Genomic DNA, 144,179 nt, shown 5'->3' with positions numbered 1-144,179 from the left:
AACTGGTATCCTTAACTAGTACCTGTGCCTTAACTAGTACTCTTAACTAGTACAGCGGCCATAACGAGTAGCCTGAACTAGTAGCCTTGTCTGAATTAGTCCCCTGAACTAGTAGCCTTGCTTTAAGTAACGTCTGCCCTTGCCTTACTAGTACCCTAAACTAGTAGCCAAGCCTTAACTACTGCCCCTAACTAGTAGCCTTGCCGTAACTAGTACCCTTGCCTTAACCAGTTGCCTTAAGTAGTACCCCGGCCTTAACTTGAAGTATCAACTTGTAAACTTGCATCAACTAGTAGCCTTAACTAGTACTTTTGCCTTAAGTAGTGGCCTGAACTAGTACTCGTGCCTTAGCTAGTACCCTTAACTAGTAGCCTTGCCTTCACTACTCCCCTGGCCTTCTCCAGTAGCCTTAACTAAGACCCTGGCCTTCACTGGTAGCCTTAAATAGTACCCTTAACTAGTACCCTCGCATTCACTAGTAGTCTGAACTAATACCCTGGCCATATCAGTACCCAGAACTACTACCCTTGCCGTAACCAGTTTCCTTAAGTAGTACCCTGGCCTTAACTAGTAGTATTCACTTGTATTTTTGCATCAACGAGTAGCCTTAACTAGTACTCTTGCCTTAAGTAGTGGCCTGAAGTAGTACTCGTGCCTTAGCTAGTACTCTTAACTAGTAGAGTGCCCCTAACTAGTATCCTGAACTAGTAGCCTTCTCTAAACTACTACCCTTAACTAGTTGCCTTGCCTTCACTAGTACCCTGGCCTTCTCCAGTAGCCTTAACTAAGACCCTGGCCTTCATTGGTAGCCTTAAATAGTACCCTTAACTAGTACCCTCGCATTCACTAGTAGTCTGAACTAGTACCCTGGCCGTATCAGTACCCAGAACTACTACCCTTGCCGTAACCAGTTGCCTTAACTAGTACCCTGGCCCTAACTAGTAGTATTCACTTGTAATCTTGCATCAACCAGTAGCCTTAACTAGTACTCTTGCCTTAAGCAGTGGCCTTTATTTGTACCTTGCCTTAACTAGCAGCCTTAACTAGCACCCGTGCCTTTACTAGTACTCTTACCTAGTACAGTGCCCCTAACTAGTATCCTGAACTGGTAGCCTTGTCCTAACTAGTACCCTTAACTAGGAGCCTTGCCTTAAGGAAGAGTCTTAATGGCTACCCTTGCCTCAACAAGTACCCTTAACTAGTACCCTTGCATTAACTAGTAGTCTTAACTAGTACCCTGGCCTTATCAGTACCCATAACTACTACCCTTGCCTTAACCAGTTGCCTTACCTAGCAACCTGGACTTAGCCAGTACTATTAACATGTACCCTTGCATCGACTAGTAGACAACACTAGTACTCTTGCCTGAAGTAGTGGCCTTAACTCGTTCCTTGCCTTCCTAGTAGCCTTAACTAGTACTCTGAACTAGTACAGTGGCCCTAACTAGTATTCTGAACTAGAAGCCTTGTGGTAACTAGTACCCTTAACGAGTCGCCTTGCCTTAAGGAACAGTCTTAAGGTCTACCCTTGCCTTACTAGTCCTCTTAACTAGTAGCCAAACCTTAGCTAGTACCCTGAAGGAGTAGCCTTGCACGGACTAGTAGCCCAGCCTTAACTAGTACCCTGGCCGTCACTAGTACCCTTGCCTCAACTAGTACCCTGGCATTAACTAGTAGTCTTAACTAGTACCCTGGCCTTCTCGCTACCCATAACTACTACCCTTGCCTTGACCAGTTGCCTTAACTAGTACCCTGGCCTTAATTAGTAGTATGAACTTGTACCCTTGCATCAACTAGTAGCCTAAACTAATACGCTTGCCTGAAGTCGTAGCCTTCACTTGTACCTTGCCTTCCTAGTAGCCTTAACTAGTACCCGTCCATGAACTAGTACTCTTAGCTAGTACAGTGGCCCTAACTAGTAGCCTGAACTAGTCCCCTTGCCTTAGGTAGTCCCTTTTCCAAACTAGTACCCTTCTTGAGTACCCCTATGGAGTAGGGTATGGTACAGTAGGGTGTCATAAGGTAGGGTAGCAGACGGTAGAACAGAGAAAACAGAATCCAATAGAATAGAAGAGGATAAGTCAGGATAGCTTAGTTTCGTGTAGGGTATGGTAGAGTAGCATCGGATGGAATAGAGAAAAGAGAAAACGAGAATCCAATACAACAGAATCGAAAAGAAGAGACTAGATGAGGAAAGACTAGGGCGGGATAGGGTTCTGTAGAATAGAAGAGCGTAGAATGGTGTGGAATGGAGTCAAACGCAGTCAAACCGAGATGAATAGACTAGAAAAGAGTTGAATAGAGCGGAATAGCACCGAATAGGGACATATAGGGCTGAGTCGAGCCCAATCAAGTCCAATCGACCAGATTCGAGCTGAATGGAGCCGAACGGAGCTGGAATGAGCCAAATAGAGACCAAGAAAATGAGCCAAGCTAGATCGAGCCAAATCGCACCTAATCGCATCCTATTGCATCGAATCTCGTCGAAGTCCATCCAGTCCCACCAAAACCCATCGAATCTCATGAAATCTCACCGAATCCCGTCCAATTGTGTCAAATCGGGTCGAATCGAATGCAATCGAATTCAGTAGAACAGCTTAGAGTAGTGCAGGTTAGGCTGGGATTCAATAGGGTAGGGCACAGAGGAATAGACTAGAGAAGCATAGAGTAGAAGAGAATACAAAGAGTAGAATGGAGTAGAGTGGAGTAGAGTAGACTAGTCAGAGTCGAGTAGTGCAGAATAGAGATGAATAGATCCAATTCGAGCTGAATCGAGTCGAATGGAGAGGAAATGAGACAAATCTCCATGAATCGAATAGATTAGAGTAGGGTGGGGGAGAAGAGAATAGAATAGTGTAGAATGGAGTCGAACAGAGTAGAATGGTGTGGAATGGAGTCGAATGGAGCCAAATAGAGACGAATAAAGTAGAAAAGAGTTGAATAGAGCTGAACAGGGCCGGATAAGTTTGGATCGAGCCTAATGATGCTGAATCGAGGAGAATCGAGCCAAATTGACCCGATTCAAGCCAAATCGAGCTAAATCAAGCCAATTCAAGCCTAATCCCATGGAATCGCCTTGAAAGGCATTGAATCGAATGGAATAGATTAGAGTAGAGGAGGGTAGAGTAGGAGGGGTTAGACTAGAACAGAACAGAACACAAGAGAAAGAATCGAATAGAATGAAGTAGAGACGAGTACAGTAGAATAGAGTCCAATAGAGTTGAATAGAGCCAAAGAGAGCTGAATGCAGCCGAATCCACCAAATTCGAGGTGAATCGAGAAGAATCATGTCGAATCGCGTTGAAAAGTGTCGAATCCAATCAACTAGTTTAGTGTAGGGCAGGTAAGATGAGGGGAGGGTAGAAAAGAATAGATTAGAATAGACCAGAGAGAATAGAGAAGAGTAGACTAGAGTCAAATCCTGCCGAAAAGAGCCGAATAGAGAGGAAAAGGGCCAAGTCCAACCGAATCGAGTTGAATTCGCACAAAAAGGAGCTGATTCGAGCCGATATGACCTGAATCAGGTCGAATCCCGTTCAAGTCTGTTGAATAGAATAGAACAGATTACCGCAGGCTAAGTTAGAGTAGGGTAGGATAGACCAAAATGCAGTAGAACAGAACAGGATAGAAGAGAACTGAAAGAATAGAATAGGGTCGAGTAGTGCAGAGTCTAGAAGAATAGAGTTGAATATTGCCGACTAGAGTGAAATAGAGCCCCAAAGACCCAACGTGATAGAAATCAAGATGAATGGCGCCGAATCCCGCAGAATCATGCTGGATCGCGTCGAATCCCGTTGAGTTGCATTGAATCCCATCCATTCAAGTCCAATCCAATCGAATCGATTAGAATAGACTAGAGAAGGGTAGAGTACAAGACAATTGAATAGAGAAGAATACAGTCGGATGGAGTAGAATGGTGTAGAATGGAGTTGAAAAGAGATAATAGAGTTGAGTAGACTCATAGAGCCATATAGAGATGAATAGAGCCTATTCAAGCTGAATAGAGCTGACCAGGGCGAAATGGAGCCGATTAGAACTGAATCGAACCGATTGGAGCCCAAGAGGGATGAATGGAGTGCAACGGAGCCGGTTGGAGCCGAATCGCATCGAAATGCGTGGAATCGAATCCAGTGGAATAGATTAGAGTAGGGTTGGTTAAAATAGAGTAGAAGAGAATTGAACACAGTAAAAGAGAATAAAAAGAATACAAGAGAATCGAGTCCAAAAGGTTAGAGCAGAGCAGAATAGTGTAGAGTAGAACAGAGTCGAATAGAGTCGAATCGAGCCAAATGGAGAAGAAACAAGGCAAATCGCGTTGAATCCCCTCGAACCAATTCCAGTCAATTAGGGTAGGGTAGAGTAAAATAGTGTTGAGTGGAGTAGAATGCTGTGCAACGCAATCGAATGGAGTCGAAAAGAGTAGAAAAGAGCCGAATAGAGCCGAATGGTGCTGAAGAGGGCCGAAGAGGGCCGAATCGAGCTGAATTGAGCCAAATCCAGCAAATCGAGCCTAATGGAGCCCAATTGAGCCTAATCCAGCTGAATCGACACTCTTCGAGCCAAATGGAGCCGAATGGACATGAATCGAACCAATTCGACCTGAATCGTGTCCAAATTCATGGAATCGAATTGAACAGATTAGAGTAGGGGAGGTTCGGGTATGGCAGGGTGGAATAGAGTAGAGTAGCATAGAATAAAACAGAAGAGACTAGAAGAGAACAGAACAATACAGAACGAATACAGAAAACAGTAGGCTAGAGTAGCGTAGAGGGAAACAGAGTAGAGTAGAATAGATTCGAACAGAGCTAAATAGAGCCAAACTGAGCCGAATCGTGTCCAAATGGGTTGAATCCAATCCAATCAAATGGATTAGAATAGAGTAGAGTTGGGTAGCATAGGGTAGGGTAGAATAGAGTAGAATAGAACAGAACAGAATAGGAAGAATAAAGAAAATAGAGAAGGGTAGACGAGAGTACCATAGAGTAGGCTAGTGTATAACAGGGTAGACTCGAATACAGCTGGATAGAGCCGAATGGAGTCAAAATGAGAGGAATCACGTCTAATCGATTCGAGTAAATTAGGGTGGTGTAGGATAGAGTAGAGCAGAATAGTGTAGAATGGTGTGGAATAAATAGAATGGAGTAGAATGGAGTCAAATAGAGACAAAAAGAGTAGAGAGGAGTCGAATAGAGCAGAATAGGGCCGAAAGAGGCCGAATTGAGCAGAATCGAAGCAACTCAAGCCAAAACGAGCCAAATGGAGCCGAATAGAGCCAAATGGAATCAAATCGAGCTGATTCTCAAGCTTAATCACGTTGAATCCCGTTCAATGCATCCAATCCAATCCAAACGTCTAGATTAGAGAAGGGGAGAGGAGGGTGGAATAGAATAGAAGAGATTAGAACAGAATAGAAGGAATAGAATAGAGTAGAAAAGAGTAGGGTCGAATAGACTCGAATAGAGTCGATTAGAGACGAATAGAGAAAACAGAGCTGAATGGAGCCGAATAGAGACGTAAAGGAGCCATATAGAGCCGATTCGCACCTAATCGAGCTGAATCAAGCAGAATCACGCCGACTGTCACTGAATAGCGTCGAATCACATCGAATCACGTCGAATCGCATCAAATCACATCGTTTTGTGTCGGACCGGGTCGAATCGCTTCGTATCGCATCGGATTGCATCGAATGTCGTCGAATCACGACGAATCACGTCCCATCACGTCCAATAACTTCGAATTGCGTCCAATCTCCTAGAATTCTGCTGAATCACGTCGAATCGTATGGAATCTCGTCTAATCTCTTTGAATCCCGTCAAATGCCTTCGGACCTTGTCGAATCCCGTCGAATCCTGTCCAATCGCGTCGAAGTGAATCGAATTGAATCAAATAGATTCAAGTAGGGTGGGTTTGGGTGGGGTGCCGTAGGGTTGGGTAGGGTAGGATAGAACAGAGTCCAACAGAATAGGAGAGAACAGAACAGAAGAGAAAGAATCCAGCAGAATAGAATAGAGTAGAAAAGAGTCAGATAGTGCAGAACATAGGGGAATTGAGGCGAATGGAGACAAAACAAGATGAATCGCGTTGAATCGCTTCGAATCGGGTCAAATCGAATCCATTAGAATAGATTAGGGTAGGGAAGGGTAGGCGAGAATAGAGGAGAATAGTGCAGAATGGTGTGGAATGGATTAGAACGGAGCCGACTAGAGACGAATAGAGTAGAAAAGAGTCGAATAGAGCATAGTTGGGCCGAATAGGGCCAAAGAAGGCCTAATCAAGCAGAATCCAGCAGAATCGATGCCATTGGAGCTGAATGGAGCAAAATGGAACCCAATCGAACCGACTCGAAGCGAATTGATCTGATTCAAGCCTAATCGGGTCGAATGGCGTAAAAAGGCGATGACTCGAACTGAATCAAAGATTAGAGAAGGGGAGGGGAGCGGCTGGGAGGGTAGAACAGAATAGAATAGAACAGTACATAATAGAAGGAACAGAAGATAGCACAGTACGGTAGAGCAGAGAAGAATAAAGTAGAGAAGAGTAGAGTCGAATAGAGTGGAGTAGTGCAGAATAGAGCTGAATAGAGCCAATTCTAGCCGAATCGAGCCCAATGGAAACAAAACGTGATGAATCGCGTCGAATAGCGTCCAATCGAATCCATTAGAATAGATTAGAGTAGGGTAGGGTAGAACAGAATAGAGTAGAATCGAGTCGAATGGAGTTGCATAGAGAAAACTAGAGTAGAAAAGAGTCGAATCGAGCCGAATAAGGCTGAACCAAGTCGAATTGAGTTGAAACAAGCTGAATCGAAGCGATTCAAGCCAAATCGAGCTGAATCGAGCTGATGGTGCCGAATGAGCCGATTCAAGCATCATCGCGTCCAATCCCATTGAAATGCTTTGAATCGAATCCAATTGAATAGATTCGAAAAGGTTAGGGTAGGGTGGTTTTTGATAGGGTAGACTAGGGTAGACGAAAGCAGACTAGAGTAGAGTAGACAAGAGAAGTCTAGAGTAGTAGCCTAGACACGACAGCTGGACTAGTCAGACTAGTGGTATAGATCAGTAGGCTAGACAACTAGCCTTGAAGAGTACCCTTGCCCTGACAAGTCCCCTAAATTCTGAATCTGAACTACTCCCCTTGCCTTAAGTAGTATCCTGAACTAGTAGCCTTGTCTGAACTACTCCCCTTAACTAGTAGCCTTGCCTTAAGTAATAGTCTTAATGTCTACCCTTGCCTTACTAGTACCCTGAACTAGTAGCCCTGCCTTAACTAGTACCCTGGCCTTCACCAGTAGCCTTAACTAGTACCCTGGCCTTCACTCGTACCCTTGCCTCAACTAGTACCCTTCACTAGTACCCTCGCCTTAACTAGTAGTCTTAACTAGTACCTGGCCTTCTCAGTCCCCATAAGTCCTACCCTGGCCTTAACCAGCTGCCTTAACTGGTACCCTGGTCTTAACTAGTAGTATTCACTTGTACCCTTGAATCCACTGGTAGCCTAAACTAGTCGTCTTGCCTTAAGTAGTAGCCTTCACTTGTACCTTGCCTTAACTGGTATCCTTAACTAGTACCTGTGCCTTAACTAGTACTCTTAACTAGTACAGCGGCCATAACGAGTAGCCTGAACTAGTAGCCTTGTCTGAATTAGTCCCCTGAACTAGTAGCCTTGCTTTAAGTAACGTCTGCCCTTGCCTTACTAGTACCCTAAACTAGTAGCCAAGCCTTAACTACTGCCCCTAACTAGTAGCCTTGCCGTAACTAGTACCCTTGCCTTAACCAGTTGCCTTAAGTAGTACCCCGGCCTTAACTTGAAGTATCAACTTGTAAACTTGCATCAACTAGTAGCCTTAACTAGTACTTTTGCCTTAAGTAGTGGCCTGAACTAGTACTCGTGCCTTAGCTAGTACCCTTAACTAGTAGCCTTGCCTTCACTACTCCCCTGGCCTTCTCCAGTAGCCTTAACTAAGACCCTGGCCTTCACTGGTAGCCTTAAATAGTACCCTTAACTAGTACCCTCGCATTCACTAGTAGTCTGAACTAATACCCTGGCCATATCAGTACCCAGAACTACTACCCTTGCCGTAACCAGTTTCCTTAAGTAGTACCCTGGCCTTAACTAGTAGTATTCACTTGTATTTTTGCATCAACGAGTAGCCTTAACTAGTACTCTTGCCTTAAGTAGTGGCCTGAAGTAGTACTCGTGCCTTAGCTAGTACTCTTAACTAGTAGAGTGCCCCTAACTAGTATCCTGAACTAGTAGCCTTCTCTAAACTACTACCCTTAACTAGTTGCCTTGCCTTCACTAGTACCCTGGCCTTCTCCAGTAGCCTTAACTAAGACCCTGGCCTTCATTGGTAGCCTTAAATAGTACCCTTAACTAGTACCCTCGCATTCACTAGTAGTCTGAACTAGTACCCTGGCCGTATCAGTACCCAGAACTACTACCCTTGCCGTAACCAGTTGCCTTAACTAGTACCCTGGCCCTAACTAGTAGTATTCACTTGTAATCTTGCATCAACCAGTAGCCTTAACTAGTACTCTTGCCTTAAGCAGTGGCCTTTATTTGTACCTTGCCTTAACTAGCAGCCTTAACTAGCACCCGTGCCTTTACTAGTACTCTTACCTAGTACAGTGCCCCTAACTAGTATCCTGAACTGGTAGCCTTGTCCTAACTAGTACCCTTAACTAGGAGCCTTGCCTTAAGGAAGAGTCTTAATGGCTACCCTTGCCTCAACAAGTACCCTTAACTAGTACCCTTGCATTAACTAGTAGTCTTAACTAGTACCCTGGCCTTATCAGTACCCATAACTACTACCCTTGCCTTAACCAGTTGCCTTACCTAGCAACCTGGACTTAGCCAGTACTATTAACATGTACCCTTGCATCGACTAGTAGACAACACTAGTACTCTTGCCTGAAGTAGTGGCCTTAACTCGTTCCTTGCCTTCCTAGTAGCCTTAACTAGTACTCTGAACTAGTACAGTGGCCCTAACTAGTATTCTGAACTAGAAGCCTTGTGGTAACTAGTACCCTTAACGAGTCGCCTTGCCTTAAGGAACAGTCTTAAGGTCTACCCTTGCCTTACTAGTCCTCTTAACTAGTAGCCAAACCTTAGCTAGTACCCTGAAGGAGTAGCCTTGCACGGACTAGTAGCCCAGCCTTAACTAGTACCCTGGCCGTCACTAGTACCCTTGCCTCAACTAGTACCCTGGCATTAACTAGTAGTCTTAACTAGTACCCTGGCCTTCTCGCTACCCATAACTACTACCCTTGCCTTGACCAGTTGCCTTAACTAGTACCCTGGCCTTAATTAGTAGTATGAACTTGTACCCTTGCATCAACTAGTAGCCTAAACTAATACGCTTGCCTGAAGTCGTAGCCTTCACTTGTACCTTGCCTTCCTAGTAGCCTTAACTAGTACCCGTCCATGAACTAGTACTCTTAGCTAGTACAGTGGCCCTAACTAGTAGCCTGAACTAGTCCCCTTGCCTTAGGTAGTCCCTTTTCCAAACTAGTACCCTTCTTGAGTACCCCTATGGAGTAGGGTATGGTACAGTAGGGTGTCATAAGGTAGGGTAGCAGACGGTAGAACAGAGAAAACAGAATCCAATAGAATAGAAGAGGATAAGTCAGGATAGCTTAGTTTCGTGTAGGGTATGGTAGAGTAGCATAGGATGGAATAGAGAAAAGAGAAAACGAGAATCCAATACAACAGAATCGAAAAGAAGAGACTAGATGAGGAAAGACTAGGGCGGGATAGGGTTCTGTAGAATAGAAGAGCGTAGAATGGTGTGGAATGGAGTCAAACGCAGTCAAACCGAGATGAATAGACTAGAAAAGAGTTGAATAGAGCGGAATAGCACCGAATAGGGACATATAGGGCTGAGTCGAGCCCAATCAAGTCCAATCGACCAGATTCGAGCTGAATGGAGCCGAACGGAGCTGGAATGAGCCAAATAGAGACCAAGAAAATGAGCCAAGCTAGATCGAGCCAAATCGCACCTAATCGCATCCTATTGCATCGAATCTCGTCGAAGTCCATCCAGTCCCACCAAAACCCATCGAATCTCATGAAATCTCACCGAATCCCGTCCAATTGTGTCAAATCGGGTCGAATCGAATGCAATCGAATTCAGTAGAACAGCTTAGAGTAGTGCAGGTTAGGCTGGGATTCAATAGGGTAGGGCACAGAGGAATAGACTAGAGAAGCATAGAGTAGAAGAGAATACAAAGAGTAGAATGGAGTAGAGTGGAGTAGAGTAGACTAGTCAGAGTCGAGTAGTGCAGAATAGAGATGAATAGATCCAATTCGAGCTGAATCGAGTCGAATGGAGAGGAAATGAGACAAATCTCCATGAATCGAATAGATTAGAGTAGGGTGGGGGAGAAGAGAATAGAATAGTGTAGAATGGAGTCGAACAGAGTAGAATGGTGTGGAATGGAGTCGAATGGAGCCAAATAGAGACGAATAAAGTAGAAAAGAGTTGAATAGAGCTGAACAGGGCCGGATAAGTTTGGATCGAGCCTAATGATGCTGAATCGAGGAGAATCGAGCCAAATTGACCCGATTCAAGCCAAATCGAGCTAAATCAAGCCAATTCAAGCCTAATCCCATGGAATCGCCTTGAAAGGCATTGAATCGAATGGAATAGATTAGAGTAGAGGAGGGTAGAGTAGGAGGGGTTAGACTAGAACAGAACAGAACACAAGAGAAAGAATCGAATAGAATGAAGTAGAGACGAGTACAGTAGAATAGAGTCCAATAGAGTTGAATAGAGCCAAAGAGAGCTGAATGCAGCCGAATCCACCAAATTCGAGGTGAATCGAGAAGAATCATGTCGAATCGCGTTGAAAAGTGTCGAATCCAATCAACTAGTTTAGTGTAGGGCAGGTAAGATGAGGGGAGGGTAGAAAAGAATAGATTAGAATAGACCAGAGAGAATAGAGAAGAGTAGACTAGAGTCAAATCCTGCCGAAAAGAGCCGAATAGAGAGGAAAAGGGCCAAGTCCAACCGAATCGAGTTGAATTCGCACAAAAAGGAGCTGATTCGAGCCGATATGACCTGAATCAGGTCGAATCCCGTTCAAGTCTGTTGAATAGAATAGAACAGATTACCGCAGGCTAAGTTAGAGTAGGGTAGGATAGACCAAAATGCAGTAGAACAGAACAGGATAGAAGAGAACTGAAAGAATAGAATAGGGTCGAGTAGTGCAGAGTCTAGAAGAATAGAGTTGAATATTGCCGACTAGAGTGAAATAGAGCCCCAAAGACCCAACGTGATAGAAATCAAGATGAATGGCGCCGAATCCCGCAGAATCATGCTGGATCGCGTCGAATCCCGTTGAGTTGCATTGAATCCCATCCATTCAAGTCCAATCCAATCGAATCGATTAGAATAGACTAGAGAAGGGTAGAGTACAAGACAATTGAATAGAGAAGAATACAGTCGGATGGAGTAGAATGGTGTAGAATGGAGTTGAAAAGAGATAATAGAGTTGAGTAGACTCATAGAGCCATATAGAGTTGAATAGAGCCTATTCAAGCTGAATAGAGCTGACCAGGGCGAAATGGAGCCGATTAGAACTGAATCGAACCGATTGGAGCCCAAGAGGGATGAATGGAGTGCAACGGAGCCGGTTGGAGCCGAATCGCATCGAAATGCGTGGAATCGAATCCAGTGGAATAGATTAGAGTAGGGTTGGTTAAAATAGAGTAGAAGAGAATTGAACACAGTAAAAGAGAATAAAAAGAATACAAGAGAATCGAGTCCAAAAGGTTAGAGCAGAGCAGAATAGTGTAGAGTAGAACAGAGTCGAATAGAGTCGAATCGAGCCAAATGGAGAAGAAACAAGGCAAATCGCGTTGAATCCCCTCGAACCAATTCCAGTCAATTAGGGTAGGGTAGAGTAAAATAGTGTTGAGTGGAGTAGAATGCTGTGCAACGCAATCGAATGGAGTCGAAAAGAGTAGAAAAGAGCCGAATAGAGCCGAATGGTGCTGAAGAGGGCCGAAGAGGGCCGAATCGAGCTGAATTGAGCCAAATCCAGCAAATCGAGCCTAATGGAGCCCAATTGAGCCTAATCCAGCTGAATCGACACTCTTCGAGCCAAATGGAGCCGAATGGACATGAATCGAACCAATTCGACCTGAATCGTGTCCAAATTCATGGAATCGAATTGAACAGATTAGAGTAGGGGAGGTTCGGGTATGGCAGGGTGGAATAGAGTAGAGTAGCATAGAATAAAACAGAAGAGACTAGAAGAGAACAGAACAATACAGAACGAATACAGAAAACAGTAGGCTAGAGTAGCGTAGAGGGAAACAGAGTAGAGTAGAATAGATTCGAACAGAGCTAAATAGAGCCAAACTGAGCCGAATCGTGTCCAAATGGGTTGAATCCAATCCAATCAAATGGATTAGAATAGAGTAGAGTTGGGTAGCATAGGGTAGGGTAGAATAGAGTAGAATAGAACAGAACAGAATAGGAAGAATAAAGAAAATAGAGAAGGGTAGACGAGAGTACCATAGAGTAGGCTAGTGTATAACAGGGTAGACTCGAATACAGCTGGATAGAGCCGAATGGAGTCAAAATGAGAGGAATCACGTCTAATCGATTCGAGTAAATTAGGGTGGTGTAGGATAGAGTAGAGCAGAATAGTGTAGAATGGTGTGGAATAAATAGAATGGAGTAGAATGGAGTCAAATAGAGACAAAAAGAGTAGAGAGGAGTCGAATAGAGCAGAATAGGGCCGAAAGAGGCCGAATTGAGCAGAATCGAAGCAACTCAAGCCAAAACGAGCCAAATGGAGCCGAATAGAGCCAAATGGAATCAAATCGAGCTGATTCTCAAGCTTAATCACGTTGAATCCCGTTCAATGCATCCAATCCAATCCAAACGTCTAGATTAGAGAAGGGGAGAGGAGGGTGGAATAGAATAGAAGAGATTAGAACAGAATAGAAGGAATAGAATAGAGTAGAAAAGAGTAGGGTCGAATAGACTCGAATAGAGTCGATTAGAGACGAATAGAGAAAACAGAGCTGAATGGAGCCGAATAGAGACGTAAAGGAGCCATATAGAGCCGATTCGCACCTAATCGAGCTGAATCAAGCAGAATCACGCCGACTGTCACTGAATAGCGTCGAATCACATCGAATCACGTCGAATCGCATCAAATCACATCGTTTTGTGTCGGACCGGGTCGAATCGCTTCGTATCGCATCGGATTGCATCGAATGTCGTCGAATCACGACGAATCACGTCCCATCACGTCCAATAACTTCGAATTGCGTCCAATCTCCTAGAATTCTGCTGAATCACGTCGAATCGTATGGAATCTCGTCTAATCTCTTTGAATCCCGTCAAATGCCTTCGGACCTTGTCGAATCCCGTCGAATCCTGTCCAATCGCGTCGAAGTGAATCGAATTGAATCAAATAGATTCAAGTAGGGTGGGTTTGGGTGGGGTGCCGTAGGGTTGGGTAGGGTAGGATAGAACAGAGTCCAACAGAATAGGAGAGAACAGAACAGAAGAGAAAGAATCCAGCAGAATAGAATAGAGTAGAAAAGAGTCAGATAGTGCAGAACATAGGGGAATTGAGGCGAATGGAGACAAAACAAGATGAATCGCGTTGAATCGCTTCGAATCGGGTCAAATCGAATCCATTAGAATAGATTAGGGTAGGGAAGGGTAGGCGAGAATAGAGGAGAATAGTGCAGAATGGTGTGGAATGGATTAGAACGGAGCCGACTAGAGACGAATAGAGTAGAAAAGAGTCGAATAGAGCATAGTTGGGCCGAATAGGGCCAAAGAAGGCCTAATCAAGCAGAATCCAGCAGAATCGATGCCATTGGAGCTGAATGGAGCAAAATGGAACCCAATCGAACCGACTCGAAGCGAATTGATCTGATTCAAGCCTAATCGGGTCGAATGGCGTAAAAAGGCGATGACTCGAACTGAATCAAAGATTAGAGAAGGGGAGGGGAGCGGCTGGGAGGGTAGAACAGAATAGAATAGAACAGTACATAATAGAAGGAACAGAAGATAGCACAGTACGGTAGAGCAGAGAAGAATAAAGTAGAGAAGAGTAGAGTCGAATAGAGTGGAGTAGTGCAGAATAGAGCTGAATAGAGCCAATTCTAGCCGAATCGAGCCCAATGGAAACAAAACGTGATGAATCGCGTCGAATAGCGTCCAATCGAATCCATTAGAATAGATTAGAGTAGGGTAGGGTAGAACAGAATAGAGTAGAATCGAGTCGAATGGAGTTGCATAGAGAAAACTAGAGTAGAAAAGAGTCGAATCGAGCCGAATAAGGCTGAACCAAGTCGAATTGAGTTGAAACAAGCTGAATCGAAGCGATTCAAGCCAAATCGAGCTGAATCGAGCTGATGGTGCCGAATGAGCCGATTCAAGCATCATCGCGTCCAATCCCATTGAAATGCTTTGAATCGAATCCAATTGAATAGATTCGAAAAGGTTAGGGTAGGGTGGTTTTTGATAGGGTAGACTAGGGTAGACGAAAGCAGACTAGAGTAGAGTAGACAAGAGAAGTCTAGAGTAGTAGCCTAGACACGACAGCTGGACTAGTCAGACTAGTGGTATAGATCAGTAGGCTAGACAACTAGCCTTGAAGAGTACCCTTGCCCTGACAAGTCCCCTAAATTCTGAATCTGAACTACTCCCCTTGCCTTAAGTAGTATCCTGAACTAGTAGCCTTGTCTGAACTACTCCCCTTAACTAGTAGCCTTGCCTTAAGTAATAGTCTTAATGTCTACCCTTGCCTTACTAGTACCCTGAACTAGTAGCCCTGCCTTAACTAGTACCCTGGCCTTCACCAGTAGCCTTAACTAGTACCCTGGCCTTCACTCGTACCCTTGCCTCAACTAGTACCCTTCACTAGTACCCTCGCCTTAACTAGTAGTCTTAACTAGTACCTGGCCTTCTCAGTCCCCATAAGTCCTACCCTGGCCTTAACCAGCTGCCTTAACTGGTACCCTGGTCTTAACTAGTAGTATTCACTTGTACCCTTGAATCCACTGGTAGCCTAAACTAGTCGTCTTGCCTTAAGTAGTAGCCTTCACTTGTACCTTGCCTTAACTGGTATCCTTAACTAGTACCTGTGCCTTAACTAGTACTCTTAACTAGTACAGCGGCCATAACGAGTAGCCTGAACTAGTAGCCTTGTCTGAATTAGTCCCCTGAACTAGTAGCCTTGCTTTAAGTAACGTCTGCCCTTGCCTTACTAGTACCCTAAACTAGTAGCCAAGCCTTAACTACTGCCCCTAACTAGTAGCCTTGCCGTAACTAGTACCCTTGCCTTAACCAGTTGCCTTAAGTAGTACCCCGGCCTTAACTTGAAGTATCAACTTGTAAACTTGCATCAACTAGTAGCCTTAACTAGTACTTTTGCCTTAAGTAGTGGCCTGAACTAGTACTCGTGCCTTAGCTAGTACCCTTAACTAGTAGCCTTGCCTTCACTACTCCCCTGGCCTTCTCCAGTAGCCTTAACTAAGACCCTGGCCTTCACTGGTAGCCTTAAATAGTACCCTTAACTAGTACCCTCGCATTCACTAGTAGTCTGAACTAATACCCTGGCCATATCAGTACCCAGAACTACTACCCTTGCCGTAACCAGTTTCCTTAAGTAGTACCCTGGCCTTAACTAGTAGTATTCACTTGTATTTTTGCATCAATGAGTAGCCTTAACTAGTACTCTTGCCTTAAGTAGTGGCCTGAAGTAGTACTCGTGCCTTAGCTAGTACTCTTAACTAGTAGAGTGCCCCTAACTAGTATCCTGAACTAGTAGCCTTCTCTAAACTACTACCCTTAACTAGTTGCCTTGCCTTCACTAGTACCCTGGCCTCCAGTAGCCTTAACTAAGACCCTGGCCTTCATTGGTAGCCTTAAATAGTACCCTTAACTAGTACCCTCGCATTCACTAGTAGTCTGAACTAGTACCCTGGCCGTATCAGTACCCAGAACTACTACCCTTGCCGTAACCAGTTGCCTTAACTAGTACCCTGGCCCTAACTAGTAGTATTCACTTGTAATCTTGCATCAACCAGTAGCCTTAACTAGTACTCTTGCCTTAAGCAGTGGCCTTTATTTGTACCTTGCCTTAACTAGCAGCCTTAACTAGCACCCGTGCCTTTACTAGTACTCTTACCTAGTACAGTACCCCTAACTAGTATCCTGAACTGGTAGCCTTGTCCTAACTAGTACCCTTAACTAGGAGCCTTGCCTTAAGGAAGAGTCTTAATGGCTACCCTTGCCTCAACAAGTACCCTTAACTAGTACCCTTGCATTAACTAGTAGTCTTAACTAGTACCCTGGCCTTATCAGTACCCATAACTACTACCCTTGCCTTAACCAGTTGCCTTACCTAGCAACCTGGACTTAGCCAGTACTATTAACATGTACCCTTGCATCGACTAGTAGACAACACTAGTACTCTTGCCTGAAGTAGTGGCCTTAACTCGTTCCTTGCCTTCCTAGTAGCCTTAACTAGTACTCTGAACTAGTACAGTGGCCCTAACTAGTATTCTGAACTAGAAGCCTTGTGGTAACTAGTACCCTTAACGAGTCGCCTTGCCTTAAGGAACAGTCTTAAGGTCTACCCTTGCCTTACTAGTCCTCTTAACTAGTAGCCAAACCTTAGCTAGTACCCTGAAGGAGTAGCCTTGCACGGACTAGTAGCCCAGCCTTAACTAGTACCCTGGCCGTCACTAGTACCCTTGCCTCAACTAGTACCCTGGCATTAACTAGTAGTCTTAACTAGTACCCTGGCCTTCTCGCTACCCATAACTACTACCCTTGCCTTGACCAGTTGCCTTAACTAGTACCCTGGCCTTAATTAGTAGTATGAACTTGTACCCTTGCATCAACTAGTAGCCTAAACTAATACGCTTGCCTGAAGTCGTAGCCTTCACTTGTACCTTGCCTTCCTAGTAGCCTTAACTAGTACCCGTCCATGAACTAGTACTCTTAGCTAGTACAGTGGCCCTAACTAGTAGCCTGAACTAGTCCCCTTGCCTTAGGTAGTCCCTTTTCCAAACTAGTACCCTTCTTGAGTACCCCTATGGAGTAGGGTATGGTACAGTAGGGTGTCATAAGGTAGGGTAGCAGACGGTAGAACAGAGAAAACAGAATCCAATAGAATAGAAGAGGATAAGTCAGGATAGCTTAGTTTCGTGTAGGGTATGGTAGAGTAGCATCGGATGGAATAGAGAAAAGAGAAAACGAGAATCCAATACAACAGAATCGAAAAGAAGAGACTAGATGAGGAAAGACTAGGGCGGGATAGGGTTCTGTAGAATAGAAGAGCGTAGAATGGTGTGGAATGGAGTCAAACGCAGTCAAACCGAGATGAATAGACTAGAAAAGAGTTGAATAGAGCGGAATAGCACCGAATAGGGACATATAGGGCTGAGTCGAGCCCAATCAAGTCCAATCGACCAGATTCGAGCTGAATGGAGCCGAACGGAGCTGGAATGAGCCAAATAGAGACCAAGAAAATGAGCCAAGCTAGATCGAGCCAAATCGCACCTAATCGCATCCTATTGCATCGAATCTCGTCGAAGTCCATCCAGTCCCACCAAAACCCATCGAATCTCATGAAATCTCACCGAATCCCGTCCAATTGTGTCAAATCGGGTCGAATCGAATGCAATCGAATTCAGTAGAACAGCTTAGAGTAGTGCAGGTTAGGCTGGGATTCAATAGGGTAGGGCACAGAGGAATAGACTAGAGAAGCATAGAGTAGAAGAGAATACAAAGAGTAGAATGGAGTAGAGTGGAGTAGAGTAGACTAGTCAGAGTCGAGTAGTGCAGAATAGAGATGAATAGATCCAATTCGAGCTGAATCGAGTCGAATGGAGAGGAAATGAGACAAATCTCCATGAATCGAATAGATTAGAGTAGGGTGGGGGAGAAGAGAATAGAATAGTGTAGAATGGAGTCGAACAGAGTAGAATGGTGTGGAATGGAGTCGAATGGAGCCAAATAGAGACGAATAAAGTAGAAAAGAGTTGAATAGAGCTGAACAGGGCCGGATAAGTTTGGATCGAGCCTAATGATGCTGAATCGAGGAGAATCGAGCCAAATTGACCCGATTCAAGCCAAATCGAGCTAAATCAAGCCAATTCAAGCCTAATCCCATGGAATCGCCTTGAAAGGCATTGAATCGAATGGAATAGATTAGAGTAGAGGAGGGTAGAGTAGGAGGGGTTAGACTAGAACAGAACAGAACACAAGAGAAAGAATCGAATAGAATGAAGTAGAGACGAGTACAGTAGAATAGAGTCCAATAGAGTTGAATAGAGCCAAAGAGAGCTGAATGCAGCCGAATCCACCAAATTCGAGGTGAATCGAGAAGAATCATGTCGAATCGCGTTGAAAAGTGTCGAATCCAATCAACTAGTTTAGTGTAGGGCAGGTAAGATGAGGGGAGGGTAGAAAAGAATAGATTAGAATAGACCAGAGAGAATAGAGAAGAGTAGACTAGAGTCAAATCCTGCCGAAAAGAGCCGAATAGAGAGGAAAAGGGCCAAGTCCAACCGAATCGAGTTGAATTCGCACAAAAAGGAGCTGATTCGAGCCGATATGACCTGAATCAGGTCGAATCCCGTTCAAGTCTGTTGAATAGAATAGAACAGATTACCGCAGGCTAAGTTAGAGTAGGGTAGGATAGACCAAAATGCAGTAGAACAGAACAGGATAGAAGAGAACTGAAAGAATAGAATAGGGTCGAGTAGTGCAGAGTCTAGAAGAATAGAGTTGAATATTGCCGACTAGAGTGAAATAGAGCCCCAAAGACCCAACGTGATAGAAATCAAGATGAATGGCGCCGAATCCCGCAGAATCATGCTGGATCGCGTCGAATCCCGTTGAGTTGCATTGAATCCCATCCATTCAAGTCCAATCCAATCGAATCGATTAGAATAGACTAGAGAAGGGTAGAGTACAAGACAATTGAATAGAGAAGAATACAGTCGGATGGAGTAGAATGGTGTAGAATGGAGTTGAAAAGAGATAATAGAGTTGAGTAGACTCATAGAGCCATATAGAGTTGAATAGAGCCTATTCAAGCTGAATAGAGCTGACCAGGGCGAAATGGAGCCGATTAGAACTGAATCGAACCGATTGGAGCCCAAGAGGGATGAATGGAGTGCAACGGAGCCGGTTGGAGCCGAATCGCATCGAAATGCGTGGAATCGAATCCAGTGGAATAGATTAGAGTAGGGTTGGTTAAAATAGAGTAGAAGAGAATTGAACACAGTAAAAGAGAATAAAAAGAATACAAGAGAATCGAGTCCAAAAGGTTAGAGCAGAGCAGAATAGTGTAGAGTAGAACAGAGTCGAATAGAGTCGAATCGAGCCAAATGGAGAAGAAACAAGGCAAATCGCGTTGAATCCCCTCGAACCAATTCCAGTCAATTAGGGTAGGGTAGAGTAAAATAGTGTTGAGTGGAGTAGAATGCTGTGCAACGCAATCGAATGGAGTCGAAAAGAGTAGAAAAGAGCCGAATAGAGCCGAATGGTGCTGAAGAGGGCCGAAGAGGGCCGAATCGAGCTGAATTGAGCCAAATCCAGCAAATCGAGCCTAATGGAGCCCAATTGAGCCTAATCCAGCTGAATCGACACTCTTCGAGCCAAATGGAGCCGAATGGACATGAATCGAACCAATTCGACCTGAATCGTGTCCAAATTCATGGAATCGAATTGAACAGATTAGAGTAGGGGAGGTTCGGGTATGGCAGGGTGGAATAGAGTAGAGTAGCATAGAATAAAACAGAAGAGACTAGAAGAGAACAGAACAATACAGAACGAATACAGAAAACAGTAGGCTAGAGTAGCGTAGAGGGAAACAGAGTAGAGTAGAATAGATTCGAACAGAGCTAAATAGAGCCAAACTGAGCCGAATCGTGTCCAAATGGGTTGAATCCAATCCAATCAAATGGATTAGAATAGAGTAGAGTTGGGTAGCATAGGGTAGGGTAGAATAGAGTAGAATAGAACAGAACAGAATAGGAAGAATAAAGAAAATAGAGAAGGGTAGACGAGAGTACCATAGAGTAGGCTAGTGTATAACAGGGTAGACTCGAATACAGCTGGATAGAGCCGAATGGAGTCAAAATGAGAGGAATCACGTCTAATCGATTCGAGTAAATTAGGGTGGTGTAGGATAGAGTAGAGCAGAATAGTGTAGAATGGTGTGGAATAAATAGAATGGAGTAGAATGGAGTCAAATAGAGACAAAAAGAGTAGAGAGGAGTCGAATAGAGCAGAATAGGGCCGAAAGAGGCCGAATTGAGCAGAATCGAAGCAACTCAAGCCAAAACGAGCCAAATGGAGCCGAATAGAGCCAAATGGAATCAAATCGAGCTGATTCTCAAGCTTAATCACGTCGAATCCCGTTCAATGCATCCAATCCAATCCAAACGTCTAGATTAGAGAAGGGGAGAGGAGGGTGGAATAGAATAGAGTAGACTAGAATAGAAGAGATTAGAACAGAATAGAAGGAATAGAATAGAGTAGAAAAGAGTAGGGTCGAATAGACTCGAATAGAGTCGATTAGAGACGAATAGAGAAAACAGAGCTGAATGGAGCCGAATAGAGACGTAAAGGAGCCATATAGAGCCGATTCGCACCTAATCGAGCTGAATCAAGCAGAATCACGCCGACTGTCACTGAATAGCGTCGAATCACATCGAATCACGTCGAATCGCATCAAATCACATCGTTTTGTGTCGGACCGGGTCGAATCGCTTCGTATCGCATCGGATTGCATCGAATGTCGTCGAATCACGACGAATCACGTCCCATCACGTCCAATAACTTCGAATTGCGTCCAATCTCCTAGAATTCTGCTGAATCACGTCGAATCGTATGGAATCTCGTCTAATCTCTTTGAATCCCGTCAAATGCCTTCGGACCTTGTCGAATCCCGTCGAATCCTGTCCAATCGCGTCGAAGTGAATCGAATTGAATCAAATAGATTCAAGTAGGGTGGGTTTGGGTGGGGTGCCGTAGGGTTGGGTAGGGTAGGATAGAACAGAGTCCAACAGAATAGGAGAGAACAGAACAGAAGAGAAAGAATCCAGCAGAATAGAATAGAGTAGAAAAGAGTCAGATAGTGCAGAACATAGGGGAATTGAGGCGAATGGAGACAAAACAAGATGAATCGCGTTGAATCGCTTCGAATCGGGTCAAATCGAATCCATTAGAATAGATTAGGGTAGGGAAGGGTAGGCGAGAATAGAGGAGAATAGTGCAGAATGGTGTGGAATGGATTAGAACGGAGCCGACTAGAGACGAATAGAGTAGAAAAGAGTCGAATAGAGCATAGTTGGGCCGAATAGGGCCAAAGAAGGCCTAATCAAGCAGAATCCAGCAGAATCGATGCCATTGGAGCTGAATGGAGCAAAATGGAACCCAATCGAACCGACTCGAAGCGAATTGATCTGATTCAAGCCTAATCGGGTCGAATGGCGTAAAAAGGCGATGACTCGAACTGAATCAAAGATTAGAGAAGGGGAGGGGAGCGGCTGGGAGGGTAGAACAGAATAGAATAGAACAGTACATAATAGAAGGAACAGAAGATAGCACAGTACGGTAGAGCAGAGAAGAATAAAGTAGAGAAGAGTAGAGTCAAATAGAGTGGAGTAGTGCAGAATAGAGCTGAATAGAGCCAATTCTAGCCGAATCGAGCCCAATGGAAACAAAACGTGATGAATCGCGTCGAATAGCGTCCAATCGAATCCATTAGAATAGATTAGAGTAGGGTAGGGTAGAACAGAATAGAGTAGAATCGAGTCGAATGGAGTTGCATAGAGAAAACTAGAGTAGAAAAGAGTCGAATCGAGCCGAATAAGGCTGAACCAAGTCGAATTGAGTTGAAACAAGCTGAATCGAAGCGATTCAAGCCAAATCGAGCTGAATCGAGCTGATGGTGCCGAATGAGCCGATTCAAGCATCATCGCGTCCAATCCCATTGAAATGCTTTGAATCGAATCCAATTGAATAGATTCGAAAAGGTTAGGGTAGGGTGGTTTTTGATAGGGTAGACTAGGGTAGACGAAAGCAGACTAGAGTAGAGTAGACAAGAGAAGTCTAGAGTAGTAGCCTAGACACGACAGCTGGACTAGTCAGACTAGTGGTATAGATCAGTAGGCTAGACAACTAGCCTTGAAGAGTACCCTTGCCCTGACAAGTCCCCTAAATTCTGAATCTGAACTACTCCCCTTGCCTTAAGTAGTATCCTGAACTAGTAGCCTTGTCTGAACTACTCCCCTTAACTAGTAGCCTTGCCTTAAGTAATAGTCTTAATGTCTACCCTTGCCTTACTAGTACCCTGAACTAGTAGCCCTGCCTTAACTAGTACCCTGGCCTTCACCAGTAGCCTTAACTAGTACCCTGGCCTTCACTCGTACCCTTGCCTCAACTAGTACCCTTCACTAGTACCCTCGCCTTAACTAGTAGTCTTAACTAGTACCTGGCCTTCTCAGTCCCCATAAGTCCTACCCTGGCCTTAACCAGCTGCCTTAACTGGTACCCTGGTCTTAACTAGTAGTATTCACTTGTACCCTTGAATCCACTGGTAGCCTAAACTAGTCGTCTTGCCTTAAGTAGTAGCCTTCACTTGTACCTTGCCTTAACTGGTATCCTTAACTAGTACCTGTGCCTTAACTAGTACTCTTAACTAGTACAGCGGCCATAACGAGTAGCCTGAACTAGTAGCCTTGTCTGAATTAGTCCCCTGACCTAGTAGACTTGCTTTAAGTAACGTCTGCCCTTGCCTTACTAGTACCCTAAACTAGTAGCCAAGCCTTAACTACTGCCCCTAACTAGTAGCCTTGCCGTAACTAGTACCCTTGCCTTAACCAGTTGCCTTAAGTAGTACCCCGGCCTTAACTTGAAGTATCAACTTGTAAACTTGCATCAACTAGTAGCCTTAACTAGTACTTTTGCCTTAAGTAGTGGCCTGAACTAGTACTCGTGCCTTAGCTAGTACCCTTAACTAGTAGCCTTGCCTTCACTACTCCCCTGGCCTTCTCCAGTAGCCTTAACTAAGACCCTGGCCTTCACTGGTAGCCTTAAATAGTACCCTTAACTAGTACCCTCGCATTCACTAGTAGTCTGAACTAATACCCTGGCCATATCAGTACCCAGAACTACTACCCTTGCCGTAACCAGTTTCCTTAAGTAGTACCCTGGCCTTAACTAGTAGTATTCACTTGTATTTTTGCATCAACGAGTAGCCTTAACTAGTACTCTTGCCTTAAGTAGTGGCCTGAAGTAGTACTCGTGCCTTAGCTAGTACTCTTAACTAGTAGAGTGCCCCTAACTAGTATCCTGAACTAGTAGCCTTCTCTAAACTACTACCCTTAACTAGTTGCCTTGCCTTCACTAGTACCCTGGCCTTCTCCAGTAGCCTTAACTAAGACCCTGGCCTTCACTGGTAGCCTTAAATAGTACCCTTAACTAGTACCCTCGCATTCACTAGTAGTCTGAACTAGTACCCTGGCCGTATCAGTACCCAGAACTACTACCCTTGCCGTAACCAGTTGCCTTAACTAGTACCCTGGCCCTAACTAGTAGTATTCACTTGTAATCTTGCATCAACCAGTAGCCTTAACTAGTACTCTTGCCTTAAGCAGTGGCCTTTATTTGTACCTTGCCTTAACTAGCAGCCTTAACTAGCACCCGTGCCTTTACTAGTACTCTTACCTAGTACAGTGCCCCTAACTAGTATCCTGAACTGGTAGCCTTGTCCTAACTAGTACCCTTAACTAGGAGCCTTGCCTTAAGGAAGAGTCTTAATGGCTACCCTTGCCTCAACAAGTACCCTTAACTAGTACCCTTGCATTAACTAGTAGTCTTAACTAGTACCCTGGCCTTATCAGTACCCATAACTACTACCCTTGCCTTAACCAGTTGCCTTACCTAGCAACCTGGACTTAGCCAGTACTATTAACATGTACCCTTGCATCGACTAGTAGACAACACTAGTACTCTTGCCTGAAGTAGTGGCCTTAACTCGTTCCTTGCCTTCCTAGTAGCCTTAACTAGTACTCTGAACTAGTACAGTGGCCCTAACTAGTATTCTGAACTAGAAGCCTTGTGGTAACTAGTACCCTTAACGAGTCGCCTTGCCTTAAGGAACAGTCTTAAGGTCTACCCTTGCCTTACTAGTCCTCTTAACTAGTAGCCAAACCTTAGCTAGTACCCTGAAGGAGTAGCCTTGCACGGACTAGTAGCCCAGCCTTAACTAGTACCCTGGCCGTCACTAGTACCCTTGCCTCAACTAGTACCCTGGCATTAACTAGTAGTCTTAACTAGTACCCTGGCCTTCTCGCTACCCATAACTACTACCCTTGCCTTGACCAGTTGCCTTAACTAGTACCCTGGCCTTAATTAGTAGTATGAACTTGTACCCTTGCATCAACTAGTAGCCTAAACTAATACGCTTGCCTGAAGTCGTAGCCTTCACTTGTACCTTGCCTTCCTAGTAGCCTTAACTAGTACCCGTCCATGAACTAGTACTCTTAGCTAGTACAGTGGCCCTAACTAGTAGCCTGAACTAGTCCCCTTGCCTTAGGTAGTCCCTTTTCCAAACTAGTACCCTTCTTGAGTACCCCTATGGAGTAGGGTATGGTACAGTAGGGTGTCATAAGGTAGGGTAGCAGACGGTAGAACAGAGAAAACAGAATCCAATAGAATAGAAGAGGATAAGTCAGGATAGCTTAGTTTCGTGTAGGGTATGGTAGAGTAGCATCGGATGGAATAGAGAAAAGAGAAAACGAGAATCCAATACAACAGAATCGAAAAGAAGAGACTAGATGAGGAAAGACTAGGGCGGGATAGGGTTCTGTAGAATAGAAGAGCGTAGAATGGTGTGGAATGGAGTCAAACGCAGTCAAACCGAGATGAATAGACTAGAAAAGAGTTGAATAGAGCGGAATAGCACCGAATAGGGACATATAGGGCTGAGTCGAGCCCAATCAAGTCCAATCGACCAGATTCGAGCTGAATGGAGCCGAACGGAGCTGGAATGAGCCAAATAGAGACCAAGAAAATGAGCCAAGCTAGATCGAGCCAAATCGCACCTAATCGCATCCTATTGCATCGAATCTCGTCGAAGTCCATCCAGTCCCACCAAAACCCATCGAATCTCATGAAATCTCACCGAATCCCGTCCAATTGTGTCAAATCGGGTCGAATCGAATGCAATCGAATTCAGTAGAACAGCTTAGAGTAGTGCAGGTTAGGCTGGGATTCAATAGGGTAGGGCACAGAGGAATAGACTAGAGAAGCATAGAGTAGAAGAGAATACAAAGAGTAGAATGGAGTAGAGTGGAGTAGAGTAGACTAGTCAGAGTCGAGTAGTGCAGAATAGAGATGAATAGATCCAATTCGAGCTGAATCGAGTCGAATGGAGAGGAAATGAGACAAATCTCCATGAATCGAATAGATTAGAGTAGGGTGGGGGAGAAGAGAATAGAATAGTGTAGAATGGAGTCGAACAGAGTAGAATGGTGTGGAATGGAGTCGAATGGAGCCAAATAGAGACGAATAAAGTAGAAAAGAGTTGAATAGAGCTGAACAGGGCCGGATAAGTTTGGATCGAGCCTAATGATGCTGAATCGAGGAGAATCGAGCCAAATTGACCCGATTCAAGCCAAATCGAGCTAAATCAAGCCAATTCAAGCCTAATCCCATGGAATCGCCTTGAAAGGCATTGAATCGAATGGAATAGATTAGAGTAGAGGAGGGTAGAGTAGGAGGGGTTAGACTAGAACAGAACAGAACACAAGAGAAAGAATCGAATAGAATGAAGTAGAGACGAGTACAGTAGAATAGAGTCCAATAGAGTTGAATAGAGCCAAAGAGAGCTGAATGCAGCCGAATCCACCAAATTCGAGGTGAATCGAGAAGAATCATGTCGAATCGCGTTGAAAAGTGTCGAATCCAATCAACTAGTTTAGTGTAGGGCAGGTAAGATGAGGGGAGGGTAGAAAAGAATAGATTAGAATAGACCAGAGAGAATAGAGAAGAGTAGACTAGAGTCAAATCCTGCCGAAAAGAGCCGAATAGAGAGGAAAAGGGCCAAGTCCAACCGAATCGAGTTGAATTCGCACAAAAAGGAGCTGATTCGAGCCGATATGACCTGAATCAGGTCGAATCCCGTTCAAGTCTGTTGAATAGAATAGAACAGATTACCGCAGGCTAAGTTAGAGTAGGGTAGGATAGACCAAAATGCAGTAGAACAGAACAGGATAGAAGAGAACTGAAAGAATAGAATAGGGTCGAGTAGTGCAGAGTCTAGAAGAATAGAGTTGAATATTGCCGACTAGAGTGAAATAGAGCCCCAAAGACCCAACGTGATAGAAATCAAGATGAATGGCGCCGAATCCCGCAGAATCATGCTGGATCGCGTCGAATCCCGTTGAGTTGCATTGAATCCCATCCATTCAAGTCCAATCCAATCGAATCGATTAGAATAGACTAGAGAAGGGTAGAGTACAAGACAATTGAATAGAGAAGAATACAGTCGGATGGAGTAGAATGGTGTAGAATGGAGTTGAAAAGAGATAATAGAGTTGAGTAGACTCATAGAGCCATATAGAGTTGAATAGAGCCTATTCAAGCTGAATAGAGCTGACCAGGGCGAAATGGAGCCGATTAGAACTGAATCGAACCGATTGGAGCCCAAGAGGGATGAATGGAGTGCAACGGAGCCGGTTGGAGCCGAATCGCATCGAAATGCGTGGAATCGAATCCAGTGGAATAGATTAGAGTAGGGTTGGTTAAAATAGAGTAGAAGAGAATTGAACACAGTAAAAGAGAATAAAAAGAATACAAGAGAATCGAGTCCAAAAGGTTAGAGCAGAGCAGAATAGTGTAGAGTAGAACAGAGTCGAATAGAGTCGAATCGAGCCAAATGGAGAAGAAACAAGGCAAATCGCGTTGAATCCCCTCGAACCAATTCCAGTCAATTAGGGTAGGGTAGAGTAAAATAGTGTTGAGTGGAGTAGAATGCTGTGCAACGCAATCGAATGGAGTCGAAAAGAGTAGAAAAGAGCCGAATAGAGCCGAATGGTGCTGAAGAGGGCCGAAGAGGGCCGAATCGAGCTGAATTGAGCCAAATCCAGCAAATCGAGCCTAATGGAGCCCAATTGAGCCTAATCCAGCTGAATCGACACTCTTCGAGCCAAATGGAGCCGAATGGACATGAATCGAACCAATTCGACCTGAATCGTGTCCAAATTCATGGAATCGAATTGAACAGATTAGAGTAGGGGAGGTTCGGGTATGGCAGGGTGGAATAGAGTAGAGTAGCATAGAATAAAACAGAAGAGACTAGAAGAGAACAGAACAATACAGAACGAATACAGAAAACAGTAGGCTAGAGTAGCGTAGAGGGAAACAGAGTAGAGTAGAATAGATTCGAACAGAGCTAAATAGAGCCAAACTGAGCCGAATCGTGTCCAAATGGGTTGAATCCAATCCAATCAAATGGATTAGAATAGAGTAGAGTTGGGTAGCATAGGGTAGGGTAGAATAGAGTAGAATAGAACAGAACAGAATAGGAAGAATAAAGAAAATAGAGAAGGGTAGACGAGAGTACCATAGAGTAGGCTAGTGTATAACAGGGTAGACTCGAATACAGCTGGATAGAGCCGAATGGAGTCAAAATGAGAGGAATCACGTCTAATCGATTCGAGTAAATTAGGGTGGTGTAGGATAGAGTAGAGCAGAATAGTGTAGAATGGTGTGGAATAAATAGAATGGAGTAGAATGGAGTCAAATAGAGACAAAAAGAGTAGAGAGGAGTCGAATAGAGCAGAATAGGGCCGAAAGAGGCCGAATTGAGCAGAATCGAAGCAACTCAAGCCAAAACGAGCCAAATGGAGCCGAATAGAGCCAAATGGAATCAAATCGAGCTGATTCTCAAGCTTAATCACGTCGAATCCCGTTCAATGCATCCAATCCAATCCAAACGTCTAGATTAGAGAAGGGGAGAGGAGGGTGGAATAGAATAGAGTAGACTAGAATAGAAGAGATTAGAACAGAATAGAAGGAATAGAATAGAGTAGAAAAGAGTAGGGTCGAATAGACTCGAATAGAGTCGATTAGAGACGAATAGAGAAAACAGAGCTGAATGGAGCCGAATAGAGACGTAAAGGAGCCATATAGAGCCGATTCGCACCTAATCGAGCTGAATCAAGCAGAATCACGCCGACTGTCACTGAATAGCGTCGAATCACATCGAATCACGTCGAATCGCATCAAATCACATCGTTTTGTGTCGGACCGGGTCGAATCGCTTCGTATCGCATCGGATTGCATCGAATGTCGTCGAATCACGACGAATCACGTCCCATCACGTCCAATAACTTCGAATTGCGTCCAATCTCCTAGAATTCTGCTGAATCACGTCGAATCGTATGGAATCTCGTCTAATCTCTTTGAATCCCGTCAAATGCCTTCGGACCTTGTCGAATCCCGTCGAATCCTGTCCAATCGCGTCGAAGTGAATCGAATTGAATCAAATAGATTCAAGTAGGGTGGGTTTGGGTGGGGTGCCGTAGGGTTGGGTAGGGTAGGATAGAACAGAGTCCAACAGAATAGGAGAGAACAGAACAGAAGAGAAAGAATCCAGCAGAATAGAATAGAGTAGAAAAGAGTCAGATAGTGCAGAACATAGGGGAATTGAGGCGAATGGAGACAAAACAAGATGAATCGCGTTGAATCGCTTCGAATCGGGTCAAATCGAATCCATTAGAATAGATTAGGGTAGGGAAGGGTAGGCGAGAATAGAGGAGAATAGTGCAGAATGGTGTGGAATGGATTAGAACGGAGCCGACTAGAGACGAATAGAGTAGAAAAGAGTCGAATAGAGCATAGTTGGGCCGAATAGGGCCAAAGAAGGCCTAATCAAGCAGAATCCAGCAGAATCGATGCCATTGGAGCTGAATGGAGCAAAATGGAACCCAATCGAACCGACTCGAAGCGAATTGATCTGATTCAAGCCTAATCGGGTCGAATGGCGTAAAAAGGCGATGACTCGAACTGAATCAAAGATTAGAGAAGGGGAGGGGAGCGGCTGGGAGGGTAGAACAGAATAGAATAGAACAGTACATAATAGAAGGAACAGAAGATAGCACAGTACGGTAGAGCAGAGAAGAATAAAGTAGAGAAGAGTAGAGTCAAATAGAGTGGAGTAGTGCAGAATAGAGCTGAATAGAGCCAATTCTAGCCGAATCGAGCCCAATGGAAACAAAACGTGATGAATCGCGTCGAATAGCGTCCAATCGAATCCATTAGAATAGATTAGAGTAGGGTAGGGTAGAACAGAATAGAGTAGAATCGAGTCGAATGGAGTTGCATAGAGAAAACTAGAGTAGAAAAGAGTCGAATCGAGCCGAATAAGGCTGAACCAAGTCGAATTGAGTTGAAACAAGCTGAATCGAAGCGATTCAAGCCAAATCGAGCTGAATCGAGCTGATGGTGCCGAATGAGCCGATTCAAGCATCATCGCGTCCAATCCCATTGAAATGCTTTGAATCGAATCCAATTGAATAGATTCGAAAAGGTTAGGGTAGGGTGGTTTTTGATAGGGTAGACTAGGGTAGACGAAAGCAGACTAGAGTAGAGTAGACAAGAGAAGTCTAGAGTAGTAGCCTAGACACGACAGCTGGACTAGTCAGACTAGTGGTATAGATCAGTAGGCTAGACAACTAGCCTTGAAGAGTACCCTTGCCCTGACAAGTCCCCTAAATTCTGAATCTGAACTACTCCCCTTGCCTTAAGTAGTATCCTGAACTAGTAGCCTTGTCTGAACTACTCCCCTTAACTAGTAGCCTTGCCTTAAGTAATAGTCTTAATGTCTACCCTTGCCTTACTAGTACCCTGAACTAGTAGCCCTGCCTTAACTAGTACCCTGGCCTTCACCAGTAGCCTTAACTAGTACCCTGGCCTTCACTCGTACCCTTGCCTCAACTAGTACCCTTCACTAGTACCCTCGCCTTAACTAGTAGTCTTAACTAGTACCTGGCCTTCTCAGTCCCCATAAGTCCTACCCTGGCCTTAACCAGCTGCCTTAACTGGTACCCTGGTCTTAACTAGTAGTATTCACTTGTACCCTTGAATCCACTGGTAGCCTAAACTAGTCGTCTTGCCTTAAGTAGTAGCCTTCACTTGTACCTTGCCTTAACTGGTATCCTTAACTAGTACCTGTGCCTTAACTAGTACTCTTAACTAGTACAGCGGCCATAACGAGTAGCCTGAACTAGTAGCCTTGTCTGAATTAGTCCCCTGAACTAGTAGCCTTGCTTTAAGTAACGTCTGCCCTTGCCTTACTAGTACCCTAAACTAGTAGCCAAGCCTTAACTACTGCCCCTAACTAGTAGCCTTGCCGTAACTAGTACCCTTGCCTTAACCAGTTGCCTTAAGTAGTACCCCGGCCTTAACTTGAAGTATCAACTTGTAAACTTGCATCAACTAGTAGCCTTAACTAGTACTTTTGCCTTAAGTAGTGGCCTGAACTAGTACTCGTGCCTTAGCTAGTACCCTTAACTAGTAGCCTTGCCTTCACTACTCCCCTGGCCTTCTCCAGTAGCCTTAACTAAGACCCTGGCCTTCACTGGTAGCCTTAAATAGTACCCTTAACTAGTACCCTCGCATTCACTAGTAGTCTGAACTAATACCCTGGCCATATCAGTACCCAGAACTACTACCCTTGCCGTAACCAGTTTCCTTAAGTAGTACCCTGGCCTTAACTAGTAGTATTCACTTGTATTTTTGCATCAACGAGTAGCCTTAACTAGTACTCTTGCCTTAAGTAGTGGCCTGAAGTAGTACTCGTGCCTTAGCTAGTACTCTTAACTAGTAGAGTGCCCCTAACTAGTATCCTGAACTAGTAGCCTTCTCTAAACTACTACCCTTAACTAGTTGCCTTGCCTTCACTAGTACCCTGGCCTTCTCCAGTAGCCTTAACTAAGACCCTGGCCTTCACTGGTAGCCTTAAATAGTACCCTTAACTAGTACCCTCGCATTCACTAGTAGTCTGAACTAGTACCCTGGCCGTATCAGTACCCAGAACTACTACCCTTGCCGTAACCAGTTGCCTTAACTAGTACCCTGGCCCTAACTAGTAGTATTCACTTGTAATCTTGCATCAACCAGTAGCCTTAACTAGTACTCTTGCCTTAAGCAGTGGCCTTTATTTGTACCTTGCCTTAACTAGCAGCCTTAACTAGCACCCGTGCCTTTACTAGTACTCTTACCTAGTACAGTGCCCCTAACTAGTATCCTGAACTGGTAGCCTTGTCCTAACTAGTACCCTTAACTAGGAGCCTTGCCTTAAGGAAGAGTCTTAATGGCTACCCTTGCCTCAACAAGTACCCTTAACTAGTACCCTTGCATTAACTAGTAGTCTTAACTAGTACCCTGGCCTTATCAGTACCCATAACTACTACCCTTGCCTTAACCAGTTGCCTTACCTAGCAACCTGGACTTAGCCAGTACTATTAACATGTACCCTTGCATCGACTAGTAGACAACACTAGTACTCTTGCCTGAAGTAGTGGCCTTAACTCGTTCCTTGCCTTCCTAGTAGCCTTAACTAGTACTCTGAACTAGTACAGTGGCCCTAACTAGTATTCTGAACTAGAAGCCTTGTGGTAACTAGTACCCTTAACGAGTCGCCTTGCCTTAAGGAACAGTCTTAAGGTCTACCCTTGCCTTACTAGTCCTCTTAACTAGTAGCCAAACCTTAGCTAGTACCCTGAAGGAGTAGCCTTGCACGGACTAGTAGCCCAGCCTTAACTAGTACCCTGGCCGTCACTAGTACCCTTGCCTCAACTAGTACCCTGGCATTAACTAGTAGTCTTAACTAGTACCCTGGCCTTCTCGCTACCCATAACTACTACCCTTGCCTTGACCAGTTGCCTTAACTAGTACCCTGGCCTTAATTAGTAGTATGAACTTGTACCCTTGCATCAACTAGTAGCCTAAACTAATACGCTTGCCTGAAGTCGTAGCCTTCACTTGTACCTTGCCTTCCTAGTAGCCTTAACTAGTACCCGTCCATGAACTAGTACTCTTAGCTAGTACAGTGGCCCTAACTAGTAGCCTGAACTAGTCCCCTTGCCTTAGGTAGTCCCTTTTCCAAACTAGTACCCTTCTTGAGTACCCCTATGGAGTAGGGTATGGTACAGTAGGGTGTCATAAGGTAGGGTAGCAGACGGTAGAACAGAGAAAACAGAATCCAATAGAATAGAAGAGGATAAGTCAGGATAGCTTAGTTTCGTGTAGGGTATGGTAGAGTAGCATCGGATGGAATAGAGAAAAGAGAAAACGAGAATCCAATACAACAGAATCGAAAAGAAGAGACTAGATGAGGAAAGACTAGGGCGGGATAGGGTTCTGTAGAATAGAAGAGCGTAGAATGGTGTGGAATGGAGTCAAACGCAGTCAAACCGAGATGAATAGACTAGAAAAGAGTTGAATAGAGCGGAATAGCACCGAATAGGGACATATAGGGCTGAGTCGAGCCCAATCAAGTCCAATCGACCAGATTCGAGCTGAATGGAGCCGAACGGAGCTGGAATGAGCCAAATAGAGACCAAGAAAATGAGCCAAGCTAGATCGAGCCAAATCGCACCTAATCGCATCCTATTGCATCGAATCTCGTCGAAGTCCATCCAGTCCCACCAAAACCCATCGAATCTCATGAAATCTCACCGAATCCCGTCCAATTGTGTCAAATCGGGTCGAATCGAATGCAATCGAATTCAGTAGAACAGCTTAGAGTAGTGCAGGTTAGGCTGGGATTCAATAGGGTAGGGCACAGAGGAATAGACTAGAGAAGCATAGAGTAGAAGAGAATACAAAGAGTAGAATGGAGTAGAGTGGAGTAGAGTAGACTAGTCAGAGTCGAGTAGTGCAGAATAGAGATGAATAGATCCAATTCGAGCTGAATCGAGTCGAATGGAGAGGAAATGAGACAAATCTCCATGAATCGAATAGATTAGAGTAGGGTGGGGGAGAAGAGAATAGAATAGTGTAGAATGGAGTCGAACAGAGTAGAATGGTGTGGAATGGAGTCGAATGGAGCCAAATAGAGACGAATAAAGTAGAAAAGAGTTGAATAGAGCTGAACAGGGCCGGATAAGTTTGGATCGAGCCTAATGATGCTGAATCGAGGAGAATCGAGCCAAATTGACCCGATTCAAGCCAAATCGAGCTAAATCAAGCCAATTCAAGCCTAATCCCATGGAATCGCCTTGAAAGGCATTGAATCGAATGGAATAGATTAGAGTAGAGGAGGGTAGAGTAGGAGGGGTTAGACTAGAACAGAACAGAACACAAGAGAAAGAATCGAATAGAATGAAGTAGAGACGAGTACAGTAGAATAGAGTCCAATAGAGTTGAATAGAGCCAAAGAGAGCTGAATGCAGCCGAATCCACCAAATTCGAGGTGAATCGAGAAGAATCATGTCGAATCGCGTTGAAAAGTGTCGAATCCAATCAACTAGTTTAGTGTAGGGCAGGTAAGATGAGGGGAGGGTAGAAAAGAATAGATTAGAATAGACCAGAGAGAATAGAGAAGAGTAGACTAGAGTCAAATCCTGCCGAAAAGAGCCGAATAGAGAGGAAAAGGGCCAAGTCCAACCGAATCGAGTTGAATTCGCACAAAAAGGAGCTGATTCGAGCCGATATGACCTGAATCAGGTCGAATCCCGTTCAAGTCTGTTGAATAGAATAGAACAGATTACCGCAGGCTAAGTTAGAGTAGGGTAGGATAGACCAAAATGCAGTAGAACAGAACAGGATAGAAGAGAACTGAAAGAATAGAATAGGGTCGAGTAGTGCAGAGTCTAGAAGAATAGAGTTGAATATTGCCGACTAGAGTGAAATAGAGCCCCAAAGACCCAACGTGATAGAAATCAAGATGAATGGCGCCGAATCCCGCAGAATCATGCTGGATCGCGTCGAATCCCGTTGAGTTGCATTGAATCCCATCCATTCAAGTCCAATCCAATCGAATCGATTAGAATAGACTAGAGAAGGGTAGAGTACAAGACAATTGAATAGAGAAGAATACAGTCGGATGGAGTAGAATGGTGTAGAATGGAGTTGAAAAGAGATAATAGAGTTGAGTAGACTCATAGAGCCATATAGAGTTGAATAGAGCCTATTCAAGCTGAATAGAGCTGACCAGGGCGAAATGGAGCCGATTAGAACTGAATCGAACCGATTGGAGCCCAAGAGGGATGAATGGAGTGCAACGGAGCCGGTTGGAGCCGAATCGCATCGAAATGCGTGGAATCGAATCCAGTGGAATAGATTAGAGTAGGGTTGGTTAAAATAGAGTAGAAGAGAATTGAACACAGTAAAAGAGAATAAAAAGAATACAAGAGAATCGAGTCCAAAAGGTTAGAGCAGAGCAGAATAGTGTAGAGTAGAACAGAGTCGAATAGAGTCGAATCGAGCCAAATGGAGAAGAAACAAGGCAAATCGCGTTGAATCCCCTCGAACCAATTCCAGTCAATTAGGGTAGGGTAGAGTAAAATAGTGTTGAGTGGAGTAGAATGCTGTGCAACGCAATCGAATGGAGTCGAAAAGAGTAGAAAAGAGCCGAATAGAGCCGAATGGTGCTGAAGAGGGCCGAAGAGGGCCGAATCGAGCTGAATTGAGCCAAATCCAGCAAATCGAGCCTAATGGAGCCCAATTGAGCCTAATCCAGCTGAATCGACACTCTTCGAGCCAAATGGAGCCGAATGGACATGAATCGAACCAATTCGACCTGAATCGTGTCCAAATTCATGGAATCGAATTGAACAGATTAGAGTAGGGGAGGTTCGGGTATGGCAGGGTGGAATAGAGTAGAGTAGCATAGAATAAAACAGAAGAGACTAGAAGAGAACAGAACAATACAGAACGAATACAGAAAACAGTAGGCTAGAGTAGCGTAGAGGGAAACAGAGTAGAGTAGAATAGATTCGAACAGAGCTAAATAGAGCCAAACTGAGCCGAATCGTGTCCAAATGGGTTGAATCCAATCCAATCAAATGGATTAGAATAGAGTAGAGTTGGGTAGCATAGGGTAGGGTAGAATAGAGTAGAATAGAACAGAACAGAATAGGAAGAATAAAGAAAATAGAGAAGGGTAGACGAGAGTACCATAGAGTAGGCTAGTGTATAACAGGGTAGACTCGAATACAGCTGGATAGAGCCGAATGGAGTCAAAATGAGAGGAATCACGTCTAATCGATTCGAGTAAATTAGGGTGGTGTAGGATAGAGTAGAGCAGAATAGTGTAGAATGGTGTGGAATAAATAGAATGGAGTAGAATGGAGTCAAATAGAGACAAAAAGAGTAGAGAGGAGTCGAATAGAGCAGAATAGGGCCGAAAGAGGCCGAATTGAGCAGAATCGAAGCAACTCAAGCCAAAACGAGCCAAATGGAGCCGAATAGAGCCAAATGGAATCAAATCGAGCTGATTCTCAAGCTTAATCACGTCGAATCCCGTTCAATGCATCCAATCCAATCCAAACGTCTAGATTAGAGAAGGGGAGAGGAGGGTGGAATAGAATAGAGTAGACTAGAATAGAAGAGATTAGAACAGAATAGAAGGAATAGAATAGAGTAGAAAAGAGTAGGGTCGAATAGACTCGAATAGAGTCGATTAGAGACGAATAGAGAAAACAGAGCTGAATGGAGCCGAATAGAGACGTAAAGGAGCCATATAGAGCCGATTCGCACCTAATCGAGCTGAATCAAGCAGAATCACGCCGACTGTCACTGAATAGCGTCGAATCACATCGAATCACGTCGAATCGCATCAAATCACATCGTTTTGTGTCGGACCGGGTCGAATCGCTTCGTATCGCATCGGATTGCATCGAATGTCGTCGAATCACGACGAATCACGTCCCATCACGTCCAATAACTTCGAATTGCGTCCAATCTCCTAGAATTCTGCTGAATCACGTCGAATCGTATGGAATCTCGTCTAATCTCTTTGAATCCCGTCAAATGCCTTCGGACCTTGTCGAATCCCGTCGAATCCTGTCCAATCGCGTCGAAGTGAATCGAATTGAATCAAATAGATTCAAGTAGGGTGGGTTTGGGTGGGGTGCCGTAGGGTTGGGTAGGGTAGGATAGAACAGAGTCCAACAGAATAGGAGAGAACAGAACAGAAGAGAAAGAATCCAGCAGAATAGAATAGAGTAGAAAAGAGTCAGATAGTGCAGAACATAGGGGAATTGAGGCGAATGGAGACAAAACAAGATGAATCGCGTTGAATCGCTTCGAATCGGGTCAAATCGAATCCATTAGAATAGATTAGGGTAGGGAAGGGTAGGCGAGAATAGAGGAGAATAGTGCAGAATGGTGTGGAATGGATTAGAACGGAGCCGACTAGAGACGAATAGAGTAGAAAAGAGTCGAATAGAGCATAGTTGGGCCGAATAGGGCCAAAGAAGGCCTAATCAAGCAGAATCCAGCAGAATCGATGCCATTGGAGCTGAATGGAGCAAAATGGAACCCAATCGAACCGACTCGAAGCGAATTGATCTGATTCAAGCCTAATCGGGTCGAATGGCGTAAAAAGGCGATGACTCGAACTGAATCAAAGATTAGAGAAGGGGAGGGGAGCGGCTGGGAGGGTAGAACAGAATAGAATAGAACAGTACATAATAGAAGGAACAGAAGATAGCACAGTACGGTAGAGCAGAGAAGAATAAAGTAGAGAAGAGTAGAGTCAAATAGAGTGGAGTAGTGCAGAATAGAGCTGAATAGAGCCAATTCTAGCCGAATCGAGCCCAATGGAAACAAAACGTGATGAATCGCGTCGAATAGCGTCCAATCGAATCCATTAGAATAGATTAGAGTAGGGTAGGGTAGAACAGAATAGAGTAGAATCGAGTCGAATGGAGTTGCATAGAGAAAACTAGAGTAGAAAAGAGTCGAATCGAGCCGAATAAGGCTGAACCAAGTCGAATTGAGTTGAAACAAGCTGAATCGAAGCGATTCAAGCCAAATCGAGCTGAATCGAGCTGATGGTGCCGAATGAGCCGATTCAAGCATCATCGCGTCCAATCCCATTGAAATGCTTTGAATCGAATCCAATTGAATAGATTCGAAAAGGTTAGGGTAGGGTGGTTTTTGATAGGGTAGACTAGGGTAGACGAAAGCAGACTAGAGTAGAGTAGACAAGAGAAGTCTAGAGTAGTAGCCTAGACACGACAGCTGGACTAGTCAGACTAGTGGTATAGATCAGTAGGCTAGACAACTAGCCTTGAAGAGTACCCTTGCCCTGACAAGTCCCCTAAATTCTGAATCTGAACTACTCCCCTTGCCTTAAGTAGTATCCTGAACTAGTAGCCTTGTCTGAACTACTCCCCTTAACTAGTAGCCTTGCCTTAAGTAATAGTCTTAATGTCTACCCTTGCCTTACTAGTACCCTGAACTAGTAGCCCTGCCTTAACTAGTACCCTGGCCTTCACCAGTAGCCTTAACTAGTACCCTGGCCTTCACTCGTACCCTTGCCTCAACTAGTACCCTTCACTAGTACCCTCGCCTTAACTAGTAGTCTTAACTAGTACCTGGCCTTCTCAGTCCCCATAAGTCCTACCCTGGCCTTAACCAGCTGCCTTAACTGGTACCCTGGTCTTAACTAGTAGTATTCACTTGTACCCTTGAATCCACTGGTAGCCTAAACTAGTCGTCTTGCCTTAAGTAGTAGCCTTCACTTGTACCTTGCCTTAACTGGTATCCTTAACTAGTACCTGTGCCTTAACTAGTACTCTTAACTAGTACAGCGGCCATAACGAGTAGCCTGAACTAGTAGCCTTGTCTGAATTAGTCCCCTGACCTAGTAGACTTGCTTTAAGTAACGTCTGCCCTTGCCTTACTAGTACCCTAAACTAGTAGCCAAGCCTTAACTACTGCCCCTAACTAGTAGCCTTGCCGTAACTAGTACCCTTGCCTTAACCAGTTGCCTTAAGTAGTACCCCGGCCTTAACTTGAAGTATCAACTTGTAAACTTGCATCAACTAGTAGCCTTAACTAGTACTTTTGCCTTAAGTAGTGGCCTGAACTAGTACTCGTGCCTTAGCTAGTACCCTTAACTAGTAGCCTTGCCTTCACTACTCCCCTGGCCTTCTCCAGTAGCCTTAACTAAGACCCTGGCCTTCACTGGTAGCCTTAAATAGTACCCTTAACTAGTACCCTCGCATTCACTAGTAGTCTGAACTAATACCCTGGCCATATCAGTACCCAGAACTACTACCCTTGCCGTAACCAGTTTCCTTAAGTAGTACCCTGGCCTTAACTAGTAGTATTCACTTGTATTTTTGCATCAACGAGTAGCCTTAACTAGTACTCTTGCCTTAAGTAGTGGCCTGAAGTAGTACTCGTGCCTTAGCTAGTACTCTTAACTAGTAGAGTGCCCCTAACTAGTATCCTGAACTAGTAGCCTTCTCTAAACTACTACCCTTAACTAGTTGCCTTGCCTTCACTAGTACCCTGGCCTTCTCCAGTAGCCTTAACTAAGACCCTGGCCTTCACTGGTAGCCTTAAATAGTACCCTTAACTAGTACCCTCGCATTCACTAGTAGTCTGAACTAGTACCCTGGCCGTATCAGTACCCAGAACTACTACCCTTGCCGTAACCAGTTGCCTTAACTAGTACCCTGGCCCTAACTAGTAGTATTCACTTGTAATCTTGCATCAACCAGTAGCCTTAACTAGTACTCTTGCCTTAAGCAGTGGCCTTTATTTGTACCTTGCCTTAACTAGCAGCCTTAACTAGCACCCGTGCCTTTACTAGTACTCTTACCTAGTACAGTGCCCCTAACTAGTATCCTGAACTGGTAGCCTTGTCCTAACTAGTACCCTTAACTAGGAGCCTTGCCTTAAGGAAGAGTCTTAATGGCTACCCTTGCCTCAACAAGTACCCTTAACTAGTACCCTTGCATTAACTAGTAGTCTTAACTAGTACCCTGGCCTTATCAGTACCCATAACTACTACCCTTGCCTTAACCAGTTGCCTTACCTAGCAACCTGGACTTAGCCAGTACTATTAACATGTACCCTTGCATCGACTAGTAGACAACACTAGTACTCTTGCCTGAAGTAGTGGCCTTAACTCGTTCCTTGCCTTCCTAGTAGCCTTAACTAGTACTCTGAACTAGTACAGTGGCCCTAACTAGTATTCTGAACTAGAAGCCTTGTGGTAACTAGTACCCTTAACGAGTCGCCTTGCCTTAAGGAACAGTCTTAAGGTCTACCCTTGCCTTACTAGTCCTCTTAACTAGTAGCCAAACCTTAGCTAGTACCCTGAAGGAGTAGCCTTGCACGGACTAGTAGCCCAGCCTTAACTAGTACCCTGGCCGTCACTAGTACCCTTGCCTCAACTAGTACCCTGGCATTAACTAGTAGTCTTAACTAGTACCCTGGCCTTCTCGCTACCCATAACTACTACCCTTGCCTTGACCAGTTGCCTTAACTAGTACCCTGGCCTTAATTAGTAGTATGAACTTGTACCCTTGCATCAACTAGTAGCCTAAACTAATACGCTTGCCTGAAGTCGTAGCCTTCACTTGTACCTTGCCTTCCTAGTAGCCTTAACTAGTACCCGTCCATGAACTAGTACTCTTAGCTAGTACAGTGGCCCTAACTAGTAGCCTGAACTAGTCCCCTTGCCTTAGGTAGTCCCTTTTCCAAACTAGTACCCTTCTTGAGTACCCCTATGGAGTAGGGTATGGTACAGTAGGGTGTCATAAGGTAGGGTAGCAGACGGTAGAACAGAGAAAACAGAATCCAATAGAATAGAAGAGGATAAGTCAGGATAGCTTAGTTTCGTGTAGGGTATGGTAGAGTAGCATCGGATGGAATAGAGAAAAGAGAAAACGAGAATCCAATACAACAGAATCGAAAAGAAGAGACTAGATGAGGAAAGACTAGGGCGGGATAGGGTTCTGTAGAATAGAAGAGCGTAGAATGGTGTGGAATGGAGTCAAACGCAGTCAAACCGAGATGAATAGACTAGAAAAGAGTTGAATAGAGCGGAATAGCACCGAATAGGGACATATAGGGCTGAGTCGAGCCCAATCAAGTCCAATCGACCAGATTCGAGCTGAATGGAGCCGAACGGAGCTGGAATGAGCCAAATAGAGACCAAGAAAATGAGCCAAGCTAGATCGAGCCAAATCGCACCTAATCGCATCCTATTGCATCGAATCTCGTCGAAGTCCATCCAGTCCCACCAAAACCCATCGAATCTCATGAAATCTCACCGAATCCCGTCCAATTGTGTCAAATCGGGTCGAATCGAATGCAATCGAATTCAGTAGAACAGCTTAGAGTAGTGCAGGTTAGGCTGGGATTCAATAGGGTAGGGCACAGAGGAATAGACTAGAGAAGCATAGAGTAGAAGAGAATACAAAGAGTAGAATGGAGTAGAGTGGAGTAGAGTAGACTAGTCAGAGTCGAGTAGTGCAGAATAGAGATGAATAGATCCAATTCGAGCTGAATCGAGTCGAATGGAGAGGAAATGAGACAAATCTCCATGAATCGAATAGATTAGAGTAGGGTGGGGGAGAAGAGAATAGAATAGTGTAGAATGGAGTCGAACAGAGTAGAATGGTGTGGAATGGAGTCGAATGGAGCCAAATAGAGACGAATAAAGTAGAAAAGAGTTGAATAGAGCTGAACAGGGCCGGATAAGTTTGGATCGAGCCTAATGATGCTGAATCGAGGAGAATCGAGCCAAATTGACCCGATTCAAGCCAAATCGAGCTAAATCAAGCCAATTCAAGCCTAATCCCATGGAATCGCCTTGAAAGGCATTGAATCGAATGGAATAGATTAGAGTAGAGGAGGGTAGAGTAGGAGGGGTTAGACTAGAACAGAACAGAACACAAGAGAAAGAATCGAATAGAATGAAGTAGAGACGAGTACAGTAGAATAGAGTCCAATAGAGTTGAATAGAGCCAAAGAGAGCTGAATGCAGCCGAATCCACCAAATTCGAGGTGAATCGAGAAGAATCATGTCGAATCGCGTTGAAAAGTGTCGAATCCAATCAACTAGTTTAGTGTAGGGCAGGTAAGATGAGGGGAGGGTAGAAAAGAATAGATTAGAATAGACCAGAGAGAATAGAGAAGAGTAGACTAGAGTCAAATCCTGCCGAAAAGAGCCGAATAGAGAGGAAAAGGGCCAAGTCCAACCGAATCGAGTTGAATTCGCACAAAAAGGAGCTGATTCGAGCCGATATGACCTGAATCAGGTCGAATCCCGTTCAAGTCTGTTGAATAGAATAGAACAGATTACCGCAGGCTAAGTTAGAGTAGGGTAGGATAGACCAAAATGCAGTAGAACAGAACAGGATAGAAGAGAACTGAAAGAATAGAATAGGGTCGAGTAGTGCAGAGTCTAGAAGAATAGAGTTGAATATTGCCGACTAGAGTGAAATAGAGCCCCAAAGACCCAACGTGATAGAAATCAAGATGAATGGCGCCGAATCCCGCAGAATCATGCTGGATCGCGTCGAATCCCGTTGAGTTGCATTGAATCCCATCCATTCAAGTCCAATCCAATCGAATCGATTAGAATAGACTAGAGAAGGGTAGAGTACAAGACAATTGAATAGAGAAGAATACAGTCGGATGGAGTAGAATGGTGTAGAATGGAGTTGAAAAGAGATAATAGAGTTGAGTAGACTCATAGAGCCATATAGAGTTGAATAGAGCCTATTCAAGCTGAATAGAGCTGACCAGGGCGAAATGGAGCCGATTAGAACTGAATCGAACCGATTGGAGCCCAAGAGGGATGAATGGAGTGCAACGGAGCCGGTTGGAGCCGAATCGCATCGAAATGCGTGGAATCGAATCCAGTGGAATAGATTAGAGTAGGGTTGGTTAAAATAGAGTAGAAGAGAATTGAACACAGTAAAAGAGAATAAAAAGAATACAAGAGAATCGAGTCCAAAAGGTTAGAGCAGAGCAGAATAGTGTAGAGTAGAACAGAGTCGAATAGAGTCGAATCGAGCCAAATGGAGAAGAAACAAGGCAAATCGCGTTGAATCCCCTCGAACCAATTCCAGTCAATTAGGGTAGGGTAGAGTAAAATAGTGTTGAGTGGAGTAGAATGCTGTGCAACGCAATCGAATGGAGTCGAAAAGAGTAGAAAAGAGCCGAATAGAGCCGAATGGTGCTGAAGAGGGCCGAAGAGGGCCGAATCGAGCTGAATTGAGCCAAATCCAGCAAATCGAGCCTAATGGAGCCCAATTGAGCCTAATCCAGCTGAATCGACACTCTTCGAGCCAAATGGAGCCGAATGGACATGAATCGAACCAATTCGACCTGAATCGTGTCCAAATTCATGGAATCGAATTGAACAGATTAGAGTAGGGGAGGTTCGGGTATGGCAGGGTGGAATAGAGTAGAGTAGCATAGAATAAAACAGAAGAGACTAGAAGAGAACAGAACAATACAGAACGAATACAGAAAACAGTAGGCTAGAGTAGCGTAGAGGGAAACAGAGTAGAGTAGAATAGATTCGAACAGAGCTAAATAGAGCCAAACTGAGCCGAATCGTGTCCAAATGGGTTGAATCCAATCCAATCAAATGGATTAGAATAGAGTAGAGTTGGGTAGCATAGGGTAGGGTAGAATAGAGTAGAATAGAACAGAACAGAATAGGAAGAATAAAGAAAATAGAGAAGGGTAGACGAGAGTACCATAGAGTAGGCTAGTGTATAACAGGGTAGACTCGAATACAGCTGGATAGAGCCGAATGGAGTCAAAATGAGAGGAATCACGTCTAATCGATTCGAGTAAATTAGGGTGGTGTAGGATAGAGTAGAGCAGAATAGTGTAGAATGGTGTGGAATAAATAGAATGGAGTAGAATGGAGTCAAATAGAGACAAAAAGAGTAGAGAGGAGTCGAATAGAGCAGAATAGGGCCGAAAGAGGCCGAATTGAGCAGAATCGAAGCAACTCAAGCCAAAACGAGCCAAATGGAGCCGAATAGAGCCAAATGGAATCAAATCGAGCTGATTCTCAAGCTTAATCACGTTGAATCCCGTTCAATGCATCCAATCCAATCCAAACGTCTAGATTAGAGAAGGGGAGAGGAGGGTGGAATAGAATAGAAGAGATTAGAACAGAATAGAAGGAATAGAATAGAGTAGAAAAGAGTAGGGTCGAATAGACTCGAATAGAGTCGATTAGAGACGAATAGAGAAAACAGAGCTGAATGGAGCCGAATAGAGACGTAAAGGAGCCATATAGAGCCGATTCGCACCTAATCGAGCTGAATCAAGCAGAATCACGCCGACTGTCACTGAATAGCGTCGAATCACATCGAATCACGTCGAATCGCATCAAATCACATCGTTTTGTGTCGGACCGGGTCGAATCGCTTCGTATCGCATCGGATTGCATCGAATGTCGTCGAATCACGACGAATCACGTCCCATCACGTCCAATAACTTCGAATTGCGTCCAATCTCCTAGAATTCTGCTGAATCACGTCGAATCGTATGGAATCTCGTCTAATCTCTTTGAATCCCGTCAAATGCCTTCGGACCTTGTCGAATCCCGTCGAATCCTGTCCAATCGCGTCGAAGTGAATCGAATTGAATCAAATAGATTCAAGTAGGGTGGGTTTGGGTGGGGTGCCGTAGGGTTGGGTAGGGTAGGATAGAACAGAGTCCAACAGAATAGGAGAGAACAGAACAGAAGAGAAAGAATCCAGCAGAATAGAATAGAGTAGAAAAGAGTCAGATAGTGCAGAACATAGGGGAATTGAGGCGAATGGAGACAAAACAAGATGAATCGCGTTGAATCGCTTCGAATCGGGTCAAATCGAATCCATTAGAATAGATTAGGGTAGGGAAGGGTAGGCGAGAATAGAGGAGAATAGTGCAGAATGGTGTGGAATGGATTAGAACGGAGCCGACTAGAGACGAATAGAGTAGAAAAGAGTCGAATAGAGCATAGTTGGGCCGAATAGGGCCAAAGAAGGCCTAATCAAGCAGAATCCAGCAGAATCGATGCCATTGGAGCTGAATGGAGCAAAATGGAACCCAATCGAACCGACTCGAAGCGAATTGATCTGATTCAAGCCTAATCGGGTCGAATGGCGTAAAAAGGCGATGACTCGAACTGAATCAAAGATTAGAGAAGGGGAGGGGAGCGGCTGGGAGGGTAGAACAGAATAGAATAGAACAGTACATAATAGAAGGAACAGAAGATAGCACAGTACGGTAGAGCAGAGAAGAATAAAGTAGAGAAGAGTAGAGTCGAATAGAGTGGAGTAGTGCAGAATAGAGCTGAATAGAGCCAATTCTAGCCGAATCGAGCCCAATGGAAACAAAACGTGATGAATCGCGTCGAATAGCGTCCAATCGAATCCATTAGAATAGATTAGAGTAGGGTAGGGTAGAACAGAATAGAGTAGAATCGAGTCGAATGGAGTTGCATAGAGAAAACTAGAGTAGAAAAGAGTCGAATCGAGCCGAATAAGGCTGAACCAAGTCGAATTGAGTTGAAACAAGCTGAATCGAAGCGATTCAAGCCAAATCGAGCTGAATCGAGCTGATGGTGCCGAATGAGCCGATTCAAGCATCATCGCGTCCAATCCCATTGAAATGCTTTGAATCGAATCCAATTGAATAGATTCGAAAAGGTTAGGGTAGGGTGGTTTTTGATAGGGTAGACTAGGGTAGACGAAAGCAGACTAGAGTAGAGTAGACAAGAGAAGTCTAGAGTAGTAGCCTAGACACGACAGCTGGACTAGTCAGACTAGTGGTATAGATCAGTAGGCTAGACAACTAGCCTTGAAGAGTACCCTTGCCCTGACAAGTCCCCTAAATTCTGAATCTGAACTACTCCCCTTGCCTTAAGTAGTATCCTGAACTAGTAGCCTTGTCTGAACTACTCCCCTTAACTAGTAGCCTTGCCTTAAGTAATAGTCTTAATGTCTACCCTTGCCTTACTAGTACCCTGAACTAGTAGCCCTGCCTTAACTAGTACCCTGGCCTTCACCAGTAGCCTTAACTAGTACCCTGGCCTTCACTCGTACCCTTGCCTCAACTAGTACCCTTCACTAGTACCCTCGCCTTAACTAGTAGTCTTAACTAGTACCTGGCCTTCTCAGTCCCCATAAGTCCTACCCTGGCCTTAACCAGCTGCCTTAACTGGTACCCTGGTCTTAACTAGTAGTATTCACTTGTACCCTTGAATCCACTGGTAGCCTAAACTAGTCGTCTTGCCTTAAGTAGTAGCCTTCACTTGTACCTTGCCTTAACTGGTATCCTTAACTAGTACCTGTGCCTTAACTAGTACTCTTAACTAGTACAGCGGCCATAACGAGTAGCCTGAACTAGTAGCCTTGTCTGAATTAGTCCCCTGACCTAGTAGACTTGCTTTAAGTAACGTCTGCCCTTGCCTTACTAGTACCCTAAACTAGTAGCCAAGCCTTAACTACTGCCCCTAACTAGTAGCCTTGCCGTAACTAGTACCCTTGCCTTAACCAGTTGCCTTAAGTAGTACCCCGGCCTTAACTTGAAGTATCAACTTGTAAACTTGCATCAACTAGTAGCCTTAACTAGTACTTTTGCCTTAAGTAGTGGCCTGAACTAGTACTCGTGCCTTAGCTAGTACCCTTAACTAGTAGCCTTGCCTTCACTACTCCCCTGGCCTTCTCCAGTAGCCTTAACTAAGACCCTGGCCTTCACTGGTAGCCTTAAATAGTACCCTTAACTAGTACCCTCGCATTCACTAGTAGTCTGAACTAATACCCTGGCCATATCAGTACCCAGAACTACTACCCTTGCCGTAACCAGTTTCCTTAAGTAGTACCCTGGCCTTAACTAGTAGTATTCACTTGTATTTTTGCATCAACGAGTAGCCTTAACTAGTACTCTTGCCTTAAGTAGTGGCCTGAAGTAGTACTCGTGCCTTAGCTAGTACTCTTAACTAGTAGAGTGCCCCTAACTAGTATCCTGAACTAGTAGCCTTCTCTAAACTACTACCCTTAACTAGTTGCCTTGCCTTCACTAGTACCCTGGCCTCCAGTAGCCTTAACTAAGACCCTGGCCTTCATTGGTAGCCTTAAATAGTACCCTTAACTAGTACCCTCGCATTCACTAGTAGTCTGAACTAGTACCCTGGCCGTATCAGTACCCAGAACTACTACCCTTGCCGTAACCAGTTGCCTTAACTAGTACCCTGGCCCTAACTAGTAGTATTCACTTGTAATCTTGCATCAACCAGTAGCCTTAACTAGTACTCTTGCCTTAAGCAGTGGCCTTTATTTGTACCTTGCCTTAACTAGCAGCCTTAACTAGCACCCGTGCCTTTACTAGTACTCTTAACTAGTACAGTGCCCCTAACTAGTATCCTGAACTGGTAGCCTTGTCCTAACTAGTACCCTTAACTAGGAGCCTTGCCTTAAGGAAGAGTCTTAATGGCTACCCTTGCCTCAACAAGTACCCTTAACTAGTACCCTTGCATTAACTAGTAGTCTTAACTAGTACCCTGGCCTTATCAGTACCCATAACTACTACCCTTGCCTTAACCAGTTGCCTTACCTAGCAACCTGGACTTAGCCAGTACTATTAACATGTACCCTTGCATCGACTAGTAGACAACACTAGTACTCTTGCCTGAAGTAGTGGCCTTAACTCGTTCCTTGCCTTCCTAGTAGCCTTAACTAGTACTCTGAACTAGTACAGTGGCCCTAACTAGTATTCTGAACTAGAAGCCTTGTGGTAACTAGTACCCTTAACGAGTCGCCTTGCCTTAAGGAACAGTCTTAAGGTCTACCCTTGCCTTACTAGTCCTCTTAACTAGTAGCCAAACCTTAGCTAGTACCCTGAAGGAGTAGCCTTGCACGGACTAGTAGCCCAGCCTTAACTAGTACCCTGGCCGTCACTAGTACCCTTGCCTCAACTAGTACCCTGGCATTAACTAGTAGTCTTAACTAGTACCCTGGCCTTCTCGCTACCCATAACTACTACCCTTGCCTTGACCAGTTGCCTTAACTAGTACCCTGGCCTTAATTAGTAGTATGAACTTGTACCCTTGCATCAACTAGTAGCCTAAACTAATACGCTTGCCTGAAGTCGTAGCCTTCACTTGTACCTTGCCTTCCTAGTAGCCTTAACTAGTACCCGTCCATGAACTAGTACTCTTAGCTAGTACAGTGGCCCTAACTAGTAGCCTGAACTAGTCCCCTTGCCTTAGGTAGTCCCTTTTCCAAACTAGTACCCTTCTTGAGTACCCCTATGGAGTAGGGTATGGTACAGTAGGGTGTCATAAGGTAGGGTAGCAGACGGTAGAACAGAGAAAACAGAATCCAATAGAATAGAAGAGGATAAGTCAGGATAGCTTAGTTTCGTGTAGGGTATGGTAGAGTAGCATCGGATGGAATAGAGAAAAGAGAAAACGAGAATCCAATACAACAGAATCGAAAAGAAGAGACTAGATGAGGAAAGACTAGGGCGGGATAGGGTTCTGTAGAATAGAAGAGCGTAGAATGGTGTGGAATGGAGTCAAACGCAGTCAAACCGAGATGAATAGACTAGAAAAGAGTTGAATAGAGCGGAATAGCACCGAATAGGGACATATAGGGCTGAGTCGAGCCCAATCAAGTCCAATCGACCAGATTCGAGCTGAATGGAGCCGAACGGAGCTGGAATGAGCCAAATAGAGACCAAGAAAATGAGCCAAGCTAGATCGAGCCAAATCGCACCTAATCGCATCCTATTGCATCGAATCTCGTCGAAGTCCATCCAGTCCCACCAAAACCCATCGAATCTCATGAAATCTCACCGAATCCCGTCCAATTGTGTCAAATCGGGTCGAATCGAATGCAATCGAATTCAGTAGAACAGCTTAGAGTAGTGCAGGTTAGGCTGGGATTCAATAGGGTAGGGCACAGAGGAATAGACTAGAGAAGCATAGAGTAGAAGAGAATACAAAGAGTAGAATGGAGTAGAGTGGAGTAGAGTAGACTAGTCAGAGTCGAGTAGTGCAGAATAGAGATGAATAGATCCAATTCGAGCTGAATCGAGTCGAATGGAGAGGAAATGAGACAAATCTCCATGAATCGAATAGATTAGAGTAGGGTGGGGGAGAAGAGAATAGAATAGTGTAGAATGGAGTCGAACAGAGTAGAATGGTGTGGAATGGAGTCGAATGGAGCCAAATAGAGACGAATAAAGTAGAAAAGAGTTGAATAGAGCTGAACAGGGCCGGATAAGTTTGGATCGAGCCTAATGATGCTGAATCGAGGAGAATCGAGCCAAATTGACCCGATTCAAGCCAAATCGAGCTAAATCAAGCCAATTCAAGCCTAATCCCATGGAATCGCCTTGAAAGGCATTGAATCGAATGGAATAGATTAGAGTAGAGGAGGGTAGAGTAGGAGGGGTTAGACTAGAACAGAACAGAACACAAGAGAAAGAATCGAATAGAATGAAGTAGAGACGAGTACAGTAGAATAGAGTCCAATAGAGTTGAATAGAGCCAAAGAGAGCTGAATGCAGCCGAATCCACCAAATTCGAGGTGAATCGAGAAGAATCATGTCGAATCGCGTTGAAAAGTGTCGAATCCAATCAACTAGTTTAGTGTAGGGCAGGTAAGATGAGGGGAGGGTAGAAAAGAATAGATTAGAATAGACCAGAGAGAATAGAGAAGAGTAGACTAGAGTCAAATCCTGCCGAAAAGAGCCGAATAGAGAGGAAAAGGGCCAAGTCCAACCGAATCGAGTTGAATTCGCACAAAAAGGAGCTGATTCGAGCCGATATGACCTGAATCAGGTCGAATCCCGTTCAAGTCTGTTGAATAGAATAGAACAGATTACCGCAGGCTAAGTTAGAGTAGGGTAGGATAGACCAAAATGCAGTAGAACAGAACAGGATAGAAGAGAACTGAAAGAATAGAATAGGGTCGAGTAGTGCAGAGTCTAGAAGAATAGAGTTGAATATTGCCGACTAGAGTGAAATAGAGCCCCAAAGACCCAACGTGATAGAAATCAAGATGAATGGCGCCGAATCCCGCAGAATCATGCTGGATCGCGTCGAATCCCGTTGAGTTGCATTGAATCCCATCCATTCAAGTCCAATCCAATCGAATCGATTAGAATAGACTAGAGAAGGGTAGAGTACAAGACAATTGAATAGAGAAGAATACAGTCGGATGGAGTAGAATGGTGTAGAATGGAGTTGAAAAGAGATAATAGAGTTGAGTAGACTCATAGAGCCATATAGAGTTGAATAGAGCCTATTCAAGCTGAATAGAGCTGACCAGGGCGAAATGGAGCCGATTAGAACTGAATCGAACCGATTGGAGCCCAAGAGGGATGAATGGAGTGCAACGGAGCCGGTTGGAGCCGAATCGCATCGAAATGCGTGGAATCGAATCCAGTGGAATAGATTAGAGTAGGGTTGGTTAAAATAGAGTAGAAGAGAATTGAACACAGTAAAAGAGAATAAAAAGAATACAAGAGAATCGAGTCCAAAAGGTTAGAGCAGAGCAGAATAGTGTAGAGTAGAACAGAGTCGAATAGAGTCGAATCGAGCCAAATGGAGAAGAAACAAGGCAAATCGCGTTGAATCCCCTCGAACCAATTCCAGTCAATTAGGGTAGGGTAGAGTAAAATAGTGTTGAGTGGAGTAGAATGCTGTGCAACGCAATCGAATGGAGTCGAAAAGAGTAGAAAAGAGCCGAATAGAGCCGAATGGTGCTGAAGAGGGCCGAAGAGGGCCGAATCGAGCTGAATTGAGCCAAATCCAGCAAATCGAGCCTAATGGAGCCCAATTGAGCCTAATCCAGCTGAATCGACACTCTTCGAGCCAAATGGAGCCGAATGGACATGAATCGAACCAATTCGACCTGAATCGTGTCCAAATTCATGGAATCGAATTGAACAGATTAGAGTAGGGGAGGTTCGGGTATGGCAGGGTGGAATAGAGTAGAGTAGCATAGAATAAAACAGAAGAGACTAGAAGAGAACAGAACAATACAGAACGAATACAGAAAACAGTAGGCTAGAGTAGCGTAGAGGGAAACAGAGTAGAGTAGAATAGATTCGAACAGAGCTAAATAGAGCCAAACTGAGCCGAATCGTGTCCAAATGGGTTGAATCCAATCCAATCAAATGGATTAGAATAGAGTAGAGTTGGGTAGCATAGGGTAGGGTAGAATAGAGTAGAATAGAACAGAACAGAATAGGAAGAATAAAGAAAATAGAGAAGGGTAGACGAGAGTACCATAGAGTAGGCTAGTGTATAACAGGGTAGACTCGAATACAGCTGGATAGAGCCGAATGGAGTCAAAATGAGAGGAATCACGTCTAATCGATTCGAGTAAATTAGGGTGGTGTAGGATAGAGTAGAGCAGAATAGTGTAGAATGGTGTGGAATAAATAGAATGGAGTAGAATGGAGTCAAATAGAGACAAAAAGAGTAGAGAGGAGTCGAATAGAGCAGAATAGGGCCGAAAGAGGCCGAATTGAGCAGAATCGAAGCAACTCAAGCCAAAACGAGCCAAATGGAGCCGAATAGAGCCAAATGGAATCAAATCGAGCTGATTCTCAAGCTTAATCACGTTGAATCCCGTTCAATGCATCCAATCCAATCCAAACGTCTAGATTAGAGAAGGGGAGAGGAGGGTGGAATAGAATAGAAGAGATTAGAACAGAATAGAAGGAATAGAATAGAGTAGAAAAGAGTAGGGTCGAATAGACTCGAATAGAGTCGATTAGAGACGAATAGAGAAAACAGAGCTGAATGGAGCCGAATAGAGACGTAAAGGAGCCATATAGAGCCGATTCGCACCTAATCGAGCTGAATCAAGCAGAATCACGCCGACTGTCACTGAATAGCGTCGAATCACATCGAATCACGTCGAATCGCATCAAATCACATCGTTTTGTGTCGGACCGGGTCGAATCGCTTCGTATCGCATCGGATTGCATCGAATGTCGTCGAATCACGACGAATCACGTCCCATCACGTCCAATAACTTCGAATTGCGTCCAATCTCCTAGAATTCTGCTGAATCACGTCGAATCGTATGGAATCTCGTCTAATCTCTTTGAATCCCGTCAAATGCCTTCGGACCTTGTCGAATCCCGTCGAATCCTGTCCAATCGCGTCGAAGTGAATCGAATTGAATCAAATAGATTCAAGTAGGGTGGGTTTGGGTGGGGTGCCGTAGGGTTGGGTAGGGTAGGATAGAACAGAGTCCAACAGAATAGGAGAGAACAGAACAGAAGAGAAAGAATCCAGCAGAATAGAATAGAGTAGAAAAGAGTCAGATAGTGCAGAACATAGGGGAATTGAGGCGAATGGAGACAAAACAAGATGAATCGCGTTGAATCGCTTCGAATCGGGTCAAATCGAATCCATTAGAATAGATTAGGGTAGGGAAGGGTAGGCGAGAATAGAGGAGAATAGTGCAGAATGGTGTGGAATGGATTAGAACGGAGCCGACTAGAGACGAATAGAGTAGAAAAGAGTCGAATAGAGCATAGTTGGGCCGAATAGGGCCAAAGAAGGCCTAATCAAGCAGAATCCAGCAGAATCGATGCCATTGGAGCTGAATGGAGCAAAATGGAACCCAATCGAACCGACTCGAAGCGAATTGATCTGATTCAAGCCTAATCGGGTCGAATGGCGTAAAAAGGCGATGACTCGAACTGAATCAAAGATTAGAGAAGGGGAGGGGAGCGGCTGGGAGGGTAGAACAGAATAGAATAGAACAGTACATAATAGAAGGAACAGAAGATAGCACAGTACGGTAGAGCAGAGAAGAATAAAGTAGAGAAGAGTAGAGTCGAATAGAGTGGAGTAGTGCAGAATAGAGCTGAATAGAGCCAATTCTAGCCGAATCGAGCCCAATGGAAACAAAACGTGATGAATCGCGTCGAATAGCGTCCAATCGAATCCATTAGAATAGATTAGAGTAGGGTAGGGTAGAACAGAATAGAGTAGAATCGAGTCGAATGGAGTTGCATAGAGAAAACTAGAGTAGAAAAGAGTCGAATCGAGCCGAATAAGGCTGAACCAAGTCGAATTGAGTTGAAACAAGCTGAATCGAAGCGATTCAAGCCAAATCGAGCTGAATCGAGCTGATGGTGCCGAATGAGCCGATTCAAGCATCATCGCGTCCAATCCCATTGAAATGCTTTGAATCGAATCCAATTGAATAGATTCGAAAAGGTTAGGGTAGGGTGGTTTTTGATAGGGTAGACTAGGGTAGACGAAAGCAGACTAGAGTAGAGTAGACAAGAGAAGTCTAGAGTAGTAGCCTAGACACGACAGCTGGACTAGTCAGACTAGTGGTATAGATCAGTAGGCTAGACAACTAGCCTTGAAGAGTACCCTTGCCCTGACAAGTCCCCTAAATTCTGAATCTGAACTACTCCCCTTGCCTTAAGTAGTATCCTGAACTAGTAGCCTTGTCTGAACTACTCCCCTTAACTAGTAGCCTTGCCTTAAGTAATAGTCTTAATGTCTACCCTTGCCTTACTAGTACCCTGAACTAGTAGCCCTGCCTTAACTAGTACCCTGGCCTTCACCAGTAGCCTTAACTAGTACCCTGGCCTTCACTCGTACCCTTGCCTCAACTAGTACCCTTCACTAGTACCCTCGCCTTAACTAGTAGTCTTAACTAGTACCTGGCCTTCTCAGTCCCCATAAGTCCTACCCTGGCCTTAACCAGCTGCCTTAACTGGTACCCTGGTCTTAACTAGTAGTATTCACTTGTACCCTTGAATCCACTGGTAGCCTAAACTAGTCGTCTTGCCTTAAGTAGTAGCCTTCACTTGTACCTTGCCTTAACTGGTATCCTTAACTAGTACCTGTGCCTTAACTAGTACTCTTAACTAGTACAGCGGCCATAACGAGTAGCCTGAACTAGTAGCCTTGTCTGAATTAGTCCCCTGAACTAGTAGCCTTGCTTTAAGTAACGTCTGCCCTTGCCTTACTAGTACCCTAAACTAGTAGCCAAGCCTTAACTACTGCCCCTAACTAGTAGCCTTGCCGTAACTAGTACCCTTGCCTTAACCAGTTGCCTTAAGTAGTACCCCGGCCTTAACTTGAAGTATCAACTTGTAAACTTGCATCAACTAGTAGCCTTAACTAGTACTTTTGCCTTAAGTAGTGGCCTGAACTAGTACTCGTGCCTTAGCTAGTACCCTTAACTAGTAGCCTTGCCTTCACTACTCCCCTGGCCTTCTCCAGTAGCCTTAACTAAGACCCTGGCCTTCACTGGTAGCCTTAAATAGTACCCTTAACTAGTACCCTCGCATTCACTAGTAGTCTGAACTAATACCCTGGCCATATCAGTACCCAGAACTACTACCCTTGCCGTAACCAGTTTCCTTAAGTAGTACCCTGGCCTTAACTAGTAGTATTCACTTGTATTTTTGCATCAACGAGTAGCCTTAACTAGTACTCTTGCCTTAAGTAGTGGCCTGAAGTAGTACTCGTGCCTTAGCTAGTACTCTTAACTAGTAGAGTGCCCCTAACTAGTATCCTGAACTAGTAGCCTTCTCTAAACTACTACCCTTAACTAGTTGCCTTGCCTTCACTAGTACCCTGGCCTTCTCCAGTAGCCTTAACTAAGACCCTGGCCTTCATTGGTAGCCTTAAATAGTACCCTTAACTAGTACCCTCGCATTCACTAGTAGTCTGAACTAGTACCCTGGCCGTATCAGTACCCAGAACTACTACCCTTGCCGTAACCAGTTGCCTTAACTAGTACCCTGGCCCTAACTAGTAGTATTCACTTGTAATCTTGCATCAACCAGTAGCCTTAACTAGTACTCTTGCCTTAAGCAGTGGCCTTTATTTGTACCTTGCCTTAACTAGCAGCCTTAACTAGCACCCGTGCCTTTACTAGTACTCTTACCTAGTACAGTGCCCCTAACTAGTATCCTGAACTGGTAGCCTTGTCCTAACTAGTACCCTTAACTAGGAGCCTTGCCTTAAGGAAGAGTCTTAATGGCTACCCTTGCCTCAACAAGTACCCTTAACTAGTACCCTTGCATTAACTAGTAGTCTTAACTAGTACCCTGGCCTTATCAGTACCCATAACTACTACCCTTGCCTTAACCAGTTGCCTTACCTAGCAACCTGGACTTAGCCAGTACTATTAACATGTACCCTTGCATCGACTAGTAGACAACACTAGTACTCTTGCCTGAAGTAGTGGCCTTAACTCGTTCCTTGCCTTCCTAGTAGCCTTAACTAGTACTCTGAACTAGTACAGTGGCCCTAACTAGTATTCTGAACTAGAAGCCTTGTGGTAACTAGTACCCTTAACGAGTCGCCTTGCCTTAAGGAACAGTCTTAAGGTCTACCCTTGCCTTACTAGTCCTCTTAACTAGTAGCCAAACCTTAGCTAGTACCCTGAAGGAGTAGCCTTGCACGGACTAGTAGCCCAGCCTTAACTAGTACCCTGGCCGTCACTAGTACCCTTGCCTCAACTAGTACCCTGGCATTAACTAGTAGTCTTAACTAGTACCCTGGCCTTCTCGCTACCCATAACTACTACCCTTGCCTTGACCAGTTGCCTTAACTAGTACCCTGGCCTTAATTAGTAGTATGAACTTGTACCCTTGCATCAACTAGTAGCCTAAACTAATACGCTTGCCTGAAGTCGTAGCCTTCACTTGTACCTTGCCTTCCTAGTAGCCTTAACTAGTACCCGTCCATGAACTAGTACTCTTAGCTAGTACAGTGGCCCTAACTAGTAGCCTGAACTAGTCCCCTTGCCTTAGGTAGTCCCTTTTCCAAACTAGTACCCTTCTTGAGTACCCCTATGGAGTAGGGTATGGTACAGTAGGGTGTCATAAGGTAGGGTAGCAGACGGTAGAACAGAGAAAACAGAATCCAATAGAATAGAAGAGGATAAGTCAGGATAGCTTAGTTTCGTGTAGGGTATGGTAGAGTAGCATCGGATGGAATAGAGAAAAGAGAAAACGAGAATCCAATACAACAGAATCGAAAAGAAGAGACTAGATGAGGAAAGACTAGGGCGGGATAGGGTTCTGTAGAATAGAAGAGCGTAGAATGGTGTGGAATGGAGTCAAACGCAGTCAAACCGAGATGAATAGACTAGAAAAGAGTTGAATAGAGCGGAATAGCACCGAATAGGGACATATAGGGCTGAGTCGAGCCCAATCAAGTCCAATCGACCAGATTCGAGCTGAATGGAGCCGAACGGAGCTGGAATGAGCCAAATAGAGACCAAGAAAATGAGCCAAGCTAGATCGAGCCAAATCGCACCTAATCGCATCCTATTGCATCGAATCTCGTCGAAGTCCATCCAGTCCCACCAAAACCCATCGAATCTCATGAAATCTCACCGAATCCCGTCCAATTGTGTCAAATCGGGTCGAATCGAATGCAATCGAATTCAGTAGAACAGCTTAGAGTAGTGCAGGTTAGGCTGGGATTCAATAGGGTAGGGCACAGAGGAATAGACTAGAGAAGCATAGAGTAGAAGAGAATACAAAGAGTAGAATGGAGTAGAGTGGAGTAGAGTAGACTAGTCAGAGTCGAGTAGTGCAGAATAGAGATGAATAGATCCAATTCGAGCTGAATCGAGTCGAATGGAGAGGAAATGAGACAAATCTCCATGAATCGAATAGATTAGAGTAGGGTGGGGGAGAAGAGAATAGAATAGTGTAGAATGGAGTCGAACAGAGTAGAATGGTGTGGAATGGAGTCGAATGGAGCCAAATAGAGACGAATAAAGTAGAAAAGAGTTGAATAGAGCTGAACAGGGCCGGATAAGTTTGGATCGAGCCTAATGATGCTGAATCGAGGAGAATCGAGCCAAATTGACCCGATTCAAGCCAAATCGAGCTAAATCAAGCCAATTCAAGCCTAATCCCATGGAATCGCCTTGAAAGGCATTGAATCGAATGGAATAGATTAGAGTAGAGGAGGGTAGAGTAGGAGGGGTTAGACTAGAACAGAACAGAACACAAGAGAAAGAATCGAATAGAATGAAGTAGAGACGAGTACAGTAGAATAGAGTCCAATAGAGTTGAATAGAGCCAAAGAGAGCTGAATGCAGCCGAATCCACCAAATTCGAGGTGAATCGAGAAGAATCATGTCGAATCGCGTTGAAAAGTGTCGAATCCAATCAACTAGTTTAGTGTAGGGCAGGTAAGATGAGGGGAGGGTAGAAAAGAATAGATTAGAATAGACCAGAGAGAATAGAGAAGAGTAGACTAGAGTCAAATCCTGCCGAAAAGAGCCGAATAGAGAGGAAAAGGGCCAAGTCCAACCGAATCGAGTTGAATTCGCACAAAAAGGAGCTGATTCGAGCCGATATGACCTGAATCAGGTCGAATCCCGTTCAAGTCTGTTGAATAGAATAGAACAGATTACCGCAGGCTAAGTTAGAGTAGGGTAGGATAGACCAAAATGCAGTAGAACAGAACAGGATAGAAGAGAACTGAAAGAATAGAATAGGGTCGAGTAGTGCAGAGTCTAGAAGAATAGAGTTGAATATTGCCGACTAGAGTGAAATAGAGCCCCAAAGACCCAACGTGATAGAAATCAAGATGAATGGCGCCGAATCCCGCAGAATCATGCTGGATCGCGTCGAATCCCGTTGAGTTGCATTGAATCCCATCCATTCAAGTCCAATCCAATCGAATCGATTAGAATAGACTAGAGAAGGGTAGAGTACAAGACAATTGAATAGAGAAGAATACAGTCGGATGGAGTAGAATGGTGTAGAATGGAGTTGAAAAGAGATAATAGAGTTGAGTAGACTCATAGAGCCATATAGAGTTGAATAGAGCCTATTCAAGCTGAATAGAGCTGACCAGGGCGAAATGGAGCCGATTAGAACTGAATCGAACCGATTGGAGCCCAAGAGGGATGAATGGAGTGCAACGGAGCCGGTTGGAGCCGAATCGCATCGAAATGCGTGGAATCGAATCCAGTGGAATAGATTAGAGTAGGGTTGGTTAAAATAGAGTAGAAGAGAATTGAACACAGTAAAAGAGAATAAAAAGAATACAAGAGAATCGAGTCCAAAAGGTTAGAGCAGAGCAGAATAGTGTAGAGTAGAACAGAGTCGAATAGAGTCGAATCGAGCCAAATGGAGAAGAAACAAGGCAAATCGCGTTGAATCCCCTCGAACCAATTCCAGTCAATTAGGGTAGGGTAGAGTAAAATAGTGTTGAGTGGAGTAGAATGCTGTGCAACGCAATCGAATGGAGTCGAAAAGAGTAGAAAAGAGCCGAATAGAGCCGAATGGTGCTGAAGAGGGCCGAAGAGGGCCGAATCGAGCTGAATTGAGCCAAATCCAGCAAATCGAGCCTAATGGAGCCCAATTGAGCCTAATCCAGCTGAATCGACACTCTTCGAGCCAAATGGAGCCGAATGGACATGAATCGAACCAATTCGACCTGAATCGTGTCCAAATTCATGGAATCGAATTGAACAGATTAGAGTAGGGGAGGTTCGGGTATGGCAGGGTGGAATAGAGTAGAGTAGCATAGAATAAAACAGAAGAGACTAGAAGAGAACAGAACAATACAGAACGAATACAGAAAACAGTAGGCTAGAGTAGCGTAGAGGGAAACAGAGTAGAGTAGAATAGATTCGAACAGAGCTAAATAGAGCCAAACTGAGCCGAATCGTGTCCAAATGGGTTGAATCCAATCCAATCAAATGGATTAGAATAGAGTAGAGTTGGGTAGCATAGGGTAGGGTAGAATAGAGTAGAATAGAACAGAACAGAATAGGAAGAATAAAGAAAATAGAGAAGGGTAGACGAGAGTACCATAGAGTAGGCTAGTGTATAACAGGGTAGACTCGAATACAGCTGGATAGAGCCGAATGGAGTCAAAATGAGAGGAATCACGTCTAATCGATTCGAGTAAATTAGGGTGGTGTAGGATAGAGTAGAGCAGAATAGTGTAGAATGGTGTGGAATAAATAGAATGGAGTAGAATGGAGTCAAATAGAGACAAAAAGAGTAGAGAGGAGTCGAATAGAGCAGAATAGGGCCGAAAGAGGCCGAATTGAGCAGAATCGAAGCAACTCAAGCCAAAACGAGCCAAATGGAGCCGAATAGAGCCAAATGGAATCAAATCGAGCTGATTCTCAAGCTTAATCACGTTGAATCCCGTTCAATGCATCCAATCCAATCCAAACGTCTAGATTAGAGAAGGGGAGAGGAGGGTGGAATAGAATAGAAGAGATTAGAACAGAATAGAAGGAATAGAATAGAGTAGAAAAGAGTAGGGTCGAATAGACTCGAATAGAGTCGATTAGAGACGAATAGAGAAAACAGAGCTGAATGGAGCCGAATAGAGACGTAAAGGAGCCATATAGAGCCGATTCGCACCTAATCGAGCTGAATCAAGCAGAATCACGCCGACTGTCACTGAATAGCGTCGAATCACATCGAATCACGTCGAATCGCATCAAATCACATCGTTTTGTGTCGGACCGGGTCGAATCGCTTCGTATCGCATCGGATTGCATCGAATGTCGTCGAATCACGACGAATCACGTCCCATCACGTCCAATAACTTCGAATTGCGTCCAATCTCCTAGAATTCTGCTGAATCACGTCGAATCGTATGGAATCTCGTCTAATCTCTTTGAATCCCGTCAAATGCCTTCGGACCTTGTCGAATCCCGTCGAATCCTGTCCAATCGCGTCGAAGTGAATCGAATTGAATCAAATAGATTCAAGTAGGGTGGGTTTGGGTGGGGTGCCGTAGGGTTGGGTAGGGTAGGATAGAACAGAGTCCAACAGAATAGGAGAGAACAGAACAGAAGAGAAAGAATCCAGCAGAATAGAATAGAGTAGAAAAGAGTCAGATAGTGCAGAACATAGGGGAATTGAGGCGAATGGAGACAAAACAAGATGAATCGCGTTGAATCGCTTCGAATCGGGTCAAATCGAATCCATTAGAATAGATTAGGGTAGGGAAGGGTAGGCGAGAATAGAGGAGAATAGTGCAGAATGGTGTGGAATGGATTAGAACGGAGCCGACTAGAGACGAATAGAGTAGAAAAGAGTCGAATAGAGCATAGTTGGGCCGAATAGGGCCAAAGAAGGCCTAATCAAGCAGAATCCAGCAGAATCGATGCCATTGGAGCTGAATGGAGCAAAATGGAACCCAATCGAACCGACTCGAAGCGAATTGATCTGATTCAAGCCTAATCGGGTCGAATGGCGTAAAAAGGCGATGACTCGAACTGAATCAAAGATTAGAGAAGGGGAGGGGAGCGGCTGGGAGGGTAGAACAGAATAGAATAGAACAGTACATAATAGAAGGAACAGAAGATAGCACAGTACGGTAGAGCAGAGAAGAATAAAGTAGAGAAGAGTAGAGTCGAATAGAGTGGAGTAGTGCAGAATAGAGCTGAATAGAGCCAATTCTAGCCGAATCGAGCCCAATGGAAACAAAACGTGATGAATCGCGTCGAATAGCGTCCAATCGAATCCATTAGAATAGATTAGAGTAGGGTAGGGTAGAACAGAATAGAGTAGAATCGAGTCGAATGGAGTTGCATAGAGAAAACTAGAGTAGAAAAGAGTCGAATCGAGCCGAATAAGGCTGAACCAAGTCGAATTGAGTTGAAACAAGCTGAATCGAAGCGATTCAAGCCAAATCGAGCTGAATCGAGCTGATGGTGCCGAATGAGCCGATTCAAGCATCATCGCGTCCAATCCCATTGAAATGCTTTGAATCGAATCCAATTGAATAGATTCGAAAAGGTTAGGGTAGGGTGGTTTTTGATAGGGTAGACTAGGGTAGACGAAAGCAGACTAGAGTAGAGTAGACAAGAGAAGTCTAGAGTAGTAGCCTAGACACGACAGCTGGACTAGTCAGACTAGTGGTATAGATCAGTAGGCTAGACAACTAGCCTTGAAGAGTACCCTTGCCCTGACAAGTCCCCTAAATTCTGAATCTGAACTACTCCCCTTGCCTTAAGTAGTATCCTGAACTAGTAGCCTTGTCTGAACTACTCCCCTTAACTAGTAGCCTTGCCTTAAGTAATAGTCTTAATGTCTACCCTTGCCTTACTAGTACCCTGAACTAGTAGCCCTGCCTTAACTAGTACCCTGGCCTTCACCAGTAGCCTTAACTAGTACCCTGGCCTTCACTCGTACCCTTGCCTCAACTAGTACCCTTCACTAGTACCCTCGCCTTAACTAGTAGTCTTAACTAGTACCTGGCCTTCTCAGTCCCCATAAGTCCTACCCTGGCCTTAACCAGCTGCCTTAACTGGTACCCTGGTCTTAACTAGTAGTATTCACTTGTACCCTTGAATCCACTGGTAGCCTAAACTAGTCGTCTTGCCTTAAGTAGTAGCCTTCACTTGTACCTTGCCTTAACTGGTATCCTTAACTAGTACCTGTGCCTTAACTAGTACTCTTAACTAGTACAGCGGCCATAACGAGTAGCCTGAACTAGTAGCCTTGTCTGAATTAGTCCCCTGAACTAGTAGCCTTGCTTTAAGTAACGTCTGCCCTTGCCTTACTAGTACCCTAAACTAGTAGCCAAGCCTTAACTACTGCCCCTAACTAGTAGCCTTGCCGTAACTAGTACCCTTGCCTTAACCAGTTGCCTTAAGTAGTACCCCGGCCTTAACTTGAAGTATCAACTTGTAAACTTGCATCAACTAGTAGCCTTAACTAGTACTTTTGCCTTAAGTAGTGGCCTGAACTAGTACTCGTGCCTTAGCTAGTACCCTTAACTAGTAGCCTTGCCTTCACTACTCCCCTGGCCTTCTCCAGTAGCCTTAACTAAGACCCTGGCCTTCACTGGTAGCCTTAAATAGTACCCTTAACTAGTACCCTCGCATTCACTAGTAGTCTGAACTAATACCCTGGCCATATCAGTACCCAGAACTACTACCCTTGCCGTAACCAGTTTCCTTAAGTAGTACCCTGGCCTTAACTAGTAGTATTCACTTGTATTTTTGCATCAACTAGTAGCCTTAACTAGTACTCTTGCCTTAAGTAGTGGCCTGAAGTAGTACTCGTGCCTTAGCTAGTACTCTTAACTAGTACAGTGCCCCTAACTAGTATCCTGAACTAGTAGCCTTCTCTAAACTACTACCCTTAACTGGTTGCCTTGCCTTCACTAGTACCCTGGCCTTCTCCAGTAGCCTTAACTAAGACCCTGACCTTCACTGGTAGCCTTAAATAGTACCCTTAACTAGTACCCTCGCATTCACTAGTAGTCTGAACTAATACCCTGGCCATATCAGTACCCAGAACTACTACCCTTGCCGTAACCAGTTTCCTTAAGTAGTACCCTGGCCTTAACTAGTAGTATTCACTTGTATTTTTGCATCAACTAGTAGCCTTAACTAGTACTCTTGCCTTAAGTAGTGGCCTGAAGTAGTACTCGTGCCTTAGCTAGTACTCTTAACTAGTAGAGTGCCCCTAACTAGTATCCTGAACTAGTAGCCTTCTCTAAACTACTACCCTTAACTAGTTGCCTTGCCTTCACTAGTACCCTGGCCTTCTCCAGTAGCCTTAACTAAGACCCTGGCCTTCATTGGTAGCCTTAAATAGTACCCTTAACTAGTACCCTCGCATTCACTAGTAGTCTGAACTAGTACCCTGGCCGTATCAGTACCCAGAACTACTACCCTTGCCGTAACCAGTTGCCTTAACTAGTACCCTGGCCCTAACTAGTAGTATTCACTTGTAATCTTGCATCAACCAGTAGCCTTAACTAGTACTCTTGCCTTAAGCAGTGGCCTTTATTTGTACCTTGCCTTAACTAGCAGCCTTAACTAGCACCCGTGCCTTTACTAGTACTCTTACCTAGTACAGTGCCCCTAACTAGTATCCTGAACTGGTAGCCTTGTCCTAACTAGTACCCTTAACTAGGAGCCTTGCCTTAAGGAAGAGTCTTAATGGCTACCCTTGCCTCAACAAGTACCCTTAACTAGTACCCTTGCATTAACTAGTAGTCTTAACTAGTACCCTGGCCTTATCAGTACCCATAACTACTACCCTTGCCTTAACCAGTTGCCTTACCTAGCAACCTGGACTTAGCCAGTACTATTAACATGTACCCTTGCATCGACTAGTAGACAACACTAGTACTCTTGCCTGAAGTAGTGGCCTTAACTCGTTCCTTGCCTTCCTAGTAGCCTTAACTAGTACTCTGAACTAGTACAGTGGCCCTAACTAGTATTCTGAACTAGAAGCCTTGTGGTAACTAGTACCCTTAACGAGTCGCCTTGCCTTAAGGAACAGTCTTAAGGTCTACCCTTGCCTTACTAGTCCTCTTAACTAGTAGCCAAACCTTAGCTAGTACCCTGAAGGAGTAGCCTTGCACGGACTAGTAGCCCAGCCTTAACTAGTACCCTGGCCGTCACTAGTACCCTTGCCTCAACTAGTACCCTGGCATTAACTAGTAGTCTTAACTAGTACCCTGGCCTTCTCGCTACCCATAACTACTACCCTTGCCTTGACCAGTTGCCTTAACTAGTACCCTGGCCTTAATTAGTAGTATGAACTTGTACCCTTGCATCAACTAGTAGCCTAAACTAATACGCTTGCCTGAAGTCGTAGCCTTCACTTGTACCTTGCCTTCCTAGTAGCCTTAACTAGTACCCGTCCATGAACTAGTACTCTTAGCTAGTACAGTGGCCCTAACTAGTAGCCTGAACTAGTCCCCTTGCCTTAGGTAGTCCCTTTTCCAAACTAGTACCCTTCTTGAGTACCCCTATGGAGTAGGGTATGGTACAGTAGGGTGTCATAAGGTAGGGTAGCAGACGGTAGAACAGAGAAAACAGAATCCAATAGAATAGAAGAGGATAAGTCAGGATAGCTTAGTTTCGTGTAGGGTATGGTAGAGTAGCATCGGATGGAATAGAGAAAAGAGAAAACGAGAATCCAATACAACAGAATCGAAAAGAAGAGACTAGATGAGGAAAGACTAGGGCGGGATAGGGTTCTGTAGAATAGAAGAGCGTAGAATGGTGTGGAATGGAGTCAAACGCAGTCAAACCGAGATGAATAGACTAGAAAAGAGTTGAATAGAGCGGAATAGCACCGAATAGGGACATATAGGGCTGAGTCGAGCCCAATCAAGTCCAATCGACCAGATTCGAGCTGAATGGAGCCGAACGGAGCTGGAATGAGCCAAATAGAGACCAAGAAAATGAGCCAAGCTAGATCGAGCCAAATCGCACCTAATCGCATCCTATTGCATCGAATCTCGTCGAAGTCCATCCAGTCCCACCAAAACCCATCGAATCTCATGAAATCTCACCGAATCCCGTCCAATTGTGTCAAATCGGGTCGAATCGAATGCAATCGAATTCAGTAGAACAGCTTAGAGTAGTGCAGGTTAGGCTGGGATTCAATAGGGTAGGGCACAGAGGAATAGACTAGAGAAGCATAGAGTAGAAGAGAATACAAAGAGTAGAATGGAGTAGAGTGGAGTAGAGTAGACTAGTCAGAGTCGAGTAGTGCAGAATAGAGATGAATAGATCCAATTCGAGCTGAATCGAGTCGAATGGAGAGGAAATGAGACAAATCTCCATGAATCGAATAGATTAGAGTAGGGTGGGGGAGAAGAGAATAGAATAGTGTAGAATGGAGTCGAACAGAGTAGAATGGTGTGGAATGGAGTCGAATGGAGCCAAATAGAGACGAATAAAGTAGAAAAGAGTTGAATAGAGCTGAACAGGGCCGGATAAGTTTGGATCGAGCCTAATGATGCTGAATCGAGGAGAATCGAGCCAAATTGACCCGATTCAAGCCAAATCGAGCTAAATCAAGCCAATTCAAGCCTAATCCCATGGAATCGCCTTGAAAGGCATTGAATCGAATGGAATAGATTAGAGTAGAGGAGGGTAGAGTAGGAGGGGTTAGACTAGAACAGAACAGAACACAAGAGAAAGAATCGAATAGAATGAAGTAGAGACGAGTACAGTAGAATAGAGTCCAATAGAGTTGAATAGAGCCAAAGAGAGCTGAATGCAGCCGAATCCACCAAATTCGAGGTGAATCGAGAAGAATCATGTCGAATCGCGTTGAAAAGTGTCGAATCCAATCAACTAGTTTAGTGTAGGGCAGGTAAGATGAGGGGAGGGTAGAAAAGAATAGATTAGAATAGACCAGAGAGAATAGAGAAGAGTAGACTAGAGTCAAATCCTGCCGAAAAGAGCCGAATAGAGAGGAAAAGGGCCAAGTCCAACCGAATCGAGTTGAATTCGCACAAAAAGGAGCTGATTCGAGCCGATATGACCTGAATCAGGTCGAATCCCGTTCAAGTCTGTTGAATAGAATAGAACAGATTACCGCAGGCTAAGTTAGAGTAGGGTAGGATAGACCAAAATGCAGTAGAACAGAACAGGATAGAAGAGAACTGAAAGAATAGAATAGGGTCGAGTAGTGCAGAGTCTAGAAGAATAGAGTTGAATATTGCCGACTAGAGTGAAATAGAGCCCCAAAGACCCAACGTGATAGAAATCAAGATGAATGGCGCCGAATCCCGCAGAATCATGCTGGATCGCGTCGAATCCCGTTGAGTTGCATTGAATCCCATCCATTCAAGTCCAATCCAATCGAATCGATTAGAATAGACTAGAGAAGGGTAGAGTACAAGACAATTGAATAGAGAAGAATACAGTCGGATGGAGTAGAATGGTGTAGAATGGAGTTGAAAAGAGATAATAGAGTTGAGTAGACTCATAGAGCCATATAGAGTTGAATAGAGCCTATTCAAGCTGAATAGAGCTGACCAGGGCGAAATGGAGCCGATTAGAACTGAATCGAACCGATTGGAGCCCAAGAGGGATGAATGGAGTGCAACGGAGCCGGTTGGAGCCGAATCGCATCGAAATGCGTGGAATCGAATCCAGTGGAATAGATTAGAGTAGGGTTGGTTAAAATAGAGTAGAAGAGAATTGAACACAGTAAAAGAGAATAAAAAGAATACAAGAGAATCGAGTCCAAAAGGTTAGAGCAGAGCAGAATAGTGTAGAGTAGAACAGAGTCGAATAGAGTCGAATCGAGCCAAATGGAGAAGAAACAAGGCAAATCGCGTTGAATCCCCTCGAACCAATTCCAGTCAATTAGGGTAGGGTAGAGTAAAATAGTGTTGAGTGGAGTAGAATGCTGTGCAACGCAATCGAATGGAGTCGAAAAGAGTAGAAAAGAGCCGAATAGAGCCGAATGGTGCTGAAGAGGGCCGAAGAGGGCCGAATCGAGCTGAATTGAGCCAAATCCAGCAAATCGAGCCTAATGGAGCCCAATTGAGCCTAATCCAGCTGAATCGACACTCTTCGAGCCAAATGGAGCCGAATGGACATGAATCGAACCAATTCGACCTGAATCGTGTCCAAATTCATGGAATCGAATTGAACAGATTAGAGTAGGGGAGGTTCGGGTATGGCAGGGTGGAATAGAGTAGAGTAGCATAGAATAAAACAGAAGAGACTAGAAGAGAACAGAACAATACAGAACGAATACAGAAAACAGTAGGCTAGAGTAGCGTAGAGGGAAACAGAGTAGAGTAGAATAGATTCGAACAGAGCTAAATAGAGCCAAACTGAGCCGAATCGTGTCCAAATGGGTTGAATCCAATCCAATCAAATGGATTAGAATAGAGTAGAGTTGGGTAGCATAGGGTAGGGTAGAATAGAGTAGAATAGAACAGAACAGAATAGGAAGAATAAAGAAAATAGAGAAGGGTAGACGAGAGTACCATAGAGTAGGCTAGTGTATAACAGGGTAGACTCGAATACAGCTGGATAGAGCCGAATGGAGTCAAAATGAGAGGAATCACGTCTAATCGATTCGAGTAAATTAGGGTGGTGTAGGATAGAGTAGAGCAGAATAGTGTAGAATGGTGTGGAATAAATAGAATGGAGTAGAATGGAGTCAAATAGAGACAAAAAGAGTAGAGAGGAGTCGAATAGAGCAGAATAGGGCCGAAAGAGGCCGAATTGAGCAGAATCGAAGCAACTCAAGCCAAAACGAGCCAAATGGAGCCGAATAGAGCCAAATGGAATCAAATCGAGCTGATTCTCAAGCTTAATCACGTTGAATCCCGTTCAATGCATCCAATCCAATCCAAACGTCTAGATTAGAGAAGGGGAGAGGAGGGTGGAATAGAATAGAAGAGATTAGAACAGAATAGAAGGAATAGAATAGAGTAGAAAAGAGTAGGGTCGAATAGACTCGAATAGAGTCGATTAGAGACGAATAGAGAAAACAGAGCTGAATGGAGCCGAATAGAGACGTAAAGGAGCCATATAGAGCCGATTCGCACCTAATCGAGCTGAATCAAGCAGAATCACGCCGACTGTCACTGAATAGCGTCGAATCACATCGAATCACGTCGAATCGCATCAAATCACATCGTTTTGTGTCGGACCGGGTCGAATCGCTTCGTATCGCATCGGATTGCATCGAATGTCGTCGAATCACGACGAATCACGTCCCATCACGTCCAATAACTTCGAATTGCGTCCAATCTCCTAGAATTCTGCTGAATCACGTCGAATCGTATGGAATCTCGTCTAATCTCTTTGAATCCCGTCAAATGCCTTCGGACCTTGTCGAATCCCGTCGAATCCTGTCCAATCGCGTCGAAGTGAATCGAATTGAATCAAATAGATTCAAGTAGGGTGGGTTTGGGTGGGGTGCCGTAGGGTTGGGTAGGGTAGGATAGAACAGAGTCCAACAGAATAGGAGAGAACAGAACAGAAGAGAAAGAATCCAGCAGAATAGAATAGAGTAGAAAAGAGTCAGATAGTGCAGAACATAGGGGAATTGAGGCGAATGGAGACAAAACAAGATGAATCGCGTTGAATCGCTTCGAATCGGGTCAAATCGAATCCATTAGAATAGATTAGGGTAGGGAAGGGTAGGCGAGAATAGAGGAGAATAGTGCAGAATGGTGTGGAATGGATTAGAACGGAGCCGACTAGAGACGAATAGAGTAGAAAAGAGTCGAATAGAGCATAGTTGGGCCGAATAGGGCCAAAGAAGGCCTAATCAAGCAGAATCCAGCAGAATCGATGCCATTGGAGCTGAATGGAGCAAAATGGAACCCAATCGAACCGACTCGAAGCGAATTGATCTGATTCAAGCCTAATCGGGTCGAATGGCGTAAAAAGGCGATGACTCGAACTGAATCAAAGATTAGAGAAGGGGAGGGGAGCGGCTGGGAGGGTAGAACAGAATAGAATAGAACAGTACATAATAGAAGGAACAGAAGATAGCACAGTACGGTAGAGCAGAGAAGAATAAAGTAGAGAAGAGTAGAGTCGAATAGAGTGGAGTAGTGCAGAATAGAGCTGAATAGAGCCAATTCTAGCCGAATCGAGCCCAATGGAAACAAAACGTGATGAATCGCGTCGAATAGCGTCCAATCGAATCCATTAGAATAGATTAGAGTAGGGTAGGGTAGAACAGAATAGAGTAGAATCGAGTCGAATGGAGTTGCATAGAGAAAACTAGAGTAGAAAAGAGTCGAATCGAGCCGAATAAGGCTGAACCAAGTCGAATTGAGTTGAAACAAGCTGAATCGAAGCGATTCAAGCCAAATCGAGCTGAATCGAGCTGATGGTGCCGAATGAGCCGATTCAAGCATCATCGCGTCCAATCCCATTGAAATGCTTTGAATCGAATCCAATTGAATAGATTCGAAAAGGTTAGGGTAGGGTGGTTTTTGATAGGGTAGACTAGGGTAGACGAAAGCAGACTAGAGTAGAGTAGACAAGAGAAGTCTAGAGTAGTAGCCTAGACACGACAGCTGGACTAGTCAGACTAGTGGTATAGATCAGTAGGCTAGACAACTAGCCTTGAAGAGTACCCTTGCCCTGACAAGTCCCCTAAATTCTGAATCTGAACTACTCCCCTTGCCTTAAGTAGTATCCTGAACTAGTAGCCTTGTCTGAACTACTCCCCTTAACTAGTAGCCTTGCCTTAAGTAATAGTCTTAATGTCTACCCTTGCCTTACTAGTACCCTGAACTAGTAGCCCTGCCTTAACTAGTACCCTGGCCTTCACCAGTAGCCTTAACTAGTACCCTGGCCTTCACTCGTACCCTTGCCTCAACTAGTACCCTTCACTAGTACCCTCGCCTTAACTAGTAGTCTTAACTAGTACCTGGCCTTCTCAGTCCCCATAAGTCCTACCCTGGCCTTAACCAGCTGCCTTAACTGGTACCCTGGTCTTAACTAGTAGTATTCACTTGTACCCTTGAATCCACTGGTAGCCTAAACTAGTCGTCTTGCCTTAAGTAGTAGCCTTCACTTGTACCTTGCCTTAACTGGTATCCTTAACTAGTACCTGTGCCTTAACTAGTACTCTTAACTAGTACAGCGGCCATAACGAGTAGCCTGAACTAGTAGCCTTGTCTGAATTAGTCCCCTGAACTAGTAGCCTTGCTTTAAGTAACGTCTGCCCTTGCCTTACTAGTACCCTAAACTAGTAGCCAAGCCTTAACTACTGCCCCTAACTAGTAGCCTTGCCGTAACTAGTACCCTTGCCTTAACCAGTTGCCTTAAGTAGTACCCCGGCCTTAACTTGAAGTATCAACTTGTAAACTTGCATCAACTAGTAGCCTTAACTAGTACTTTTGCCTTAAGTAGTGGCCTGAACTAGTACTCGTGCCTTAGCTAGTACCCTTAACTAGTAGCCTTGCCTTCACTACTCCCCTGGCCTTCTCCAGTAGCCTTAACTAAGACCCTGGCCTTCACTGGTAGCCTTAAATAGTACCCTTAACTAGTACCCTCGCATTCACTAGTAGTCTGAACTAATACCCTGGCCATATCAGTACCCAGAACTACTACCCTTGCCGTAACCAGTTTCCTTAAGTAGTACCCTGGCCTTAACTAGTAGTATTCACTTGTATTTTTGCATCAACGAGTAGCCTTAACTAGTACTCTTGCCTTAAGTAGTGGCCTGAAGTAGTACTCGTGCCTTAGCTAGTACTCTTAACTAGTAGAGTGCCCCTAACTAGTATCCTGAACTAGTAGCCTTCTCTAAACTACTACCCTTAACTAGTTGCCTTGCCTTCACTAGTACCCTGGCCTTCTCCAGTAGCCTTAACTAAGACCCTGGCCTTCATTGGTAGCCTTAAATAGTACCCTTAACTAGTACCCTCGCATTCACTAGTAGTCTGAACTAGTACCCTGGCCGTATCAGTACCCAGAACTACTACCCTTGCCGTAACCAGTTGCCTTAACTAGTACCCTGGCCCTAACTAGTAGTATTCACTTGTAATCTTGCATCAACCAGTAGCCTTAACTAGTACTCTTGCCTTAAGCAGTGGCCTTTATTTGTACCTTGCCTTAACTAGCAGCCTTAACTAGCACCCGTGCCTTTACTAGTACTCTTACCTAGTACAGTGCCCCTAACTAGTATCCTGAACTGGTAGCCTTGTCCTAACTAGTACCCTTAACTAGGAGCCTTGCCTTAAGGAAGAGTCTTAATGGCTACCCTTGCCTCAACAAGTACCCTTAACTAGTACCCTTGCATTAACTAGTAGTCTTAACTAGTACCCTGGCCTTATCAGTACCCATAACTACTACCCTTGCCTTAACCAGTTGCCTTACCTAGCAACCTGGACTTAGCCAGTACTATTAACATGTACCCTTGCATCGACTAGTAGACAACACTAGTACTCTTGCCTGAAGTAGTGGCCTTAACTCGTTCCTTGCCTTCCTAGTAGCCTTAACTAGTACTCTGAACTAGTACAGTGGCCCTAACTAGTATTCTGAACTAGAAGCCTTGTGGTAACTAGTACCCTTAACGAGTCGCCTTGCCTTAAGGAACAGTCTTAAGGTCTACCCTTGCCTTACTAGTCCTCTTAACTAGTAGCCAAACCTTAGCTAGTACCCTGAAGGAGTAGCCTTGCACGGACTAGTAGCCCAGCCTTAACTAGTACCCTGGCCGTCACTAGTACCCTTGCCTCAACTAGTACCCTGGCATTAACTAGTAGTCTTAACTAGTACCCTGGCCTTCTCGCTACCCATAACTACTACCCTTGCCTTGACCAGTTGCCTTAACTAGTACCCTGGCCTTAATTAGTAGTATGAACTTGTACCCTTGCATCAACTAGTAGCCTAAACTAATACGCTTGCCTGAAGTCGTAGCCTTCACTTGTACCTTGCCTTCCTAGTAGCCTTAACTAGTACCCGTCCATGAACTAGTACTCTTAGCTAGTACAGTGGCCCTAACTAGTAGCCTGAACTAGTCCCCTTGCCTTAGGTAGTCCCTTTTCCAAACTAGTACCCTTCTTGAGTACCCCTATGGAGTAGGGTATGGTACAGTAGGGTGTCATAAGGTAGGGTAGCAGACGGTAGAACAGAGAAAACAGAATCCAATAGAATAGAAGAGGATAAGTCAGGATAGCTTAGTTTCGTGTAGGGTATGGTAGAGTAGCATCGGATGGAATAGAGAAAAGAGAAAACGAGAATCCAATACAACAGAATCGAAAAGAAGAGACTAGATGAGGAAAGACTAGGGCGGGATAGGGTTCTGTAGAATAGAAGAGCGTAGAATGGTGTGGAATGGAGTCAAACGCAGTCAAACCGAGATGAATAGACTAGAAAAGAGTTGAATAGAGCGGAATAGCACCGAATAGGGACATATAGGGCTGAGTCGAGCCCAATCAAGTCCAATCGACCAGATTCGAGCTGAATGGAGCCGAACGGAGCTGGAATGAGCCAAATAGAGACCAAGAAAATGAGCCAAGCTAGATCGAGCCAAATCGCACCTAATCGCATCCTATTGCATCGAATCTCGTCGAAGTCCATCCAGTCCCACCAAAACCCATCGAATCTCATGAAATCTCACCGAATCCCGTCCAATTGTGTCAAATCGGGTCGAATCGAATGCAATCGAATTCAGTAGAACAGCTTAGAGTAGTGCAGGTTAGGCTGGGATTCAATAGGGTAGGGCACAGAGGAATAGACTAGAGAAGCATAGAGTAGAAGAGAATACAAAGAGTAGAATGGAGTAGAGTGGAGTAGAGTAGACTAGTCAGAGTCGAGTAGTGCAGAATAGAGATGAATAGATCCAATTCGAGCTGAATCGAGTCGAATGGAGAGGAAATGAGACAAATCTCCATGAATCGAATAGATTAGAGTAGGGTGGGGGAGAAGAGAATAGAATAGTGTAGAATGGAGTCGAACAGAGTAGAATGGTGTGGAATGGAGTCGAATGGAGCCAAATAGAGACGAATAAAGTAGAAAAGAGTTGAATAGAGCTGAACAGGGCCGGATAAGTTTGGATCGAGCCTAATGATGCTGAATCGAGGAGAATCGAGCCAAATTGACCCGATTCAAGCCAAATCGAGCTAAATCAAGCCAATTCAAGCCTAATCCCATGGAATCGCCTTGAAAGGCATTGAATCGAATGGAATAGATTAGAGTAGAGGAGGGTAGAGTAGGAGGGGTTAGACTAGAACAGAACAGAACACAAGAGAAAGAATCGAATAGAATGAAGTAGAGACGAGTACAGTAGAATAGAGTCCAATAGAGTTGAATAGAGCCAAAGAGAGCTGAATGCAGCCGAATCCACCAAATTCGAGGTGAATCGAGAAGAATCATGTCGAATCGCGTTGAAAAGTGTCGAATCCAATCAACTAGTTTAGTGTAGGGCAGGTAAGATGAGGGGAGGGTAGAAAAGAATAGATTAGAATAGACCAGAGAGAATAGAGAAGAGTAGACTAGAGTCAAATCCTGCCGAAAAGAGCCGAATAGAGAGGAAAAGGGCCAAGTCCAACCGAATCGAGTTGAATTCGCACAAAAAGGAGCTGATTCGAGCCGATATGACCTGAATCAGGTCGAATCCCGTTCAAGTCTGTTGAATAGAATAGAACAGATTACCGCAGGCTAAGTTAGAGTAGGGTAGGATAGACCAAAATGCAGTAGAACAGAACAGGATAGAAGAGAACTGAAAGAATAGAATAGGGTCGAGTAGTGCAGAGTCTAGAAGAATAGAGTTGAATATTGCCGACTAGAGTGAAATAGAGCCCCAAAGACCCAACGTGATAGAAATCAAGATGAATGGCGCCGAATCCCGCAGAATCATGCTGGATCGCGTCGAATCCCGTTGAGTTGCATTGAATCCCATCCATTCAAGTCCAATCCAATCGAATCGATTAGAATAGACTAGAGAAGGGTAGAGTACAAGACAATTGAATAGAGAAGAATACAGTCGGATGGAGTAGAATGGTGTAGAATGGAGTTGAAAAGAGATAATAGAGTTGAGTAGACTCATAGAGCCATATAGAGTTGAATAGAGCCTATTCAAGCTGAATAGAGCTGACCAGGGCGAAATGGAGCCGATTAGAACTGAATCGAACCGATTGGAGCCCAAGAGGGATGAATGGAGTGCAACGGAGCCGGTTGGAGCCGAATCGCATCGAAATGCGTGGAATCGAATGCAGTGGAATAGATTAGAGTAGGGTTGGTTAAAATAGAGTAGAAGAGAATTGAACACAGTAAAAGAGAATAAAAAGAATACAAGAGAATCGAGTCCAAAAGGTTAGAGCAGAGCAGAATAGTGTAGAGTAGAACAGAGTCGAATAGAGTCGAATCGAGCCAAATGGAGAAGAAACAAGGCAAATCGCGTTGAATCCCCTCGAACCAATTCCAGTCAATTAGGGTAGGGTAGAGTAAAATAGTGTTGAGTGGAGTAGAATGCTGTGCAACGCAATCGAATGGAGTCGAAAAGAGTAGAAAAGAGCCGAATAGAGCCGAATGGTGCTGAAGAGGGCCGAAGAGGGCCGAATCGAGCTGAATTGAGCCAAATCCAGCAAATCGAGCCTAATGGAGCCCAATTGAGCCTAATCCAGCTGAATCGACACTCTTCGAGCCAAATGGAGCCGAATGGACATGAATCGAACCAATTCGACCTGAATCGTGTCCAAATTCATGGAATCGAATTGAACAGATTAGAGTAGGGGAGGTTCGGGTATGGCAGGGTGGAATAGAGTAGAGTAGCATAGAATAAAACAGAAGAGACTAGAAGAGAACAGAACAATACAGAACGAATACAGAAAACAGTAGGCTAGAGTAGCGTAGAGGGAAACAGAGTAGAGTAGAATAGATTCGAACAGAGCTAAATAGAGCCAAACTGAGCCGAATCGTGTCCAAATGGGTTGAATCCAATCCAATCAAATGGATTAGAATAGAGTAGAGTTGGGTAGCATAGGGTAGGGTAGAATAGAGTAGAATAGAACAGAACAGAATAGGAAGAATAAAGAAAATAGAGAAGGGTAGACGAGAGTACCATAGAGTAGGCTAGTGTATAACAGGGTAGACTCGAATACAGCTGGATAGAGCCGAATGGAGTCAAAATGAGAGGAATCACGTCTAATCGATTCGAGTAAATTAGGGTGGTGTAGGATAGAGTAGAGCAGAATAGTGTAGAATGGTGTGGAATAAATAGAATGGAGTAGAATGGAGTCAAATAGAGACAAAAAGAGTAGAGAGGAGTCGAATAGAGCAGAATAGGGCCGAAAGAGGCCGAATTGAGCAGAATCGAAGCAACTCAAGCCAAAACGAGCCAAATGGAGCCGAATAGAGCCAAATGGAATCAAATCGAGCTGATTCTCAAGCTTAATCACGTTGAATCCCGTTCAATGCATCCAATCCAATCCAAACGTCTAGATTAGAGAAGGGGAGAGGAGGGTGGAATAGAATAGAAGAGATTAGAACAGAATAGAAGGAATAGAATAGAGTAGAAAAGAGTAGGGTCGAATAGACTCGAATAGAGTCGATTAGAGACGAATAGAGAAAACAGAGCTGAATGGAGCCGAATAGAGACGTAAAGGAGCCATATAGAGCCGATTCGCACCTAATCGAGCTGAATCAAGCAGAATCACGCCGACTGTCACTGAATAGCGTCGAATCACATCGAATCACGTCGAATCGCATCAAATCACATCGTTTTGTGTCGGACCGGGTCGAATCGCTTCGTATCGCATCGGATTGCATCGAATGTCGTCGAATCACGACGAATCACGTCCCATCACGTCCAATAACTTCGAATTGCGTCCAATCTCCTAGAATTCTGCTGAATCACGTCGAATCGTATGGAATCTCGTCTAATCTCTTTGAATCCCGTCAAATGCCTTCGGACCTTGTCGAATCCCGTCGAATCCTGTCCAATCGCGTCGAAGTGAATCGAATTGAATCAAATAGATTCAAGTAGGGTGGGTTTGGGTGGGGTGCCGTAGGGTTGGGTAGGGTAGGATAGAACAGAGTCCAACAGAATAGGAGAGAACAGAACAGAAGAGAAAGAATCCAGCAGAATAGAATAGAGTAGAAAAGAGTCAGATAGTGCAGAACATAGGGGAATTGAGGCGAATGGAGACAAAACAAGATGAATCGCGTTGAATCGCTTCGAATCGGGTCAAATCGAATCCATTAGAATAGATTAGGGTAGGGAAGGGTAGGCGAGAATAGAGGAGAATAGTGCAGAATGGTGTGGAATGGATTAGAACGGAGCCGACTAGAGACGAATAGAGTAGAAAAGAGTCGAATAGAGCATAGTTGGGCCGAATAGGGCCAAAGAAGGCCTAATCAAGCAGAATCCAGCAGAATCGATGCCATTGGAGCTGAATGGAGCAAAATGGAACCCAATCGAACCGACTCGAAGCGAATTGATCTGATTCAAGCCTAATCGGGTCGAATGGCGTAAAAAGGCGATGACTCGAACTGAATCAAAGATTAGAGAAGGGGAGGGGAGCGGCTGGGAGGGTAGAACAGAATAGAATAGAACAGTACATAATAGAAGGAACAGAAGATAGCACAGTACGGTAGAGCAGAGAAGAATAAAGTAGAGAAGAGTAGAGTCGAATAGAGTGGAGTAGTGCAGAATAGAGCTGAATAGAGCCAATTCTAGCCGAATCGAGCCCAATGGAAACAAAACGTGATGAATCGCGTCGAATAGCGTCCAATCGAATCCATTAGAATAGATTAGAGTAGGGTAGGGTAGAACAGAATAGAGTAGAATCGAGTCGAATGGAGTTGCATAGAGAAAACTAGAGTAGAAAAGAGTCGAATCGAGCCGAATAAGGCTGAACCAAGTCGAATTGAGTTGAAACAAGCTGAATCGAAGCGATTCAAGCCAAATCGAGCTGAATCGAGCTGATGGTGCCGAATGAGCCGATTCAAGCATCATCGCGTCCAATCCCATTGAAATGCTTTGAATCGAATCCAATTGAATAGATTCGAAAAGGTTAGGGTAGGGTGGTTTTTGATAGGGTAGACTAGGGTAGACGAAAGCAGACTAGAGTAGAGTAGACAAGAGAAGTCTAGAGTAGTAGCCTAGACACGACAGCTGGACTAGTCAGACTAGTGGTATAGATCAGTAGGCTAGACAACTAGCCTTGAAGAGTACCCTTGCCCTGACAAGTCCCCTAAATTCTGAATCTGAACTACTCCCCTTGCCTTAAGTAGTATCCTGAACTAGTAGCCTTGTCTGAACTACTCCCCTTAACTAGTAGCCTTGCCTTAAGTAATAGTCTTAATGTCTACCCTTGCCTTACTAGTACCCTGAACTAGTAGCCCTGCCTTAACTAGTACCCTGGCCTTCACCAGTAGCCTTAACTAGTACCCTGGCCTTCACTCGTACCCTTGCCTCAACTAGTACCCTTCACTAGTACCCTCGCCTTAACTAGTAGTCTTAACTAGTACCTGGCCTTCTCAGTCCCCATAAGTCCTACCCTGGCCTTAACCAGCTGCCTTAACTGGTACCCTGGTCTTAACTAGTAGTATTCACTTGTACCCTTGAATCCACTGGTAGCCTAAACTAGTCGTCTTGCCTTAAGTAGTAGCCTTCACTTGTACCTTGCCTTAACTGGTATCCTTAACTAGTACCTGTGCCTTAACTAGTACTCTTAACTAGTACAGCGGCCATAACGAGTAGCCTGAACTAGTAGCCTTGTCTGAATTAGTCCCCTGAACTAGTAGCCTTGCTTTAAGTAACGTCTGCCCTTGCCTTACTAGTACCCTAAACTAGTAGCCAAGCCTTAACTACTGCCCCTAACTAGTAGCCTTGCCGTAACTAGTACCCTTGCCTTAACCAGTTGCCTTAAGTAGTACCCCGGCCTTAACTTGAAGTATCAACTTGTAAACTTGCATCAACTAGTAGCCTTAACTAGTACTTTTGCCTTAAGTAGTGGCCTGAACTAGTACTCGTGCCTTAGCTAGTACCCTTAACTAGTAGCCTTGCCTTCACTACTCCCCTGGCCTTCTCCAGTAGCCTTAACTAAGACCCTGGCCTTCACTGGTAGCCTTAAATAGTACCCTTAACTAGTACCCTCGCATTCACTAGTAGTCTGAACTAATACCCTGGCCATATCAGTACCCAGAACTACTACCCTTGCCGTAACCAGTTTCCTTAAGTAGTACCCTGGCCTTAACTAGTAGTATTCACTTGTATTTTTGCATCAACGAGTAGCCTTAACTAGTACTCTTGCCTTAAGTAGTGGCCTGAAGTAGTACTCGTGCCTTAGCTAGTACTCTTAACTAGTAGAGTGCCCCTAACTAGTATCCTGAACTAGTAGCCTTCTCTAAACTACTACCCTTAACTGGTTGCCTTGCCTTCACTAGTACCCTGGCCTTCTCCAGTAGCCTTAACTAAGACCCTGGCCTTCACTGGTAGCCTTAAATAGTACCCTTAACTAGTACCCTCGCATTCACTAGTAGTCTGAACTAATACCCTGGCCATATCAGTACCCAGAACTACTACCCTTGCCGTAACCAGTTTCCTTAAGTAGTACCCTGGCCTTAACTGGTAGTATTCACTTGTATTTTTGCATCAACTAGTAGCCTTAACTAGTACTCTTGCCTTAAGTAGTGGCCTGAAGTAGTACTCGTGCCTTAGCTAGTACTCTTAACTAGTACAGTGCCCCTAACTAGTATCCTGAACTAGTAGCCTTCTCTAAACTACTACCCTTAACTAGTTGCCTTGCCTTCACTAGTACCCTGGCCTTCTCCAGTAGCCTTAACTAAGACCCTGGCCTTCATTGGTAGCCTTAAATAGTACCCTTAACTAGTACCCTCGCATTCACTAGTAGTCTGAACTAGTACCCTGGCCGTATCAGTACCCAGAACTACTACCCTTGCCGTAACCAGTTGCCTTAACTAGTACCCTGGCCCTAACTAGTAGTATTCACTTGTAATCTTGCATCAACCAGTAGCCTTAACTAGTACTCTTGCCTTAAGCAGTGGCCTTTATTTGTACCTTGCCTTAACTAGCAGCCTTAACTAGCACCCGTGCCTTTACTAGTACTCTTACCTAGTACAGTGCCCCTAACTAGTATCCTGAACTGGTAGCCTTGTCCTAACTAGTACCCTTAACTAGGAGCCTTGCCTTAAGGAAGAGTCTTAATGGCTACCCTTGCCTCAACAAGTACCCTTAACTAGTACCCTTGCATTAACTAGTAGTCTTAACTAGTACCCTGGCCTTATCAGTACCCATAACTACTACCCTTGCCTTAACCAGTTGCCTTACCTAGCAACCTGGACTTAGCCAGTACTATTAACATGTACCCTTGCATCGACTAGTAGACAACACTAGTACTCTTGCCTGAAGTAGTGGCCTTAACTCGTTCCTTGCCTTCCTAGTAGCCTTAACTAGTACTCTGAACTAGTACAGTGGCCCTAACTAGTATTCTGAACTAGAAGCCTTGTGGTAACTAGTACCCTTAATGAGTCGCCTTGCCTTAAGGAACAGTCTTAAGGTCTACCCTTGCCTTACTAGTCCTCTTAACTAGTAGCCAAACCTTAGCTAGTACCCTGAAGGAGTAGCCTTGCACGGACTAGTAGCCCAGCCTTAACTAGTACCCTGGCCGTCACTAGTACCCTTGCCTCAACTAGTACCCTGGCATTAACTAGTAGTCTTAACTAGTACCCTGGCCTTCTCGCTACCCATAACTACTACCCTTGCCTTGACCAGTTGCCTTAACTAGTACCCTGGCCTTAATTAGTAGTATGAACTTGTACCCTTGCATCAACTAGTAGCCTAAATTAATACGCTTGCCTGAAGTCGTAGCCTTCACTTGTACCTTGCCTTCCTAGTAGCCTTAACTAGTACCCGTCCATGAACTAGTACTCTTAGCTAGTACAGTGGCCCTAACTAGTAGCCTGAACTAGTCCCCTTGCCTTAGGTAGTCCCTTTTCCAAACTAGTACCCTTCTTGAGTACCCCTATGGAGTAGGGTATGGTACAGTAGGGTGTCATAAGGTAGGGTAGCAGACGGTAGAACAGAGAAAACAGAATCCAATAGAATAGAAGAGGATAAGTCAGGATAGCTTAGTTTCGTGTAGGGTATGGTAGAGTAGCATCGGATGGAATAGAGAAAAGAGAAAACGAGAATCCAATACAACAGAATCGAAAAGAAGAGACTAGATGAGGAAAGACTAGGGCGGGATAGGGTTCTGTAGAATAGAAGAGCGTAGAATGGTGTGGAATGGAGTCAAATGCAGTCAAACCGAGATGAATAGACTAGAAAAGAGTTGAATAGAGCGGAATAGCACCGAATAGGGACATATAGGGCTGAGTCGAGCCCAATCAAGTCCAATCGACCAGATTCGAGCTGAATGGAGCCGAATGGAGCTGGAATGAGCCAAATAGAGACCAAGAAAATGAGCCAAGCTAGATCGAGCCAAATCGCACCTAATCGCATCCTATTGCATCGAATCTCGTCGAAGTCCATCCAGTCCCACCAAAACCCATCGAATCTCATGAAATCTCACCGAATCCCGTCCAATTGTGTCAAATCGGGTCGAATCGAATGCAATCGAATTCAGTAGAACAGCTTAGAGTAGTGCAGGTTAGGCTGGGATTCAATAGGGTAGGGCACAGAGGAATAGACTAGAGAAGCATAGAGTAGAAGAGAATACAAAGAGTAGAATGGAGTAGAGTGGAGTAGAGTAGACTAGTCAGAGTCGAGTAGTGCAGAATAGAGATGAATAGATCCAATTCGAGCTGAATCGAGTCGAATGGAGAGGAAATGAGACAAATCTCCATGAATCGAATAGATTAGAGTAGGGTGGGGGAGAAGAGAATAGAATAGTGTAGAATGGAGTCGAACAGAGTAGAATGGTGTGGAATGGAGTCGAATGGAGCCAAATAGAGACGAATAAAGTAGAAAAGAGTTGAATAGAGCTGAACAGGGCCGGATAAGTTTGGATCGAGCCTAATGATGCTGAATCGAGGAGAATCGAGCCAAATTGACCCGATTCAAGCCAAATCGAGCTAAATCAAGCCAATTCAAGCCTAATCCCATGGAATCGCCTTGAAAGGCATTGAATCGAATGGAATAGATTAGAGTAGAGGAGGGTAGAGTAGGAGGGGTTAGACTAGAACAGAACAGAACACAAGAGAAAGAATCGAATAGAATGAAGTAGAGACGAGTACAGTAGAATAGAGTCCAATAGAGTTGAATAGAGCCAAAGAGAGCTGAATGCAGCCGAATCCACCAAATTCGAGGTGAATCGAGAAGAATCATGTCGAATCGCGTTGAAAAGTGTCGAATCCAATCAACTAGTTTAGTGTAGGGCAGGTAAGATGAGGGGAGGGGAGGGTAGAAAAGAATAGATTAGAATAGACCAGAGAGAATAGAGAAGAGTAGACTAGAGTCAAATCCTGCCGAAAAGAGCCGAATAGAGAGGAAAAGGGCCAAGTCCAACCGAATCGAGTTGAATTCGCACAAAAAGGAGCTGATTCGAGCCGATATGACCTGAATCAGGTCGAATCCCGTTCAAGTCTGTTGAATAGAATAGAACAGATTACCGCAGGCTAAGTTAGAGTAGGGTAGGATAGACCAAAATGCAGTAGAACAGAACAGGATAGAAGAGAACTGAAAGAATAGAATAGGGTCGAGTAGTGCAGAGTCTAGAAGAATAGAGTTGAATATTGCCGACTAGAGCGAAATAGAGCCCCAAAGACCCAACGTGATAGAAATCAAGATGAATGGCGCCGAATCCCGCAGAATCATGCTGGATCGCGTCGAATCCCGTTGAGTTGCATTGAATCCCATCCATTCAAGTCCAATCCAATCGAATCGATTAGAATAGACTAGAGAAGGGTAGAGTACAAGACAATTGAATAGAGAAGAATACAGTCGGATGGAGTAGAATGGTGTAGAATGGAGTTGAAAAGAGATAATAGAGTTGAGTAGACTCATAGAGCCATATAGAGTTGAATAGAGCCTATTCAAGCTGAATAGAGCTGACCAGGGCGAAATGGAGCCGATTAGAACTGAATCGAACCGATTGGAGCCCAAGAGGGATGAATGGAGTGCAACGGAGCCGGTTGGAGCCGAATCGCATCGAAATGCGTGGAATCGAATGCAGTGGAATAGATTAGAGTAGGGTTGGTTAAAATAGAGTAGAAGAGAATTGAACACAGTAAAAGAGAATAAAAAGAATACAAGAGAATCGAGTCCAAAAGGTTAGAGCAGAGCAGAATAGTGTAGAGTAGAACAGAGTCGAATAGAGTCGAATCGAGCCAAATGGAGAAGAAACAAGGCAAATCGCGTTGAATCCCCTCGAACCAATTCCAGTCAATTAGGGTAGGGTAGAGTAAAATAGTGTTGAGTGGAGTAGAATGCTGTGCAACGCAATCGAATGGAGTCGAAAAGAGTAGAAAAGAGCCGAATAGAGCCGAATGGTGCTGAAGAGGGCCGAAGAGGGCCGAATCGAGCTGAATTGAGCCAAATCCAGCAAATCGAGCCTAATGGAGCCCAATTGAGCCTAATCCAGCTGAATCGACACTCTTCGAGCCAAATGGAGCCGAATGGACATGAATCGAACCAATTCGACCTGAATCGTGTCCAAATTCATGGAATCGAATTGAACAGATTAGAGTAGGGGAGGTTCGGGTATGGCAGGGTGGAATAGAGTAGAGTAGCATAGAATAAAACAGAAGAGACTAGAAGAGAACAGAACAATACAGAACGAATACAGAAAACAGTAGGCTAGAGTAGCGTAGAGGGAAACAGAGTAGAGTAGAATAGATTCGAACAGAGCTAAATAGAGCCAAACTGAGCCGAATCGTGTCCAAATGGGTTGAATCCAATCCAATCAAATGGATTAGAATAGAGTAGAGTTGGGTAGCATAGGGTAGGGTAGAATAGAGTAGAATAGAACAGAACAGAATAGGAAGAATAAAGAAAATAGAGAAGGGTAGACGAGAGTACCATAGAGTAGGCTAGTGTATAACAGGGTAGACTCGAATACAGCTGGATAGAGCCGAATGGAGTCAAAATGAGAGGAATCACGTCTAATCGATTCGAGTAAATTAGGGTGGTGTAGGATAGAGTAGAGCAGAATAGTGTAGAATGGTGTGGAATAAATAGAATGGAGTAGAATGGAGTCAAATAGAGACAAAAAGAGTAGAGAGGAGTCGAATAGAGCAGAATAGGGCCGAAAGAGGCCGAATTGAGCAGAATCGAAGCAACTCAAGCCAAAACGAGCCAAATGGAGCCGAATAGAGCCAAATGGAATCAAATCGAGCTGATTCTCAAGCTTAATCACGTTGAATCCCGTTCAATGCATCCAATCCAATCCAAACGTCTAGATTAGAGAAGGGGAGAGGAGGGTGGAATAGAATAGAAGAGATTAGAACAGAATAGAAGGAATAGAATAGAGTAGAAAAGAGTAGGGTCGAATAGACTCGAATAGAGTCGATTAGAGACGAATAGAGAAAACAGAGCTGAATGGAGCCGAATAGAGACGTAAAGGAGCCATATAGAGCCGATTCGCACCTAATCGAGCTGAATCAAGCAGAATCACGCCGACTGTCACTGAATAGCGTCGAATCACATCGAATCACGTCGAATCGCATCAAATCACATCGTTTTGTGTCGGACCGGGTCGAATCGCTTCGTATCGCATCGGATTGCATCGAATGTCGTCGAATCACGACGAATCACGTCCCATCACGTCCAATAACTTCGAATTGCGTCCAATCTCCTAGAATTCTGCTGAATCACGTCGAATCGTATGGAATCTCGTCTAATCTCTTTGAATCCCGTCAAATGCCTTCGGACCTTGTCGAATCCCGTCGAATCCTGTCCAATCGCGTCGAAGTGAATCGAATTGAATCAAATAGATTCAAGTAGGGTGGGTTTGGGTGGGGTGCCGTAGGGTTGGGTAGGGTAGGATAGAACAGAGTCCAACAGAATAGGAGAGAACAGAACAGAAGAGAAAGAATCCAGCAGAATAGAATAGAGTAGAAAAGAGTCAGATAGTGCAGAACATAGGGGAATTGAGGCGAATGGAGACAAAACAAGATGAATCGCGTTGAATCGCTTCGAATCGGGTCAAATCGAATCCATTAGAATAGATTAGGGTAGGGAAGGGTAGGCGAGAATAGAGGAGAATAGTGCAGAATGGTGTGGAATGGATTAGAACGGAGCCGACTAGAGACGAATAGAGTAGAAAAGAGTCGAATAGAGCATAGTTGGGCCGAATAGGGCCAAAGAAGGCCTAATCAAGCAGAATCCAGCAGAATCGATGCCATTGGAGCTGAATGGAGCAAAATGGAACCCAATCGAACCGACTCGAAGCGAATTGATCTGATTCAAGCCTAATCGGGTCGAATGGCGTAAAAAGGCGATGACTCGAACTGAATCAAAGATTAGAGAAGGGGAGGGGAGCGGCTGGGAGGGTAGAACAGAATAGAATAGAACAGTACATAATAGAAGGAACAGAAGATAGCACAGTACGGTAGAGCAGAGAAGAATAAAGTAGAGAAGAGTAGAGTCGAATAGAGTGGAGTAGTGCAGAATAGAGCTGAATAGAGCCAATTCTAGCCGAATCGAGCCCAATGGAAACAAAACGTGATGAATCGCGTCGAATAGCGTCCAATCGAATCCATTAGAATAGATTAGAGTAGGGTAGGGTAGAACAGAATAGAGTAGAATCGAGTCGAATGGAGTTGCATAGAGAAAACTAGAGTAGAAAAGAGTCGAATCGAGCCGAATAAGGCTGAACCAAGTCGAATTGAGTTGAAACAAGCTGAATCGAAGCGATTCAAGCCAAATCGAGCTGAATCGAGCTGATGGTGCCGAATGAGCCGATTCAAGCATCATCGCGTCCAATCCCATTGAAATGCTTTGAATCGAATCCAATTGAATAGATTCGAAAAGGTTAGGGTAGGGTGGTTTTTGATAGGGTAGACTAGGGTAGACGAAAGCAGACTAGAGTAGAGTAGACAAGAGAAGTCTAGAGTAGTAGCCTAGACACGACAGCTGGACTAGTCAGACTAGTGGTATAGATCAGTAGGCTAGACAACTAGCCTTGAAGAGTACCCTTGCCCTGACAAGTCCCCTAAATTCTGAATCTGAACTACTCCCCTTGCCTTAAGTAGTATCCTGAACTAGTAGCCTTGTCTGAACTACTCCCCTTAACTAGTAGCCTTGCCTTAAGTAATAGTCTTAATGTCTACCCTTGCCTTACTAGTACCCTGAACTAGTAGCCCTGCCTTAACTAGTACCCTGGCCTTCACCAGTAGCCTTAACTAGTACCCTGGCCTTCACTCGTACCCTTGCCTCAACTAGTACCCTTCACTAGTACCCTCGCCTTAACTAGTAGTCTTAACTAGTACCTGGCCTTCTCAGTCCCCATAAGTCCTACCCTGGCCTTAACCAGCTGCCTTAACTGGTACCCTGGTCTTAACTAGTAGTATTCACTTGTACCCTTGAATCCACTGGTAGCCTAAACTAGTCGTCTTGCCTTAAGTAGTAGCCTTCACTTGTACCTTGCCTTAACTGGTATCCTTAACTAGTACCTGTGCCTTAACTAGTACTCTTAACTAGTACAGCGGCCATAACGAGTAGCCTGAACTAGTAGCCTTGTCTGAATTAGTCCCCTGAACTAGTAGCCTTGCTTTAAGTAACGTCTGCCCTTGCCTTACTAGTACCCTAAACTAGTAGCCAAGCCTTAACTACTGCCCCTAACTAGTAGCCTTGCCGTAACTAGTACCCTTGCCTTAACCAGTTGCCTTAAGTAGTACCCCGGCCTTAACTTGAAGTATCAACTTGTAAACTTGCATCAACTAGTAGCCTTAACTAGTACTTTTGCCTTAAGTAGTGGCCTGAACTAGTACTCGTGCCTTAGCTAGTACCCTTAACTAGTAGCCTTGCCTTCACTACTCCCCTGGCCTTCTCCAGTAGCCTTAACTAAGACCCTGGCCTTCACTGGTAGCCTTAAATAGTACCCTTAACTAGTACCCTCGCATTCACTAGTAGTCTGAACTAATACCCTGGCCATATCAGTACCCAGAACTACTACCCTTGCCGTAACCAGTTTCCTTAAGTAGTACCCTGGCCTTAACTAGTAGTATTCACTTGTATTTTTGCATCAACGAGTAGCCTTAACTAGTACTCTTGCCTTAAGTAGTGGCCTGAAGTAGTACTCGTGCCTTAGCTAGTACTCTTAACTAGTAGAGTGCCCCTAAGTAGTATCCTGAACTAGTAGCCTTCTCTAAACTACTACCCTTAACTGGTTGCCTTGCCTTCACTAGTACCCTGGCCTTCTCCAGTAGCCTTAACTAAGACCCTGGCCTTCACTGGTAGCCTTAAATAGTACCCTTAACTAGTACCCTCGCATTCACTAGTAGTCTGAACTAATACCCTGGCCATATCAGTACCCAGAACTACTACCCTTGCCGTAACCAGTTTCCTTAAGTAGTACCCTGGCCTTAACTGGTAGTATTCACTTGTATTTTTGCATCAACTAGTAGCCTTAACTAGTACTCTTGCCTTAAGTAGTGGCCTGAAGTAGTACTCGTGCCTTAGCTAGTACTCTTAACTAGTACAGTGCCCCTAACTAGTATCCTGAACTAGTAGCCTTCTCTAAACTACTACCCTTAACTAGTTGCCTTGCCTTCACTAGTACCCTGGCCTTCTCCAGTAGCCTTAACTAAGACCCTGGCCTTCATTGGTAGCCTTAAATAGTACCCTTAACTAGTACCCTCGCATTCACTAGTAGTCTGAACTAGTACCCTGGCCGTATCAGTACCCAGAACTACTACCCTTGCCGTAACCAGTTGCCTTAACTAGTACCCTGGCCCTAACTAGTAGTATTCACTTGTAATCTTGCATCAACCAGTAGCCTTAACTAGTACTCTTGCCTTAAGCAGTGGCCTTTATTTGTACCTTGCCTTAACTAGCAGCCTTAACTAGCACCCGTGCCTTTACTAGTACTCTTACCTAGTACAGTGCCCCTAACTAGTATCCTGAACTGGTAGCCTTGTCCTAACTAGTACCCTTAACTAGGAGCCTTGCCTTAAGGAAGAGTCTTAATGGCTACCCTTGCCTCAACAAGTACCCTTAACTAGTACCCTTGCATTAACTAGTAGTCTTAACTAGTAGCCTGGCCTTATCAGTACCCATAACTACTACCCTTGCCTTAACCAGTTGCCTTACCTAGCAACCTGGACTTAGCCAGTACTATTAACATGTACCCTTGCATCGACTAGTAGACAACACTAGTACTCTTGCCTGAAGTAGTGGCCTTAACTCGTTCCTTGCCTTCCTAGTAGCCTTAACTAGTACTCTGAACTAGTACAGTGGCCCTAACTAGTATTCTGAACTAGAAGCCTTGTGGTAACTAGTACCCTTAATGAGTCGCCTTGCCTTAAGGAACAGTCTTAAGGTCTACCCTTGCCTTACTAGTCCTCTTAACTAGTAGCCAAACCTTAGCTAGTACCCTGAAGGAGTAGCCTTGCACGGACTAGTAGCCCAGCCTTAACTAGTACCCTGGCCGTCACTAGTACCCTTGCCTCAACTAGTACCCTGGCATTAACTAGTAGTCTTAACTAGTACCCTGGCCTTCTCGCTACCCATAACTACTACCCTTGCCTTGACCAGTTGCCTTAACTAGTACCCTGGCCTTAATTAGTAGTATGAACTTGTACCCTTGCATCAACTAGTAGCCTAAATTAATACGCTTGCCTGAAGTCGTAGCCTTCACTTGTACCTTGCCTTCCTAGTAGCCTTAACTAGTACCCGTCCATGAACTAGTACTCTTAGCTAGTACAGTGGCCCTAACTAGTAGCCTGAACTAGTCCCCTTGCCTTAGGTAGTCCCTTTTCCAAACTAGTACCCTTCTTGAGTACCCCTATGGAGTAGGGTATGGTACAGTAGGGTGTCATAAGGTAGGGTAGCAGACGGTAGAACAGAGAAAACAGAATCCAATAGAATAGAAGAGGATAAGTCAGGATAGCTTAGTTTCGTGTAGGGTATGGTAGAGTAGCATCGGATGGAATAGAGAAAAGAGAAAACGAGAATCCAATACAACAGAATCGAAAAGAAGAGACTAGATGAGGAAAGACTAGGGCGGGATAGGGTTCTGTAGAATAGAAGAGCGTAGAATGGTGTGGAATGGAGTCAAATGCAGTCAAACCGAGATGAATAGACTAGAAAAGAGTTGAATAGAGCGGAATAGCACCGAATAGGGACATATAGGGCTGAGTCGAGCCCAATCAAGTCCAATCGACCAGATTCGAGCTGAATGGAGCCGAATGGAGCTGGAATGAGCCAAATAGAGACCAAGAAAATGAGCCAAGCTAGATCGAGCCAAATCGCACCTAATCGCATCCTATTGCATCGAATCTCGTCGAAGTCCATCCAGTCCCACCAAAACCCATCGAATCTCATGAAATCTCACCGAATCCCGTCCAATTGTGTCAAATCGGGTCGAATCGAATGCAATCGAATTCAGTAGAACAGCTTAGAGTAGTGCAGGTTAGGCTGGGATTCAATAGGGTAGGGCACAGAGGAATAGACTAGAGAAGCATAGAGTAGAAGAGAATACAAAGAGTAGAATGGAGTAGAGTGGAGTAGAGTAGACTAGTCAGAGTCGAGTAGTGCAGAATAGAGATGAATAGATCCAATTCGAGCTGAATCGAGTCGAATGGAGAGGAAATGAGACAAATCTCCATGAATCGAATAGATTAGAGTAGGGTGGGGGAGAAGAGAATAGAATAGTGTAGAATGGAGTCGAACAGAGTAGAATGGTGTGGAATGGAGTCGAATGGAGCCAAATAGAGACGAATAAAGTAGAAAAGAGTTGAATAGAGCTGAACAGGGCCGGATAAGTTTGGATCGAGCCTAATGATGCTGAATCGAGGAGAATCGAGCCAAATTGACCCGATTCAAGCCAAATCGAGCTAAATCAAGCCAATTCAAGCCTAATCCCATGGAATCGCCTTGAAAGGCATTGAATCGAATGGAATAGATTAGAGTAGAGGAGGGTAGAGTAGGAGGGGTTAGACTAGAACAGAACAGAACACAAGAGAAAGAATCGAATAGAATGAAGTAGAGACGAGTACAGTAGAATAGAGTCCAATAGAGTTGAATAGAGCCAAAGAGAGCTGAATGCAGCCGAATCCACCAAATTCGAGGTGAATCGAGAAGAATCATGTCGAATCGCGTTGAAAAGTGTCGAATCCAATCAACTAGTTTAGTGTAGGGCAGGTAAGATGAGGGGAGGGGAGGGTAGAAAAGAATAGATTAGAATAGACCAGAGAGAATAGAGAAGAGTAGACTAGAGTCAAATCCTGCCGAAAAGAGCCGAATAGAGAGGAAAAGGGCCAAGTCCAACCGAATCGAGTTGAATTCGCACAAAAAGGAGCTGATTCGAGCCGATATGACCTGAATCAGGTCGAATCCCGTTCAAGTCTGTTGAATAGAATAGAACAGATTACCGCAGGCTAAGTTAGAGTAGGGTAGGATAGACCAAAATGCAGTAGAACAGAACAGGATAGAAGAGAACTGAAAGAATAGAATAGGGTCGAGTAGTGCAGAGTCTAGAAGAATAGAGTTGAATATTGCCGACTAGAGCGAAATAGAGCCCCAAAGACCCAACGTGATAGAAATCAAGATGAATGGCGCCGAATCCCGCAGAATCATGCTGGATCGCGTCGAATCCCGTTGAGTTGCATTGAATCCCATCCATTCAAGTCCAATCCAATCGAATCGATTAGAATAGACTAGAGAAGGGTAGAGTACAAGACAATTGAATAGAGAAGAATACAGTCGGATGGAGTAGAATGGTGTAGAATGGAGTTGAAAAGAGATAATAGAGTTGAGTAGACTCATAGAGCCATATAGAGTTGAATAGAGCCTATTCAAGCTGAATAGAGCTGACCAGGGCGAAATGGAGCCGATTAGAACTGAATCGAACCGATTGGAGCCCAAGAGGGATGAATGGAGTGCAACGGAGCCGGTTGGAGCCGAATCGCATCGAAATGCGTGGAATCGAATGCAGTGGAATAGATTAGAGTAGGGTTGGTTAAAATAGAGTAGAAGAGAATTGAACACAGTAAAAGAGAATAAAAAGAATACAAGAGAATCGAGTCCAAAAGGTTAGAGCAGAGCAGAATAGTGTAGAGTAGAACAGAGTCGAATAGAGTCGAATCGAGCCAAATGGAGAAGAAACAAGGCAAATCGCGTTGAATCCCCTCGAACCAATTCCAGTCAATTAGGGTAGGGTAGAGTAAAATAGTGTTGAGTGGAGTAGAATGCTGTGCAACGCAATCGAATGGAGTCGAAAAGAGTAGAAAAGAGCCGAATAGAGCCGAATGGTGCTGAAGAGGGCCGAAGAGGGCCGAATCGAGCTGAATTGAGCCAAATCCAGCAAATCGAGCCTAATGGAGCCCAATTGAGCCTAATCCAGCTGAATCGACACTCTTCGAGCCAAATGGAGCCGAATGGACATGAATCGAACCAATTCGACCTGAATCGTGTCCAAATTCATGGAATCGAATTGAACAGATTAGAGTAGGGGAGGTTCGGGTATGGCAGGGTGGAATAGAGTAGAGTAGCATAGAATAAAACAGAAGAGACTAGAAGAGAACAGAACAATACAGAACGAATACAGAAAACAGTAGGCTAGAGTAGCGTAGAGGGAAACAGAGTAGAGTAGAATAGATTCGAACAGAGCTAAATAGAGCCAAACTGAGCCGAATCGTGTCCAAATGGGTTGAATCCAATCCAATCAAATGGATTAGAATAGAGTAGAGTTGGGTAGCATAGGGTAGGGTAGAATAGAGTAGAATAGAACAGAACAGAATAGGAAGAATAAAGAAAATAGAGAAGGGTAGACGAGAGTACCATAGAGTAGGCTAGTGTATAATAGGGTAGACTCGAATACAGCTGGATAGAGCCGAATGGAGTCAAAATGAGAGGAATCACGTCTAATCGATTCGAGTAAATTAGGGTGGTGTAGGATAGAGTAGAGCAGAATAGTGTAGAATGGTGTGGAATAAATAGAATGGAGTAGAATGGAGTCAAATAGAGACAAAAAGAGTAGAGAGGAGTCGAATAGAGCAGAATAGGGCCGAAAGAGGCCGAATTGAGCAGAATCGAAGCAACTCAAGCCAAAACGAGCCAAATGGAGCCGAATAGAGCCAAATGGAATCAAATCGAGCTGATTCTCAAGCTTAATCACGTCGAATCCCGTTCAATGCATCCAATCCAATCCAAACGTCTAGATTAGAGAAGGGGAGAGGAGGGTGGACTAGAATAGAGTAGACTAGAATAGAAGAGATTAGAACAGAATAGAAGGAATAGAATAGAGTAGAAAAGAGTAGGGTCGAATAGACTCGAATAGAGTCGATTAGAGACGAATAGAGAAAACAGAGCTGAATGGAGCCGAATAGAGACGTAAAGGAGCCATATAGAGCCGATTCGCACCTAATCGAGCTGAATCAAGCAGAATCACGCCGACTGTCACTGAATAGCGTCGAATCACATCGAATCACGTCGAATCGCATCAAATCACATCGTTTTGTGTCGGACCGGGTCGAATCGCTTCGTATCGCATCGGATTGCATCGAATGTCGTCGAATCACGACGAATCACGTCCCATCACGTCCAATAACTTCGAATTGCGTCCAATCTCCTAGAATTCTGCTGAATCACGTCGAATCGTATGGAATCTCGTCTAATCTCTTTGAATCCCGTCAAATGCCTTCGGACCTTGTCGAATCCCGTCGAATCCTGTCCAATCGCGTCGAAGTGAATCGAATTGAATCAAATAGATTCAAGTAGGGTGGGTTTGGGTGGGGTGCCGTAGGGTTGGGTAGGGTAGGATAGAACAGAGTCCAACAGAATAGGAGAGAACAGAACAGAAGAGAAAGAATCCAGCAGAATAGAATAGAGTAGAAAAGAGTCAGATAGTGCAGAACATAGGGGAATTGAGGCGAATGGAGACAAAACAAGATGAATCGCGTTGAATCGCTTCGAATCGGGTCAAATCGAATCCATTAGAATAGATTAGGGTAGGGAAGGGTAGGCGAGAATAGAGGAGAATAGTGCAGAATGGTGTGGAATGGATTAGAACGGAGCCGACTAGAGACGAATAGAGTAGAAAAGAGTCGAATAGAGCATAGTTGGGCCGAATAGGGCCAAAGAAGGCCTAATCAAGCAGAATCCAGCAGAATCGATGCCATTGGAGCTGAATGGAGCAAAATGGAACCCAATCGAACCGACTCGAAGCGAATTGATCTGATTCAAGCCTAATCGGGTCGAATGGCGTAAAAAGGCGATGACTCGAACTGAATCAAAGATTAGAGAAGGGGAGGGGAGCGGCTGGGAGGGTAGAACAGAATAGAATAGAACAGTACATAATAGAAGGAACAGAAGATAGCACAGTACGGTAGAGCAGAGAAGAATAAAGTAGAGAAGAGTAGAGTCGAATAGAGTGGAGTAGTGCAGAATAGAGCTGAATAGAGCCAATTCTAGCCGAATCGAGCCCAATGGAAACAAAACGTGATGAATCGCGTCGAATAGCGTCCAATCGAATCCATTAGAATAGATTAGAGTAGGGTAGGGTAGAACAGAATAGAGTAGAATCGAGTCAAATGGAGTTGCATAGAGAAAACTAGAGTAGAAAAGAGTCGAATCGAGCCGAATAAGGCTGAACCAAGTCGAATTGAGTTGAAACAAGCTGAATCGAAGCGATTCAAGCCAAATCGAGCTGAATCGAGCTGATGGTGCCGAATGAGCCGATTCAAGCATCATCGCGTCCAATCCCATTGAAATGCTTTGAATCGAATCCAATTGAATAGATTCGAAAAGGTTAGGGTAGGGTGGTTTTTGATAGGGTAGACTAGGGTAGACGAAAGCAGACTAGAGTATAGACAAGAGAAGTCTAGAGTAGTAGCCTAGACAAGACAGCTGGACTAGTCAGACTAGTGGTATAGATCAGTAGGCTAGACAACTAGCCTTGAAGAGTACCCTTGCCCTGACAAGTCCCCTAAATTCTGAATCTGAACTACTCCCCTTGCCTTAAGTAGTATCCTGAACTAGTAGCCTTGTCTGAACTACTCCCCTTAACTAGTAGCCTTGCCTTAAGTAATAGTCTTAATGTCTACCCTTGCCTTACTAGTACCCTGAACTAGTAGCCCTGCCTTAACTAGTACCCTGGCCTTCACCAGTAGCCTTAACTAGTACCCTGGCCTTCACTCGTACCCTTGCCTCAACTAGTACCCTTCACTAGTACCCTCGCCTTAACTAGTAGTCTTAACTAGTACCTGGCCTTCTCAGTCCCCATAAGTCCTACCCTGGCCTTAACCAGCTGCCTTAACTGGTACCCTGGTCTTAACTAGTAGTATTCACTTGTACCCTTGAATCCACTGGTAGCCTAAACTAGTCGTCTTGCCTTAAGTAGTAGCCTTCACTTGTACCTTGCCTTAACTGGTATCCTTAACTAGTACCTGTGCCTTAACTAGTACTCTTAACTAGTACAGCGGCCATAACGAGTAGCCTGAACTAGTAGCCTTGTCTGAATTAGTCCCCTGAACTAGTAGCCTTGCTTTAAGTAACGTCTGCCCTTGCCTTACTAGTACCCTAAACTAGTAGCCAAGCCTTAACTACTACCCCTAACTAGTAGCCTTGCCGTAACTAGTACCCTTGCCTTAACCAGTTGCCTTAAGTAGTACCCCGGCCTTAACTTGAAGTATCAACTTGTAAACTTGCATCAACTAGTAGCCTTAACTAGTACTTTTGCCTTAAGTAGTGGCCTGAACTAGTACTCGTGCCTTAGCTAGTACCCTTAACTAGTAGCCTTGCCTTCACTACTACCCTGGCCTTCTCCAGTAGCCTTAACTAAGACCCTGGCCTTCACTGGTAGCCTTAAATAGTACCCTTAACTAGTACCCTCGCATTCACTAGTAGTCTGAACTAATACCCTGGCCATATCAGTACCCAGAACTACTACCCTTGCCGTAACCAGTTTCCTTAAGTAGTACCCTGGCCTTAACTAGTAGTATTCACTTGTATTTTTGCATCAACGAGTAGCCTTAACTAGTACTCTTGCCTTAAGTAGTGGCCTGAAGTAGTACTCGTGCCTTAGCTAGTACTCTTAACTAGTAGAGTGCCCCTAACTAGTATCCTGAACTAGTAGCCTTCTCTAAACTACTACCCTTAACTGGTTGCCTTGCCTTCACTAGTACCCTGGCCTTCTCCAGTAGCCTTAACTAAGACCCTGGCCTTCACTGGTAGCCTTAAATAGTACCCTTAACTAGTACCCTCGCATTCACTAGTAGTCTGAACTAATACCCTGGCCATATCAGTACCCAGAACTACTACCCTTGCCGTAACCAGTTTCCTTAAGTAGTACCCTGGCCTTAACTGGTAGTATTCACTTGTATTTTTGCATCAACTAGTAGCCTTAACTAGTACTCTTGCCTTAAGTAGTGGCCTGAAGTAGTACTCGTGCCTTAGCTAGTACTCTTAACTAGTACAGTGCCCCTAACTAGTATCCTGAACTAGTAGCCTTCTCTAAACTACTACCCTTAACTAGTTGCCTTGCCTTCACTAGTACCCTGGCCTTCTCCAGTAGCCTTAACTAAGACCCTGGCCTTCATTGGTAGCCTTAAATAGTACCCTTAACTAGTACCCTCGCATTCACTAGTAGTCTGAACTAGTACCCTGGCCGTATCAGTACCCAGAACTACTACCCTTGCCGTAACCAGTTGCCTTAACTAGTACCCTGGCCCTAACTAGTAGTATTCACTTGTAATCTTGCATCAACCAGTAGCCTTAACTAGTACTCTTGCCTTAAGCAGTGGCCTTTATTTGTACCTTGCCTTAACTAGCAGCCTTAACTAGCACCCGTGCCTTTACTAGTACTCTTACCTAGTACAGTGCCCCTAACTAGTATCCTGAACTGGTAGCCTTGTCCTAACTAGTACCCTTAACTAGGAGCCTTGCCTTAAGGAAGAGTCTTAATGGCTACCCTTGCCTCAACAAGTACCCTTAACTAGTACCCTTGCATTAACTAGTAGTCTTAACTAGTAGCCTGGCCTTATCAGTACCCATAACTACTACCCTTGCCTTAACCAGTTGCCTTACCTAGCAACCTGGACTTAGCCAGTACTATTAACATGTACCCTTGCATCGACTAGTAGACAACACTAGTACTCTTGCCTGAAGTAGTGGCCTTAACTCGTTCCTTGCCTTCCTAGTAGCCTTAACTAGTACTCTGAACTAGTACAGTGGCCCTAACTAGTATTCTGAACTAGAAGCCTTGTGGTAACTAGTACCCTTAACGAGTCGCCTTGCCTTAAGGAACAGTCTTAAGGTCTACCCTTGCCTTACTAGTCCTCTTAACTAGTAGCCAAACCTTAGCTAGTACCCTGAAGGAGTAGCCTTGCACGGACTAGTAGCCCAGCCTTAACTAGTACCCTGGCCGTCACTAGTACCCTTGCCTCAACTAGTACCCTGGCATTAACTAGTAGTCTTAACTAGTACCCTGGCCTTCTCGCTACCCATAACTACTACCCTTGCCTTGACCAGTTGCCTTAACTAGTACCCTGGCCTTAATTAGTAGTATGAACTTGTACCCTTGCATCAACTAGTAGCCTAAATTAATACGCTTGCCTGAAGTCGTAGCCTTCACTTGTACCTTGCCTTCCTAGTAGCCTTAACTAGTACCCGTCCATGAACTAGTACTCTTAGCTAGTACAGTGGCCCTAACTAGTAGCCTGAACTAGTCCCCTTGCCTTAGGTAGTCCCTTTTCCAAACTAGTACCCTTCTTGAGTACCCCTATGGAGTAGGGTATGGTACAGTAGGGTGTCATAAGGTAGGGTAGCAGACGGTAGAACAGAGAAAACAGAATCCAATAGAATAGAAGAGGATAAGTCAGGATAGCTTAGTTTCGTGTAGGGTATGGTAGAGTAGCATCGGATGGAATAGAGAAAAGAGAAAACGAGAATCCAATACAACAGAATCGAAAAGAAGAGACTAGATGAGGAAAGACTAGGGCGGGATAGGGTTCTGTAGAATAGAAGAGCGTAGAATGGTGTGGAATGGAGTCAAATGCAGTCAAACCGAGATGAATAGACTAGAAAAGAGTTGAATAGAGCGGAATAGCACCGAATAGGGACATATAGGGCTGAGTCGAGCCCAATCAAGTCCAATCGACCAGATTCGAGCTGAATGGAGCCGAATGGAGCTGGAATGAGCCAAATAGAGACCAAGAAAATGAGCCAAGCTAGATCGAGCCAAATCGCACCTAATCGCATCCTATTGCATCGAATCTCGTCGAAGTCCATCCAGTCCCACCAAAACCCATCGAATCTCATGAAATCTCACCGAATCCCGTCCAATTGTGTCAAATCGGGTCGAATCGAATGCAATCGAATTCAGTAGAACAGCTTAGAGTAGTGCAGGTTAGGCTGGGATTCAATAGGGTAGGGCACAGAGGAATAGACTAGAGAAGCATAGAGTAGAAGAGAATACAAAGAGTAGAATGGAGTAGAGTGGAGTAGAGTAGACTAGTCAGAGTCGAGTAGTGCAGAATAGAGATGAATAGATCCAATTCGAGCTGAATCGAGTCGAATGGAGAGGAAATGAGACAAATCTCCATGAATCGAATAGATTAGAGTAGGGTGGGGGAGAAGAGAATAGAATAGTGTAGAATGGAGTCGAACAGAGTAGAATGGTGTGGAATGGAGTCGAATGGAGCCAAATAGAGACGAATAAAGTAGAAAAGAGTTGAATAGAGCTGAACAGGGCCGGATAAGTTTGGATCGAGCCTAATGATGCTGAATCGAGGAGAATCGAGCCAAATTGACCCGATTCAAGCCAAATCGAGCTAAATCAAGCCAATTCAAGCCTAATCCCATGGAATCGCCTTGAAAGGCATTGAATCGAATGGAATAGATTAGAGTAGAGGAGGGTAGAGTAGGAGGGGTTAGACTAGAACAGAACAGAACACAAGAGAAAGAATCGAATAGAATGAAGTAGAGACGAGTACAGTAGAATAGAGTCCAATAGAGTTGAATAGAGCCAAAGAGAGCTGAATGCAGCCGAATCCACCAAATTCGAGGTGAATCGAGAAGAATCATGTCGAATCGCGTTGAAAAGTGTCGAATCCAATCAACTAGTTTAGTGTAGGGCAGGTAAGATGAGGGGAGGGGAGGGTAGAAAAGAATAGATTAGAATAGACCAGAGAGAATAGAGAAGAGTAGACTAGAGTCAAATCCTGCCGAAAAGAGCCGAATAGAGAGGAAAAGGGCCAAGTCCAACCGAATCGAGTTGAATTCGCACAAAAAGGAGCTGATTCGAGCCGATATGACCTGAATCAGGTCGAATCCCGTTCAAGTCTGTTGAATAGAATAGAACAGATTACCGCAGGCTAAGTTAGAGTAGGGTAGGATAGACCAAAATGCAGTAGAACAGAACAGGATAGAAGAGAACTGAAAGAATAGAATAGGGTCGAGTAGTGCAGAGTCTAGAAGAATAGAGTTGAATATTGCCGACTAGAGCGAAATAGAGCCCCAAAGACCCAACGTGATAGAAATCAAGATGAATGGCGCCGAATCCCGCAGAATCATGCTGGATCGCGTCGAATCCCGTTGAGTTGCATTGAATCCCATCCATTCAAGTCCAATCCAATCGAATCGATTAGAATAGACTAGAGAAGGGTAGAGTACAAGACAATTGAATAGAGAAGAATACAGTCGGATGGAGTAGAATGGTGTAGAATGGAGTTGAAAAGAGATAATAGAGTTGAGTAGACTCATAGAGCCATATAGAGTTGAATAGAGCCTATTCAAGCTGAATAGAGCTGACCAGGGCGAAATGGAGCCGATTAGAACTGAATCGAACCGATTGGAGCCCAAGAGGGATGAATGGAGTGCAACGGAGCCGGTTGGAGCCGAATCGCATCGAAATGCGTGGAATCGAATGCAGTGGAATAGATTAGAGTAGGGTTGGTTAAAATAGAGTAGAAGAGAATTGAACACAGTAAAAGAGAATAAAAAGAATACAAGAGAATCGAGTCCAAAAGGTTAGAGCAGAGCAGAATAGTGTAGAGTAGAACAGAGTCGAATAGAGTCGAATCGAGCCAAATGGAGAAGAAACAAGGCAAATCGCGTTGAATCCCCTCGAACCAATTCCAGTCAATTAGGGTAGGGTAGAGTAAAATAGTGTTGAGTGGAGTAGAATGCTGTGCAACGCAATCGAATGGAGTCGAAAAGAGTAGAAAAGAGCCGAATAGAGCCGAATGGTGCTGAAGAGGGCCGAAGAGGGCCGAATCGAGCTGAATTGAGCCAAATCCAGCAAATCGAGCCTAATGGAGCCCAATTGAGCCTAATCCAGCTGAATCGACACTCTTCGAGCCAAATGGAGCCGAATGGACATGAATCGAACCAATTCGACCTGAATCGTGTCCAAATTCATGGAATCGAATTGAACAGATTAGAGTAGGGGAGGTTCGGGTATGGCAGGGTGGAATAGAGTAGAGTAGCATAGAATAAAACAGAAGAGACTAGAAGAGAACAGAACAATACAGAACGAATACAGAAAACAGTAGGCTAGAGTAGCGTAGAGGGAAACAGAGTAGAGTAGAATAGATTCGAACAGAGCTAAATAGAGCCAAACTGAGCCGAATCGTGTCCAAATGGGTTGAATCCAATCCAATCAAATGGATTAGAATAGAGTAGAGTTGGGTAGCATAGGGTAGGGTAGAATAGAGTAGAATAGAACAGAACAGAATAGGAAGAATAAAGAAAATAGAGAAGGGTAGACGAGAGTACCATAGAGTAGGCTAGTGTATAATAGGGTAGACTCGAATACAGCTGGATAGAGCCGAATGGAGTCAAAATGAGAGGAATCACGTCTAATCGATTCGAGTAAATTAGGGTGGTGTAGGATAGAGTAGAGCAGAATAGTGTAGAATGGTGTGGAATAAATAGAATGGAGTAGAATGGAGTCAAATAGAGACAAAAAGAGTAGAGAGGAGTCGAATAGAGCAGAATAGGGCCGAAAGAGGCCGAATTGAGCAGAATCGAAGCAACTCAAGCCAAAACGAGCCAAATGGAGCCGAATAGAGCCAAATGGAATCAAATCGAGCTGATTCTCAAGCTTAATCACGTCGAATCCCGTTCAATGCATCCAATCCAATCCAAACGTCTAGATTAGAGAAGGGGAGAGGAGGGTGGACTAGAATAGAGTAGACTAGAATAGAAGAGATTAGAACAGAATAGAAGGAATAGAATAGAGTAGAAAAGAGTAGGGTCGAATAGACTCGAATAGAGTCGATTAGAGACGAATAGAGAAAACAGAGCTGAATGGAGCCGAATAGAGACGTAAAGGAGCCATATAGAGCCGATTCGCACCTAATCGAGCTGAATCAAGCAGAATCACGCCGACTGTCACTGAATAGCGTCGAATCACATCGAATCACGTCGAATCGCATCAAATCACATCGTTTTGTGTCGGACCGGGTCGAATCGCTTCGTATCGCATCGGATTGCATCGAATGTCGTCGAATCACGACGAATCACGTCCCATCACGTCCAATAACTTCGAATTGCGTCCAATCTCCTAGAATTCTGCTGAATCACGTCGAATCGTATGGAATCTCGTCTAATCTCTTTGAATCCCGTCAAATGCCTTCGGACCTTGTCGAATCCCGTCGAATCCTGTCCAATCGCGTCGAAGTGAATCGAATTGAATCAAATAGATTCAAGTAGGGTGGGTTTGGGTGGGGTGCCGTAGGGTTGGGTAGGGTAGGATAGAACAGAGTCCAACAGAATAGGAGAGAACAGAACAGAAGAGAAAGAATCCAGCAGAATAGAATAGAGTAGAAAAGAGTCAGATAGTGCAGAACATAGGGGAATTGAGGCGAATGGAGACAAAACAAGATGAATCGCGTTGAATCGCTTCGAATCGGGTCAAATCGAATCCATTAGAATAGATTAGGGTAGGGAAGGGTAGGCGAAAATAGAGGAGAATAGTGCAGAATGGTGTGGAATGGATTAGAACGGAGCCGACTAGAGACGAATAGAGTAGAAAAGAGTCGAATAGAGCATAGTTGGGCCGAATAGGGCCAAAGAAGGCCTAATCAAGCAGAATCCAGCAGAATCGATGCCATTGGAGCTGAATGGAGCAAAATGGAACCCAATCGAACCGACTCGAAGCGAATTGATCTGATTCAAGCCTAATCGGGTCGAATGGCGTAAAAAGGCGATGACTCGAACTGAATCAAAGATTAGAGAAGGGGAGGGGAGCGGCTGGGAGGGTAGAACAGAATAGAATAGAACAGTACATAATAGAAGGAACAGAAGATAGCACAGTACGGTAGAGCAGAGAAGAATAAAGTAGAGAAGAGTAGAGTCGAATAGAGTGGAGTAGTGCAGAATAGAGCTGAATAGAGCCAATTCTAGCCGAATCGAGCCCAATGGAAACAAAACGTGATGAATCGCGTCGAATAGCGTCCAATCGAATCCATTAGAATAGATTAGAGTAGGGTAGGGTAGAACAGAATAGAGTAGAATCGAGTCGAATGGAGTTGCATAGAGAAAACTAGAGTAGAAAAGAGTCGAATCGAGCCGAATAAGGCTGAACCAAGTCGAATTGAGTTGAAACAAGCTGAATCGAAGCGATTCAAGCCAAATCGAGCTGAATCGAGCTGATGGTGCCGAATGAGCCGATTCAAGCATCATCGCGTCCAATCCCATTGAAATGCTTTGAATCGAATCCAATTGAATAGATTCGAAAAGGTTAGGGTAGGGTGGTTTTTGATAGGGTAGACTAGGGTAGACGAAAGCAGACTAGAGTATAGACAAGAGAAGTCTAGAGTAGTAGCCTAGACAAGACAGCTGGACTAGTCAGACTAGTGGTATAGATCAGTAGGCTAGACAACTAGCCTTGAAGAGTACCCTTGCCCTGACAAGTCCCCTAAATTCTGAATCTGAACTACTCCCCTTGCCTTAAGTAGTATCCTGAACTAGTAGCCTTGTCTGAACTACTCCCCTTAACTAGTAGCCTTGCCTTAAGTAATAGTCTTAATGTCTACCCTTGCCTTACTAGTACCCTGAACTAGTAGCCCTGCCTTAACTAGTACCCTGGCCTTCACCAGTAGCCTTAACTAGTACCCTGGCCTTCACTCGTACCCTTGCCTCAACTAGTACCCTTCACTAGTACCCTCGCCTTAACTAGTAGTCTTAACTAGTACCTGGCCTTCTCAGTCCCCATAAGTCCTACCCTGGCCTTAACCAGCTGCCTTAACTGGTACCCTGGTCTTAACTAGTAGTATTCACTTGTACCCTTGAATCCACTGGTAGCCTAAACTAGTCGTCTTGCCTTAAGTAGTAGCCTTCACTTGTACCTTGCCTTAACTGGTATCCTTAACTAGTACCTGTGCCTTAACTAGTACTCTTAACTAGTACAGCGGCCATAACGAGTAGCCTGAACTAGTAGCCTTGTCTGAATTAGTCCCCTGAACTAGTAGCCTTGCTTTAAGTAACGTCTGCCCTTGCCTTACTAGTACCCTAAACTAGTAGCCAAGCCTTAACTACTACCCCTAACTAGTAGCCTTGCCGTAACTAGTACCCTTGCCTTAACCAGTTGCCTTAAGTAGTACCCCGGCCTTAACTTGAAGTATCAACTTGTAAACTTGCATCAACTAGTAGCCTTAACTAGTACTTTTGCCTTAAGTAGTGGCCTGAACTAGTACTCGTGCCTTAGCTAGTACCCTTAACTAGTAGCCTTGCCTTCACTACTCCCCTGGCCTTCTCCAGTAGCCTTAACTAAGACCCTGGCCTTCACTGGTAGCCTTAAATAGTACCCTTAACTAGTACCCTCGCATTCACTAGTAGTCTGAACTAATACCCTGGCCATATCAGTACCCAGAACTACTACCCTTGCCGTAACCAGTTTCCTTAAGTAGTACCCTGGCCTTAACTAGTAGTATTCACTTGTATTTTTGCATCAACGAGTAGCCTTAACTAGTACTCTTGCCTTAAGTAGTGGCCTGAAGTAGTACTCGTGCCTTAGCTAGTACTCTTAACTAGTAGAGTGCCCCTAACTAGTATCCTGAACTAGTAGCCTTCTCTAAACTACTACCCTTAACTAGTTGCCTTGCCTTCACTAGTACCCTGGCCTTCTCCAGTAGCCTTAACTAAGACCCTGGCCTTCACAGGTAGCCTTAAATAGTACCCTTAACTAGTACCCTCGCATTCACTAGTAGTCTGAACTAGTACCCTGGCCGTATCAGTACCCAGAACTACTACCCTTGCCGTAACCAGTTGCCTTAACTAGTACCCTGGCCCTAACTAGTAGTATTCACTTGTATTTTTGCATCAACCAGTAGCCTTAACTAGTACTCTTGCCTTAAGCAGTGGCCTTTATTTGTACCTTGCCTTAACTAGCAGCCTTAACTAGCACCCGTGCCTTTACTAGTACTCTTACCTAGTACAGTGCCCCTAACTAGTATCCTGAACTGGTAGCCTTGTCCTAACTAGTACCCTTAACTAGGAGCCTTGCCTTAAGGAAGAGTCTTAATGGCTACCCTTGCCTCAACAAGTACCCTTAACTAGTACCCTTGCATTAACTAGTAGTCTTAACTAGTACCCTGGCCTTATCAGTACCCATAACTACTACCCTTGCCTTAACCAGTTGCCTTACCTAGCAACCTGGACTTAGCCAGTACTATTAACATGTACCCTTGCATCGACTAGTAGACAACACTAGTACTCTTGCCTGAAGTAGTGGCCTTAACTCGTTCCTTGCCTTCCTAGTAGCCTTAACTAGTACTCTGAACTAGTACAGTGGCCCTAACTAGTATTCTGATCTAGAAGCCTTGTGGTAACTAGTACCCTTAACGAGTCGCCTTGCCTTAAGGAACAGTCTTAAGGTCTACCCTTGCCTTACTAGTCCTCTTAACTAGTAGCCAAACCTTAGCTAGTACCCTGAAGGAGTAGCCTTGCACGGACTAGTAGCCCAGCCTTAACTAGTACCCTGGCCGTCACTAGTACCCTTGCCTCAACTAGTACCCTGGCATTAACTAGTAGTCTTAACTAGTACCCTGGCCTTCTCGCTACCCATAACTACTACCCTTGCCTTGACCAGTTGCCTTAACTAGTACCCTGGCCTTAATTAGTAGTATGAACTTGTACCCTTGCATCAACTAGTAGCCTAAACTAATACGCTTGCCTGAAGTCGTAGCCTTCACTTGTACCTTGCCTTCCTAGTAGCCTTAACTAGTACCCGTCCATGAACTAGTACTCTTAGCTAGTACAGTGGCCCTAACTAGTAGCCTGAACTAGTCCCCTTGCCTTAGGTAGTCCCTTTTCCAAACTAGTACCCTTCTTGAGTACCCCTATGGAGTAGGGTATGGTACAGTAGGGTGTCATAAGGTAGGGTAGCAGACGGTAGAACAGAGAAAACAGAATCCAATAGAATAGAAGAGGATAAGTCAGGATAGCTTAGTTTCGTGTAGGGTATGGTAGAGTAGCATAGGATGGAATAGAGAAAAGAGAAAACGAGAATCCAATACAACAGAATCGAAAAGAAGAGACTAGATGAGGAAAGACTAGGGCGGGATAGGGTTCTGTAGAATAGAAGAGCGTAGAATGGTGTGGAATGGAGTCAAACGCAGTCAAACCGAGATGAATAGACTAGAAAAGAGTTGAATAGAGCGGAATAGCACCGAATAGGGACATATAGGGCTGAGTCGAGCCCAATCAAGTCCAATCGACCAGATTCGAGCTGAATGGAGCCGAATGGAGCTGGAATGAGCCAAATAGAGACCAAGAAAATGAGCCAAGCTAGATCGAGCCAAATCGCACCTAATCGCATCCTATTGCATCGAATCTCGTCGAAGTCCATCCAGTCCCACCAAAACCCATCGAATCTCATGAAATCTCACCGAATCCCGTCCAATTGTGTCAAAGCGGGTCGAATCGAATGCAATCGAATTCAGTAGAACAGCTTAGAGTAGTGTAGGTTAGGCTGGGATTCAATAGGGTAGGGCACAGAGGAATAGACTAGAGAAGCATAGAGTAGAAGAGAATACAAAGAGTAGAATGGAGTAGAGTGGAGTAGAGTAGACTAGTCAGAGTCGAGTAGTGCAGAATAGAGATGAATAGATCCAATTCGAGCTGAATCGAGTCGAATGGAGAGGAAATGAGACAAATCTCCATGAATCGAATAGATTAGAGTAGGGTGGGGGAGAAGAGAATAGAATAGTGTAGAATGGAGTCGAACAGAGTAGAATGGTGTGGAATGGAGTCGAATGGAGCCAAATAGAGACGAATAAAGTAGAAAAGAGTTGAATAGAGCTGAACAGGGCCGGATAAGTTTGGATCGAGCCTAATGATGCTGAATCGAGGAGAATCGAGCCAAATTGACCCGATTCAAGCCAAATCGAGCTAAATCAAGCCAATTCAAGCCTAATCCCATGGAATCGCCTTGAAAGGCATTGAATCGAATGGAATAGATTAGAGTAGAGGAGGGTAGAGTAGGAGGGGTTAGACTAGAACAGAACAGAACACAAGAGAAAGAATCGAATAGAATGAAGTAGAGACGAGTACAGTAGAATAGAGTCCAATAGAGTTGAATAGAGCCAAAGAGAGCTGAATGCAGCCGAATCCACCAAATTCGAGGTGAATCGAGAAGAATCATGTCGAATCGCGTTGAAAAGTGTCGAATCCAATCAACTAGTTTAGTGTAGGGCAGGTAAGATGAGGGGAGGGGAGGGTAGAAAAGAATAGATTAGAATAGACCAGAGAGAATAGAGAAGAGTAGACTAGAGTCAAATCCTGCCGAAAAGAGCCGAATAGAGAGGAAAAGGGCCAAGTCCAACCGAATCGAGTTGAATTCGCACAAAAAGGAGCTGATTCGAGCCGATATGACCTGAATCAGGTCGAATCCCGTTCAAGTCTGTTGAATAGAATAGAACAGATTACCGCAGGCTAAGTTAGAGTAGGGTAGGATAGACCAAAATGCAGTAGAACAGAACAGGATAGAAGAGAACTGAAAGAATAGAATAGGGTCGAGTAGTGCAGAGTCTAGAAGAATAGAGTTGAATATTGCCGACTAGAGTGAAATAGAGCCCCAAAGACCCAACGTGATAGAAATCAAGATGAATGGCGCCGAATCCCGCAGAATCATGCTGGATCGCGTCGAATCCCGTTGAGTTGCATTGAATCCCATCCATTCAAGTCCAATCCAATCGAATCGATTAGAATAGACTAGAGAAGGGTAGAGTACAAGACAATTGAATAGAGAAGAATACAGTCGGATGGAGTAGAATGGTGTAGAATGGAGTTGAAAAGAGATAATAGAGTTGAGTAGACTCATAGAGCCATATAGAGTTGAATAGAGCCTATTCAAGCTGAATAGAGCTGACCAGGGCGAAATGGAGCCGATTAGAACTGAATCGAACCGATTGGAGCCCAAGAGGGATGAATGGAGTGCAACGGAGCCGGTTGGAGCCGAATCGCATCGAAATGCGTGGAATCGAATCCAGTGGAATAGATTAGAGTAGGGTTGGTTAAAATAGAGTAGAAGAGAATTGAACACAGTAAAAGAGAATAAAAAGAATACAAGAGAATCGAGTCCAAAAGGTTAGAGCAGAGCAGAATAGTGTAGAGTAGAACAGAGTCGAATAGAGTCGAATCGAGCCAAATGGAGAAGAAACAAGGCAAATCGCGTTGAATCCCCTCGAACCAATTCCAGTCAATTAGGGTAGGGTAGAGTAAAATAGTGTTGAGTGGAGTAGAATGCTGTGCAACGCAATCGAATGGAGTCGAAAAGAGTAGAAAAGAGCCGAATAGAGCCGAATGGTGCTGAAGAGGGCCGAAGAGGGCCGAATCGAGCTGAATTGAGCCAAATCCAGCAAATCGAGCCTAATGGAGCCCAATTGAGCCTAATCCAGCTGAATCGACACTCTTCGAGCCAAATGGAGCCGAATGGACATGAATCGAACCAATTCGACCTGAATCGTGTCCAAATTCATGGAATCGAATTGAACAGATTAGAGTAGGGGAGGTTCGGGTATGGCAGGGTGGAATAGAGTAGAGTAGCATAGAATAAAACAGAAGAGACTAGAAGAGAACAGAACAATACAGAACGAATACAGAAAACAGTAGGCTAGAGTAGCGTAGAGGGAAACAGAGTAGAGTAGAATAGATTCGAACAGAGCTAAATAGAGCCAAACTGAGCCGAATCGTGTCCAAATGGGTTGAATCCAATCCAATCAAATGGATTAGAATAGAGTAGAGTTGGGTAGCATAGGGTAGGGTAGAATAGAGTAGAATAGAACAGAACAGAATAGGAAGAATAAAGAAAATAGAGAAGGGTAGACGAGAGTACCATAGAGTAGGCTAGTGTATAATAGGGTAGACTCGAATACAGCTGGATAGAGCCGAATGGAGTCAAAATGAGAGGAATCACGTCTAATCGATTCGAGTAAATTAGGGTGGTGTAGGATAGAGTAGAGCAGAATAGTGTAGAATGGTGTGGAATAAATAGAATGGAGTAGAATGGAGTCAAATAGAGACAAAAAGAGTAGAGAGGAGTCGAATAGAGCAGAATAGGGCCGAAAGAGGCCGAATTGAGCAGAATCGAAGCAACTCAAGCCAAAACGAGCCAAATGGAGCCGAATAGAGCCAAATGGAATCAAATCGAGCTGATTCTCAAGCTTAATCACGTTGAATCCCGTTCAATGCATCCAATCCAATCCAAACGTCTAGATTAGAGAAGGGGAGAGGAGGGTGGAATAGAATAGAAGAGATTAGAACAGAATAGAAGGAATAGAATAGAGTAGAAAAGAGTAGGGTCGAATAGACTCGAATAGAGTCGATTAGAGACGAATAGAGAAAACAGAGCTGAATGGAGCCGAATAGAGACGTAAAGGAGCCATATAGAGCCGATTCGCACCTAATCGAGCTGAATCAAGCAGAATCACGCCGACTGTCACTGAATAGCGTCGAATCACATCGAATCACGTCGAATCGCATCAAATCACATCGTTTTGTGTCGGACCGGGTCGAATCGCTTCGTATCGCATCGGATTGCATCGAATGTCGTCGAATCACGACGAATCACGTCCCATCACGTCCAATAACTTCGAATTGCGTCCAATCTCCTAGAATTCTGCTGAATCACGTCGAATCGTATGGAATCTCGTCTAATCTCTTTGAATCCCGTCAAATGCCTTCGGACCTTGTCGAATCCCGTCGAATCCTGTCCAATCGCGTCGAAGTGAATCGAATTGAATCAAATAGATTCAAGTAGGGTGGGTTTGGGTGGGGTGCCGTAGGGTTGGGTAGGGTAGGATAGAACAGAGTCCAACAGAATAGGAGAGAACAGAACAGAAGAGAAAGAATCCAGCAGAATAGAATAGAGTAGAAAAGAGTCAGATAGTGCAGAACATAGGGGAATTGAGGCGAATGGAGACAAAACAAGATGAATCGCGTTGAATCGCTTCGAATCGGGTCAAATCGAATCCATTAGAATAGATTAGGGTAGGGAAGGGTAGGCGAGAATAGAGGAGAATAGTGCAGAATGGTGTGGAATGGATTAGAACGGAGCCGACTAGAGACGAATAGAGTAGAAAAGAGTCGAATAGAGCATAGTTGGGCCGAATAGGGCCAAAGAAGGCCTAATCAAGCAGAATCCAGCAGAATCGATGCCATTGGAGCTGAATGGAGCAAAATGGAACCCAATCGAACCGACTCGAAGCGAATTGATCTGATTCAAGCCTAATCGGGTCGAATGGCGTAAAAAGGCGATGACTCGAACTGAATCAAAGATTAGAGAAGGGGAGGGGAGCGGCTGGGAGGGTAGAACAGAATAGAATAGAACAGTACATAATAGAAGGAACAGAAGATAGCACAGTACGGTAGAGCAGAGAAGAATAAAGTAGAGAAGAGTAGAGTCGAATAGAGTGGAGTAGTGCAGAATAGAGCTGAATAGAGCCAATTCTAGCCGAATCGAGCCCAATGGAAACAAAACGTGATGAATCGCGTCGAATAGCGTCCAATCGAATCCATTAGAATAGATTAGAGTAGGGTAGGGTAGAACAGAATAGAGTAGAATCGAGTCGAATGGAGTTGCATAGAGAAAACTAGAGTAGAAAAGAGTCGAATCGAGCCGAATAAGGCTGAACCAAGTCGAATTGAGTTGAAACAAGCTGAATCGAAGCGATTCAAGCCAAATCGAGCTGAATCGAGCTGATGGTGCCGAATGAGCCGATTCAAGCATCATCGCGTCCAATCCCATTGAAATGCTTTGAATCGAATCCAATTGAATAGATTCGAAAAGGTTAGGGTAGGGTGGTTTTTGATAGGGTAGACTAGGGTAGACGAAAGCAGACTAGAGTATAGACAAGAGAAGTCTAGAGTAGTAGCCTAGACAAGACAGCTGGACTAGTCAGACTAGTGGTATAGATCAGTAGGCTAGACAACTAGCCTTGAAGAGTACCCTTGCCCTGACAAGTCCCCTAAATTCTGAATCTGAACTACTCCCCTTGCCTTAAGTAGTATCCTGAACTAGTAGCCTTGTCTGAACTACTCCCCTTAACTAGTAGCCTTGCCTTAAGTAATAGTCTTAATGTCTACCCTTGCCTTACTAGTACCCTGAACTAGTAGCCCTGCCTTAACTAGTACCCTGGCCTTCACCAGTAGCCTTAACTAGTACCCTGGCCTTCACTCGTACCCTTGCCTCAACTAGTACCCTTCACTAGTACCCTCGCCTTAACTAGTAGTCTTAACTAGTACCTGGCCTTCTCAGTCCCCATAAGTCCTACCCTGGCCTTAACCAGCTGCCTTAACTGGTACCCTGGTCTTAACTAGTAGTATTCACTTGTACCCTTGAATCCACTGGTAGCCTAAACTAGTCGTCTTGCCTTAAGTAGTAGCCTTCACTTGTACCTTGCCTTAACTGGTATCCTTAACTAGTACCTGTGCCTTAACTAGTACTCTTAACTAGTACAGCGGCCATAACGAGTAGCCTGAACTAGTAGCCTTGTCTGAATTAGTCCCCTGAACTAGTAGCCTTGCTTTAAGTAACGTCTGCCCTTGCCTTACTAGTACCCTAAACTAGTAGCCAAGCCTTAACTACTACCCCTAACTAGTAGCCTTGCCGTAACTAGTACCCTTGCCTTAACCAGTTGCCTTAAGTAGTACCCCGGCCTTAACTTGAAGTATCAACTTGTAAACTTGCATCAACTAGTAGCCTTAACTAGTACTTTTGCCTTAAGTAGTGGCCTGAACTAGTACTCGTGCCTTAGCTAGTACCCTTAACTAGTAGCCTTGCCTTCACTACTACCCTGGCCTTCTCCAGTAGCCTTAACTAAGACCCTGGCCTTCACTGGTAGCCTTAAATAGTACCCTTAACTAGTACCCTCGCATTCACTAGTAGTCTGAACTAATACCCTGGCCATATCAGTACCCAGAACTACTACCCTTGCCGTAACCAGTTTCCTTAAGTAGTACCCTGGCCTTAACTAGTAGTATTCACTTGTATTTTTGCATCAACGAGTAGCCTTAACTAGTACTCTTGCCTTAAGTAGTGGCCTGAAGTAGTACTCGTGCCTTAGCTAGTACTCTTAACTAGTAGAGTGCCCCTAACTAGTATCCTGAACTAGTAGCCTTCTCTAAACTACTACCCTTAACTGGTTGCCTTGCCTTCACTAGTACCCTGGCCTTCTCCAGTAGCCTTAACTAAGACCCTGGCCTTCACTGGTAGCCTTAAATAGTACCCTTAACTAGTACCCTCGCATTCACTAGTAGTCTGAACTAGTACCCTGGCCGTATCAGTACCCAGAACTACTACCCTTGCCGTAACCAGTTGCCTTAACTAGTACCCTGGCCCTAACTAGTAGTATTCACTTGTATTTTTGCATCAACCAGTAGCCTTAACTAGTACTCTTGCCTTAAGCAGTGGCCTTTATTTGTACCTTGCCTTAACTAGCAGCCTTAACTAGCACCCGTGCCTTTACTAGTACTCTTAACTAGTACAGTGCCCCTAACTAGTATCCTGAACTGGTAGCCTTGTCCTAACTAGTACCCTTAACTAGGAGCCTTGCCTTAAGGAAGAGTCTTAATGGCTACCCTTGCCTCAACAAGTACCCTTAACTAGTACCCTTGCATTAACTAGTAGTCTTAACTAGTACCCTGGCCTTATCAGTACCCATAACTACTACCCTTGCCTTAACCAGTTGCCTTACCTAGCAACCTGGACTTAGCCAGTACTATTAACATGTACCCTTGCATCGACTAGTAGACAACACTAGTACTCTTGCCTGAAGTAGTGGCCTTAACTCGTTCCTTGCCTTCCTAGTAGCCTTAACTAGTACTCTGAACTAGTACAGTGGCCCTAACTAGTATTCTGAACTAGAAGCCTTGTGGTAACTAGTACCCTTAACGAGTCGCCTTGCCTTAAGGAACAGTCTTAAGGTCTACCCTTGCCTTACTAGTCCTCTTAACTAGTAGCCAAACCTTAGCTAGTACCCTGAAGGAGTAGCCTTGCACGGACTAGTAGCCCAGCCTTAACTAGTACCCTGGCCGTCACTAGTACCCTTGCCTCAACTAGTACCCTGGCATTAACTAGTAGTCTTAACTAGTACCCTGGCCTTCTCGCTACCCATAACTACTACCCTTGCCTTGACCAGTTGCCTTAACTAGTACCCTGGCCTTAATTAGTAGTATGAACTTGTACCCTTGCATCAACTAGTAGCCTAAACTAATACGCTTGCCTGAAGTCGTAGCCTTCACTTGTACCTTGCCTTCCTAGTAGCCTTAACTAGTACCCGTCCATGAACTAGTACTCTTAGCTAGTACAGTGGCCCTAACTAGTAGCCTGAACTAGTCCCCTTGCCTTAGGTAGTCCCTTTTCCAAACTAGTACCCTTCTTGAGTACCCCTATGGAGTAGGGTATGGTACAGTAGGGTGTCATAAGGTAGGGTAGCAGACGGTAGAACAGAGAAAACAGAATCCAATAGAATAGAAGAGGATAAGTCAGGATAGCTTAGTTTCGTGTAGGGTATGGTAGAGTAGCATAGGATGGAATAGAGAAAAGAGAAAACGAGAATCCAATACAACAGAATCGAAAAGAAGAGACTAGATGAGGAAAGACTAGGGCGGGATAGGGTTCTGTAGAATAGAAGAGCGTAGAATGGTGTGGAATGGAGTCAAACGCAGTCAAACCGAGATGAATAGACTAGAAAAGAGTTGAATAGAGCGGAATAGCACCGAATAGGGACATATAGGGCTGAGTCGAGCCCAATCAAGTCCAATCGACCAGATTCGAGCTGAATGGAGCCGAATGGAGCTGGAATGAGCCAAATAGAGACCAAGAAAATGAGCCAAGCTAGATCGAGCCAAATCGCACCTAATCGCATCCTATTGCATCGAATCTCGTCGAAGTCCATCCAGTCCCACCAAAACCCATCGAATCTCATGAAATCTCACCGAATCCCGTCCAATTGTGTCAAATCGGGTCGAATCGAATGCAATCGAATTCAGTAGAACAGCTTAGAGTAGTGCAGGTTAGGCTGGGATTCAATAGGGTAGGGCACAGAGGAATAGACTAGAGAAGCATAGAGTAGAAGAGAATACAAAGAGTAGAATGGAGTAGAGTGGAGTAGAGTAGACTAGTCAGAGTCGAGTAGTGCAGAATAGAGATGAATAGATCCAATTCGAGCTGAATCGAGTCGAATGGAGAGGAAATGAGACAAATCTCCATGAATCGAATAGATTAGAGTAGGGTGGGGGAGAAGAGAATAGAATAGTGTAGAATGGAGTCGAACAGAGTAGAATGGTGTGGAATGGAGTCGAATGGAGCCAAATAGAGACGAATAAAGTAGAAAAGAGTTGAATAGAGCTGAACAGGGCCGGATAAGTTTGGATCGAGCCTAATGATGCTGAATCGAGGAGAATCGAGCCAAATTGACCCGATTCAAGCCAAATCGAGCTAAATCAAGCCAATTCAAGCCTAATCCCATGGAATCGCCTTGAAAGGCATTGAATCGAATGGAATAGATTAGAGTAGAGGAGGGTAGAGTAGGAGGGGTTAGACTAGAACAGAACAGAACACAAGAGAAAGAATCGAATAGAATGAAGTAGAGACGAGTACAGTAGAATAGAGTCCAATAGAGTTGAATAGAGCCAAAGAGAGCTGAATGCAGCCGAATCCACCAAATTCGAGGTGAATCGAGAAGAATCATGTCGAATCGCGTTGAAAAGTGTCGAATCCAATCAACTAGTTTAGTGTAGGGCAGGTAAGATGAGGGGAGGGGAGGGTAGAAAAGAATAGATTAGAATAGACCAGAGAGAATAGAGAAGAGTAGACTAGAGTCAAATCCTGCCGAAAAGAGCCGAATAGAGAGGAAAAGGGCCAAGTCCAACCGAATCGAGTTGAATTCGCACAAAAAGGAGCTGATTCGAGCCGATATGACCTGAATCAGGTCGAATCCCGTTCAAGTCTGTTGAATAGAATAGAACAGATTACCGCAGGCTAAGTTAGAGTAGGGTAGAATAGACCAAAATGCAGTAGAACAGAACAGGATAGAAGAGAACTGAAAGAATAGAATAGGGTCGAGTAGTGCAGAGTCTAGAAGAATAGAGTTGAATATTGCCGACTAGAGTGAAATAGAGCCCCAAAGACCCAACGTGATAGAAATCAAGATGAATGGCGCCGAATCCCGCAGAATCATGCTGGATCGCGTCGAATCCCGTTGAGTTGCATTGAATCCCATCCATTCAAGTCCAATCCAATCGAATCGATTAGAATAGACTAGAGAAGGGTAGAGTACAAGACAATTGAATAGAGAAGAATACAGTCGGATGGAGTAGAATGGTGTAGAATGGAGTTGAAAAGAGATAATAGAGTTGAGTAGACTCATAGAGCCATATAGAGTTGAATAGAGCCTATTCAAGCTGAATAGAGCTGACCAGGGCGAAATGGAGCCGATTAGAACTGAATCGAACCGATTGGAGCCCAAGAGGGATGAATGGAGTGCAACGGAGCCGGTTGGAGCCGAATCGCATCGAAATGCGTGGAATCGAATCCAGTGGAATAGATTAGAGTAGGGTTGGTTAAAATAGAGTAGAAGAGAATTGAACACAGTAAAAGAGAATAAAAAGAATACAAGAGAATCGAGTCCAAAAGGTTAGAGCAGAGCAGAATAGTGTAGAGTAGAACAGAGTCGAATAGAGTCGAATCGAGCCAAATGGAGAAGAAACAAGGCAAATCGCGTTGAATCCCCTCGAACCAATTCCAGTCAATTAGGGTAGGGTAGAGTAAAATAGTGTTGAGTGGAGTAGAATGCTGTGCAACGCAATCGAATGGAGTCGAAAAGAGTAGAAAAGAGCCGAATAGAGCCGAATGGTGCTGAAGAGGGCCGAAGAGGGCCGAATCGAGCTGAATTGAGCCAAATCCAGCAAATCGAGCCTAATGGAGCCCAATTGAGCCTAATCCAGCTGAATCGACACTCTTCGAGCCAAATGGAGCCGAATGGACATGAATCGAACCAATTCGACCTGAATCGTGTCCAAATTCATGGAATCGAATTGAACAGATTAGAGTAGGGGAGGTTCGGGTATGGCAGGGTGGAATAGAGTAGAGTAGCATAGAATAAAACAGAAGAGACTAGAAGAGAACAGAACAATACAGAACGAATACAGAAAACAGTAGGCTAGAGTAGCGTAGAGGGAAACAGAGTAGAGTAGAATAGATTCGAACAGAGCTAAATAGAGCCAAACTGAGCCGAATCGTGTCCAAATGGGTTGAATCCAATCCAATCAAATGGATTAGAATAGAGTAGAGTTGGGTAGCATAGGGTAGGGTAGAATAGAGTAGAATAGAACAGAACAGAATAGGAAGAATAAAGAAAATAGAGAAGGGTAGACGAGAGTACCATAGAGTAGGCTAGTGTATAATAGGGTAGACTCGAATACAGCTGGATAGAGCCGAATGGAGTCAAAATGAGAGGAATCACGTCTAATCGATTCGAGTAAATTAGGGTGGTGTAGGATAGAGTAGAGCAGAATAGTGTAGAATGGTGTGGAATAAATAGAATGGAGTAGAATGGAGTCAAATAGAGACAAAAAGAGTAGAGAGGAGTCGAATAGAGCAGAATAGGGCCGAAAGAGGCCGAATTGAGCAGAATCGAAGCAACTCAAGCCAAAACGAGCCAAATGGAGCCGAATAGAGCCAAATGGAATCAAATCGAGCTGATTCTCAAGCTTAATCACGTTGAATCCCGTTCAATGCATCCAATCCAATCCAAACGTCTAGATTAGAGAAGGGGAGAGGAGGGTGGAATAGAATAGAAGAGATTAGAACAGAATAGAAGGAATAGAATAGAGTAGAAAAGAGTAGGGTCGAATAGACTCGAATAGAGTCGATTAGAGACGAATAGAGAAAACAGAGCTGAATGGAGCCGAATAGAGACGTAAAGGAGCCATATAGAGCCGATTCGCACCTAATCGAGCTGAATCAAGCAGAATCACGCCGACTGTCACTGAATAGCGTCGAATCACATCGAATCACGTCGAATCGCATCAAATCACATCGTTTTGTGTCGGACCGGGTCGAATCGCTTCGTATCGCATCGGATTGCATCGAATGTCGTCGAATCACGACGAATCACGTCCCATCACGTCCAATAACTTCGAATTGCGTCCAATCTCCTAGAATTCTGCTGAATCACGTCGAATCGTATGGAATCTCGTCTAATCTCTTTGAATCCCGTCAAATGCCTTCGGACCTTGTCGAATCCCGTCGAATCCTGTCCAATCGCGTCGAAGTGAATCGAATTGAATCAAATAGATTCAAGTAGGGTGGGTTTGGGTGGGGTGCCGTAGGGTTGGGTAGGGTAGGATAGAACAGAGTCCAACAGAATAGGAGAGAACAGAACAGAAGAGAAAGAATCCAGCAGAATAGAATAGAGTAGAAAAGAGTCAGATAGTGCAGAACATAGGGGAATTGAGGCGAATGGAGACAAAACAAGATGAATCGCGTTGAATCGCTTCGAATCGGGTCAAATCGAATCCATTAGAATAGATTAGGGTAGGGAAGGGTAGGCGAGAATAGAGGAGAATAGTGCAGAATGGTGTGGAATGGATTAGAACGGAGCCGACTAGAGACGAATAGAGTAGAAAAGAGTCGAATAGAGCATAGTTGGGCCGAATAGGGCCAAAGAAGGCCTAATCAAGCAGAATCCAGCAGAATCGATGCCATTGGAGCTGAATGGAGCAAAATGGAACCCAATCGAACCGACTCGAAGCGAATTGATCTGATTCAAGCCTAATCGGGTCGAATGGCGTAAAAAGGCGATGACTCGAACTGAATCAAAGATTAGAGAAGGGGAGGGGAGCGGCTGGGAGGGTAGAACAGAATAGAATAGAACAGTACATAATAGAAGGAACAGAAGATAGCACAGTACGGTAGAGCAGAGAAGAATAAAGTAGAGAAGAGTAGAGTCGAATAGAGTGGAGTAGTGCAGAATAGAGCTGAATAGAGCCAATTCTAGCCGAATCGAGCCCAATGGAAACAAAACGTGATGAATCGCGTCGAATAGCGTCCAATCGAATCCATTAGAATAGATTAGAGTAGGGTAGGGTAGAACAGAATAGAGTAGAATCGAGTCGAATGGAGTTGCATAGAGAAAACTAGAGTAGAAAAGAGTCGAATCGAGCCGAATAAGGCTGAACCAAGTCGAATTGAGTTGAAACAAGCTGAATCGAAGCGATTCAAGCCAAATCGAGCTGAATCGAGCTGATGGTGCCGAATGAGCCGATTCAAGCATCATCGCGTCCAATCCCATTGAAATGCTTTGAATCGAATCCAATTGAATAGATTCGAAAAGGTTAGGGTAGGGTGGTTTTTGATAGGGTAGACTAGGGTAGACGAAAGCAGACTAGAGTATAGACAAGAGAAGTCTAGAGTAGTAGCCTAGACAAGACAGCTGGACTAGTCAGACTAGTGGTATAGATCAGTAGGCTAGACAACTAGCCTTGAAGAGTACCCTTGCCCTGACAAGTCCCCTAAATTCTGAATCTGAACTACTCCCCTTGCCTTAAGTAGTATCCTGAACTAGTAGCCTTGTCTGAACTACTCCCCTTAACTAGTAGCCTTGCCTTAAGTAATAGTCTTAATGTCTACCCTTGCCTTACTAGTACCCTGAACTAGTAGCCCTGCCTTAACTAGTACCCTGGCCTTCACCAGTAGCCTTAACTAGTACCCTGGCCTTCACTCGTACCCTTGCCTCAACTAGTACCCTTCACTAGTACCCTCGCCTTAACTAGTAGTCTTAACTAGTACCTGGCCTTCTCAGTCCCCATAAGTCCTACCCTGGCCTTAACCAGCTGCCTTAACTGGTACCCTGGTCTTAACTAGTAGTATTCACTTGTACCCTTGAATCCACTGGTAGCCTAAACTAGTCGTCTTGCCTTAAGTAGTAGCCTTCACTTGTACCTTGCCTTAACTGGTATCCTTAACTAGTACCTGTGCCTTAACTAGTACTCTTAACTAGTACAGCGGCCATAACGAGTAGCCTGAACTAGTAGCCTTGTCTGAATTAGTCCCCTGAACTAGTAGCCTTGCTTTAAGTAACGTCTGCCCTTGCCTTACTAGTACCCTAAACTAGTAGCCAAGCCTTAACTACTACCCCTAACTAGTAGCCTTGCCGTAACTAGTACCCTTGCCTTAACCAGTTGCCTTAAGTAGTACCCCGGCCTTAACTTGAAGTATCAACTTGTAAACTTGCATCAACTAGTAGCCTTAACTAGTACTTTTGCCTTAAGTAGTGGCCTGAACTAGTACTCGTGCCTTAGCTAGTACCCTTAACTAGTAGCCTTGCCTTCACTACTCCCCTGGCCTTCTCCAGTAGCCTTAACTAAGACCCTGGCCTTCACTGGTAGCCTTAAATAGTACCCTTAACTAGTACCCTCGCATTCACTAGTAGTCTGAACTAATACCCTGGCCATATCAGTACCCAGAACTACTACCCTTGCCGTAACCAGTTTCCTTAAGTAGTACCCTGGCCTTAACTAGTAGTATTCACTTGTATTTTTGCATCAACGAGTAGCCTTAACTAGTACTCTTGCCTTAAGTAGTGGCCTGAAGTAGTACTCGTGCCTTAGCTAGTACTCTTAACTAGTAGAGTGCCCCTAACTAGTATCCTGAACTAGTAGCCTTCTCTAAACTACTACCCTTAACTGGTTGCCTTGCCTTCACTAGTACCCTGGCCTTCTCCAGTAGCCTTAACTAAGACCCTGGCCTTCACTGGTAGCCTTAAATAGTACCCTTAACTAGTACCCTCGCATTCACTAGTAGTCTGAACTAGTACCCTGGCCGTATCAGTACCCAGAACTACTACCCTTGCCGTAACCAGTTGCCTTAACTAGTACCCTGGCCCTAACTAGTAGTATTCACTTGTATTTTTGCATCAACCAGTAGCCTTAACTAGTACTCTTGCCTTAAGCAGTGGCCTTTATTTGTACCTTGCCTTAACTAGCAGCCTTAACTAGCACCCGTGCCTTTACTAGTACTCTTAACTAGTACAGTGCCCCTAACTAGTATCCTGAACTGGTAGCCTTGTCCTAACTAGTACCCTTAACTAGGAGCCTTGCCTTAAGGAAGAGTCTTAATGGCTACCCTTGCCTCAACAAGTACCCTTAACTAGTACCCTTGCATTAACTAGTAGTCTTAACTAGTACCCTGGCCTTATCAGTACCCATAACTACTACCCTTGCCTTAACCAGTTGCCTTACCTAGCAACCTGGACTTAGCCAGTACTATTAACATGTACCCTTGCATCGACTAGTAGACAACACTAGTACTCTTGCCTGAAGTAGTGGCCTTAACTCGTTCCTTGCCTTCCTAGTAGCCTTAACTAGTACTCTGAACTAGTACAGTGGCCCTAACTAGTATTCTGAACTAGAAGCCTTGTGGTAACTAGTACCCTTAACGAGTCGCCTTGCCTTAAGGAACAGTCTTAAGGTCTACCCTTGCCTTACTAGTCCTCTTAACTAGTAGCCAAACCTTAGCTAGTACCCTGAAGGAGTAGCCTTGCACGGACTAGTAGCCCAGCCTTAACTAGTACCCTGGCCGTCACTAGTACCCTTGCCTCAACTAGTACCCTGGCATTAACTAGTAGTCTTAACTAGTACCCTGGCCTTCTCGCTACCCATAACTACTACCCTTGCCTTGACCAGTTGCCTTAACTAGTACCCTGGCCTTAATTAGTAGTATGAACTTGTACCCTTGCATCAACTAGTAGCCTAAACTAATACGCTTGCCTGAAGTCGTAGCCTTCACTTGTACCTTGCCTTCCTAGTAGCCTTAACTAGTACCCGTCCATGAACTAGTACTCTTAGCTAGTACAGTGGCCCTAACTAGTAGCCTGAACTAGTCCCCTTGCCTTAGGTAGTCCCTTTTCCAAACTAGTACCCTTCTTGAGTACCCCTATGGAGTAGGGTATGGTACAGTAGGGTGTCATAAGGTAGGGTAGCAGACGGTAGAACAGAGAAAACAGAATCCAATAGAATAGAAGAGGATAAGTCAGGATAGCTTAGTTTCGTGTAGGGTATGGTAGAGTAGCATAGGATGGAATAGAGAAAAGAGAAAACGAGAATCCAATACAACAGAATCGAAAAGAAGAGACTAGATGAGGAAAGACTAGGGCGGGATAGGGTTCTGTAGAATAGAAGAGCGTAGAATGGTGTGGAATGGAGTCAAACGCAGTCAAACCGAGATGAATAGACTAGAAAAGAGTTGAATAGAGCGGAATAGCACCGAATAGGGACATATAGGGCTGAGTCGAGCCCAATCAAGTCCAATCGACCAGATTCGAGCTGAATGGAGCCGAATGGAGCTGGAATGAGCCAAATAGAGACCAAGAAAATGAGCCAAGCTAGATCGAGCCAAATCGCACCTAATCGCATCCTATTGCATCGAATCTCGTCGAAGTCCATCCAGTCCCACCAAAACCCATCGAATCTCATGAAATCTCACCGAATCCCGTCCAATTGTGTCAAATCGGGTCGAATCGAATGCAATCGAATTCAGTAGAACAGCTTAGAGTAGTGCAGGTTAGGCTGGGATTCAATAGGGTAGGGCACAGAGGAATAGACTAGAGAAGCATAGAGTAGAAGAGAATACAAAGAGTAGAATGGAGTAGAGTGGAGTAGAGTAGACTAGTCAGAGTCGAGTAGTGCAGAATAGAGATGAATAGATCCAATTCGAGCTGAATCGAGTCGAATGGAGAGGAAATGAGACAAATCTCCATGAATCGAATAGATTAGAGTAGGGTGGGGGAGAAGAGAATAGAATAGTGTAGAATGGAGTCGAACAGAGTAGAATGGTGTGGAATGGAGTCGAATGGAGCCAAATAGAGACGAATAAAGTAGAAAAGAGTTGAATAGAGCTGAACAGGGCCGGATAAGTTTGGATCGAGCCTAATGATGCTGAATCGAGGAGAATCGAGCCAAATTGACCCGATTCAAGCCAAATCGAGCTAAATCAAGCCAATTCAAGCCTAATCCCATGGAATCGCCTTGAAAGGCATTGAATCGAATGGAATAGATTAGAGTAGAGGAGGGTAGAGTAGGAGGGGTTAGACTAGAACAGAACAGAACACAAGAGAAAGAATCGAATAGAATGAAGTAGAGACGAGTACAGTAGAATAGAGTCCAATAGAGTTGAATAGAGCCAAAGAGAGCTGAATGCAGCCGAATCCACCAAATTCGAGGTGAATCGAGAAGAATCATGTCGAATCGCGTTGAAAAGTGTCGAATCCAATCAACTAGTTTAGTGTAGGGCAGGTAAGATGAGGGGAGGGGAGGGTAGAAAAGAATAGATTAGAATAGACCAGAGAGAATAGAGAAGAGTAGACTAGAGTCAAATCCTGCCGAAAAGAGCCGAATAGAGAGGAAAAGGGCCAAGTCCAACCGAATCGAGTTGAATTCGCACAAAAAGGAGCTGATTCGAGCCGATATGACCTGAATCAGGTCGAATCCCGTTCAAGTCTGTTGAATAGAATAGAACAGATTACCGCAGGCTAAGTTAGAGTAGGGTAGAATAGACCAAAATGCAGTAGAACAGAACAGGATAGAAGAGAACTGAAAGAATAGAATAGGGTCGAGTAGTGCAGAGTCTAGAAGAATAGAGTTGAATATTGCCGACTAGAGTGAAATAGAGCCCCAAAGACCCAACGTGATAGAAATCAAGATGAATGGCGCCGAATCCCGCAGAATCATGCTGGATCGCGTCGAATCCCGTTGAGTTGCATTGAATCCCATCCATTCAAGTCCAATCCAATCGAATCGATTAGAATAGACTAGAGAAGGGTAGAGTACAAGACAATTGAATAGAGAAGAATACAGTCGGATGGAGTAGAATGGTGTAGAATGGAGTTGAAAAGAGATAATAGAGTTGAGTAGACTCATAGAGCCATATAGAGTTGAATAGAGCCTATTCAAGCTGAATAGAGCTGACCAGGGCGAAATGGAGCCGATTAGAACTGAATCGAACCGATTGGAGCCCAAGAGGGATGAATGGAGTGCAACGGAGCCGGTTGGAGCCGAATCGCATCGAAATGCGTGGAATCGAATCCAGTGGAATAGATTAGAGTAGGGTTGGTTAAAATAGAGTAGAAGAGAATTGAACACAGTAAAAGAGAATAAAAAGAATACAAGAGAATCGAGTCCAAAAGGTTAGAGCAGAGCAGAATAGTGTAGAGTAGAACAGAGTCGAATAGAGTCGAATCGAGCCAAATGGAGAAGAAACAAGGCAAATCGCGTTGAATCCCCTCGAACCAATTCCAGTCAATTAGGGTAGGGTAGAGTAAAATAGTGTTGAGTGGAGTAGAATGCTGTGCAACGCAATCGAATGGAGTCGAAAAGAGTAGAAAAGAGCCGAATAGAGCCGAATGGTGCTGAAGAGGGCCGAAGAGGGCCGAATCGAGCTGAATTGAGCCAAATCCAGCAAATCGAGCCTAATGGAGCCCAATTGAGCCTAATCCAGCTGAATCGACACTCTTCGAGCCAAATGGAGCCGAATGGACATGAATCGAACCAATTCGACCTGAATCATGTCCAAATTCATGGAATCGAATTGAACAGATTAGAGTAGGGGAGGTTCGGGTATGGCAGGGTGGAATAGAGTAGAGTAGCATAGAATAAAACAGAAGAGACTAGAAGAGAACAGAACAATACAGAACGAATACAGAAAACAGTAGGCTAGAGTAGCGTAGAGGGAAACAGAGTAGAGTAGAATAGATTCGAACAGAGCTAAATAGAGCCAAACTGAGCCGAATCGTGTCCAAATGGGTTGAATCCAATCCAATCAAATGGATTAGAATAGAGTAGAGTTGGGTAGCATAGGGTAGGGTAGAATAGAGTAGAATAGAACAGAACAGAATAGGAAGAATAAAGAAAATAGAGAAGGGTAGACGAGAGTACCATAGAGTAGGCTAGTGTATAATAGGGTAGACTCGAATACAGCTGGATAGAGCCGAATGGAGTCAAAATGAGAGGAATCACGTCTAATCGATTCGAGTAAATTAGGGTGGTGTAGGATAGAGTAGAGCAGAATAGTGTAGAATGGTGTGGAATAAATAGAATGGAGTAGAATGGAGTCAAATAGAGACAAAAAGAGTAGAGAGGAGTCGAATAGAGCAGAATAGGGCCGAAAGAGGCCGAATTGAGCAGAATCGAAGCAACTCAAGCCAAAACGAGCCAAATGGAGCCGAATAGAGCCAAATGGAATCAAATCGAGCTGATTCTCAAGCTTAATCACGTTGAATCCCGTTCAATGCATCCAATCCAATCCAAACGTCTAGATTAGAGAAGGGGAGAGGAGGGTGGAATAGAATAGAAGAGATTAGAACAGAATAGAAGGAATAGAATAGAGTAGAAAAGAGTAGGGTCGAATAGACTCGAATAGAGTCGATTAGAGACGAATAGAGAAAACAGAGCTGAATGGAGCCGAATAGAGACGTAAAGGAGCCATATAGAGCCGATTCGCACCTAATCGAGCTGAATCAAGCAGAATCACGCCGACTGTCACTGAATAGCGTCGAATCACATCGAATCACGTCGAATCGCATCAAATCACATCGTTTTGTGTCGGACCGGGTCGAATCGCTTCGTATCGCATCGGATTGCATCGAATGTCGTCGAATCACGACGAATCACGTCCCATCACGTCCAATAACTTCGAATTGCGTCCAATCTCCTAGAATTCTGCTGAATCACGTCGAATCGTATGGAATCTCGTCTAATCTCTTTGAATCCCGTCAAATGCCTTCGGACCTTGTCGAATCCCGTCGAATCCTGTCCAATCGCGTCGAAGTGAATCGAATTGAATCAAATAGATTCAAGTAGGGTGGGTTTGGGTGGGGTGCCGTAGGGTTGGGTAGGGTAGGATAGAACAGAGTCCAACAGAATAGGAGAGAACAGAACAGAAGAGAAAGAATCCAGCAGAATAGAATAGAGTAGAAAAGAGTCAGATAGTGCAGAACATAGGGGAATTGAGGCGAATGGAGACAAAACAAGATGAATCGCGTTGAATCGCTTCGAATCGGGTCAAATCGAATCCATTAGAATAGATTAGGGTAGGGAAGGGTAGGCGAGAATAGAGGAGAATAGTGCAGAATGGTGTGGAATGGATTAGAACGGAGCCGACTAGAGACGAATAGAGTAGAAAAGAGTCGAATAGAGCATAGTTGGGCCGAATAGGGCCAAAGAAGGCCTAATCAAGCAGAATCCAGCAGAATCGATGCCATTGGAGCTGAATGGAGCAAAATGGAACCCAATCGAACCGACTCGAAGCGAATTGATCTGATTCAAGCCTAATCGGGTCGAATGGCGTAAAAAGGCGATGACTCGAACTGAATCAAAGATTAGAGAAGGGGAGGGGAGCGGCTGGGAGGGTAGAACAGAATAGAATAGAACAGTACATAATAGAAGGAACAGAAGATAGCACAGTACGGTAGAGCAGAGAAGAATAAAGTAGAGAAGAGTAGAGTCGAATAGAGTGGAGTAGTGCAGAATAGAGCTGAATAGAGCCAATTCTAGCCGAATCGAGCCCAATGGAAACAAAACGTGATGAATCGCGTCGAATAGCGTCCAATCGAATCCATTAGAATAGATTAGAGTAGGGTAGGGTAGAACAGAATAGAGTAGAATCGAGTCGAATGGAGTTGCATAGAGAAAACTAGAGTAGAAAAGAGTCGAATCGAGCCGAATAAGGCTGAACCAAGTCGAATTGAGTTGAAACAAGCTGAATCGAAGCGATTCAAGCCAAATCGAGCTGAATCGAGCTGATGGTGCCGAATGAGCCGATTCAAGCATCATCGCGTCCAATCCCATTGAAATGCTTTGAATCGAATCCAATTGAATAGATTCGAAAAGGTTAGGGTAGGGTGGTTTTTGATAGGGTAGACTAGGGTAGACGAAAGCAGACTAGAGTATAGACAAGAGAAGTCTAGAGTAGTAGCCTAGACAAGACAGCTGGACTAGTCAGACTAGTGGTATAGATCAGTAGGCTAGACAACTAGCCTTGAAGAGTACCCTTGCCCTGACAAGTCCCCTAAATTCTGAATCTGAACTACTCCCCTTGCCTTAAGTAGTATCCTGAACTAGTAGCCTTGTCTGAACTACTCCCCTTAACTAGTAGCCTTGCCTTAAGTAATAGTCTTAATGTCTACCCTTGCCTTACTAGTACCCTGAACTAGTAGCCCTGCCTTAACTAGTACCCTGGCCTTCACCAGTAGCCTTAACTAGTACCCTGGCCTTCACTCGTACCCTTGCCTCAACTAGTACCCTTCACTAGTACCCTCGCCTTAACTAGTAGTCTTAACTAGTACCTGGCCTTCTCAGTCCCCATAAGTCCTACCCTGGCCTTAACCAGCTGCCTTAACTGGTACCCTGGTCTTAACTAGTAGTATTCACTTGTACCCTTGAATCCACTGGTAGCCTAAACTAGTCGTCTTGCCTTAAGTAGTAGCCTTCACTTGTACCTTGCCTTAACTGGTATCCTTAACTAGTACCTGTGCCTTAACTAGTACTCTTAACTAGTACAGCGGCCATAACGAGTAGCCTGAACTAGTAGCCTTGTCTGAATTAGTCCCCTGAACTAGTAGCCTTGCTTTAAGTAACGTCTGCCCTTGCCTTACTAGTACCCTAAACTAGTAGCCAAGCCTTAACTACTACCCCTAACTAGTAGCCTTGCCGTAACTAGTACCCTTGCCTTAACCAGTTGCCTTAAGTAGTACCCCGGCCTTAACTTGAAGTATCAACTTGTAAACTTGCATCAACTAGTAGCCTTAACTAGTACTTTTGCCTTAAGTAGTGGCCTGAACTAGTACTCGTGCCTTAGCTAGTACCCTTAACTAGTAGCCTTGCCTTCACTACTACCCTGGCCTTCTCCAGTAGCCTTAACTAAGACCCTGGCCTTCACTGGTAGCCTTAAATAGTACCCTTAACTAGTACCCTCGCATTCACTAGTAGTCTGAACTAATACCCTGGCCATATCAGTACCCAGAACTACTACCCTTGCCGTAACCAGTTTCCTTAAGTAGTACCCTGGCCTTAACTAGTAGTATTCACTTGTATTTTTGCATCAACGAGTAGCCTTAACTAGTACTCTTGCCTTAAGTAGTGGCCTGAAGTAGTACTCGTGCCTTAGCTAGTACTCTTAACTAGTAGAGTGCCCCTAACTAGTATCCTGAACTAGTAGCCTTCTCTAAACTACTACCCTTAACTGGTTGCCTTGCCTTCACTAGTACCCTGGCCTTCTCCAGTAGCCTTAACTAAGACCCTGGCCTTCACTGGTAGCCTTAAATAGTACCCTTAACTAGTACCCTCGCATTCACTAGTAGTCTGAACTAGTACCCTGGCCGTATCAGTACCCAGAACTACTACCCTTGCCGTAACCAGTTGCCTTAACTAGTACCCTGGCCCTAACTAGTAGTATTCACTTGTATTTTTGCATCAACCAGTAGCCTTAACTAGTACTCTTGCCTTAAGCAGTGGCCTTTATTTGTACCTTGCCTTAACTAGCAGCCTTAACTAGCACCCGTGCCTTTACTAGTACTCTTAACTAGTACAGTGCCCCTAACTAGTATCCTGAACTGGTAGCCTTGTCCTAACTAGTACCCTTAACTAGGAGCCTTGCCTTAAGGAAGAGTCTTAATGGCTACCCTTGCCTCAACAAGTACCCTTAACTAGTACCCTTGCATTAACTAGTAGTCTTAACTAGTACCCTGGCCTTATCAGTACCCATAACTACTACCCTTGCCTTAACCAGTTGCCTTACCTAGCAACCTGGACTTAGCCAGTACTATTAACATGTACCCTTGCATCGACTAGTAGACAACACTAGTACTCTTGCCTGAAGTAGTGGCCTTAACTCGTTCCTTGCCTTCCTAGTAGCCTTAACTAGTACTCTGAACTAGTACAGTGGCCCTAACTAGTATTCTGAACTAGAAGCCTTGTGGTAACTAGTACCCTTAACGAGTCGCCTTGCCTTAAGGAACAGTCTTAAGGTCTACCCTTGCCTTACTAGTCCTCTTAACTAGTAGCCAAACCTTAGCTAGTACCCTGAAGGAGTAGCCTTGCACGGACTAGTAGCCCAGCCTTAACTAGTACCCTGGCCGTCACTAGTACCCTTGCCTCAACTAGTACCCTGGCATTAACTAGTAGTCTTAACTAGTACCCTGGCCTTCTCGCTACCCATAACTACTACCCTTGCCTTGACCAGTTGCCTTAACTAGTACCCTGGCCTTAATTAGTAGTATGAACTTGTACCCTTGCATCAACTAGTAGCCTAAACTAATACGCTTGCCTGAAGTCGTAGCCTTCACTTGTACCTTGCCTTCCTAGTAGCCTTAACTAGTACCCGTCCATGAACTAGTACTCTTAGCTAGTACAGTGGCCCTAACTAGTAGCCTGAACTAGTCCCCTTGCCTTAGGTAGTCCCTTTTCCAAACTAGTACCCTTCTTGAGTACCCCTATGGAGTAGGGTATGGTACAGTAGGGTGTCATAAGGTAGGGTAGCAGACGGTAGAACAGAGAAAACAGAATCCAATAGAATAGAAGAGGATAAGTCAGGATAGCTTAGTTTCGTGTAGGGTATGGTAGAGTAGCATAGGATGGAATAGAGAAAAGAGAAAACGAGAATCCAATACAACAGAATCGAAAAGAAGAGACTAGATGAGGAAAGACTAGGGCGGGATAGGGTTCTGTAGAATAGAAGAGCGTAGAATGGTGTGGAATGGAGTCAAACGCAGTCAAACCGAGATGAATAGACTAGAAAAGAGTTGAATAGAGCGGAATAGCACCGAATAGGGACATATAGGGCTGAGTCGAGCCCAATCAAGTCCAATCGACCAGATTCGAGCTGAATGGAGCCGAATGGAGCTGGAATGAGCCAAATAGAGACCAAGAAAATGAGCCAAGCTAGATCGAGCCAAATCGCACCTAATCGCATCCTATTGCATCGAATCTCGTCGAAGTCCATCCAGTCCCACCAAAACCCATCGAATCTCATGAAATCTCACCGAATCCCGTCCAATTGTGTCAAATCGGGTCGAATCGAATGCAATCGAATTCAGTAGAACAGCTTAGAGTAGTGCAGGTTAGGCTGGGATTCAATAGGGTAGGGCACAGAGGAATAGACTAGAGAAGCATAGAGTAGAAGAGAATACAAAGAGTAGAATGGAGTAGAGTGGAGTAGAGTAGACTAGTCAGAGTCGAGTAGTGCAGAATAGAGATGAATAGATCCAATTCGAGCTGAATCGAGTCGAATGGAGAGGAAATGAGACAAATCTCCATGAATCGAATAGATTAGAGTAGGGTGGGGGAGAAGAGAATAGAATAGTGTAGAATGGAGTCGAACAGAGTAGAATGGTGTGGAATGGAGTCGAATGGAGCCAAATAGAGACGAATAAAGTAGAAAAGAGTTGAATAGAGCTGAACAGGGCCGGATAAGTTTGGATCGAGCCTAATGATGCTGAATCGAGGAGAATCGAGCCAAATTGACCCGATTCAAGCCAAATCGAGCTAAATCAAGCCAATTCAAGCCTAATCCCATGGAATCGCCTTGAAAGGCATTGAATCGAATGGAATAGATTAGAGTAGAGGAGGGTAGAGTAGGAGGGGTTAGACTAGAACAGAACAGAACACAAGAGAAAGAATCGAATAGAATGAAGTAGAGACGAGTACAGTAGAATAGAGTCCAATAGAGTTGAATAGAGCCAAAGAGAGCTGAATGCAGCCGAATCCACCAAATTCGAGGTGAATCGAGAAGAATCATGTCGAATCGCGTTGAAAAGTGTCGAATCCAATCAACTAGTTTAGTGTAGGGCAGGTAAGATGAGGGGAGGGGAGGGTAGAAAAGAATAGATTAGAATAGACCAGAGAGAATAGAGAAGAGTAGACTAGAGTCAAATCCTGCCGAAAAGAGCCGAATAGAGAGGAAAAGGGCCAAGTCCAACCGAATCGAGTTGAATTCGCACAAAAAGGAGCTGATTCGAGCCGATATGACCTGAATCAGGTCGAATCCCGTTCAAGTCTGTTGAATAGAATAGAACAGATTACCGCAGGCTAAGTTAGAGTAGGGTAGAATAGACCAAAATGCAGTAGAACAGAACAGGATAGAAGAGAACTGAAAGAATAGAATAGGGTCGAGTAGTGCAGAGTCTAGAAGAATAGAGTTGAATATTGCCGACTAGAGTGAAATAGAGCCCCAAAGACCCAACGTGATAGAAATCAAGATGAATGGCGCCGAATCCCGCAGAATCATGCTGGATCGCGTCGAATCCCGTTGAGTTGCATTGAATCCCATCCATTCAAGTCCAATCCAATCGAATCGATTAGAATAGACTAGAGAAGGGTAGAGTACAAGACAATTGAATAGAGAAGAATACAGTCGGATGGAGTAGAATGGTGTAGAATGGAGTTGAAAAGAGATAATAGAGTTGAGTAGACTCATAGAGCCATATAGAGTTGAATAGAGCCTATTCAAGCTGAATAGAGCTGACCAGGGCGAAATGGAGCCGATTAGAACTGAATCGAACCGATTGGAGCCCAAGAGGGATGAATGGAGTGCAACGGAGCCGGTTGGAGCCGAATCGCATCGAAATGCGTGGAATCGAATCCAGTGGAATAGATTAGAGTAGGGTTGGTTAAAATAGAGTAGAAGAGAATTGAACACAGTAAAAGAGAATAAAAAGAATACAAGAGAATCGAGTCCAAAAGGTTAGAGCAGAGCAGAATAGTGTAGAGTAGAACAGAGTCGAATAGAGTCGAATCGAGCCAAATGGAGAAGAAACAAGGCAAATCGCGTTGAATCCCCTCGAACCAATTCCAGTCAATTAGGGTAGGGTAGAGTAAAATAGTGTTGAGTGGAGTAGAATGCTGTGCAACGCAATCGAATGGAGTCGAAAAGAGTAGAAAAGAGCCGAATAGAGCCGAATGGTGCTGAAGAGGGCCGAAGAGGGCCGAATCGAGCTGAATTGAGCCAAATCCAGCAAATCGAGCCTAATGGAGCCCAATTGAGCCTAATCCAGCTGAATCGACACTCTTCGAGCCAAATGGAGCCGAATGGACATGAATCGAACCAATTCGACCTGAATCGTGTCCAAATTCATGGAATCGAATTGAACAGATTAGAGTAGGGGAGGTTCGGGTATGGCAGGGTGGAATAGAGTAGAGTAGCATAGAATAAAACAGAAGAGACTAGAAGAGAACAGAACAATACAGAACGAATACAGAAAACAGTAGGCTGGAGTAGCGCAGAGGGAAACAGAGTAGAGTAGAATAGATTCGAACAGAGCTAAATAGAGCCAAACTGAGCCGAATCGTGTCCAAATGGGTTGAATCCAATCCAATCAAATGGATTAGAATAGAGTAGAGTTGGGTAGCATAGGGTAGGGTAGAATAGAGTAGAATAGAACAGAACAGAATAGGAAGAATAAAGAAAATAGAGAAGGGTAGACGAGAGTACCATAGAGTAGGCTAGTGTATAATAGGGTAGACTCGAATACAGCTGGATAGAGCCGAATGGAGTCAAAATGAGAGGAATCACGTCTAATCGATTCGAGTAAATTAGGGTGGTGTAGGATAGAGTAGAGCAGAATAGTGTAGAATGGTGTGGAATAAATAGAATGGAGTAGAATGGAGTCAAATAGAGACAAAAAGAGTAGAGAGGAGTCGAATAGAGCAGAATAGGGCCGAAAGAGGCCGAATTGAGCAGAATCGAAGCAACTCAAGCCAAAACGAGCCAAATGGAGCCGAATAGAGCCAAATGGAATCAAATCGAGCTGATTCTCAAGCTTAATCACGTTGAATCCCGTTCAATGCATCCAATCCAATCCAAACGTCTAGATTAGAGAAGGGGAGAGGAGGGTGGAATAGAATAGAAGAGATTAGAACAGAATAGAAGGAATAGAATAGAGTAGAAAAGAGTAGGGTCGAATAGACTCGAATAGAGTCGATTAGAGACGAATAGAGAAAACAGAGCTGAATGGAGCCGAATAGAGACGTAAAGGAGCCATATAGAGCCGATTCGCACCTAATCGAGCTGAATCAAGCAGAATCACGCCGACTGTCACTGAATAGCGTCGAATCACATCGAATCACGTCGAATCGCATCAAATCACATCGTTTTGTGTCGGACCGGGTCGAATCGCTTCGTATCGCATCGGATTGCATCGAATGTCGTCGAATCACGACGAATCACGTCCCATCACGTCCAATAACTTCGAATTGCGTCCAATCTCCTAGAATTCTGCTGAATCACGTCGAATCGTATGGAATCTCGTCTAATCTCTTTGAATCCCGTCAAATGCCTTCGGACCTTGTCGAATCCCGTCGAATCCTGTCCAATCGCGTCGAAGTGAATCGAATTGAATCAAATAGATTCAAGTAGGGTGGGTTTGGGTGGGGTGCCGTAGGGTTGGGTAGGGTAGGATAGAACAGAGTCCAACAGAATAGGAGAGAACAGAACAGAAGAGAAAGAATCCAGCAGAATAGAATAGAGTAGAAAAGAGTCAGATAGTGCAGAACATAGGGGAATTGAGGCGAATGGAGACAAAACAAGATGAATCGCGTTGAATCGCTTCGAATCGGGTCAAATCGAATCCATTAGAATAGATTAGGGTAGGGAAGGGTAGGCGAGAATAGAGGAGAATAGTGCAGAATGGTGTGGAATGGATTAGAACGGAGCCGACTAGAGACGAATAGAGTAGAAAAGAGTCGAATAGAGCATAGTTGGGCCGAATAGGGCCAAAGAAGGCCTAATCAAGCAGAATCCAGCAGAATCGATGCCATTGGAGCTGAATGGAGCAAAATGGAACCCAATCGAACCGACTCGAAGCGAATTGATCTGATTCAAGCCTAATCGGGTCGAATGGCGTAAAAAGGCGATGACTCGAACTGAATCAAAGATTAGAGAAGGGGAGGGGAGCGGCTGGGAGGGTAGAACAGAATAGAATAGAACAGTACATAATAGAAGGAACAGAAGATAGCACAGTACGGTAGAGCAGAGAAGAATAAAGTAGAGAAGAGTAGAGTCGAATAGAGTGGAGTAGTGCAGAATAGAGCTGAATAGAGCCAATTCTAGCCGAATCGAGCCCAATGGAAACAAAACGTGATGAATCGCGTCGAATAGCGTCCAATCGAATCCATTAGAATAGATTAGAGTAGGGTAGGGTAGAACAGAATAGAGTAGAATCGAGTCGAATGGAGTTGCATAGAGAAAACTAGAGTAGAAAAGAGTCGAATCGAGCCGAATAAGGCTGAACCAAGTCGAATTGAGTTGAAACAAGCTGAATCGAAGCGATTCAAGCCAAATCGAGCTGAATCGAGCTGATGGTGCCGAATGAGCCGATTCAAGCATCATCGCGTCCAATCCCATTGAAATGCTTTGAATCGAATCCAATTGAATAGATTCGAAAAGGTTAGGGTAGGGTGGTTTTTGATAGGGTAGACTAGGGTAGACGAAAGCAGACTAGAGTATAGACAAGAGAAGTCTAGAGTAGTAGCCTAGACAAGACAGCTGGACTAGTCAGACTAGTGGTATAGATCAGTAGGCTAGACAACTAGCCTTGAAGAGTACCCTTGCCCTGACAAGTCCCCTAAATTCTGAATCTGAACTACTCCCCTTGCCTTAAGTAGTATCCTGAACTAGTAGCCTTGTCTGAACTACTCCCCTTAACTAGTAGCCTTGCCTTAAGTAATAGTCTTAATGTCTACCCTTGCCTTACTAGTACCCTGAACTAGTAGCCCTGCCTTAACTAGTACCCTGGCCTTCACCAGTAGCCTTAACTAGTACCCTGGCCTTCACTCGTACCCTTGCCTCAACTAGTACCCTTCACTAGTACCCTCGCCTTAACTAGTAGTCTTAACTAGTACCTGGCCTTCTCAGTCCCCATAAGTCCTACCCTGGCCTTAACCAGCTGCCTTAACTGGTACCCTGGTCTTAACTAGTAGTATTCACTTGTACCCTTGAATCCACTGGTAGCCTAAACTAGTCGTCTTGCCTTAAGTAGTAGCCTTCACTTGTACCTTGCCTTAACTGGTATCCTTAACTAGTACCTGTGCCTTAACTAGTACTCTTAACTAGTACAGCGGCCATAACGAGTAGCCTGAACTAGTAGCCTTGTCTGAATTAGTCCCCTGAACTAGTAGCCTTGCTTTAAGTAACGTCTGCCCTTGCCTTACTAGTACCCTAAACTAGTAGCCAAGCCTTAACTACTACCCCTAACTAGTAGCCTTGCCGTAACTAGTACCCTTGCCTTAACCAGTTGCCTTAAGTAGTACCCCGGCCTTAACTTGAAGTATCAACTTGTAAACTTGCATCAACTAGTAGCCTTAACTAGTACTTTTGCCTTAAGTAGTGGCCTGAACTAGTACTCGTGCCTTAGCTAGTACCCTTAACTAGTAGCCTTGCCTTCACTACTACCCTGGCCTTCTCCAGTAGCCTTAACTAAGACCCTGGCCTTCACTGGTAGCCTTAAATAGTACCCTTAACTAGTACCCTCGCATTCACTAGTAGTCTGAACTAATACCCTGGCCATATCAGTACCCAGAACTACTACCCTTGCCGTAACCATTTTCCTTAAGTAGTACCCTGGCCTTAACTAGTAGTATTCACTTGTATTTTTGCATCAACGAGTAGCCTTAACTAGTACTCTTGCCTTAAGTAGTGGCCTGAAGTAGTACTCGTGCCTTAGCTAGTACTCTTAACTAGTAGAGTGCCCCTAACTAGTATCCTGAACTAGTAGCCTTCTCTAAACTACTACCCTTAACTGGTTGCCTTGCCTTCACTAGTACCCTGGCCTTCTCCAGTAGCCTTAACTAAGACCCTGGCCTTCACTGGTAGCCTTAAATAGTACCCTTAACTAGTACCCTCGCATTCACTAGTAGTCTGAACTAGTACCCTGGCCATATCAGTACCCAGAACTACTACCCTTGCCGTAACCAGTTGCCTTAACTAGTACCCTGGCCCTAACTAGTAGTATTCACTTGTATTTTTGCATCAACCAGTAGCCTTAACTAGTACTCTTGCCTTAAGCAGTGGCCTTTATTTGTACCTTGCCTTAACTAGCAGCCTTAACTAGCACCCGTGCCTTTACTAGTACTCTTAACTAGTACAGTGCCCCTAACTAGTATCCTGAACTGGTAGCCTTGTCCTAACTAGTACCCTTAACTAGGAGCCTTGCCTTAAGGAAGAGTCTTAATGGCTACCCTTGCCTCAACAAGTACCCTTAACTAGTACCCTTGCATTAACTAGTAGTCTTAACTAGTACCCTGGCCTTATCAGTACCCATAACTACTACCCTTGCCTTAACCAGTTGCCTTACCTAGCAACCTGGACTTAGCCAGTACTATTAACATGTACCCTTGCATCGACTAGTAGACAACACTAGTACTCTTGCCTGAAGTAGTGGCCTTAACTCGTTCCTTGCCTTCCTAGTAGCCTTAACTAGTACTCTGAACTAGTACAGTGGCCCTAACTAGTATTCTGAACTAGAAGCCTTGTGGTAACTAGTACCCTTAACGAGTCGCCTTGCCTTAAGGAACAGTCTTAAGGTCTACCCTTGCCTTACTAGTCCTCTTAACTAGTAGCCAAACCTTAGCTAGTACCCTGAAGGAGTAGCCTTGCACGGACTAGTAGCCCAGCCTTAACTAGTACCCTGGCCGTCACTAGTACCCTTGCCTCAACTAGTACCCTGGCATTAACTAGTAGTCTTAACTAGTACCCTGGCCTTCTCGCTACCCATAACTACTACCCTTGCCTTGACCAGTTGCCTTAACTAGTACCCTGGCCTTAATTAGTAGTATGAACTTGTACCCTTGCATCAACTAGTAGCCTAAACTAATACGCTTGCCTGAAGTCGTAGCCTTCACTTGTACCTTGCCTTCCTAGTAGCCTTAACTAGTACCCGTCCATGAACTAGTACTCTTAGCTAGTACAGTGGCCCTAACTAGTAGCCTGAACTAGTCCCCTTGCCTTAGGTAGTCCCTTTTCCAAACTAGTACCCTTCTTGAGTACCCCTATGGAGTAGGGTATGGTACAGTAGGGTGTCATAAGGTAGGGTAGCAGACGGTAGAACAGAGAAAACAGAATCCAATAGAATAGAAGAGGATAAGTCAGGATAGCTTAGTTTCGTGTAGGGTATGGTAGAGTAGCATCGGATGGAATAGAGAAAAGAGAAAACGAGAATCCAATACAACAGAATCGAAAAGAAGAGACTAGATGAGGAAAGACTAGGGCGGGATAGGGTTCTGTAGAATAGAAGAGCGTAGAATGGTGTGGAATGGAGTCAAACGCAGTCAAACCGAGATGAATAGACTAGAAAAGAGTTGAATAGAGCGGAATAGCACCGAATAGGGACATATAGGGCTGAGTCGAGCCCAATCAAGTCCAATCGACCAGATTCGAGCTGAATGGAGCCGAATGGAGCTGGAATGAGCCAAATAGAGACCAAGAAAATGAGCCAAGCTAGATCGAGCCAAATCGCACCTAATCGCATCCTATTGCATCGAATCTCGTCGAAGTCCATCCAGTCCCACCAAAACCCATCGAATCTCATGAAATCTCACCGAATCCCGTCCAATTGTGTCAAATCGGGTCGAATCGAATGCAATCGAATTCAGTAGAACAGCTTAGAGTAGTGCAGGTTAGGCTGGGATTCAATAGGGTAGGGCACAGAGGAATAGACTAGAGAAGCATAGAGTAGAAGAGAATACAAAGAGTAGAATGGAGTAGAGTGGAGTAGAGTAGACTAGTCAGAGTCGAGTAGTGCAGAATAGAGATGAATAGATCCAATTCGAGCTGAATCGAGTCGAATGGAGAGGAAATGAGACAAATCTCCATGAATCGAATAGATTAGAGTAGGGTGGGGGAGAAGAGAATAGAATAGTGTAGAATGGAGTCGAACAGAGTAGAATGGTGTGGAATGGAGTCGAATGGAGCCAAATAGAGACGAATAAAGTAGAAAAGAGTTGAATAGAGCTGAACAGGGCCGGATAAGTTTGGATCGAGCCTAATGATGCTGAATCGAGGAGAATCGAGCCAAATTGACCCGATTCAAGCCAAATCGAGCTAAATCAAGCCAATTCAAGCCTAATCCCATGGAATCGCCTTGAAAGGCATTGAATCGAATGGAATAGATTAGAGTAGAGGAGGGTAGAGTAGGAGGGGTTAGACTAGAACAGAACAGAACACAAGAGAAAGAATCGAATAGAATGAAGTAGAGACGAGTACAGTAGAATAGAGTCCAATAGAGTTGAATAGAGCCAAAGAGAGCTGAATGCAGCCGAATCCACCAAATTCGAGGTGAATCGAGAAGAATCATGTCGAATCGCGTTGAAAAGTGTCGAATCCAATCAACTAGTTTAGTGTAGGGCAGGTAAGATGAGGGGAGGGGAGGGTAGAAAAGAATAGATTAGAATAGACCAGAGAGAATAGAGAAGAGTAGACTAGAGTCAAATCCTGCCGAAAAGAGCTGAATAGAGAGGAAAAGGGCCAAGTCCAACCGAATCGAGTTGAATTCGCACAAAAAGGAGCTGATTCGAGCCGATATGACCTGAATCAGGTCGAATCCCGTTCAAGTCTGTTGAATAGAATAGAACAGATTACAGTAGGCTAAGTTAGAGTAGGGTAGGATAGACCAAAATGCAGTAGAACAGAACAGGATAGAAGAGAACTGAAAGAATAGAATAGGGTCGAGTAGTGCAGAGTCTAGAAGAATAGAGTTGAATATTGCCGACTAGAGCGAAATAGAGCCCCAAAGACCCAACGTGATAGAAATCAAGATGAATGGCGCCGAATCCCGCAGAATCATGCTGGATCGCGTCGAATCCCGTTGAGTTGCATTGAATCCCATCCATTCAAGTCCAATCCAATCGAATCGATTAGAATAGACTAGAGAAGGGTAGAGTACAAGACAATTGAATAGAGAAGAATACAGTCGGATGGAGTAGAATGGTGTAGAATGGAGTTGAAAAGAGATAATAGAGTTGAGTAGACTCATAGAGCCATATAGAGTTGAATAGAGCCTATTCAAGCTGAATAGAGCTGACCAGGGCGAAATGGAGCCGATTAGAACTGAATCGAACCGATTGGAGCCCAAGAGGGATGAATGGAGTGCAACGGAGCCGGTTGGAGCCGAATCGCATCGAAATGCGTGGAATCGAATGCAGTGGAATAGATTAGAGTAGGGTTGGTTAAAATAGAGTAGAAGAGAATTGAACACAGTAAAAGAGAATAAAAAGAATACAAGAGAATCGAGTCCAAAAGGTTAGAGCAGAGCAGAATAGTGTAGAGTAGAACAGAGTCGAATAGAGTCGAATCGAGCCAAATGGAGAAGAAACAAGGCAAATCGCGTTGAATCCCCTCGAACCAATTCCAGTCAATTAGGGTAGGGTAGAGTAAAATAGTGTTGAGTGGAGTAGAATGCTGTGCAACGCAATCGAATGGAGTCGAAAAGAGTAGAAAAGAGCCGAATAGAGCCGAATGGTGCTGAAGAGGGCCGAAGAGGGCCGAATCGAGCTGAATTGAGCCAAATCCAGCAAATCGAGCCTAATGGAGCCCAATTGAGCCTAATCCAGCTGAATCGACACTCTTCGAGCCAAATGGAGCCGAATGGACATGAATCGAACCAATTCGACCTGAATCGTGTCCAAATTCATGGAATCGAATTGAACAGATTAGAGTAGGGGAGGTTCGGGTATGGCAGGGTGGAATAGAGTAGAGTAGCATAGAATAAAACAGAAGAGACTAGAAGAGAACAGAACAATACAGAACGAATACAGAAAACAGTAGGCTAGAGTAGCGTAGAGGGAAACAGAGTAGAGTAGAATAGATTCGAACAGAGCTAAATAGAGCCAAACTGAGCCGAATCGTGTCCAAATGGGTTGAATCCAATCCAATCAAATGGATTAGAATAGAGTAGAGTTGGGTAGCATAGGGTAGGGTAGAATAGAGTAGAATAGAACAGAACAGAATAGGAAGAATAAAGAAAATAGAGAAGGGTAGACGAGAGTACCATAGAGTAGGCTAGTGTATAATAGGGTAGACTCGAATACAGCTGGATAGAGCCGAATGGAGTCAAAATGAGAGGAATCACGTCTAATCGATTCGAGTAAATTAGGGTGGTGTAGGATAGAGTAGAGCAGAATAGTGTAGAATGGTGTGGAATAAATAGAATGGAGTAGAATGGAGTCAAATAGAGACAAAAAGAGTAGAGAGGAGTCGAATAGAGCAGAATAGGGCCGAAAGAGGCCGAATTGAGCAGAATCGAAGCAACTCAAGCCAAAACGAGCCAAATGGAGCCGAATAGAGCCAAATGGAATCAAATCGAGCTGATTCTCAAGCTTAATCACGTCGAATCCCGTTCAATGCATCCAATCCAATCCAAACGTCTAGATTAGAGAAGGGGAGAGGAGGGTGGAATAGAATAGAAGAGATTAGAACAGAATAGAAGGAATAGAATAGAGTAGAAAAGAGTAGGGTCGAATAGACTCGAATAGAGTCGATTAGAGACGAATAGAGAAAACAGAGCTGAATGGAGCCGAATAGAGACGTAAAGGAGCCATATAGAGCCGATTCGCACCTAATCGAGCTGAATCAAGCAGAATCACGCCGACTGTCACTGAATAGCGTCGAATCACATCGAATCACGTCGAATCGCATCAAATCACATCGTTTTGTGTCGGACCGGGTCGAATCGCTACGTATCGCATCGGATTGCATCGAATGTCGTCGAATCACGACGAATCACGTCCCATCACGTCCAATAACTTCGAATTGCGTCCAATCTCCTAGAATTCTGCTGAATCACGTCGAATCGTATGGAATCTCGTCTAATCTCTTTGAATCCCGTCAAATGCCTTCGGACCTTGTCGAATCCCGTCGAATCCTGTCCAATCGCGTCGAAGTGAATCGAATTGAATCAAATAGATTCAAGTAGGGTGGGTTTGGGTGGGGTGCCGTAGGGTTGGGTAGGGTAGGATAGAACAGAGTCCAACAGAATAGGAGAGAACAGAACAGAAGAGAAAGAATCCAGCAGAATAGAATAGAGTAGAAAAGAGTCAGATAGTGCAGAACATAGGGGAATTGAGGCGAATGGAGACAAAACAAGATGAATCGCGTTGAATCGCTTCGAATCGGGTCAAATCGAATCCATTAGAATAGATTAGGGTAGGGAAGGGTAGGCGAAAATAGAGGAGAATAGTGCAGAATGGTGTGGAATGGATTAGAACGGAGCCGACTAGAGACGAATAGAGTAGAAAAGAGTCGAATAGAGCATAGTTGGGCCGAATAGGGCCAAAGAAGGCCTAATCAAGCAGAATCCAGCAGAATCGATGCCATTGGAGCTGAATGGAGCAAAATGGAACCCAATCGAACCGACTCGAAGCGAATTGATCTGATTCAAGCCTAATCGGGTCGAATGGCGTAAAAAGGCGATGACTCGAACTGAATCAAAGATTAGAGAAGGGGAGGGGAGCGGCTGGGAGGGTAGAACAGAATAGAATAGAACAGTACATAATAGAAGGAACAGAAGATAGCACAGTACGGTAGAGCAGAGAAGAATAAAGTAGAGAAGAGTAGAGTCGAATAGAGTGGAGTAGTGCAGAATAGAGCTGAATAGAGCCAATTCTAGCCGAATCGAGCCCAATGGAAACAAAACGTGATGAATCGCGTCGAATAGCGTCCAATCGAATGCATTAGAATAGATTAGAGTAGGGTAGGGTAGAACAGAATAGAGTAGAATCGAGTCGAATGGAGTTGCATAGAGAAAACTAGAGTAGAAAAGAGTCGAATCGAGCCGAATAAGGCTGAACCAAGTCGAATTGAGTTGAAACAAGCTGAATCGAAGCGATTCAAGCCAAATCGAGCTGAATCGAGCTGATGGTGCCGAATGAGCCGATTCAAGCATCATCGCGTCCAATCCCATTGAAATGCTTTGAATCGAATCCAATTGAATAGATTCGAAAAGGTTAGGGTAGGGTGGTTTTTGATAGGGTAGACTAGGGTAGACGAAAGCAGACTAGAGTAGAGTAGACAAGAGAAGTCTAGAGTAGTAGCCTAGACACGACAGCTGGACTAGTCAGACTAGTGGTATAGATCAGTAGGCTAGACAACTAGCCTTGAAGAGTACCCTTGCCCTGACAAGTCCCCTAAATTCTGAATCTGAACTACTCCCCTTGCCTTAAGTAGTATCCTGAACTAGTAGCCTTGTCTGAACTACTCCCCTTAACTAGTAGCCTTGCCTTAAGTAATAGTCTTAATGTCTACCCTTGCCTTACTAGTACCCTGAACTAGTAGCCCTGCCTTAACTAGTACCCTGGCCTTCACCAGTAGCCTTAACTAGTACCCTGGCCTTCACTCGTACCCTTGCCTCAACTAGTACCCTTCACTAGTACCCTCGCCTTAACTAGTAGTCTTAACTAGTACCTGGCCTTCTCAGTCCCCATAAGTCCTACCCTGGCCTTAACCAGCTGCCTTAACTGGTACCCTGGTCTTAACTAGTAGTATTCACTTGTACCCTTGAATCCACTGGTAGCCTAAACTAGTCGTCTTGCCTTAAGTAGTAGCCTTCACTTGTACCTTGCCTTAACTGGTATCCTTAACTAGTACCTGTGCCTTAACTAGTACTCTTAACTAGTACAGCGGCCATAACGAGTAGCCTGAACTAGTAGCCTTGTCTGAATTAGTCCCCTGAACTAGTAGCCTTGCTTTAAGTAACGTCTGCCCTTGCCTTACTAGTACCCTAAACTAGTAGCCAAGCCTTAACTACTGCCCCTAACTAGTAGCCTTGCCGTAACTAGTACCCTTGCCTTAACCAGTTGCCTTAAGTAGTACCCCGGCCTTAACTTGAAGTATCAACTTGTAAACTTGCATCAACTAGTAGCCTTAACTAGTACTCTTGCCTTAAGTAGTTGCCTGAACTAGTACTCGTGCCTTAGCTAGTACCCTTAACTAGTAGCCTTGCCTTCACTACTCCCCTGGCCTTCTCCAGTAGCCTTAACTAAGACCCTGGCCTTCACTGGTAGCCTTAAATAGTACCCTTAACTAGTACCCTCGCATTCACTAGTAGTCTGAACTAATACCCTGGCCATATCAGTACCCAGAACTACTACCCTTGCCGTAACCAGTTTCCTTAAGTAGTACCCTGGCCTTAACTAGTAGTATTCACTTGTATTTTTGCATCAACGAGTAGCCTTAACTAGTACTCTTGCCTTAAGTAGTGGCCTGAAGTAGTACTCGTGCCTTAGCTAGTACTCTTAACTAGTACAGTGTCCCTAACTAGTATCCTGAACTAGTAGCCTTCTCTAAACTACTACCCTTAACTGGTTGCCTTGCCTTCACTAGTACCCTGGCCTTCTCCAGTAGCCTTAACTAAGACCCTGGCCTTCACTGGTAGCCTTAAATAGTACCCTTAACTAGTACCCTCGCATTCACTAGTAGTCTGAACTAATACCCTGGCCATATCAGTACCCAGAACTACTACCCCTGCCGTAACCAGTTTCCTTAAGTAGTACCCTGGCCTTAACTAGTAGTATTCACTTGTATTTTTGCATCAACTAGTAGCCTTAACTAGTACTCTTGCCTTAAGTAGTGGCCTGAACTAGTACTTGTGCCTTAGCTAGTACTCTTAACTAATACAGTGCCCCTAACTAGTATCCTGAACTAGTAGCCTTCTCTAAACTACTACCCTTAACTAGTTGCCTTGCCTTCACTAGTACCCTGGCCTTCTCCAGTAGCCTTAACTAAGACCCTGGCCTTCATTGGTAGCCTTAAATAGTACCCTTAACTAGTACCCTCGCATTCACTAGTAGTCTGAACTAGTACCCTGGCCGTATCAGTACCCAGAACTACTACCCTTGCCGTAACCAGTTGCCTTAACTAGTACCCTGGCCCTAACTAGTAGTATTCACTTGTAATCTTGCATCAACCAGTAGCCTTAACTAGTACTCTTGCCTTAAGCAGTGGCCTTTATTTGTACCTTGCCTTAACTAGCAGCCTTAACTAGCACCCGTGCCTTTACTAGTACTCTTACCTAGTACAGTGCCCCTAACTAGTATCCTGAACTGGTAGCCTTGTCCTAACTAGTACCCTTAACTAGGAGCCTTGCCTTAAGGAAGAGTCTTAATGGCTACCCTTGCCTCAACAAGTACCCTTAACTAGTACCCTTGCATTAACTAGTAGTCTTAACTAGTACCCTGGCCTTATCAGTACCCATAACTACTACCCTTGCCTTAACCAGTTGCCTTACCTAGCAACCTGGACTTAGCCAGTACTATTAACATGTACCCTTGCATCGACTAGTAGACAACACTAGTACTCTTGCCTGAAGTAGTGGCCTTAACTCGTTCCTTGCCTTCCTAGTAGCCTTAACTAGTACTCTGAACTAGTACAGTGGCCCTAACTAGTATTCTGAACTAGAAGCCTTGTGGTAACTAGTACCCTTAACGAGTCGCCTTGCCTTAAGGAACAGTCTTAAGGTCTACCCTTGCCTTACTAGTCCTCTTAACTAGTAGCCAAACCTTAACTAGTACCCTGAAGGAGTAGCCTTGCACGGACTAGTAGCCCAGCCTTAACTAGTACCCTGGCCGTCACTAGTACCCTTGCCTCAACTAGTACCCTGGCATTAACTAGTAGTCTTAACTAGTACCCTGGCCTTCTCGCTACCCATAACTACTACCCTTGCCTTGACCAGTTGCCTTAACTAGTACCCTGGCCTTAATTAGTAGTATGAACTTGTACCCTTGCATCAACTAGTAGCCTAAACTAATACGCTTGCCTGAAGTCGTAGCCTTCACTTGTACCTTGCCTTCCTAGTAGCCTTAACTAGTACCCGTCCATGAACTAGTACTCTTAGCTAGTACAGTGGCCCTAACTAGTAGCCTGAACTAGTCCCCTTGCCTTAGGTAGTCCCTTTTCCAAACTAGTACCCTTCTTGAGTACCCCTATGGAGTAGGGTATGGTACAGTAGGGTGTCATAAGGTAGGGTAGCAGACGGTAGAACAGAGAAAACAGAATCCAATAGAATAGAAGAGGATAAGTCAGGATAGCTTAGTTTCGTGTAGGGTATGGTAGAGTAGCATAGGATGGAATAGAGAAAAGAGAAAACGAGAATCCAATACAACAGAATCGAAAAGAAGAGACTAGATGAGGAAAGACTAGGGCGGGATAGGGTTCTGTAGAATAGAAGAGCGTAGAATGGTGTGGAATGGAGTCAAACGCAGTCAAACCGAGATGAATAGACTAGAAAAGAGTTGAATAGAGCGGAATAGCACCGAATAGGGACATATAGGGCTGAGTCGAGCCCAATCAAGTCCAATCGACCAGATTCGAGCTGAATGGAGCCGAATGGAGCTGGAATGAGCCCAATAGAGACCAAGAAAATGAGCCAAGCTAGATCGAGCCAAATCGCACCTAATCGCATCCTATTGCATCGAATCTCGTCGAAGTCCATCCAGTCCCACCAAAACCCATCGAATCTCATGAAATCTCACCGAATCCCGTCCAATTGTGTCAAATCGGGTCGAATCGAATGCAATCGAATTCAGTAGAACAGCTTAGAGTAGTGCAGGTTAGGCTGGGATTCAATAGGGTAGGGCACAGAGGAATAGACTAGAGAAGCATAGAGTAGAAGAGAATACAAAGAGTAGAATGGAGTAGAGTGGAGTAGAGTAGACTAGTCAGAGTCGAGTAGTGCAGAATAGAGATGAATAGATCCAATTCGAGCTGAATCGAGTCGAATGGAGAGGAAATGAGACAAATCTCCATGAATCGAATAGATTAGAGTAGGGTGGGGGAGAAGAGAATAGAATAGTGTAGAATGGAGTCGAACAGAGTAGAATGGTGTGGAATGGAGTCGAATGGAGCCAAATAGAGACGAATAAAGTAGAAAAGAGTTGAATAGAGCTGAACAGGGCCGGATAAGTTTGGATCGAGCCTAATGATGCTGAATCGAGGAGAATCGAGCCAAATTGACCCGATTCAAGCCAAATCGAGCTAAATCAAGCCAATTCAAGCCTAATCCCATGGAATCGCCTTGAAAGGCATTGAATCGAATGGAATAGATTAGAGTAGAGGAGGGTAGAGTAGGAGGGGTTAGACTAGAACAGAACAGAACACAAGAGAAAGAATCGAATAGAATGAAGTAGAGACGAGTACAGTAGAATAGAGTCCAATAGAGTTGAATAGAGCCAAAGAGAGCTGAATGCAGCCGAATCCACCAAATTCGAGGTGAATCGAGAAGAATCATGTCGAATCGCGTTGAAAAGTGTCGAATCCAATCAACTAGTTTAGTGTAGGGCAGGTAAGATGAGGGGAGGGGAGGGTAGAAAAGAATAGATTAGAATAGACCAGAGAGAATAGAGAAGAGTAGACTAGAGTCAAATCCTGCCGAAAAGAGCCGAATAGAGAGGAAAAGGGCCAAGTCCAACCGAATCGAGTTGAATTCGCACAAAAAGGAGCTGATTCGAGCCGATATGACCTGAATCAGGTCGAATCCCGTTCAAGTCTGTTGAATAGAATAGAACAGATTACAGTAGGCTAAGTTAGAGTAGGGTAGGATAGACCAAAATGCAGTAGAACAGAACAGGATAGAAGAGAACTGAAAGAATAGAATAAGGTCGAGTAGTGCCGAGTCTAGAAGAATAGAGTTGAATATTGCCGACTAGAGCGAAATAGAGCCCCAAAGACCCAACGTGATAGAAATCAAGATGAATGGCGCCGAATCCCGCAGAATCATGCTGGATCGCGTCGAATCCCGTTGAGTTGCATTGAATCCCATCCATTCAAGTCCAATCCAATCGAATCGATTAGAATAGACTAGAGAAGGGTAGAGTACAAGACAATTGAATAGAGAAGAATACAGTCGGATGGAGTAGAATGGTGTAGAATGGAGTTGAAAAGAGATAATAGAGTTGAGTAGACTCATAGAGCCATATAGAGTTGAATAGAGCCTATTCAAGCTGAATAGAGCTGACCAGGGCGAAATGGAGCCGATTAGAACTGAATCGAACCGATTGGAGCCCAAGAGGGATGAATGGAGTGCAACGGAGCCGGTTGGAGCCGAATCGCATCGAAATGCGTGGAATCGAATGCAGTGGAATAGATTAGAGTAGGGTTGGTTAAAATAGAGTAGAAGAGAATTGAACACAGTAAAAGAGAATAAAAAGAATACAAGAGAATCGAGTCCAAAAGGTTAGAGCAGAGCAGAATAGTGTAGAGTAGAACAGAGTCGAATAGAGTCGAATCGAGCCAAATGGAGAAGAAACAAGGCAAATCGCGTTGAATCCCCTCGAACCAATTCCAGTCAATTAGGGTAGGGTAGAGTAAAATAGTGTTGAGTGGAGTAGAATGCTGTGCAACGCAATCGAATGGAGTCGAAAAGAGTAGAAAAGAGCCGAATAGAGCCGAATGGTGCTGAAGAGGGCCGAAGAGGGCCGAATCGAGCTGAATTGAGCCAAATCCAGCAAATCGAGCCTAATGGAGCCCAATTGAGCCTAATCCAGCTGAATCGACACTCTTCGAGCCAAATGGAGCCGAATGGACATGAATCGAACCAATTCGACCTGAATCGTGTCCAAATTCATGGAATCGAATTGAACAGATTAGAGTAGGGGAGGTTCGGGTATGGCAGGGTGGAATAGAGTAGAGTAGCATAGAATAAAACAGAAGAGACTAGAAGAGAACAGAACAATACAGAACGAATACAGAAAACAGTAGGCTAGAGTAGCGTAGAGGGAAACAGAGTAGAGTAGAATAGATTCGAACAGAGCTAAATAGAGCCAAACTGAGCCGAATCGTGTCCAAATGGGTTGAATCCAATCCAATCAAATGGATTAGAATAGAGTAGAGTTGGGTAGCATAGGGTAGGGTAGAATAGAGTAGAATAGAACAGAACAGAATAGGAAGAATAAAGAAAATAGAGAAGGGTAGACGAGAGTACCATAGAGTAGGCTAGTGTATAATAGGGTAGACTCGAATACAGCTGGATAGAGCCGAATGGAGTCAAAATGAGAGGAATCACGTCTAATCGATTCGAGTAAATTAGGGTGGTGTAGGATAGAGTAGAGCAGAATAGTGTAGAATGGTGTGGAATAAATAGAATGGAGTAGAATGGAGTCAAATAGAGACAAAAAGAGTAGAGAGGAGTCGAATAGAGCAGAATAGGGCCGAAAGAGGCCGAATTGAGCAGAATCGAAGCAACTCAAGCCAAAACGAGCCAAATGGAGCCGAATAGAGCCAAATGGAATCAAATCGAGCTGATTCTCAAGCTTAATCACGTCGAATCCCGTTCAATGCATCCAATCCAATCCAAACGTCTAGATTAGAGAAGGGGAGAGGAGGGTGGAATAGAATAGAAGAGATTAGAACAGAATAGAAGGAATAGAATAGAGTAGAAAAGAGTAGGGTCGAATAGACTCGAATAGAGTCGATTAGAGACGAATAGAGAAAACAGAGCTGAATGGAGCCGAATAGAGACGTAAAGGAGCCATATAGAGCCGATTCGCACCTAATCGAGCTGAATCAAGCAGAATCACGCCGACTGTCACTGAATAGCGTCGAATCACATCGAATCACGTCGAATCGCATCAAATCACATCGTTTTGTGTCGGACCGGGTCGAATCGCTACGTATCGCATCGGATTGCATCGAATGTCGTCGAATCACGACGAATCACGTCCCATCACGTCCAATAACTTCGAATTGCGTCCAATCTCCTAGAATTCTGCTGAATCACGTCGAATCGTATGGAATCTCGTCTAATCTCTTTGAATCCCGTCAAATGCCTTCGGACCTTGTCGAATCCCGTCGAATCCTGTCCAATCGCGTCGAAGTGAATCGAATTGAATCAAATAGATTCAAGTAGGGTGGGTTTGGGTGGGGTGCCGTAGGGTTGGGTAGGGTAGGATAGAACAGAGTCCAACAGAATAGGAGAGAACAGAACAGAAGAGAAAGAATCCAGCAGAATAGAATAGAGTAGAAAAGAGTCAGATAGTGCAGAACATAGGGGAATTGAGGCGAATGGAGACAAAACAAGATGAATCGCGTTGAATCGCTTCGAATCGGGTCAAATCGAATCCATTAGAATAGATTAGGGTAGGGAAGGGTAGGCGAAAATAGAGGAGAATAGTGCAGAATGGTGTGGAATGGATTAGAACGGAGCCGACTAGAGACGAATAGAGTAGAAAAGAGTCGAATAGAGCATAGTTGGGCCGAATAGGGCCAAAGAAGGCCTAATCAAGCAGAATCCAGCAGAATCGATGCCATTGGAGCTGAATGGAGCAAAATGGAACCCAATCGAACCGACTCGAAGCGAATTGATCTGATTCAAGCCTAATCGGGTCGAATG

The sequence above is a fragment of the Elephas maximus genome, chromosome 4 (genome assembly GCF_024166365.1).
Source record: "Elephas maximus indicus isolate mEleMax1 chromosome 4, mEleMax1 primary haplotype, whole genome shotgun sequence".
In the NCBI taxonomy this organism is placed as follows: Eukaryota; Metazoa; Chordata; class Mammalia; order Proboscidea; family Elephantidae; genus Elephas; species Elephas maximus.
This window is presented reverse-complemented; position numbering follows the sequence as displayed.